Source organism: Patella vulgata, chromosome 6 (assembly GCF_932274485.2).
Source record: "Patella vulgata chromosome 6, xgPatVulg1.2, whole genome shotgun sequence".
In the NCBI taxonomy this organism is placed as follows: domain Eukaryota; kingdom Metazoa; phylum Mollusca; class Gastropoda; family Patellidae; genus Patella; species Patella vulgata.
In genome coordinates this window covers 23,951,998-24,096,176 of record NC_065884.2, presented here as the reverse complement: position 1 = coordinate 24,096,176, position 144,179 = coordinate 23,951,998, and the positions used below count along the sequence as shown (strand labels likewise).

At 35.6% G+C, this 144,179-nt stretch overlaps 8 protein-coding genes across 13 annotated transcripts; 2 read left to right on the top strand and 6 right to left on the bottom strand.

The window, feature by feature from the left end:
- Positions 1-11,567: 11,567 nt before the first annotated feature.
- LOC126823895 (uncharacterized) lies at positions 11,568-20,237 on the bottom strand. The gene is made up of 3 exons (XM_050552960.2): positions 20,092-20,237; positions 16,981-17,151; positions 11,568-13,910 (listed from the first exon to the last, which is right to left on the bottom strand). The coding sequence occupies exon 3, from the start codon at positions 12,930-12,932 to the stop codon at positions 11,568-11,570; it is 1,365 nt and encodes a 454-aa protein (XP_050408917.1). The 5' UTR covers positions 12,933-13,910; positions 16,981-17,151; positions 20,092-20,237.
- Positions 20,238-28,079: 7,842 nt separating this feature from the next.
- LOC126823890 (SANT and BTB domain regulator of class switch recombination) lies at positions 28,080-47,518 on the bottom strand. 4 transcript variants are annotated; one of them, XM_050552947.2, is made up of 21 exons: positions 47,465-47,518; positions 46,215-46,420; positions 44,642-44,807; positions 43,808-43,865; positions 41,832-41,872; positions 40,544-40,744; positions 40,151-40,209; positions 39,521-39,615; positions 38,465-38,530; positions 37,724-37,804; positions 37,133-37,198; positions 34,505-34,820; positions 33,920-34,077; positions 33,466-33,568; positions 32,649-32,775; positions 32,000-32,081; positions 31,171-31,241; positions 30,759-30,844; positions 30,345-30,430; positions 29,361-29,416; positions 28,080-28,349 (listed from the first exon to the last, which is right to left on the bottom strand). In XM_050552947.2, the coding sequence occupies exons 2-21, from the start codon at positions 46,338-46,340 to the stop codon at positions 28,339-28,341; spliced, it is 2,055 nt and encodes a 684-aa protein (XP_050408904.2). In that variant the 5' UTR covers positions 46,341-46,420; positions 47,465-47,518; the 3' UTR covers positions 28,080-28,338. The 4 variants fall into 4 exon arrangements, with proteins under 4 accessions (XP_050408904.2, XP_055957975.1, XP_055957976.1 ...); XM_056102000.1 differs by having other exon boundaries at positions 47,371-47,512; XM_056102001.1 differs by having other exon boundaries at positions 46,215-46,415; positions 47,371-47,494.
- Positions 47,519-47,742: 224 nt separating this feature from the next.
- On the top strand, positions 47,743-52,162 carry LOC126823904 (CD2 antigen cytoplasmic tail-binding protein 2). Its single transcript, XM_056101723.1, has 3 exons — positions 47,743-47,997; positions 49,925-50,043; positions 51,602-52,162. Exons 1-3 carry the CDS (start codon positions 47,871-47,873, stop codon positions 52,160-52,162), a joined length of 807 nt encoding a protein of 268 aa, XP_055957698.1. The 5' UTR covers positions 47,743-47,870.
- A 5,545-nt stretch (positions 52,163-57,707) lies between these two features.
- Positions 57,708-78,545, bottom strand: LOC126823892 (prolyl 4-hydroxylase subunit alpha-1). The gene is made up of 15 exons (XM_050552951.2): positions 78,499-78,545; positions 71,694-71,858; positions 71,245-71,304; positions 70,989-71,128; positions 69,896-70,212; positions 69,610-69,661; positions 68,746-68,894; positions 67,939-68,106; positions 67,502-67,554; positions 67,013-67,133; positions 65,608-65,658; positions 64,641-64,712; positions 59,198-59,266; positions 58,493-58,592; positions 57,708-58,341 (listed from the first exon to the last, which is right to left on the bottom strand). The coding sequence occupies exons 1-15, from the start codon at positions 78,510-78,512 to the stop codon at positions 58,133-58,135; spliced, it is 1,740 nt and encodes a 579-aa protein (XP_050408908.1). The 5' UTR covers positions 78,513-78,545; the 3' UTR covers positions 57,708-58,132.
- On the bottom strand, positions 60,744-61,732 carry LOC126823906 (leucine-rich repeat-containing protein 72). The gene has a single exon (XM_050552981.2). It carries the CDS (start codon positions 61,712-61,714, stop codon positions 60,899-60,901), a length of 816 nt encoding a protein of 271 aa, XP_050408938.1. The 5' UTR covers positions 61,715-61,732; the 3' UTR covers positions 60,744-60,898.
- Positions 78,546-82,620: 4,075 nt separating the features above from the next.
- On the bottom strand, positions 82,621-87,247 carry LOC126823911 (acidic phospholipase A2 PA4). The gene is made up of 5 exons (XM_050552985.2): positions 87,129-87,247; positions 86,597-86,763; positions 85,196-85,355; positions 84,437-84,586; positions 82,621-83,131 (listed from the first exon to the last, which is right to left on the bottom strand). The coding sequence occupies exons 1-5, from the start codon at positions 87,230-87,232 to the stop codon at positions 83,056-83,058; spliced, it is 657 nt and encodes a 218-aa protein (XP_050408942.1). The 5' UTR covers positions 87,233-87,247; the 3' UTR covers positions 82,621-83,055.
- Positions 87,248-90,376: 3,129 nt separating this feature from the next.
- Positions 90,377-95,797, bottom strand: LOC126823908 (39S ribosomal protein L18, mitochondrial). Its single transcript, XM_050552983.2, has 6 exons — positions 95,645-95,797; positions 94,119-94,203; positions 92,005-92,082; positions 91,771-91,884; positions 91,296-91,413; positions 90,377-90,548 (listed from the first exon to the last, which is right to left on the bottom strand). The coding sequence occupies exons 1-6, from the start codon at positions 95,742-95,744 to the stop codon at positions 90,396-90,398; spliced, it is 648 nt and encodes a 215-aa protein (XP_050408940.2). The 5' UTR covers positions 95,745-95,797; the 3' UTR covers positions 90,377-90,395.
- Positions 95,798-95,887: 90 nt separating this feature from the next.
- Positions 95,888-134,867, top strand: LOC126823894 (putative transporter SVOPL). Of its 3 annotated transcripts, none has more exons than XM_050552957.2 (15): positions 95,888-96,256; positions 106,492-106,614; positions 120,546-120,745; positions 122,237-122,335; positions 122,998-123,069; positions 123,552-123,676; positions 124,928-124,991; positions 125,594-125,719; positions 125,884-126,012; positions 126,900-127,044; positions 127,779-127,859; positions 128,481-128,674; positions 129,449-129,538; positions 129,745-129,858; positions 130,262-134,867. In XM_050552957.2, exons 2-15 carry the CDS (start codon positions 106,521-106,523, stop codon positions 130,337-130,339), a joined length of 1,611 nt encoding a protein of 536 aa, XP_050408914.1. In that variant the 5' UTR covers positions 95,888-96,256; positions 106,492-106,520; the 3' UTR covers positions 130,340-134,867. The 3 variants fall into 3 exon arrangements, with proteins under 3 accessions (XP_050408914.1, XP_050408915.1, XP_050408916.1); XM_050552958.2 differs by lacking the exon at positions 95,888-96,256 and adding an exon at positions 104,716-104,791; XM_050552959.2 differs by lacking the exons at positions 95,888-96,256; positions 106,492-106,614 and adding an exon at positions 110,970-111,033.
- Positions 134,868-144,179: the final 9,312 nt, after the last annotated feature.

The following is a 144,179-nucleotide window of genomic DNA, read 5'->3' as shown; positions in this document are numbered from 1 at the left end:
ATCTTTATTCTGGTCAACAAATTGCACTATTTTACAATACTCCAATTAATTGATGATACAAATTTCATCTTAACACACCTAATTTAAAAAATTGGAAAAATTCAACTAAATGATTTGAAAAGCCTGACGTAAAGCTTTCCAAATGTGACTTGGATTTAAAAATATTTTTGAACCCTCTGGACAAGTAAAATAGGATTTAATGGATAATTTACACAACAGGTAGGACATCTAGTACTTAGAATAAGGCTATTTTTTATTTTTTGGAGCTGTCAAGCCAGCAAGAGTGGTATTGTCCCTTTAAACAGATTTCCACACTAGCATTGCCCAGGTGTTGCAAAATGGACGCAGAATTAACCAATAAATCCAGCAATATCAGTTTCATTTGTTTTGAAGGCTAAACATGTTAAATTGAAAATGTTAAATTGGTTTGATCTAGTCATAATTGGAATTAGACATCAAATGGTGAAAACAAAAATGAAAATCCATTAATAATTAACTCTTTTACAGGCAAAATAATGTGGAAAGTGACTTGTGCAAATTTTTTCACCTTTAAATCAAAGAGTGGCAAATACAAAACCGATATTAAAAAAAAAACAAAAACAAAAACTGAGCAAGACATGTACTCTTCAAAAAAGTATGGGATATTGAAATGCAAATACCTATGCAGGTTATATGATAAATAGTCATGGACACTTGACATGCTTTGAGTGTATGTTCACAGATGAAGAACTTATCGCCCCAACAGAACCACTGAGCTGCACATGCGACACGCAATAGCGCCATATACGTGGGAAGGGTTCATTGTCAAATTTGACACTTCAAGGAAGGGTTGATGAAAACTGCCGCGTACTGGTTTATCTATCCATATCTGCTTTACTATCGGTTCTTGCATAAGATTTACTGTTTAGTGTATCTTTGCTTTAGTGTGTTACGTTTAATTTGATCGGGAGACGTGTTTGTCGACGTCAACGTCAACCAACAACACTGCAAGAATTGGCCATGGCACTGCAAGAGGAGTGGGTCAGATTGCTCCAAATCGTGATTGGACGGTTGATTAGGAGCATGCCACGACGAATTGCTGAATGTCTGAGGATTGGTGGAGCAATTACTCATTATTAAGACAAAAATCAAAAACGCCCAATTTCACTTTTGACGGTGTATCTCTTTGCGAGTGAAATGGGACCGTCAGATAAGTCGCCCATATGAACTGTTTATGTTCATGTGTAGGCAATTGGCCTGTTACTATCATACACTGGTTACCTCTAATAAGAACAGCAGTGCATTTCCGCAGTTTTGTATTGTTTCTGAATATCCCCTACTTTTTTTGAAGAGTATATTTTGCGCCGAAAGTAGGAGCATTCATCTTGATTTATTAGATTGTAAAAATTAATATTTGCTTCTGAAAAGTTCTTCCAACACATCAAAATTGTAGTTTGAGTAAAATTACGTCACTTTCGGTGCCGACAGAAAACTTTATTGATAATAACTGTGACCCCTAGAGGGACCACGAGCTAAACACGCGATTTTTCGTACAATCAGGGGCCATAATTCAGAAGGTTACGATCTGATATGCGCAAATATCAAAATCAGATAAAAATTGTGACCTCTATAGGGTCCACAAGCTAAAAACGTGATTTTTCGTACAATCAGGGGCTATAATCCATGAAATTTTGATCCGATACATGCCAATATCGAAAAGAACCGAGATCGTTTGGAGATAAACCTATATTTCAAGTTTCGTCAAAATTGGATAAGAATTGTGACCTGTAGAGTGTCCACAAACAAATTGTGGACGGACAGACGAACGGACGTCTGGACATACGGACGGACATGGGCGACGACACTTTGTGGGCGTATAAAAATAATAAGAATAATCCGAACAAAAACCATAGTGTTTCACACAAGCTACGCAGTGTGGAACCCTAATAATAAAAGTCACTGTTATTGCATGTCTCACCATGGTAACACGTCTACTGATAAATGTGATATCAATACACAGAACATTAGTATTATTGTCAATTATTTATTAATGGTGCTGAAATCCACTCTGTGCATTTAGATTACTTATCTAATTGGAGTATTATAATAATAATAATAATAATAATAATAATCTATTTATAAAGCGCTGAATATTCAACAAACTGGTTGCTCGAGACATATTATATTGATGTCTGTCCAATCCGAAATGTTTGCAGAAAATATGCGACGACTGTCAATCCACAGAAAAAACAGAATGCCAAACATTAAACATCAAACTGATGAAGTCCAACACAATACTGTCTTCAATTAATTTGCAAACGTCAAGGAAATTTTTTGTTGGTGGCCGCCATAGCGTGGGTGTGTGTACATGTACTTGTGTTACAAGATGCATACATGTATGTTGCCAAGCACATTTGTCAAATACATACTTAACACGGATGTACGTACGAGGGCTGGCTGAAAATTTCTAAGCCTATCCGTGAAAGACCTGTACAAAGTCGACGGTTTCCATTTATTTTCTACATGGCCCCCTTCGAAGTGTACACACTGTTGTCAATGATGTTGCAAGGCCTGGACGCCGACCAGGAAATAATTTTCTTCAGCCGCCCTAATAAAAAGTTCACAGCTGACTTGACGTCATCATTACTAGGAAAATCTGAACGGACTAGCTCCTTTTTCATTTTTGGAAACGGGTCTCATCCATGGCATGCCGAAATCTGACCAAAAATTTATCAGGACCTGCTTCAAAATGGCGCAGATTGCCACCGGATGTCGGAAATAAATAATCTGACACGTTTCTGATCCGCAGTCAAAAGCTTTGGCACCCATCTTGCAGAAACTTTGTCATTCCTAAGTCGCTGGCGATAATGTGCACAACCCTCTCATGGGAGATGCCCACAACACTAGCAATAAGTCGAGTTGTCAATCGTCGGTTGCCCATCACTATGTCATGCACCTGGGTGATGTTTTCCTGAATGGTTGCTGTTGATTGTCTTCCAGAACGCGGGTCATCGTTAAGTCTCCCTCTGCCACTCTTAAATTCCACAGCCGACTTCTGTATCTGTGTTGACGTCAGTCCTTTCAGTTGGAGGTACTGGAGGACTGCCCTATAGTCAGTTTTGTCCATTTCTGGTGATTTCAATGGGTAGATTTACCAGTCGGTCTGGTACGTAGACAATAATAACACTACAGTTGCAGTTCTTATGTCTACGATTCCTTCAATGACTGTAATTGTTGGCGGCAAAAGTTTGTTTCAACCCATTTGATCTATTCATTTCTGGCTTAGAACTTTTCAGCCAACCCTCGTAGATTTTCCAAAACTTGGGAATGAAGATGGGTTTCGATTTATTCACGGAAAACTACGAACATACATGAATATGTTGTTCGGTTACCAAAAAGATGAACATTATATCGAATTCCAACTGCCAAGGGATCTTTTATGTATACACTGGACCTCGTTTTTTGTTCCATCCGAATGACTAGACAGCTGTCCTTGTCAGGCCCTCCTTCCTGCACCCCTGACATTGGAAAACCACGCCGGAAAATCTCGATGTACTTGTAAAAATAAATACATAACTTCAGAATCTATAATTAAATATGAAAATCTCTATAAAGTTGTAGAAGTATAAGGTAAGGAGTAAAAATAAAACTATAAATTAAAAGCTTGTCTAAATATAAAAAATAAATTCTTTTGTGATTTAAAAGACGATAAGGAGGTAGAAAGTCTGAGGGCAAATGGCATCATATTCCATAATTTTAGGGCCTGTACTGCAAACGATCGTACACCGTAAGTTTTCAACCTGCAGACAGGTGAGCGGTGATCAATCGATAACCACAATGTCCGAGTAGGGGTATTGATATCTAAAAGTGATAATAAATATAACGGAATCCTATAATTTATACATTTAAAAGTTAAAAGAATGATTTTATATTGAATTCTTAAAGCAATGGGTAACCAGTGAATAAGCAGCTACTGGATCTTGACCGATCTGGAGAATATTTGTCAGTGTTTATACCTACAATTCTAATCCTAACCCTTCAGAATAGTTTTAGCCACAATCCACCGTTGTTACAGCTTCAATTTGTACGTTTGACATGTAATTTATAAACCTAACCCGAACCCTAACCCTAACCCTGGAGAAAGATATTTTCCAGATGACACAAAGATCTAGTATTATTCAGTGAATAAGGTGTGATATGATCATGATATTTACTTCCGGTAACTCATTAATATATCCGAAAAATAAAGCGTAACGCAACCAAAATGTAGTAACAACTACGTAAAAATAGTTCAGAAATAATGACGGATGGAGTGTTTCAATCGTTATCGCCGGACGATTTTCTTTTTGGAGTTGTCATTTTTTTTTTTTTTTTTTTGGTTTTTGAGGCTTGGGCTATTTGCTACATTTGGTCAGTCTACAAACTTATACCGTACTTATATGATAACAGTACGATATCAAATTTCGGTCACTTCCGGCTTGCGTATTCGGATACCGTAATTTCATTGCAGTCGGTTAATAAGTACGGTCTGTAGCCATTTCATTTCATTAACTTTGTGGTTACCTGATTTCTCTAAAAACACAAACCGGAGGTGGTGCAATCGTTTGATAATTACGGTAGTGGCCGTTATGCCTGCTCTGAGATATTTAAACAAATATACCATGTTTAACTTTCGTTCTGGCATGTCGGGACTTTAATGAAAATGCAACCATTCTAATTCTATTCAATTTTAAGTTCTATCATTTGATCTCTAAGTCACGATTTTATTATTACTTCATAATGTTTGAGATAAATACGATATCTTGTCACGTGTGATATTAAATCCGTCTATATTTACATCAGGTCACGATAGTATACAATTGCTAGTGTTTAATAAAGGGGCGTTATGTAAGATTTAGATAATGATTTGGCTGTTCTCGCTATAATATTTCAAAAATAGATAATGCAAAATGAATATTTTGAAAGTTTCATTCAAATTACTTTATTTTGAGCGAAGTTATCAATAGTTGTAGTTTTGTGTGCATTGATCGTAACCACCGTACTGGTCATTCGAGATTAGCCTCGCTTCTCTATTTTAAAATTAAATCATTAAATGGCCGAACCGTTCTAGTCTACTTAAAATCGGAGCCATACGGTGGCTTCAATAGTTGATTATGGTCTTGTCTAATTAATAATTTAAGGCCGAAATAAAGACCTGAAGTTTAGCTCTTACATAATGCCTGTTTAAGGAAGGACTAAAACATAGGATAAGTATTCTTGATACACGAGATGGAGACAAAATGTGTGTTCAGTCAGGGACGAGGTGGAGCTAAAAACAGATGCGAGGCCAACCAAAAAAAAAAAAAAAAAGACGCCAATCTTGGCAAACCACGAAAACCGGCACTGATCTTGGCGAACCACCAAAACTGGCATCGATCTTGGCGAACCTCCAAAACCGGTGCCAATCGAGCGAGCCAACAAAACCGGTGCCCAGTCTTATACGATTAATGATTACGAACGCGGCGATAGAACTCCGTTGACAAACAAAGAAGGCGACATATATTCCATTGACTTTATCTCATTCGCACCAGTCAGCACGTTTGATTTTTCACTACGTGGACAAATGTCAGTATATGATTGAAAAAGAAAATCCGGATCGGCCGCTCCATACGAGGCCTCGTATTCGTACCGGGCCACATCGTCCGTGGTTTAAATTCAAAACAATGTATACCGGATCTGTTTACATGCAACCATTTCATTAGTTTCTATTGATTTTACGTCACCATTCTGTTATCGTATTTGATTTATATATTGATTAATTACATAACAACAGCAGTCTTCGTATTAAAATAATATCGGGTACATATTGTTGACGTTTTAGAAATGAACGATCTAGCTTGTTGTGACATTAATCTTATAAATTCATATCATTTTTCTTGTTGAAAATTTCTACCGATTGGTAGGCTAACCTTTGTAATCACCCGGTCCACTGTACGTGTAAAACTTTCGTGTTGTCTGATTGAAATCGATACAGAAAGACAAATCTCAAGTATATGTCTTCTTGTCATTAAAATAATTAGTAAGCCGAAAAACAATTAGTAAAGTTCAAAGCGTTTTTGTCGATGAATGTGCTATTTGTCACAGCCATAGATACTAGCTTATCCGAATGGAATATTTGCATGTTGATCAGATTTGATAAGGATTCTTCATGCCTTCCATTTTTTAGTGTTCACAAGTTTTTCCGGACACATATTATCTCTGTTAAACCTGTAGTCTCTATCGCTGAATATCGACAGGATCCCCCCACCATCCCTTTAAGGCCCGTAGCTAGCCGGAGGGGGTGGGGCAAAGGTTAGGTAACTCCGGAACCGAACATCACGGAGCGTTGATTGTCGACAGGATGCTTTATGAGGCGCCTCACCATTTTGGGGTGGGGGGAATCAGCGCCCATTATGGGCGCCCCATAAAGCTGAGTGACATCGTTTGGGTGGCCACGACGAGATTGGCGGGGCGCCCAACCAATGTCATTTGGTTTTATGGGCGCCTCGCCAATCATGTCGTTTATAAACTGCCCCCCCATCCCCCGCAAATGGTGAGGTGCCTCATAATGAATTACACGATTATGACCACAACTTGATTGATGGAGCGCCCAAAACGGCGTGATCTGTGGGGTGCCCCCATTGGGCGCCCCATAAAGCCGAGTGACATCGTTTGGGTGGCCACGACGTGATTAGCGGGGCGCCCAGCCAATGTCACTTGGTTTTATGGGCGCCTCGCCAATCATGTCGTTATATATAGCCCCCCCCCCCCCCGCAAATGGCGAGGCGCCTCATAATGAATCACACGATTAAGACCACAACTTGATTAAAGGAGCGCCCAAAACGGCGTGATCTGTGGGGTGCCTTATCCCGGAGGAGCGCTTATAATGACATGATTGGTGGGGGCGCCTTACATGACAATATATACTAAACAGCAAAAGAAACGTCAGGTTGGTATGTTACTCTCGATAGACGCATGGCATAAAACTTGCCAAATGTTTTTATTGTATATTTGTGACCTCATCTCAAACTTTACCTGAGCAATAAGGCTCCTTCCCAAACATAGAATTGAACCCAAGAAATGTTCTCAAAAACGCAACTGACTTCGGAGATGGTAATGTGTTCTCCATGATTTTCATGTAACTCATGCTGCTCGTGCTGTTCACCGGGACCAGCCCTATAAAATGCACCCCCATACCTGGTTGAATCATTCACACTACAACGCTTTCGGGCCACCAACACCAAGTATGATCGTCCCCGAACTGGCAGATCAAGGGTTACCACAAGGCGACAAGACCGTCATGTTGTGCTACAGCACGTGCAGAGTCGCTCCACATTGGCATCCGAGACAGCACGTCAGACAGTGGAAACACACGGAAGACCCATCAGTACCGATACAGTGCACCGATGTCTCACGTGAACGTCTACAGTTTGCCCAACAACGCCAGAACTGGCGAAACAGGCAATGGAGAACTGTTCTGTTCACCGATGAGAGTCGGTATTGCGTATCAACTGCTGGTGGCAGAACCAGAATATGCAGTCGACGTGGCCAGCGTTATTTTGACCAATGTGTCATGGAACGAGACTCATGGGGTCCAAGCATAATGGTTTGGGGTGGAATCGGCCGGAACCAGAGAGTGGGTCCTGTGGTGTTCCAAAATCTTTGTCCAGAGAGAGGGGGCGGCATCACAGCAGTGCGCTACATCGATCAAGCTCTCAGACCCCACGTCATACCACATTTCCCTCGTCATCCAAACAACGTTTTCCAGCACGACAACGCCCGTGCCCACACCGCCAGAGTTACTCGGGACTTTCTACAGCAGAGCGGTGTCAACGTTATGCACTGGCCAGCCCTTAGTCCGGACTTAAACCCGATTAAACATCTTTGGGATGAAATTCAGAGGAGACTTAATAACGTCGTACCGAGACCAAACATAGCCGATGGATTGCGCCAGACTTTTCTGAGAGTTCCAGGTGCCAATGACGTTCATCAATCGTCTGGTCCACTCCATGTACAGACGCTGCGCTGCTGTTATTGACACTCGCGGTGGACACACCAGATACTGATGTATAGACTGTGTACAGAATCTAAACCTTCTCGTAATGTCTTGGAATTGTGATGAATTAATCACTAATGTGTCAACATACGGTTTACAAAAAATTGCTTTGATGCATTTAGTAGGTCATTTTCAAAAATGATTTGATTAAAGTGCCTCTCTGATTTTGAAATCGTACTGACGTTTTATTTTTTTTTTTTTTACTGTTTAGTATATGATTGTCTGGTCGCACATAATGCATACTGTCTAGTGTGGTCTCCTCAACTGATTAATGGTGGGTGATTATTACCCGCTTGCTGTATGACTCTAACCGAACAACTTCCAATGTGTTTCAACAGGATGGGGCTACAAGCAGACTAGCTTAGAAATAATTATGAAATAATTACTTGTAAATGGCTCTGAACTTACACTCTTATGCTTTAAACGTACTATCTAACTTTATGGTAAGACCGACTTTGACGGGTGTAGTGATATGGATGGCAGGGATTTGTACTAAAGAACACATATGTAGAATAATATTATGGTCTTGATTAATTATTCTCCATTGCCAAAATATCAGCTATGGTATAAGTTTATTCTGAAACGAAAATTAAATTGTTTATGAAATATTGTGACAATGACAGATCATGGGGTCTAAAGACAAAGGTGGAGAAATAGTGTTATCTTTCATATTATTGATTCTAAGTTCATAACCAAAAATATAGAAAGTATATGCTGGTTATTTTGATACGTTAAACATGCATTATGCAAGAGCAAAATCTGCTTATTACAAGTCTTTCTTTAGGCCTGAAATGTTATCTAAATTATCAATTAGACATTAATTAACTTATTCAGACCATAATAAACTCTCGATGTCAAGGCTAGCCTTCGATGTTGGCTGAATTAGATTCCTATATGCCGCTAACGGCCGTTGATAATTAAATCAGAAAAAGTGGATAATCGAGACGATGCTGTTTATATTAATGATTTTAGTAATGATGACCGAGACTATGCAAAAATTTCACCCGCTTCTTTCTCGTCTCATAGTGGATCAATTTGACTGAAATTTTTAGCAAATTACCTTTACACTATCTAATTTTTAACTATTATAGCGAGAACTGCCATCTCTTTATCTTATCTCCCATAATGTATCTTTAACTGAGCTATAGATTAATGAACATGTTGGTCATTTACATGTTTCTTTGTTATAAAAATATCATATTTGTTTACCAAATTAGGTAACAATCCCTGTCGATATCCAGGTTGGGGTGCATGTCCATTCCATATTTGGAATTTAACTGTTAACAGTCTTAACATTACTGACAAAAGAATAGGCACCTATAAATTAGAGGGCGTGGGGGCTAGAATAGTCAGACGCGCATTGGATTCTTTACAGATCAGACATGTATTGGGTTCTTTAGACGACCATTTCACGATGTAGGGTTTCCTGGGTTAATTTTAAATATTGTAATGTAAACTATTGTGTAACTGTTGTGAAATAAAGACGTATAGAAAAAAAAACTATTGTTGTTCCTGTTACATATTTGAGTCGGTATCGTAAGAAAACACAATGGTGAAGTCATACAAGAAGAAAGATAAAACAGTAGCCAGTCCAGAGCCAACCAACCCCTAGAAGATCAAGGGCTGTTCCAAAATATGTAGTAAGAAACGATGCATGGGTTATACGCCGGATGTGGCGACCGGTTTAACGTCACCCGCTCTCCACGTCTGACCGACGACCCATGGTGCTACACGGACTGAGACACGACGTTTTGACCAAGGCCCGCGAATCAAGGACGGTCGGGAGTCTCACGGCGCGAAGGCCCGGGCAGGTGCCTTATAGTTTTTAATACACCAATTTTTTCCATAAAATGTGGACTGACAGAATCCGATTCTAGTCCTACCCACCATACCCAAATCATGTAACCGTGTATTTGTTTAGTAATTTATACTAACTTTTTTTTAAAAAAAAACAAAAAAAAAAAAACAGCAACAATACTCTGCATACCTCCGGGCCCATCTAGAATCTGGACCCCTGGACAAGTGTCCCATCTGCCCCCCCCCCCCCCAACCTCTCACGGACCCTGGCTTTGAATTATGACTGGGAGTCCATTATTGTTGATTCCATGGAGTTTTCCTTTACTGCTTTCAAACTGACACAAATAAAGAAACATATTCCAAATAAAGAAGAAAAGATTAGACCACGTGATAAATTCTGGATTAATAATAGTATAAGAAAACAATTCTGACCAAGATTGGTAAAACTTCAGACTAATTAGAAACGTATATATTGACTTAATTAGGAAATTTAAGAAAGAATGTTTTCAAAAATTGGACGATAAATTATAAATGTTAGCAGTAAAGATTGGTGACATCTTTTGTCAATTCATATGCAATACGTAAACAGTCCACAAACATGGATTTACGCCCAATTGTCAACAATGAAGCGTCGGCTTTTTCTGACCTTGGAAAGGCAAACACACCCAACGTATTCTTTATCAATCACAACTCAGCACAACCAACGGACATCTTTCAATCTTAAAGGAGCTAAATCGCTATTCTTTGGCACCTAGAAATGGACACAAATGGGTCGTAATTCATATAATAATGTAATATGAATGTATATAAACTGATTTACATTCAATCGTTTCTATTTTTACTGCAATTTCTAATCTGTTATGTTCGGCGAAATCTGCGAAGAGTCCGAATTGAATGGCTGTCTTTGGCGTCTGGTTATTGCAGTCTACACCGGTAGTATTCTCCTACATGGGATAGTGGGTCACGGTGGCTAAGTGGGTAAGACGCTGGCTCGTTAGCCTGGAGGTCGGGTGTTCGATCCCTGCATTGGCCGAGAAAGTTCGTCCTGATTTTCCGGCGTGGTCCCCCTTGTCAGTGATGCAGGACCGAGGGCCTGACAAGGACAGCTGCCTAGTTGTTCGGATGGGACGAAAAACCGAGGTTCCGTGTACACATTGGCGTGCACGTAAAAAAAATCCCTTGACAGTTGGAATTCGATATATGAGTAGGCCCTAGTGCCGCTGTCCTGGCAAAATTCCCCTCATAGCACACTGTATGGCGTATGCCCGTCTTCATTAGCCCATTTCGGAGCAGAACAGTAGGACGTTAAACCCCATTTCATTTCATTTTAAGAAGTTAAATGCATCCAACTAAGCACAGTAGCGTACTAATTGCCGGGTTTTAAGAGGTATCACTATGTCGTAAAAAAAATAAAGAAAGAAATGGGGTTTAACGTCCACTCGGCACAGACTAGGTCATTTCGGGACTAACATATGGTTTAATTTTATTTCAATAATTCGCTTGCGCGTAGGGGGCTTTAGCAGTGGGAGGAAACCGGAGGACCCGGAGAAAACCCACGAGGTTGGACAGGCAACCCAACTATGTCGTAAATTCCACCTATAGTATAATATGCCAGTTAACATGAACGCCAGGATTGTATCCGATGACCTAGTCTATGCAATACAAATTACCAAAACAACAACAAAAAGCCTAAAAACACAAAATAAATACATTTTAATCATCTTCTCATATTTAAACGAATTAATAGACTTTCACAAAGTCTGTTTAAACAGGTTCTTATTCGCTTGCTAAATAACAAATACCAAAGGGGGTATATAGGAGCATTAATACAAAATATAAGCCTACAAAATAGTAATGTTATAATTCTATGTTTAGATTGAAGTAGATTCAAGGCACCTGGGATTGTACATATAATAAGTGGCATGGAACAAACAATATAGGCGGATAACATAACAAGGCTGTTTTTGGTAGCACTGCTCAAACTCACACGATCTCTTTTCAAACTTTGGTTTCTTAAAATAGAATTGTTCTTTAACATCTGATAACGTTCTAATCCAGCGCCAGTAGTAATATCAGAGAAATCTAGACATTTCGATCTTGTGGAAGCCGTACTTCCGGTACTTAAAGTTGGCTTAAGAGCACGTTTTTGATAGTAATGTTGTCGGATCCGGACAGCGAGAATTGGATTCTCTAAAGCTATTATGTCCTCAAAGGCTAAAGAATGGTCACATTTCTGATAATGGACGATAAAGTTATCTCCTTTAATATTGGCTGATATTGAGTAAGCACCAGCGTTATTACAATCTGGTTTGTACGGCTGTCTAGCTTGAATTGGTAAGTCGGTAGCGTCAGACGGAATACTTGGCGAGCGTTGCCAAGGAATGATACGATTTTTTGCAAATCTTCCAGTAATATTCAACATTTTACAAATACTGTAATAAGACGAAATTATGACTACAAGACCAACGATAAAAACCGTTAAAAACACGAAAATAATAATCAGTTGTTCTGGAGGGGTGTCTTGACGTCTGCCCAAATAGTATTCTTTTCTGAATGGGTCGATGGAATCTCTCAAATAAGGCGAACTTTCAGTAAAAGATAAACTGCACGTCGTACTTAGTAACAATGAAACGATCCAGTTTCCAGTAATGCATCTCGACACAACATGGCGCCTTCGTCCCAAAGATAGAGTTGGGCGTTTGATAGTTTTATGTCTGTAATAACCAATGGCGGCAAACGTGCCCCAATATTGCAACATACTATTGAAAACCAAAAATAATTGTACACCACTTAATGCTTTGGATTTTGCCGTTTCAACTTGGAGAGTATTGAAATTGATACACAGTAAAGAGAACAACATCCCAGTGCACATCAGTATGTTGTTAGCACATATATTCATTAGATGGGTGTTGGGTGGTGTTCGCAGACTCGGGGAATAATTCATTATAACAATGAGAAGCGTGTTAATAAATAAACTGATAACTATATTGAGAGCTAAATAAACAATCGTGAAGATTATACACCCGAAAGGCATTTCCCAATGTTGATTGGACGAATTTGATAAAGCTGAGTTATTCTCCATGGTTTAAGGCAAGAATTTGACGGTAAATATGATAGTAATATATCAACGAACATCTATAATAAGAATTTTGATGAATTTTTTGTGTTGATCTAAGCAGAATCGATGTCCAAATTATTAAGTAGAAACATTAGTCTTAATGCTCAAACAAGATTTCATTGATCCACCCTTGACATCGATATAAAAGAAATAACTCTGTTAATCATTTTTGAATGACGGTTGTGGCCATTTTGTTAATTCTCTTTCTCGGTAAATGACGGACGTGGTGATTTATTAGCACAAATTCAACCGCCATATTAATATGACAATTCCCGTTATTTTTTTTATACGTTAGCCTGTTTTGTTTTAGGCAGCACCGAATCCATCATTTCAGATCCCCACTGATCGACAACGATAATCACAAATAACTACACTTTCCAATATAAAATGCTGCTAACCGCATAATATTTTGCCATTCTGAACAATTGAATGTTTTGATGCCCAATAATTTGTATTTGTACAAATTATGCTGAGATGTTATCCATCCATACTAGTTTACAAATGGTTCCCCGCGTTTATTTGTCTAACTATAAAACTATAGACGTTTAATTGTCTAACCATAAAACTTTGAACGCTTAATTGTATATCAATAACACGGGATCCCCAACAACTTCGGTTAAAGGACCGATTAAGAAAGGAGTTTGCAAACAAGGCTACCTGCTGTTACACAGATAGCTGTAAACAGTTACAACAGGCTTAGCTTCTTCCAGTAGACGAAATAGTTTGGTCTTTTCAAATCGTTACTTGAATATATCTTACCATATAACCCGTTTTGAGGTCTTGGAAACGTTATCAGACGTTATATGAAAACCCGTATCTTATGAAGACGACACGAGAAGTTTGAAGTGCTGGCGACGGCAAGCTGTGAGATCTTTATTACACAATTCTAATGTATCTTCATCGATTTTTGTAATGGCAAGACTGTGACATCAACGTTTAATTCTGTAACGATGAAAATATTGAACATAGACTGTAAGATATGGAAAGTTACAGGTTAATAAAACAATATTAATGATGCACTATGTAAGAGCTAAATCTAACAATATTGGATGTCTTTTTGTGGCTTCAGAAATGTTATATAAATTATTATATAAACATTTATTATCATGCCAAGCCCATAATCAACTTTCTGGGCCATCGGATGATTCTTGATTTAAATCACACTAATGTGATTCATATTCAATTTTTAAAAAGTTTATCGTAATTTCTCTATTCAATTATGTTCGGTGAAATACGTGAAAAATCCAATTTTGACGTTTGTGAATCAGTCACTACTAAGAACTTCCGCATTGTCTTGTGGGATATGTTTATCTTTGTTCATCACAAAATGGCGGTCGAAACCATCGAGTACACGACTCGTGTGATGATTTTAAAATGTCCATTGTGTCTTAAATATTGGATATTAGGATCCCACAAATATTACAACTAGATATCAACATCATTATTGATTGAAATGGGCCAATATTGAATTCTAATTCTTGTTTTTAATTTAGAATATACCAGTACCGCAGTTACGATAATACACAATCATTGCACGTTTTCCTTTATCTATCTTTGAAATATTATATCAAGAACGATCAGTCCTGTATCTAAATCCTACATAATGTATCTTAAGTAGATTAGAACCCTTTCTTTCATGGCCATTTACGAGTTTAACAATAAAATAGATAACCGAGACTTAGTCTCGATTGCCAAGTATCGTTGCTACGATAATAAACAATCTACGCTACATTTTGTCAAAACTTCAAACATTCGTCGCTTAGCACAGAATAAGGTAATTTCACTGAAATTTTCAATATATCCATTTTACATTATCTATTTTTGAAATGTACTCTTCAACAAAAGTAGGGGGTATTCAGAAACAATACAAAACTGCGGAAATGCACTGCTGTTTTTATTAGAGGTAACCAGTGTATGTCAATAACAGGCCAATTGCCTACACATGAACATAAACAGTTTATATGGGCGTCTTATCTGATGACCCTATTTCACTTGCAAAGAGAGAGAGAGAGAGAGAGAGAAGAGAGAAATGGGGTTTAACGTCCACTCGACACAAACTAGGTCATTTCGGGACTAACATACGGTATATTTTTTTTATTTCAATAATTCGCTTGCGCGTAGGGGTGTTTAGCAGTGGGAGGAAACCGGAGGACCCGGAGAAAACACACGAGATTGGAAGGCGACCCTACTCCTTGTCACGTACAACCGGGGATTCGCAACCACGCCAGTTGACTCAATGACAGGCTTTATGATACAGCACGCACGTGCTAACCATTCGGCCATCCAACCCCCCTTCGCAAAGAGATACACAGTCAAAAGTGAAAATGGACGTTTTTGATTTTTGTCTTAATAATGAGTAATTGCTCCACCAATCCTCAGCAATTCGTTGTGGCATGCTCCTAATGAACCGTCCAATCACGATTTGGGGCAATCTGACCCACTCCTCTTGCAGTGCCACGCTCTACAGGGGAAAGGTCAGGACTTATGGCTGGCCAAGGCCTATGTACAATATGGTGACGCTGGAGGTAGTCATTCACGACACGAGCGGGGTGGGGACGGGCATTATCATCTTGAAAGAAGAAACGTCGACCTGCACGTTGAGCAAAGGGCAGAACTATCGGTGCCAGGATGTGGTCACGGTAGTACACACCAGTGACCCTTTCTTGAACAATAAGCAAGACCGTTCTGCCAGTAATGGTGAATCCTCCCCACAGCATAACAGACCCACGCCCGAATCTGTCATGCTGACTGACGTTAACGTTAGCATGACGCTCATTTACACGTCTCCAAACGCAAGCACGCCTATCGGTGAAATCCAGAGTAAATCTGGACTCATCTGAGAACATTACATGCGCCCATCGACGATTACCCAAATTTCTACGCTGCCTACACCATTGACGCCTGTTTACCATGTGCTGGCGAGTAAATGGAGGCACAACACGCGTATCTGTAACTGTAACTCGAATTCCTGTAACTTGGTACAAGTTTACAGAAAGCTGATTGTCCGTTTGTGCTCGATTTCGCAGGACCTGTGTACGGATGTATCGATCCTGGGCTTGTGTAGTGGCTCTAGGACGACCTGAACGAGGTCTATCATCAACATTGTGTGTTTGCTGATACCGGTTCCACAGTCTGCTGATCACTGACTGTGACACATTAAGCATGTTGGCTACTGCTCGCTGTGTAGAACCCATTTGAAGCATGCCAATAGCACGTAGACGTGACACACTAAAGCAAAGATAAGCTAAACTGTAAATCTTATGCAAGACCCGATAGGAAAGGAAACATGGATAGGATAAACCAGCACGCGGCAGTTTTCATCAACTTTTCTTTGAAGTGTCAAATTTGACAATGAACCCCTCCCATGTGTATGGCGCTATTGCGTATCGCACGGGCAGCTCAGTGGTTCTGTTGGGGCGATAAGTTCTATGAACATACTCTCAAAGCATATCAAGTGTCCATGACTATTTATCATATCACAACCTGCATAGGTATTTGCATTTCAATATCCCCTACTTTTTTTTTTGAAGAGTATATAATAGAAAGAACGACCAGTTTTTATCTAAATCTTACATAATGTACCTTTAAGTGATAATACATCACAAGATGTTTTCTAATTCTATTTTTACCTTAAAAGATCATATATTTCTTTTTAAAAAAAAAAAAAAATATCACCAACACTTACGTGTGTTAGGAATTAAAACGAGTTATTTTTAGATATTTCATAGACATAATAAAATTTTATTATCTACTTCAATTATATATAGATATAAGTTTACTACTACATATTATAAAAGTGTTATACTTAGGCGCGTGTCCAAAGGGTAGGGTCGAAGCATCGCTCAGGGTGTGTATTTGCCCCTATATTCATCGAAAGAACGTTGAACATACAAAGTATTGCCGCCGTTTTGGCCCCACTCCACGCTAATCCTGTACATATGCACTTAATGAGCAGAAATATTGTCTCACGAGGTTCCGAGTTGATAAAATTCACAGGTAATCCACTACTCACGTGAAAGTTGACGTTGTCTCCACCCTGCTAAAATGCCTGGATACGCCCCTGTTATCTACACCTACACCCATTAGAATTAGGGATATTCATTAATCCATCCTTTGTCTCTCAAGTACCCGTGTCTCCGCCATGGCCCGAGCGACTCGGTGAGGGAGCGGTGTGTTATCCGGGCTAGAAAATATTTGAAAGATATATGGTCAAAAGTTATCTGGGTTGAATGGAGCTAACTTTTTTAAAACATAGAAACTGAGATAGGCAACAATTTCGCTTTATTTTAGCCTACCTATAGCGATCGATGACCGCGTGCATGACCACTGGTGGGGGAGCACGACAACGGCACACTCCCCATCATTGTAGCGTTCTACGGGTACGGACTGGGCACCGATTACCTGCTGGGGTCCGTTTACCCTCAAGGTGACGAGAAAAAAAGTGGAGTGACGGAATCAGATTATAATCCTACACTGTAACAAAAATTTCCGTGAAAAAACGTAAAAAATTCCGGAAACAAAAATTACCAGGAAAATTTTATCCGTATTTGTTTTTCCTGTAATTTACAGAAATTCCTTCAATTAACATAAATTCCATTTTCAAATACAGAAAAAAAAATCCTGGTAAATTTTGTTACCTGACCATGAAGGTGATAAAAATTTCATTGAATTAACCATTGACTTTATACGCGTGCGTGAAATAGCTTTATTTAACGTCCGCTTCCACCGAAGTGATATCGCAAATAATTTTTAAACGTAACCTCTTTTCGCTATTATAAGAATCGAGAGCAAGGTATCACAAACCGCTACTCGTCAGTGGTTGGAGGCTTTCAGATGTGAGTTTGCGGTATTATCAATTCGCAGGTATGCTGACTCTGCCATAGAGACAAACCGACTTACACTGGCCAACCGGTTGTACTATCCGGACTTTAGCGCGCTTGATTACCAGATATTACAACCTTAACACCCGCAGCGTTAAAACATACTTTTACATATTTATGAAAATACTTACAATCTGATTACCGTATGATGAATAACAATACACTTTATAGATCTTATAAATAATGGAAATTAGATATACATGTCAATTAATATACCAAACGTTACAAAATATGATTCTTCATATTATGGTTAATAAATTGAAATGAATACTATAACATGATGATTATTAGGAATGATTATATATGTATACGATTACTTATCGTTGCACCGTTTATCCCGTAAAACAACAGAATTAAGTCCATTACAGAACGGAATAAAACATTTTATCCCTAAATTTCACGGAACTTCCTTGTCATTCCACCGTTTATTCCGTAAAATAACAGAATTAAGTCCGTTATAGAAGGGAATAAAACATTTTATCCCTAAATTTCACGGAAATTTCCTGTTTAATACTGAATATTCCACAGAAATACATAAAACACGTAATTTGAAGAAATAATTCAGACAATTAACACAATTTCTCCAGAAAATCCATCGATTAACAGAAAAAAGGTGTTAAATTACGGAATTCGGCCACATAAAAAATGGATATTTTTTACAGTGTACCAACGCCACTAGGTACCCACATTCAGAAAAGTCACCGGTTTTCCTCTACTTTACGATCAAGTAACAGTGCATTTCTTTATTAATTTATTCCCAAATTGTTTTTAAAACATTACTTGGCATACCTCTGGGCCCCTCTCCGCTCTGAGACCCTGGAGAAATGTCCCAGTTCTCTTACGGGCCCTGGTCTCCGCACAACAGCTGTGTGACTGTAAAATATCATTGGTAAAATGTTTATTTTGTCTTAAATATTGAATATCAGAAGCCCATCTTTTCCGGGTAAGATCACAACATCGGCGTTGATTTAAATTGACAAAAAATTTGTGTTTTCAATGTCATAGACTGTGGATGATATTGAGTTAGAGACTTAGCTACTTTAAATGCCATTCAAGGATTGTGCTGGTATATATTAGCTGCATTTGCACGGCAGCTAACGTTTTACGAAATTTCGCGCAAGTGCTTGTTTGTGTCTTAAAATCACGTTCTGCTAATACCTATGCTTAATATAAGCCAGGGTCCCGTTTCACAAAATTTTAACTAAAGATAAAATCCAAATTTTAGTAGATACTTCAATTTTGATTGGCTAAGCACTACAATCCATCTATTATTATCCATTCAAATTACTAAAATTTGGATTTTATCTTAGTTAAAATTTCGTGAAACATGACCCTAGTCTGTATGACATTTCACGGTTTTGACACCATGTCAAATTATATTAATTATACATCCTGGAACCTCAGAATGGCACTGTAATAGTTGTGTGGAAGTAGCAATTATAATTAATTAAACGTGACAGAATGGCTAATTAAATGTACCACACCTTGCCATTTCACCTGCAAAAAAGGCGTGGCGGTTAAACCCAAAGGAAAACGGCCAGACTGCTGTCATCGTATGATTATTGTGACAGTTAGACTCTTTAACATTTATTACAAAAACAAAAATTGTATGTTAACCTGGATTTATTTGCATGTTGGGTGTTTCTATGGAAATGTTAAGGCCGCCAATGTAAATTGATAACTTGCATAAGAGTAACACGTAATGCAATTATTAAGCGCTATAACTACTTCCACTGTCAATTTCTTGAATGTAAATGCAAATGTTTATTTTATTTATCCTTTTAATTGAGATATTCAACTCAAATAAGTCTAATAATTTCCAACAAATTCATCCCTCCATCAGTTCTATCCCCAAACAACAATGACAGACACGGATGTTTATCAATACAATTACCACAAGGTTGTTTTTATCAGACAGATACATAGCTAAAAGCTAAATACATTAAGTCAATGATACAAACATTATCAAGAAAATGTAAACTGAACATCAACAGATCGTATAAAATCAAGTAAACCAACTTTAATTCATCTAATTTGTATTGCTTTTCTCGAAAATAAATATCTAATCTGTCAAGTAACTCCTAATCGGTGATATCTGCTCTACTAACTAGACCGTTTAATACATCTGGGTGTATCATATGCTGACTGTAATGTATAATTTACATGCTGCCCGAAAAGGGTGTTTTATGTAATAAAATCTATCTATCTATCTATCTATATGATAATAAACCCGATTGACTTACCTAGTGAAATTAATGAACCAAACGATTGTTACTTGATCGAATAGTTGATTATTATATAAAAACAGACACACCATGTGGATGATATAGTTCACAACGTCGAGAACGGTTGATTTTCCTAGAGTGGTCTTCACCAGCTAGTATGTCATGTCTTGTTTATCTTGTCAAACAGTCATAAATTAACCCAACTTTAATTTCCATAAAAACCCTGCAGATTTTTGCACGCGGCAGTGTCTCGATCGGACCACGTGATACAGTGTGGTTCCTTGTCGTCTGCTTGTAAATCGTGTATCGATCTAAAGTAATTAAGTGTAATAATATCGAGGGCGAGATTTGTGCTACATGTATGAATACTTATATAATCCTATAGTTGACGTTGGTATGGTCGTTGGTAAAAGGTTTCAAGGGATCTTTTACCTAATATTGGGCAAAAAATCGTAAGAAAGGTGTCACAATCATATTTTTACATCTGAATTTCATAATTAAATTATGTTCACAATTTTATGTGTCTCATTTGGATCCCCCAAACTCATTTTTAATTGTCTCATTTGGATCCCCTAAACTCATCAGTTTTATTGTCTCCGTTGTATTATATCCCCCAAATTCACCTGAATTGTCAACTGCAATTAAAGGCATGCAGCTTGTGCACAATATAGGTATACTAGCAGGATACCCGGCTTCGCTCGGGGGTCATAACTCCGAAACCGGAAGTGGTAGACTAACGCCACCTGGCCTATGTTACTCCCCGGTCCGAGCTACACCTATACCCCAAATTTCAGACTCGGGGCAGACCTAGTGTAGCCGCCAACCCAGAACAGACCGGCTTCGCTCGGGGGTCATAACTCCAAAACTGGAAGTTGTAGACTAACGCCACCTGGCCTATGTTACTCCCCGGTCCGAGCTACCCCTATACCCCAAATTTCAGACTCGGGGCAGACCTAGTGTAGCCGCCAACCCCGAACAGACAAACTTCGCTCGGGGGTCATAACTCCGAAACCGGAAGTGGTAGACTAACGCCACCTGGCCTATGTTACTCCCCGGTCCGAGCTACCCCATTACCCCAAATTTCAGACTCGGGGCAGACCTAGTGTAACCGCCAACCCCGAACAGACCGGCTTCGCTCGGGGGTCATAACTCCTAAACCGGAAGTGGTAGACTAACGCCACCTGGCCTATGTTACTCCCCGGTCCGGGCTACCTCTAAACCCCAAATTTCAGACTCGGGGCAGATGTAGCCGCCAACCCCGAACAGACTCAATCTGTTTCACAGAGAATTACGAGTCTCGTATAATATCTCTGTCATAGATGACTGCCTTAACACGTGCTGTCACAGCACGCGGTGTGAATCATTGGCTGAATGGCGGAGAGAATGCTGCATTTTAGTCATTTTAATACCCATTTACACTAAATCGGAAATAATTTTTAACTACAAATACGTCAAACGCCTTTATTTATTTTTCCAATATATACAAAAAATGTTTTAGAATTTAATTTGTCGCAGGAAAAAAGTTAATATTTCTAGCTCATTAAGCCGCATCAATGTCATCCTTATCAGTGATTGTCGCGGCCAAGCAAATATTCACTGCGGATCAGTGTGGAACAGACTTCGCTCGGGGGTCATAACTCCGAAACCGGAAGTGGTAGACTAACGCCACCTAGCCTATGTTACTCCCCGGTCCGAGCTACCCCTATACCCCAAATTTCAGACCGGCTTCGCTCGGGGGTCATAACTCCGAAACCGGAAATGGTAGACTAACGCCACCTGGCTTATGTTACTCCCCGGTCCAAACTACCCCTAGACCCCAAATTTCAAACTCGGGGCAGACCTAGCGTAGCCGCCAACCCCGAACAGACAGACAGACAGACAAACGACAGTCACAAATATATATATATAGATAGATAGATAGATAGATAAGCAGGGGTGGATAGTACAACATTGTTAGTCTTTATAGTATTGTTCATTCAGGTTCAATCGGGTTGATCAGGGGGATAATTTTAACAGACTTTAGGTAAGATTATGTTGATTTTGTGTTTTATTAATGCACCGGCCAATTCGGCGTCGAATCTTGACGTCAAAATAGCCAGCTAAATGTGAAAGAGTTGTGAATCTTTGGTGAGAAAAAAATTTGCCAAAGGTGAATCTTGAACAAAATAAAATATTGCTGAACACAAATAGACGTCGAATCTTCAACCAACACATTTTTCAGTAAATATTGTATTTTTAAAAATGTGTTGTTTTTTTCTGAAAACGGACGAACCTCCGTCTGTTATCGTTGGCTGTCATGCAGGAAATTCCACCTGTATAATTGTAGACGCGATTGTCTTTATGATGTTTTCGTGGTAATCTGGATAATCGTAACTATAACGTCAAGTTTGTTACTGTTTTTAGAATATTTAGGTAAAATGAACTGACGCCAACGGAACTATGAGTAATTTGCCCGACCCCCAGTAGGCTCAGTTTTATATTCTTGACTAGTATTTTTTTGCGAACGCTTGAGGGAGGGGGGTAGTTCAAGATTCCTATTGACCGGTGCATAAAAGTTAATGGTTTAAATGTACACTGTACATTATATTGAATAATGTATATTAAGCTACAATATAAGAAATTATTGTTTGTTGGTTTTTCTTACTCATTTGCAGTAAAGTTATCGGGCCATGTTCAGTTGAGCCATAATATAGATTATGTGTATGGTTGATTGGTAGGACCACTTTTTATATGGAACCACGTTGGGACCAACTATACCATTAGTGTCGTGACAGTATATTTAGGAAACGGAATACTCAGAGTCAGTTCCAGATTAGGATGTACAGGCCTAAATCTCTCAAGTTAGCTGTTCAAACATGTCTGCGGGTGTTGCAGTGCAGAACTATGTTTACTAGTGTGTATTTGTGTGCGAATAACGCGTTTTCAGGGAATCCCAATGGTCACGGAATGACCCATCGATATATTGAACTCTGACATTATTTATTGATTTTGTATATATTGAAATAAAATTATACTATTAATGCCATTTGGTTTATTTATGCTTTTTGAAGACGCAACTGGGGATTGTTTGCACGAGTGGCAATATTCAGGTGTCAAATCCTGACAAAAGGGAAATGAAATGAAATGGGGTTTAACGTCCTACTGTTCTATTCCTATGCTGGGCTAATGAAGACGGGAAATTTTGCCCGGGCAGCGGCACTATCGCCTACTCTTATATCGAATTCCAACTGCCAAGGGATCTTTTACGTGCATTCCAATGTATACACGGGACCTTGGTTTTTCGTCTTCATACGAAGGACTAGACAGCTGTCCTTGTCAGGCCCTCCGTCCTGCATCACTGACAAGGGGGAACCACGCCGGAAAATCTGGATGAACTTTCTCGGCCAATGCAGGAATCGAACACCCGACCTCCAGGCTAGCGAGCCAGCGTCTTACCTACTTAGCCACGTGATCCCCCCGACAAAAGGGAGGAATGTAGAATGTACTATTGTAGAATTTGTGCCTTCATATATAGACAAGGTATTCATATCGCACGCACTCAAATTGAATGTGTGATAGGTTATAAAAAAGCTGTAATTGATAAACATAACCGATTCTGGGTGAAACCAGAATATCATGTTTATCACTAATAATAGGAAAGTTACCATTCCATATTCAGCATTAGTGACCAATCACATGATTAATTATATCATAATTAGCCAATAGAATAATTGGTGGCTGTGAATCTGAGCGTATATAACAAGTAGAATGTGTGCTCTTGGACACCATGTCGATTCTTAGAGCATGTTGAGGCTCAAAGAGATACCATCTGGATTGAGTAGACCCCATTGATTTGTAGAAGAGCCATATGATGTAGCCGTCAGTAAACTCATCTGCGAGTGTAGGGGAGAAAGACATGTTAATTTTACGTATGGTTATGTAACCTATGCTCGTAGCCTATGTATCCAGGCTTGATATAAAATGTAGAAACTAACTGTAGCATTGTTGTGTCTGGTAGACAAACGTCTTAGCGGCGGAGATTAAGAAGAAAATACACAATGTGAAAAGGAATCCTAAGAAGAGAATTACAAATATACTGTTCAAAATAAAGTAGGGGATATTGAAATGCAAATACCTATGCAGGTTGCGATATGGTAAATAGTCATGGACATTTGACATGCTTTGAGAGTATGTTCACAGATGAAGAACTTATCTCCCCAACAGAATCACTGAGCTGCATATGTGACACGCAATAGCACCATACACGTGTGAGGGGTCCATTGTCAAATTTGACACTTTCAAGAAAGAGTTGATAAAAACTGCCGCGTGCTGGTTTATCTATCCATGTTTGCTTTCCTATTGGTTCTTGCATAAGATTTACTGTTTAGTGTATCTTTGCTTTACTGTGTTACGTTTAATTTGATTGGGAGACGTGTTCGTCGACGTCATCCAACAACACTGCAAGAATTGGCCGCGGCACTGCAATAGGAGTGGGTCAGATTGCCCAAAATCGTGATTGAACGGTTGATCAGGAGCATGACAAAAATCAACGTCCATTTTCACTTTTGACGGTGTATCTCTTTGCGAGTGAAATGTGGCCGTCAGATAAGTCGCCCATATGAACTGTTCATGTGTAGGCAAATGGCCTGTTAAGTAACATACACTGGTTACCTCTAATAAAAACAGCAGTGCATTTCCGCAGTTTTGTATTGTTTCTGAATATCCCCTACTTTTTTTTGAAGAGTATATAACCAGAGACAATACTAGACGATCACAAGGCTGTTAAAATATGTAGCAGAAGAGAGTATGCGGCACGCATCCGCTGTGCGGAGTTTTCCCCTGCACTTTCCACACGGTAAAGTCTCCTATATCGATCATAAAATGATATAGTAGATGCGACTATTAGTTACTTAAAACAACACAATTACTAATGAGTGTCCATAAAATCTGGTTACAAAATGATATTAATAACAAACTTGCTTTCCTCAATTATACAACAAGACACCAAACATTGTTCGAAGGCAACAATCCATGACGTCATTTTCAGAGTTGATTAAAATGTTGTAATATATTCATTCCAGTAGTGCACGCCGCGATACTTCAGTAAGAGAAGTAACAGTGGTTGATCTAGGAGATGGGTATGGAGTATCTTCATTACCGTCTCCTAGCTATACCAAAGCTCGATGTCCTAATACTTTCTTCCTAAAACCATGCACTCAATCCATTGACATATCAACCATACACAAATATAAAATTCTTCTTAAAGTTATAAAACGTTTATTAAAACCATATAAAATAAGGGGTTGGTCCAGTCCTTTTATTTTTTATTTTTGTATAAAAATGTTTGAGAGGGCTAATAATTCTTACAAATTAATACAAACGTAGAATACCATAGTTTTGTGTATTACAGTTATAGATGTTGAAAACGCTAAATAATTGAATAGAAATTGTAAAGAGAAACCAGAAAAGGGTTTATTCACTTACCATGAATTCATAATTGTAGCAAAGATGTAAAAAAATCTTTGAATAACAATTTTATCACAGAAATAGCGAAAAGGTGTCCTGCTAATTCTAAAACTTGTAAAAATGTGCTAGAACAATAGACATAACGTCATCAGTTTCATTATCCCGTTGTTTTAATTGTGACGTCATAATGGATAAACTTTGAACCCTGTAACACTTTGGTCCTTATTAAGACAATTTTGGTTCTTTGAAAAATTGTTGCTTCACACTGCCTATAGAGTCAAATCACACGGACTTAATGAACGTGAATATATAGTTATACGTAAAAAAAAACCCAGTGATATTTTGGTAAAATCATAACCATTGTCAAGATATCCATCAAATTCTGTCTGTTAATTGACCTATGGTTGGTAGACCAAATAAGGTAATGTCTCCTCCTTTGGTCGTGTGAAATAAAGAGGTTTATTCCATATTTGGGATGGAAACTAACGTCAAGGCTATCTAATTAAGACGTGCAGAAATTAGGGGGTATAAATTAGGGTGTAGAGCGAGATGGGTCAGAGCTCATTCCGATATTCCTAGCAGCTATTATTATTGAGAACGATCGAGGAACCTTCAAAGGCATTACAGCTTAGCAATAAAGTTCTAAAACCAAAAATGCTGTAGTGTTATTACGATCACGAAGAAACAAAAACAACAAGAAAAGAAGTCCGATAGTACTACAACCCTTATGCTCATTATTTTCGCATACCCGTGTCTTGTACAGTACCAACTTTGATCAGTTCATTTACATTTTATTGGAAGATGAGGTGGCTCAGCGAATAAGGCACTGACTCGCTGACCAGGAGGTTCCCAGCTTTATCCCGGTATTGGTCGAGAAAGTTCTCCGTGCACATAAAAGAATTCTTGACAGTTTGGAAATTGAAATAATACTAATAGTAAATCATAGCCAGGCAAATTTACAGTCACCGTGAGTATGCCCATCTTCATTAGGCCAGTTGGTGATGAAACGTAGGATGTGTGTGTTGAAACGTAGGATGTACGTGTGTGTGAAATAGCTTTATTTTACGTCCGCTTCCACCAAAGTGATATCGCAGACAATCATCGTAGGACGTCAAACCCTCATTTATATTCGCCACGGCGAAAAATATGGGGGACATTGATTGTAGCATACATAAAGCATAATGATATGACATATATCCGCCGTGGCAAAGGTGTAAACAGAAGTGAAATTTCACATGATAATAAATATATGGGAAGCTTATTGAAACCACAGAGTTTCTTTGGCAAGGTTTTACATAACTCACCACGATTACCGAGCAATAGACATTTTTTGGCCCAAAAAGAGTATTTTCAATATAGATATTGGACAGTGTTTCTGCATGTCAACCTACCACTCCCTGGAAACAAAGTTAACAAAAGAAAATGGCATTCGCCAGCAGGAGGGCTACCATTAAGTGAATTAAAGTAGTTTTTTGGAGAGGCCCTTTTATTGGAGTCAATGGGGTCTTTTTCTCCGATTTGGGGGGGGGGGGCTCATCCACAGGACTCAGAGGCCCTGTCTTGGGGGTCTTTTACAAGTTTTCTCCCCCGATTTGGTGCTTTCTTTAGCTTTATTTTTAGAGACCTTCAAACAAAATTTGGGTCGGAGATTGCTGCCTGCGCTATAATCTGCTTCTGTCTGCATTGACTTTTCAGATATTTGTGGCAAACTCCTAAAGTTACTTTAGTAAAGGTGTCTGATAGAGGGTCTTGAGAGTTATGCCCCCTTAGCCAATAAGTTTGTGAATGCGAAAGAGGCTATAGTTTTTAACGGAATTATTTCAAATATGGTGGGAAGTAGTGGGGGTCATGACACGATGAACACTACCGATATTCAGTGTTCAGTTCATGACATTCCGTTCCTGAGTTACCTGCCAGTGAACATGATAGAGACTACAGTTTTTTTAATTGATTATTTTCAAGTCCGATGTGAAGCATTGGGACAATGAGAGAATGATCATCAGTTTTCCCTGTTCTTTGTCCATCTGTTGCAAAATGTGGCAACCGTTTGTGTTTTGTTTTCTTCATTAAAATTCGGAGTAATCAACTTGAGTACATATTAGCGTGGATCAAGCTGTAAAAAATGAGATATAGTCCAAAAAATGCAAAGACCCAATATTCCATAAAAAACAACAGACCATTCTTAATAGAAATCAGTTTTACCATTATGCATATTGGTCCAAATTGACATAAAAATAAAACAATTCTAATGTAAGTTATGTCCAATAATATAATTTCTATTGATTTCACTTCTGCAATCGTGAATGTCAAACTGCTAACTCAAAACTATTCCAAAACATATAGCCGAAGTTGCTGTTTAACCTACGTTTACTGTTTGAATTTTAATAAACACTTTATGGTGCTATGGCTCTTATTTTTGTTAAATAATAGAGAAAATGTTTATTGGCCATCAGACACATCTTTGATTAAGGATTGGATGTAACTGAAAGCAAACTGTTCACACAAGAAGATACAACATTAGAAATATATATTAAGAAATTATAACACTCTTTAATGCAATATTAATTTCAATGTGCCATTTATTATCTTTTCACTTCAGGTACACACCAAAAATCATATTGATACCATGGATAAATATCATATACATGTAAGGTATCATATATGAATCTACATAAATTGTCCTCTCAGATAATCCACTGTTATCTGTTCTTCTTTCAGGTTTGTTTATGATTATAATCCTGGATAACCTTGATGAAGATGCTATCTTGGTCATAAAACTCAAGTATAATCAAAATATGCCTGCTCTCAAGCTATTTAATCTCATCTTTGGTCTAAAATAAATAGAAAAATAAAATTAATAGAACACACATTTAGGCTATATAAGAATCCATTAATATGAGGTTTGGGTCTTCCCCATCTAGGTTTTCTAAGTATTTATTAGTACAGTAATACTTTGATTTATTAACTAAAAATAAAAACTACCACAAAAAATGGGAAAATCTTAAACTTTCTACAAAAATCTAGTAAGAAAAAACATTTTAAAAACTAGTATAGGAGATATCTTGAAATAAAGAATTATATATGTAATAAATATAAGCTTCTATACTGGAAAAACAAAGAGTGGCAGAGAATACATATGAACATATGAAATATTTAATTAAATAATGTGCATAAATAATTTCTAACTAAAAAGAGTGTGCAAGGTTAACTGAATATTAGAATTGGTATTGGAGATTTCCCCCATGGTGACACCAATTTTTACATAGTAGAGACATTGACATAAGTTAACATATGGCATAGTTATCTTAAATAACAAGCAGGTTATATAGTGACAATGTTTTTGAAAAGATATATTCAATATATCAAAATATTCATATGAATTAATATGACTTAAATATTCTTTTATTTAACCCATAAATAATGAAAATTTGTATTTAAACTTGAATATTCTTTTAACCCATAAATAATGAAGATTTGTATTTGAACTTGAATATTCATTTAACCAATTAAATGATGAAGATTCATATTTTTTAAAACTTGAATATTCCTTGAACAAATAAATAATGAAAATTCATGTTTAAACTTGAAATTGAATATTCTTTTAACCAATAAATAATGAAGATTCATATTTTAACTTGAATATTCTTTTAGTCCATAAATTCATATGTAGTTAATTGGTATCAACAAATTCATTATCAAAATTTAGTATTTTAAAGAAAGAGAAGAAATAAACTCTTAATTTAAAACTGATTGAGATTAATTGAAGATGTCAGTCAGTAGTATTACTGTGCTTTTGTAACATGATGAAAGAGTAGTAGTATAGACATATAAAACTATTTTACATGTTGAATTTATAGATCTATCTCTTTTATAAAACAAACTGTTTCCTGTTCTTGGCCTGTTATTAAATCAATAATTAATATAAATGTAAAGTATCTATTAATCTGGATTATAAAAAAAAACATTCTGTTGAATACAACAATAATATAACTGTAAAAGGCTTAGCTCATTCCAGGCACTTGGGCATATTTTGGGAGATACAGGGATACAGGTGCGGATCCAGGGGGGTGCCCAGGGGGCCGTGGCCACTCCCTCAGCCCCAATGAGACTGGTCATCACTGTTTAGACCAGCACCTGCAGCCAGCAATGGGATTCCCAGATTTTAGTTTCTGTTTAATGAGGCCGCTACAAAGACTCTGGGGACTACACAAAACCACAAATGCATGCGGCACTCTGATGATTACCCGTTGCTCCGATGTATGGACCCCCCCCCCCCCTCGACAAAATCCTGGATCCGGGCCTGGGGATAGACAATCTCTATTTTATAAGTAATCTACAAGCAAACACTGGTAGTGTACAGTTGTCATATGTACAGGTATAGCAAATAATATCAAGCATCCCAATTATGCTACCTGGTTACAGTGGCCATACAAACTACCACCACAAGAAGGATGAAGTGATATGTTATATGCCCAGTTCTCACAGTATGAATTAAAACAAAATTTCATAAAGTTTCATAAGAAATCTTGAATGGCTATATATATGCATACCAAAAACTAAGTCAATTTGTTTTTTGTGGAAACACAAAAATTATTCCACTGATAAATGTCTAATTAGAAAAAAGCACAACTACCATAATATGGTTGATGTATGTACAAAATTTCATAAAGCTATCTTAAATGGTTAATCAGATATGCTTGGGACGACAAAATCAGAACAGAAAAAAGGACAAAGCCCATTTCGATATCCCTCCCTAATTTTCTTCAATGTAGGATAATAAAAACCATTAATATTAATTAATGGTTGTACTATATAGAATAATGTACCTTTGTTGATTCTGATTTTGTTTATGTTGTGACAAATTAGCAGCTTTCCATTGAGCTTCTATTTTACTAAAAAGACCACCAGCATACTGCAATACACAATAATATAACCCAGAGAATTAAATACATATGATCAAAAACACAGACTGCTAGACTAAATCATTAGGGACTGCTAGACTAAATCATTATAGGGAACAGACTGCTAGACTAAATCATTATAGGGAACAGACTGCTAGACTAAATCATTATACGGATCAAGATATAATAGTATCTGTCTAATTGGCTCTTTTATTAACCTGTACTAAATTTTTGTTTTTCTAATTATGGATGACTGTTACCAAGGTTACTGGCCTAAACATATTTATTGATCTGATTAACTACAATATATAGATTGTCTGGAAACAGCCAATTAATTACCTCTTTCTTACTATGTTTTTCTGTTTTCTCCTGGTTCAGTCGAAGTTTGGTTAAAAATGTACATATTTCATTCATTCTTCTTTGATCTGAATAAAGAATTAAACTTTTGTATGTCTACAAAAATAATTATAGATATCTTAGCTACGTGAAGAACTTAAATCAAATATATTATTTACAATTTCCATTTTCAAAAAGGTATATTGTATTCTGGAAAGTGTAAGCATATCCATTCTGGTGTGTAACTTGTAAGATTTTAAAAATACCTGAGAATTGGTATTTAGGAATCTAAGTAACTGGTAAACATAAATCCAGAAAATCAAATTATATTGTTTTAATAATATATAAAATCTTAGTTTAAAAAATATCTCTACAAACTCCTTGAATATGAATATTTTTTTTTAAAATTTAGTACCTTCTTGTCTCTGTGCATCTTGATTAAACCTGGTTGACCTCTGTGAATCCCAGGTAGATTTCTTTGTTTGCCTGGAATAAAAAAACTGTCTTGTAATGTACAACTATAATAGTTGTTAATAAAACAAAATCAATATAAACGACATAGACATAAAACATAAAAATCTGTACTTTGGAAAAAGTCATTAAAGAAAGTCTCTGATCATTATTTGAAGGATTTTGAATTCCCTGTAAACACAGAGAGAAATAGGGTTTAACATCCACTCGACATAAACTAGGTCATTTTGGGACTAACATTGTGCAATTCTATTTCAATAATTTGCTTGCGCGTAGGGGGTTTAGCAGTGGGAGAAAACCTGAGGACCTGGAGAAAACCCACGAGGTTGGACAGGTGACCCTACTCCTTGTCACGCACAAGCTTGGAATCGAAGTCCTTGCCACTTGACTCAATGACAGACCTTATGATACAACCATTCGTCCACCCAACCCCCTCCTCTGTTAACAACAATATTGTTAAAGTTGAATATCTTAAAAGGAATATGAGTCGAAAATGGTTCAATTCTGTTCGGATTTACAAAGATATGATGATATAAACATTTCACAACATTTGTGTTGAATCTAACCAGGGAGATTATCTACCATTGATACATATGTATTTTTTCTTGGTTAAATGTTAAATACTCAATTTAAATCCATCTTAGCAGGGATTAGGTAATAACTAATTCAATATTGTCCAAAAAAAGCAAATGATGATCACTGGCATTAATAATAAATAAATAAACAAATAACTCCTGTATTATTACAAAGCTAGTCTTTTTGATCTTACTTACTGAAATTCCGGAGCACCAACTAAAATAGCCTGTGGTTCAATTGTTACCCTTGATTTTTTTTTTGCTTTCACTTTTTTAACTACTGAAAGTATATATATATCATGCATATATATTTTACTGAACTATAAAACACAGTTTTATCTTATTAAATTTGAAGATATTTATCTTTGACATTCATGTTCCTAAATACATAATAAACTAGAAACACATATCCAGACATATCGACAGTTTGAAACACAAAATTGTTACCATTAACCTTATATCTTTGGAGATATTTCAAATGAAGCTCTTTTGACAATCTACAAATATTAATATAGTCGCCATTATATGTAGTTGTAACTTGTAAGCCAATGAAAAGACAAGTGCTGCCATTATCAAACAACCGTTGAGTAATACAAGCACTAAGAATCAGTGGTTCAAGTTCTGTAATAATTTACTAGATAAAACTAAGTTAAGAGGTTTGAACAGGTAAACTAATTATGCTCCAGGGAACATATGTTTAAATATTATTGTTTATGTATAAACTGGATCTTTCAGGATTATCATCTCTTTGCAAGAAAAAATGGCTGATATATGTAGTTGTGTTTTGTATATATAAACTAATTGCCATAGAAATAACAATTCTGCAGTAGTGTTAAATAAATTTTACCTGTGCCTTTTAATGATTCTTCATCACCAATTTCATCATCACTTTCACCCATGCCATAATCATCATAATCAAATGAGATATCTTTCTCTACTGTTAAAGCTTGTAACCTAGGCTGTGGTTTACTCAGCTGTGGTAACATAATTTAAAACATAAAATGATAGATAAACGCACAGGTACTAGATACCTTACAAATCATTATCATAGTACAAAGTGGGAAAGTCAGTCCGTACCGATTCAGGAGTATACTAGTTTACACATCCCAAAAACAAAATAATTTCCCTCAAAATCTGTTCTTATGTGGCCATGAATTTATTGTTCTGTTTTTCCCAACCGTTGATTGGTGAAAAAATTATCATGATATCTTCAATTGGTGATTCTATTTTAACTACACTGCATTTCATATTTGCGATCAGCTCACATGCTGATCGGTCAAATGAACTTGGGCTAGCAAATATATTTCTGCTGGAAATTGTCCTTGAACATTTAGTGGGATAAAAGATGATAATTTTTCTGATCGCAATAGCATTTTTTCTCCTGTATCTGACTTTTTGTTTTGTTTTCCCGTTAAAACAAATTTATTTAAAATGATATAATTGAAAAAAAAAAAAAAAGTTAAAAAAAAAGAAAATTAAAATCAAAGAAAAAAAATCAACATAATAATCATCAAAGAGTTAATAAATTTTTGTTAAAAATCAAATTTCCTTTATTTTTTATAAACCTTGGCTGTAAAATAAAAACACTATTGCAATCATGGGCCAAGAACCAATTTACTGCTGTTGTAACTAAGTAATTTTATAATTATTGTAAATGAACTTACATCAGTTTTGCTGTCCTCCCCTACAAATGTTGGTATTGTTATTCCATGGTGATGACCTTGTACAGCAAATATTTCATTATCAAATATGTTTAATTCTTGATCACTAGTAAAAATACAAACACATATATAATCTACACAACCAGAAATTCTTTCTTAAAAACGCATGGCTTAACGTTAGCTCATAAGGTCTGTCATTGAGTCAAATGGCTTGATTTTTTATTCCCTGTTAGTATGTGGACAAGGGGTAGGGTCGCCCGTCCAACCTTGTTGGTATTCTCTTGAGTTCTTCGGTTTCCTCCCAAAGCTAAAGACCATTATGTGCAAGCGAATTATGGAAATAAAAGTGAACCATATGTTAGTCAAGAAATGACCTAGTTTGTTTCGTGTGGACGTTAACCCCATTTCTATCTCTCTTTCATCATTACTATCAAAATGATTGAGAAAAATAATTTACCTATTATCTGACATACGTTGGTATGGTATACATATTATGTCTCTATGTGCTAGTAAATCATCAGATAATTTTTGTAGTTGTGTTTTATTTGTTTCTTCTCCATTTTCAAATCCAGTGATCTCTGATACATATACAATATGATCCTTGACACGACATCCCTAAATAAAATACAATCTGTGTAAAATATAACGATAAATTCTGAATAACAGATGCCCCTTTGTACTAAAATGATCATACGAGACACAATATGATTAGGAAGGCAGTAAAAGATTTGCTTGAACTGACTGATGAAAGTGAATTTTGCTTGAAAAATCTTTTTTTACTGCCCAAATGGTAATGCCTATATTTTGCCAGACTCCCCATTGACCCTCCACCAGTTGCAAATACCCTCAGGTTTTTGTCTGGCCTTTAATTTAATAAAAGCAAAGGCACCAAATTCAACCAACTTTCCTTTATGCACACACTGACAACAGCCAATCTCTAATTGGTTATGGTTGGGATGGTAATTTGTATAGAAAGTTATAACAATATGATTATTTTTGATGTAGATAATGTATCTAAAAATATATGCATTTTGATTCTTACTCTGCTTTGTTGTGTAGGATCAAATCGTAATGTATTCTGATGACAACATGGATAAACACCAACGCAAGAACCGATGCCAGACTCATTGTCATAACGAGGAGCTTCGGGATGATATTTACAATGACCAAATTCAATCAATGGGAAGACTTCTGAACATCGACTGCAAGGCAGACAGTTTATTGTCCCCCAAACTCTCCAATAAACTTCTTGCCATCTTTTTAATTGTAATTTTAGATCTATCAAGTATTCATTTACATCAAAAGTTGTATCTTGTAGATGACAGTAAGTAAGTTGACCATGTCTGTCTATTGTCATTCTAAAAGGAAAAATGATATAATAAAACTAAAACAATAAGATATTCTAAAACTAAAACAATATGATATTATAAAACTAAAACAATAGGGCATTCTAAAACTAAATCAATATTATTAAAATAATACATTATAAAACTAAAACAATATGATATTATAAAACACAATAGGATATTATATAATAAAAACATTTTCGAGAGATGGATAGAGAACAAGCAAAAAAGAAAGTGATTTTTCGTACAATCAGGGGCCATAATTCAGGAAGTTACGGTCCGATATGCGCGAATATCGAAAGGAACCGAGATCTTTGGGTTATAAACTTACATATCAAGTTTCAACAAAATCGGATAAAAAATTGTGATCTCTTTAGGGTCCACAACCTTGAAATACCATATTTTTACGCTATTTGAGAACGAAGGGCGGCCATTTTGTCTGTCAGTTTGGGGCCGATTTTCACGAAATTCGAACTCAGTCGTCCATAGGGTGTAACGGTGATATAATAATACAGTTTTTTAAATCGGATAAAAATTATGACCTCTATAGGGTCCACAAGCTAAAAACGCGATTTTTCGTACAATCAGGGGCCATAATTCAGGAAGTTACGGCCCGATATGCGCGAATATCGAAAGGAACCACGATCTTTGGGTTATAAACTTACATTACAAGTTTCAACAAAATCGGATAAAAATTGTGACCTCTATAGGGTCCACAACCTTGATATACCATATTTTTACGCTATTTGAGAATGAGGGGCGGCCGATTTGTTTGCCAGTTTTGGGTCGATTTTCACGAAATTCGAACTCAGCCATCCTTAGGGTGTAACAGTGATATAATAATACGTTTTTTTAAATCAGATAAAAATTATGACCTCTATAGGGTCCACAAGCTAAAAACGCAATTTTTTGTACAATCAGGGGCCATAATTCAGGAAGTTACGGTCCGATATGCACGAATATCGAAAGGAACCAAGATCTTTGGGTTATAAACTTACATTTCAATAATTGTGACCTCTATAGGGTCCACAACCTTGACATACCATATTTTTACGCTATTTGATAACGAAGGGCGGCCATTTTGTCTGTCAGTTTGGGGCCGATTTTCACGAAATTCGAACTCAGTCGTCCTTAGGGTGTAACGGTGATATAATAATACAGTTTTTTAAATCGGATAAAAATTATGACCTCTATAGTGTCCACAAGCTAAAAACGCGATTTTTCGTACAATCAGGGGCCATAATTCAGGAAGTTACGGCCCGATATGCGCGAATATCGAAAGGAACCACGATCTTTGGGTTATAAACTTACATTACAAGTTTCAACAAAATCGGATAAAAATTGTGACCTCTATAGGGTCCACAACCTTGATATACCATATTTTTACGCTATTTGAGAATGAGGGGCGGCCGATTTGTTTGCCAGTTTTGGGCCGATTTTCACGAAATTTGAACTCAGCCATCCTTAGGGTGTAACAGTGATATAATAATACGTTTTTTTAAATCAGATAAAAATTATGACCTCTATAGGGTCCACAAGCTAAAAACGCAATTTTTGTACAATCAGGGGCCATAATTCAGGAAGTTACGGTCCGATATGCACGAATATCGAAAGGAACCAAGATCTTTGGGTTATAAACTTACATTTCAATAATTGTGACCTCTATAGGGTCCACAACCTTGACATACCATATTTTTACGCTATTTGAGAATGAAGAGTGGTCATTTTGTCTGTCAGTTATAATCATCCATTTCAAGTTTAAACATAATTGGATAAAAATTGTGACCTCTACAGTGTTCACAAGCTAAAAACGTGATTTTTCGTACAATCAGAGGCCATAATCCATAAAGTTACAGTCCGATACATGCCAATATCGAAAGGAACCGAGATCTTAGGGTGATAAACCTATATTTCAAGTTTCATTGAAATCGGATAAAAATTGTGACCTGTAGACTGTTCACAAACAATTGTGGACGGACGGACAGGGGCGACGACAATATACGTCCACATGAAAATGTGGAAGTATAAAAATCTCAATCTGGAGAAATTCTAATTTATTAACTAATCATAAATAACAAACTCTACCAATACTATTTCGGATCCACGGTCATTTGTGTTCAAACGGAGTATAATAATTCCCTGTTTCCAATCGAAAACAGGTCATATTTCATTTATTTGCTGAAATTATATAAAGTACGCGTCTGAGAAGGAGTAGCAGTATTTTCAATTTTTAGTCCAGCATAATACAATTTCTTTTTTATGCTCTATACTGTTGTTTTAAATTAAAATCCTGAATTTAATTAAAAAACAAAGCTTTTACTAACCTGCTTGGCAAACATTTAACTCTCTTTTTCATTGATTGATTGAGTATTCTTTTACATACAGAACATCTATTAAAAAATATATTACACATAACGCTTACATACAAAACATCTATTACAAATTTTATAATACTTGGTGAAATTTATTTGCCTGAAAAACTGGGCATAGTCTTATGGAGATAGTTTCAGTGCAAATTTAGGTCATATTATAAAAAAGATACTGGTATTCTGATTTCATTGCGGATACCACTGTGTCACTAAAAAAAAACCCCAAACATTCTTATGTACTTTTATTATTTCCACTTGATAAAGGGAGGCAACTCTAAATAAAATGTATCGGTTGAATTCAGAAGCGTACAGTGTAATTAACATCCAGAAATAAATTTTAACATATTCCGCAAGTGAATTCCTGTACACATGAATAAACGAATGATGAAATAAATGTAGAACCTTGAAATAAGATGTATGTTAAACGGTCATTTAGCTACATGATCATTTGATAATATTAAAACCAAAAAATAAATGAAAGGATGGTCGAACAATCAGATTATTTTTGTTCGATTGGCCTCATGTTGTGTTCATTATTTTACTAACCTAAACAAAGAAGACGCTGAACCAGGTGAATCGGCAGAATTTCCTTCAAATAATTTCTCTAATTTTTTAGCAAATAATTTACTGAAATATACAAAACAGATACTTTATGTATATCAATCATCCCTAAATATCATCTGAATTATCAAAATTTTCTATCAAGATAAAATTTCTTGAAAAGTGTGCAACAGGCATGAGGCTAAACTATCTACTTACATGCCAATCGCAATGAACAGTAATGATATTTGTATATTACACAAAACAATATACGTTTCATTTCATTATGACAGCAATAATGAAATATCATGTCACGATCTAACCCAAAAAATATTGATTAGGGTCCAACAAAGTTTAGCACTGAAGAAAATGAAATGAGGTTTAACATCAAACTTTTCTGTACTAACAGGGAAATTAAGCCTGGATGGCAGTATTACAGCCTTTTCTTATTTCAATTTCCAAGTGTCAGGAGCATTACCAGTCAATAAAGATAAACCAAAATTAGAAAATCTAAGGAACTTTGTTGACCCTCACCGAATCTGAACCTGCCAGGTTAGTGAGCCGGTGGTATAATTAATATAGCGCCTAACTCTGAAAGAGTACAGAACACATCAGTGTACGGTAATATGACGCAAAGGAAACAAAACTGGTTTGTGTGATTTTCAATGATGTTATTTAAAAGATTTGTTAAATAGAGATTAGCAGATCAATGACATTGCTGTACATAAAACTGTTGTCAATGCTTACTTTTTGAATTTGTCTTTTTTATCTTTGATTTCATCAGCTTCTGTATGCGTAAAAAGGTCTGCAATTCTGACAAAAAAAAAATAAGTTTCAGATTAGAATACTGACATTTTAAATCAAACATGTGCTCTCTTTAAAAATATTTGATATCCAACCAGGGGCTGCCAGGCAGGATACGCCCACATTTTGCAAGAGATGGATAGAGAATAAGCTAAACAAAAAGTGATTTCTCGTAAAATCAAGGGCCATATATTCAGGAAGTTACGATCCGATATGCACGAATACCGACAGGAACCAAGATCTTTGGGTTATAAAGATACATTTCAAGTTTCATCAAAATTAGATCAACATTGTGACTTCTAAAAGGTCCACAACCTTGATATATCATTGCGTACGAGGGGCTTCCATTTTGCCCGGCAGTTTTGGTCCGATTTTGATAAAATTCTAACTCAGCCGTCATTAGGGGGTAACAGTGAAATATTCAGATGTTTTTTTCAATCAGATAAAAATTGTGACCTCTAGAGGGACCACAAACAAAAACCATACAGTGGAAAATCATGACTGTATAAGCATCTTGATTATGGAGAGGTACAATTAAGGGATTGTTTGTCAAGAAGGCCCCATAAAACTCCAGAGAGGAAGTTTATTGGCCAATACTGACAAAGTGCAGTAGGAGGTATTCTGACCTTTAGAGAGTCCACAAACAAATTGTGGACAGACGGATGGGGACAATGTCCACATGAAAATGTGGGCATGGCATATAAAAACATAAGAGTGAGAGAGATAGAGAGAGATCAATTTGGGACTAACATATGATTAATTTTATTTCAATAATTAAGTGAGGAAACCGCAGGACAGGGGATCCTACTAATTGTCACATTCAAGCGAAGAATCAAAACCATGCCACTTGACTCAATGACAGACCTAATGTGCAGGTTTTAAACCATTTGGCCCCCCCCCCCCCCCCTTTGACAAGAGATTTTTTAATGCTCAAAAACGTGTCAAATTCGAGTATGGGTCAAATCAAGAAGTATCTAAGCTGTTTAAAGTTTAATTTACCTTGATACTAAGTTATCATTAATACAGTTCATATTACAGTTTGTTCCAACTATTGCTGATATCTGTTTATGACAAAATTCTATACATTCTTGAACCTAGTAAATAAAACATATTTATACATGTTAATATTGCTATGAATTAGTATTTATATGCTTACAAAGAAACCTATATTGTGAGAGTACTCTTCAAAATGTTGTCCAAACAAATTAGTAATTGTTCTTCCATAAGTTTGTGTTACAGTGTATTAGTCTATCTGGTTATTAAAAGAAAAGAAATGAAATGAAATGGGGTTAAACGTCCTACTGTTCTGCTCCTATGCTGGGCTAATGAAGACGGGCATAGGCCATACAGTGTGCTATGAGGGAAATTTTGTTCGGGCAGCGGCACTATTGCCTACTCTTATATTGTATTCCAACTGCCAAGGGATCTTTTTTAGCATTCCAATGTATACACGGGACCTCGGTTTTTCGTCTCATCCGAGGGACTAGACAGCTGTTCTTGTCAGGCCCTCTGACAGATCTTAAATAAACCTAGATAAAGATATTTGTACAAATCCTGGTGGTGGTGGTGGTAGTTGAGGAATAATGTCCGCTGCCCCCGTGGGGGATATCACAGACAAATCCTACTTACCAGACTGTCCATCTTTAAGAAATCTGATGATATCAAGATGGATACAACATTATTTGCTTCTGTAAATAAAACAACAAAATATTTGGCAAATATTTTACACAGTGTTACACAGACACGTCAATTCAATATTATTGTATAACAATTTACTTATAAGTACAGCATGGTTTAGAAACAATATTATCTATAGGCAATCATAAGATTTCAAGTCTCTCTTTCTTATAGTCTTCTACTATTTCATTAGTTCCATCTTCATTAGTCCAGTAGGTTCATTTCATTAGCAGAAGTATTAAATGTAGATACATGACAGGTAAGTACAAAACTACATACGTTATTAAATTCTGTACCAATTCTGTCACTATTTTTATTAGATTCAAAATAAGAAGGGATATTTACCTAACTTTGGTCTTTCCTGTACACCTTCGGGTTGATTTAAATATCGTTTTGCGTATTTCATCAGCCAATCAAAAATCTGTACATCACAATGAACTGAAATGTCCACCTCCTCCCAACGTTGAGCATCCATAGAGAGATATTCAGCAAAATATTTCATTTCTTTAACTAATAAATCTCTAGGACAGAAAAAGTCTTTCTTTACTGAAATAGAATTATGTACAGTGACAGCTTATACTTAACTAATATTTACTGTATCAAGTACACGAAAGTTAACAAGGGATAATACCAATGAAATATTCTAAATTTCAAAAGGATTCTTTTTTACAAGCACAGAAACAATACCAACAAGTTTAAAAAAAAAAAATTAAACATACATTATGCAAGAGCTAAATCTGTCTAATGCATGTCTTTCTTTCCTGAAATGTTATCTAAATTATTAATTAGACATTAATTAACCTATCCAGACCATAATCAACCCTAGATGGCATCACTAGCCTGCGATCTTTAGTGGATTATGGGCCGATTTACTGCATAACTTTCCTTCACGATTTAACGATTAAATGGATAATCAAGCCTATGCTGTTTATCGTACTGACTTTGGTAATGATGATCGAGGCTAGGCGGAAATTTCAATCGCTTTGTTCTCGGTTCAGGGTGGATCAATTTGACTGAAATTTTCATCAAATTCCCTTTACATTATCTAGTTTTTAACTATTATAGTGAGAACTGCCAACTCGTTATCGAATCTCCTATAATGTATCTTTAAATGCATTTTCTGCACCCTGAACAGGATGACAACTCTGAAAAACTCATCTGAAATGTATGGTCCAAACGTTTTATATAAATTTCGAATCAATTATGTTTTTTAATTTTGAATATTATGGATAATGTTGAGTTACAGGTTTAGCTCAGTAGGCTTTAATAGACAACCAAGTTTTAACAATAATTCTGTCCTGTATCGCGTTCACAAGAAAATGGAGCCATTTTGTTTCTAATTTGTTCAGACTACTAAACCCACTGGACATGACTATAATGAAGATGTATTTTGTAATATCTACAAAACAAATGAGTCTACCCTTATTTTCATAATAACACCAACAATAACTGAATATGTATTCTTTACAAGCAAAGAGGAAAATAACTGATCCATATACAGTTGTCTGTCTTCCTGTCCAGAACCTCAAAGCTCAAACAATTCCTATTCATGACATAAAATATAGGTCTATCTAAATAGTGATATATTTAAAGTAGAGCTTCCTATACTGGGTCTAATGAATAATGAACTTACAGTTTTTAGCCTCATCACATACATGTATAACCATCACAGGCCTGAAGCAAAAAATATGTTTTAATCATAAATACAAATTGCTTAAATGAAGTTACTGACTTATCATTTCGAAATCTATGCTTTATTTATGAGCATTTAGCCTTATGGTTCCAATTTGATAATAACAAGCCAAGAGTGAGGCTGATATCCCCGGCCGAAATCCTGAAATAAATACATGACACATATTAATTAATTGCACGTTTATCTTTTTAAAAAGTATCGAGCAATCAAACTGATTATCAACTATACACTTTCATCACTCTCTATCAAAGAAATTGCTTAGCTCTGCTTAGCTTTAGCAGGAAATGTTAATCATTGAACTCAGTGAAAACATTCACCTAATGAACATCAACATCAAGTTTAAACATTCTACCTCAATTAAAAGCAGAGTTGTTATGTTCCAAAGTCTTGACCAATCAAATTGCTTATCGATCCTTAGCCTAAGCAGAAAATTCTCATTGAACTTAGTCAAGGTAATGATATAATGAATCTATTCCCGGAGTTTCATAGATCTCACTTAATTATAACCAAAGTTATCGTGCCCAAAAGCATCAACCAATCAAATTGCTTATCTCTGCTTACCCTAAGCAGAAAATGGATTGAATTGCTTATCTCTGCTTACCCTAAGCAGAAAATGCTCATCTTCGAACTCCATCTAGGCATCAACCTAATAAACACCTACGACCTACACCAAGTTTGAACATTCTAGCTCAATTAGAAGGGGAGTTATTGTGTCCCAAAAAGTGTGACGGACGGACAGACAGACAGATGAACCCATTTAACTATTATAGCGAGAACTGTCAGCTCATTACCTATATCTTACATAATGCATACTTAACAAACAATTCAAATAAATAGAAATCAATAAAAACCATAAATTTAAACATAAAATTAATAAAAATTTTGCTTCCCATTTTTCTGGGAAAAAAATGATTTAAAAAGCCAGTGGTGAGGCTATCACCTCCCCGAATCACAAAATAAATAGAAGATACTCATTAGTTACTTGCACATTTAACTATTTACAGAGCATCCAGCCATCAAATTGCTTATCAGTCTGCTTAACGTGATCATTTAATGTTTATTATTGAACGAAGTCAAAAAATTGATGCAATGAAACTACACACCAAGTTCCATGACTCAATACCATAAAAGTTATCTTGTTCCAAAGCACCGACAAATCAAATTTCTTATCTCTTCTTGATCCAAACCAAAAATGCTCATCATCGAACGCAGTCATGATATTCGGCTAATGGACACCTATGCCAAGTTTAAACATTCTACCTCAATTATAAAAAGTGTGACAGACAGATGGATGAACAAATTTTAATAGACTCAGCTTTCTGCGTAAAATATGTAGGACTTAAAATATCTATTTTTCTATCAAGACACTAAAAACAACAAATTAATTGGGGGGGGGGGGGGGAGATAAACAACAAACAAATTTATACAATTTTGACGAGACTCATTTTCTAGTATGAACAAGTGTTTTCTTTGACTAATAAATGAAAACCAATTTCATTAGGTACATGTATAAACAGGTTCATCAACCATTCTCTACAGTCTCAAGCCCAACAGATGATACAAATTTTATAATTTTATTGTCAAATAACCTATAAATATTCATTGAATGACATTTACATGTACAGGTATTATAACATTATAAAACAACTTCATGAATTTACTACTTTTAGCTTATTTTATGCAATGTTTCAATACTCATAAAGTAAAAAGCAGTAAATTCATAAAGTTGCATTTTTTTTATAAAGTCAAGAGATAACCTATTCATCTGCTTTACATGAAAATCCTTCATGATGGCTACATTATTACATATAGGACAATGGTTTAATGTTCAGATTTCATAAATTAATTTATATATTCCATGCTCTCAATGCATTCAATAAATATTGATTTATTTCTGTGTGATTTGCTTAACATACCCAAGTTCAGCTGTTGGTTTTTCTTCATTTGGTTCCTTCTTTTTGTCTTCTTTCTGAACTGCAAATCAATATTTTTACAAGCCATATGGTTATTACAGTCTTTTTTAAATTTCAAAAATCCAGAAAATATTTAATTTCTATAGATATTTGTATGGCAATTTAAATTACATCTTGCTACATATTTAATCAAGTATTTGCATATGGCATATAGGGGGGTTGGATGGCTGAATGGTTAGCGTGTGCTCGCTGTATCATAAAGTCTGTCATTGAGTCAACTGGCGTGGTTTCGATTCCCCGGTTGTACGTGACAAGGAGCAGGGTCGCCGGTCCAACCTCGTGGGTTTTCTCCGGGTCCTCCGGTTTCCTTCCACTGCTAAAGATCCCTACGCGCAAGCGAATTATTGAAATCAAATTAAAACAAATGTTAGTTCCGAAATGACCTAGTTTGTGTCGAGTGGACGTTAAACCCAATTTCTCTCTCTCGCATATGGCATATAGTATTCTTGACAGAAGGTAATTAATATATTATAGTTAGTTAGCATGGTTAAAATTTCAATCAGAACTGTCTTCACTTGTCTCATGTGGGGCTTGCCAGTCTGACACGGACACGGAAAGGGTGTCTGGTTGTTCAGATTGTCTTACAGTCAACGAAACATTGTGTTGATGAGACAATAAACACCCATTTCAACTCGATTCAACCAGTTTGTAAGACTTAAGTCATGTTTTAATTAAAGCCAAATGCTTTGTCAGGGAACATGACAACTGCTATATATATATATATATAAGACATGAAAACCATATCATCAACAGCTGAGGTAAACAAAAGTTACTTACTTCTAGATCTAGATGCAGAAGGTGGTCTACTATTATTACTAGATTTGCTACTGGCATCAGAGTCTTGTAAACCTGGAGTTATCAAACTAGGACCGGTTAATTTAGTAAGTTTGCTGATCTTTAATGCTGTACTAGAGGCAACTAATTCATCAAAACGCTTAGCACACTAGAAAAATATAAAATTATTTCATGAATACACTTCAAGGAGCTAAATCGCTAATATTTGGGGCCTAGACATTGACACAAATGGGTCGCAACGCATATAATAAAGTAATATGAATGTATATAAACTGATTTACATTCAATCGTTTCTTTTTTTACTCTAATTTCTAATCAGTTATGTTCGGCGAAATACGCGAGAAGTCTCAATCGAATGGCAATCTCTAGCGTCTGGTTAATCCAGTTTACACCAATAGCATTTATTGTGCATGCTCTCCAGATACGAATATGCCGTCACCGTTTGACATGACTTGTGGAATATGTCTAGCCTTGTTCTTCGAGTCCCTTGTTACAAATGGCGTTCAAATGCATTATGGTACATGATTCGTGTACTAATGGTAAAATGTTTATTTTGTCTTAAATATTGGATATCAGAAGCCCATCTTTTCCCGGTAAGATCACGACATCAATGTTGATTTAAATTGACAAATAATTCGGGTTTTCAATTTCAAAGACTTTGGATGATACTGAGTTAGAGACTTAGCTACTTTAAACATACATTGTGCAAGAGCTAAATATGCCAATTGCAGGTCTTTATTTAGGCCTGAAATGTTATCTAAATTATTGATTAAACATTAATTAACTTATCCAGACCATAATCAAAGCTCGATGTCATCGCTAGCCTGCGATATTTACTGGATTAGAATCCGAACTGCTGCTCAATGCTCATTGATAATCAAATAAAAAAATGAATAATTGAGACTATGTTTTTTATTGTACCGACTTTAGTAATGATGATCGAGTCTAGGCTCAAAATTCAATTGCTAAATTCCCTTTACATTATCTAGTTTTTTAACTATTCATGTATTATAGTGAGAACTGCCAGCTTTTTATCTAATCTCCCATAATGTATCTTTAAACATATGGAGCATAATCAGGTGCTTTTTTCAACCTACATGTACACGCGTATTTTTATTTGAAATTAAGATAATTCTAATGACGAAAACCAAAGACTATATCTGCATAAAAGCACATTACAAATAAAGGAATATATATATTACAAAACATCAACTAGTGTTTTGGCATGTGTATATCAATGAGTGATGTTGTCCCCTGTTGCTAGCAAGCTCTTCCAAAGAAAACAAAGACACTAAAAAATATGAATAAAATGGCAACTATCCTTAAAAGCTTGATTAAGATGGATTATTGGAATACTGAGTAAGAAAATGCTTGCCAAACATTTAATAATAAATTTCCAAACTAGATGCAATTATTGGCTGGGACATTATAATTAAGATTTTAATGGTAAATTTATGAGCCCCTCTAAGCTTACACCACTAATGCCTGCTGGCATTGCACAAACTGGTTATAATTTAAATCCATCTGTTCTACATGTATGTTACAAGATACAAACCTGGCTGGCTGTAGTGCCTGGTATCAGTTTTGAAATGGCATTCCAATTTTTCTTCTCTAGATTAATAAATTCAGTAGCAATCAAACTCTTCAATATCAGGTCTAGACTTGCTAAACGAGATCCCATTATTAATTTTATAGCTAGAAGTTGGTTTCTGTCATTGAACTTTATGGTATTGTTAAACTTATAATCATATGTCAACTAATCTGAAAAATATGCAAAATAAAAATATCTGCCTGCAACCGCTGTCCACTTTGATATTAGATCCTTTCAACCTGTATCACATAGAATTATTATAATTTATTGTAGATCATGTGCTGAATAAATGACAATATTTAATTGTTGTTTGCAAAAAAAAAAAAACAGTTAGTGTTTGGCTTTGCTCAGAAAATGCCAATATGAATCACATAATGATTCACAATATCCATTGCAAGAGGGTTTTTTCGACAGAAGAGGTATCTGTAATAATAATAAGATTTCACATGTATTCCATGGAATACATGTAAAAATGTTAATAGTATTAATAACTAGCAGGATATCTGGCTTTGCCCTGGGCCCAAAATCGCCCGGGGCCCTATTTGCCTAGGGCTCAAATTCGATGATCTAAAACATTCACGGGGTCGTACTGGATAATTTGACACCACATGTGGAGATGGAGTGCGGTGACAAGGCATTATTTACCCGGGGCCCAGGCCCAATTCGATGGCCTAAAACATTCCACATGTGGCCAGTTGATTGTGGTGACGAAGCATGATGGGCGAACAGAGACATCTTTGATTTGATTTATATAGATTTACAAAATCTACATGTAACCAACCAAATAACTTTTTTTTATAATTATAAATACCAGTAATAAAAAATATCCTATAACTATAAGTAACAATTTTAGCCAACCATTTCTGACTTTTTTCAATTGAGGGGAAATATCCGGCGCTATATGCAGTTTAATTTTGTACACTATAGAATTCTGTAGAGAACTACACTAGTAGTCTGTAGGACGTTTGGCTAAGGGATGACCGGCGTGAGGTGAGGGAAAGGTTTATGTATAATTTCCGGTTTTTTGGTTAAATTGATGGATCTAGAGATAAGGACATGGAGCTATTCAATCGAGCAAACAAAAAAAAAATATGCCGAATTTTTGATTAAAGATGCATACAAATTAAGTGAAGGTAGTAGTAGTTCTTGGTGTTTAACGTCTGCTTCCACATAAGTGATATCGCAGACAACTTAAGTGAAGGTTGGATACAAACCAATATAACCAATGACGTATATTAATATAACCATGGCATGATAAACAATAAAACGCGCCGTCTGGAAAGGGATAACTCTAACGTGATATATATTATTATTGTAAACTGACGTGGATCTAACTTCAAATTTCTTGGTTTATAATGGATCTTTGATTCACAATGTTTAAGGATTTGCTCTATTATTCGGAAGAACAAGTTCAGATAAATATAATAGCCATAAACAATACATAATTTTACAATAACTGAACAAATGAACTACTTTTCTGTTGAACTGGTTATCTGAGTCCAAAATATAGATAATTTTAATGGCGCGGTGTGGAAATTAAAATCGTTTATATTACGGTAAAATTGAATAAAAGCTTAGTCTATCTAATTATTAAAGTTTATTTAACTCCAACTCAGCAAAATGTTTCAAGATGACGTTGTTGCAGAAGACCAATCGAAAAGATTTAAAGGAAAACATTCTTTAGACAGTGACGAGGAAGATGATGAAGTTGATAAATATGACGTTCTCAAAGAAGACGATATTGAAGGTTTGTTCAAGAAGACTCTTATAATAAGAGCCATAATATTAATGAGTGCCAGTTAAGTCGTCCACATGCACTGGTTACGTCGTCCACAGGTGATGAACTCCACAACTATTGGTGATGTCGTCCACAGCTATTATTAGTCAGCTAATACTTGGCTCATACACAACTATTGAACTAATGGTTAAGTCATCCACAACTAATACTTGACTCGTAGTCGTACACACTTTAATTGTATGGAAGAGGTAGCTTGTACTCGTTGACTTTTTTGTTGTTTGATTTTAGCAATCTGTTTCACAGAGATTTTCTAATATCTCTGTAACAGATGACTGTTTCGACACATGACGTCACATCACGCTCAATCATTGGCTCAATAGCGCGTGCATTGTTTACATTTATTAAGACGTTACTGATTCAGGCTAAATGGTGAATTTTACTTATCTTAATACCCAATTACACTAAATAGGAAATGATTTTTACCTACAAATAATTCAAACGTCTTTATTTATTTTCTAATAAATGAAAAAAAATGTTTAATTTGACGGAAGAAAAAAGTTAATATTTGGGACTCATTAAGTCGCATCGATGTCATCCTTATCAGTGATTGTAGCGGCCTAGTGAAAATTCACTGCTGATCAGTGTTGTGATTTTAGATCGAATCAACAATGTTTTTGTAATAAAGTATATTCGTATTGTATGGAAGAAATAGCTTGTAGGCCTACTTGTTGACTGTTTTTTTGTTTGATTTTAGATTGAATCACCAATGTTTTTGTAACAAAGTATATTAGTATTGTTGGTTAATTGTATGGAAGAAATAACTTTTATTTGTTAATTGTTTTGACAATGGATCAGTTCATCGATGTTTTGTTTGTTAATTGGTATTATGATTGGTATTTTCTGATTGTTTGATTAGTTCACCAATGTTTTTGTAATGAAGTATAATTGTATTGTGTGTTAATTGGCGTTATGATTTTAGAATTTGGTTTTTATTGGATTTTTTTATTTGTATTACTAGGGTTGTCAGAATTAATCGATTTAGTCGTAGTCGATTCGGTTGGCATTTTTGTACCATACTGTGCGACTGCTCTTGTTTTTCGTCAATATGATTCCCGATAGCTGTGTTAAAATATTATGTACTGATGTACGGGAATTGTGAATTGTAATCTATTGCCAGTATCAGATTTTTAATTAGCAGTTAAAGCAGTAGGAGTAAGGCAGAATGCAGGAATGTCTTACACAGCTCAACCACATAACTAAATAACAAAGTAAAGTAAATCATACTCATATCAAATACTATGAAAACCAGGTGGAAATGATGATAAAGCACCACTCAGCACTAAAAATTATACTAATTAAGAATACTTTCTATACTTTGTGCCGAAAGTAAACTATGTTGTGTGGACGGTGTAACAAACATATTTCTACATCCCGAAAGTAAACTTAAGTCGCGTGTACGAGTCAACCAATGATTGTGGACAACTTAACCAGTTTTTTCGTGTGGACATAGGTAACAGAAAAAATGAAATGGTCCGACTTTTGATTACTAAGATGTAGATAGTTTTTTGATCTCAATTTCACACAGTGTAATTACTACCGGACATTGACATAATAATAGTCAAAGAAAAATACAGCCGAAAGTTAAATTTTAACACTTTTCGTAAGGGCAACAGTATTTTTCCAGTTGAAAATATTGTCTTATCAAGTTTCTGGTCATATTTTGCATGAGAAGAGTAGGTCAGTTTTTGCAATGATATGAATTAAGTCTGGATGGTTCAAACATATATTATCTTTACACTTCAGAATAATACATTTGTAAGTTGAAATACAACCACATTCTTACATGTAAAACAAGCCATCAACCAAAACACAAACTTTGTTGTCTTTATTCCATGTTAAGAGTTTAAAGTTTTCATTCTTTAGCCTTGTTTTTCAGGACAGGAAGAGGCAACCATAGACTTTGATGAAGGGGTCCAGATAACCCCATTTAATATGAGAGAAGAAATGGAAGAAGGGCATTTTGATAAAAATGGAACATATATTTTTGATAAAAAGGTATAAATTAATTCTTTATGTGACATCTGATGTGTTCTATATCTTACTTTTTTTTGTTGTGAATGTATCAATCAAATCTATTGATAAAAGATTAAAAGATGGTCATTTTCATGGGAATTATCAGTGTAGTAGCTATAGATTGAACATAAGTACATGTATAAGGTGCAATGCCGACGAAACCTATATTTTCTGCCAACCTTTCTACTGCTTTAAACTAAGCCATTACTACTGGAAAGCATAATGTTAATGTTTAAAATGATAATAAACTATTATTAATAACTAGCTTTATAGCTGGCTTTGCCCAAATTTGCCCAGGGCCCAAATTCGATGGTCTAAAACATTCACAGGGTCATACTGGTTACTTTTATACCACATATGTAGGGGTGGAGTATGGCGACAAAGCGTTATTCGATGGCCTAAAATATTCACACGGTCATGCTGGTTAATTTGATACCACATATGTGGGGGTGGAGCGCAGTGATGAAGCATGATGGGCGAACATACACACCCATATTAGGTTTTATTTATATACATTATAAATTCATGTATAAACTTTTTTATTGCTTTGTGCCTCATAAAAGGAGCTAAATCGCTAACATTTGGGACCTAGAAATTGACAAAAGTGGGTCACAACGCATATAATACTGTAATATGAATGTATATAAACTGTTTACATTCAATGGTTTCCATTTTTAATCCAATTTCAAATCAGTTATGTTCGGCGAAATAAGCCAGCAGTCTCAATCGAGTGCAAATTTCTAGTGTCTGGTTATTCCAGTCTACATACGCCGTTTGATTTGGTGCAATGTGTCTAGCCTCGTCCCTCGAGTCTCTTTTTACAACTGGGACTGAAGCGCATTATGGTACACGATTCATGTACCAATGGTAAAATGTTTATTTTGTCTTAAATATTGGATATCAAAAGCCAACCTTTTTCTGGTAAGATCACAACATCAATGTTGATTTAATTTGACAAATAAATCGTGTTTTCAATGTTGAAGATTTTGGATGATATTAAGTTAGAGACTTAGCTACTGTAATGTTCATCAAAATTTAAAAAATAAAAATATTAGCAATTTAGTCTGGTATGTAAAACCCAGTGTTTGCAAGTTTTTTTACTGTACAATAATGGTTATTTATTCCACATGTATTTATTAATCCTGTTGGTGGCAGGTGTTGATATTGGTTTTGACATTAGTTTTTATCCATATACAGCCTATTCCCCCAACCATCATCCAATTATGAAGTGATCAAACTTGCTTTTTGCTTTTCAAGAAATCATCTGGATCTTCGGCTAAAGTTTTAATTAATGCTTTGATGTCAAAATGGCACAGTACAAAGAATACAGATAAAAATGTCAACATGTAAAATAAAAAAAGAAAGATTGATCCAAATTTAGACAAATACTAATACAGTTTAAAAGCTAAAATTAAAAATGTTCAATTTGAGCATAACAAACATTTTTATAATATAAACCTCAAAGCTGACAAGTTAGTCCCAATTCCTGAATGTTGTCAAACAGACTAGGATTTCGATTACTAAATATTTATATTTACAGGATCAAATACAAGACAGCTGGATGGATAATATTGATTGGGTCAGAGTCAAAGAACGCGAAAAAAACTCAAAAAGAAAGATGGATGAGGATAGTGATGAAGACGATGCACCTCTGGACAAAAAACACATCTATACAGAGATGTTAAAAATTCTTGAACCAGGTGAAATGGTCACTAAAGCTTTAAGAAGATTGGGTGGTAATAAAGGCAAGTTTCAAACAGCAAGTCAAAGATGGAAGGCAAAAAAACTAAAGGGAAATAAATCTGCGACTAACGAATCTGAAGCTGACGCTGGTAATAAAGAAAAGTTATTAGAATTAACCAGTTTAGCTGATAGACTGATCTCTGATGGTGATATGGAAGCTTATGAATTAACTTTTGAAAAAATTAATTATTTATTGAAACATAAAAATCCTAAAGAGAAAGTGAAGTTTGAAATTCCCCAAGATGCTGATTCTGATGATGCTTTAGATATGTTTGCTGACAATTTTGATGAAACTGAGAAAAGGGATAAAGCTGAACCTGAGAGTAAAAGTGCCTCTAATGGTATTTATATAATTTAATATATTGTTGTATGAACAAGGGATATCCAATTGATCATATAATCAATACAGGGAGAGGGGTTACACATAGACAGATATTTACTGAATAAAAATAGTTTATAAAAAAAAAATACTGTAAAAATCTAATGCCTGCCATCCAAGTTGATTCAGACAAAAAACTGAATGCAGAATACTAGAATGTATAGTTTAATCTGAACAAAAATGTAAACTTGCTACTCATCTTGTTGTTCTTGGGGAGGTGGGGATGCTCATGAAAAACAAAAGTCTAAGGCACTTAATTCTAAGATGCTTGGTTCCTGGTCCATAGTAAGCTCGTACTTTTTAGTGGTAAGCTAATTATATGATATTCTTTTTACAATCCAGGTAAAAAAACAGAAGAAGACGAAAAAGAAGTAAGTGAGCCTGTTGAGGAAGATGATGATACTGTTAAGTGGGAATATAAATGGGAAAATAATGAAACCGCGACTATTCATGGACCTTTTACAAGTTTACAAATGTTAACATGGACTGAAGAAAACTTTTTCCCTGATGGAGTTTTTGTGAGGAAAGTTAATGGGGGTGGGGAATTCTACACTTCAAAAAGAATAGATTTTGATTTATACACTTAAAAACTGAAAAAACACCCCCTTTTTTTTAATGAATTGAAAAAATTGTTGATTTTCTTAATAAATGTGATGTAAGTAGCATAAGGTAATAATGATTACTTGCATTTTATTTGTGGTGAATTTGCGGACTTTTCCATATTGCGTTAATTTCATGTCATAATTTGTTTCACTATGACATTTAAAACGATAACCTACAGTGTACAGTCTGTTTGGATTTTCATTAAAGGAACTGTCTAAGATATATTTAAGTGAATAAAATTGGTTAATACTTTGTGAAATGCTCCAAAGAAAACTATGCTAAATTTTTGATTATCTGCTTGTACATGACGAGGAGTGGGTACATGTATGCCCGTCCAACCTACTCTGGGTTTTCTCTTGGTCCTTCAGTTTCCTCCCACTTCGAAAGCCCCGACCCCCAACCACTACCACCACACACACACACACTCAGCGAATTACTGAAATAAAATTTAACAATATTTTAGTCCCAAAATGACCTAGTTTGTGCCAAGTGGACTTTAAACCCCATTTCTCTCTCCAAGATCCAAACAGCATTGGAAACTCTGTGATATTTTTTTTAAAGAAATACAACAAATGATTAGTTCAAATCTTTTGTTGTTTACCTGCATAAAAGGTCAGTTATTATATACTCTTCAAAAAAAGTAGGGGATATTGAAATGCAGGTTGTGATATGATAAATGGACACTTGTCGACATGCTTTGAGAGTATGTTCACAGATGAAGAACTTATCGCCCCAACAGAACCACTGAGCTGCATGTGCGACACCCGTAGCGTCATAAACATGGGAGGGGTTCATTGTCAAATTTGACACTTCAAGGAAGGGTTGATGAAAACTGCCGCGTGCTAGTTTATCTATCCATGTTAGCATTCCTATCGGTTCTTGCATAAGATTTTCTGGTTAGCGTATCTTTGCTTAAGTGTGTTACGTTTAATTTGATCGGGAGACGTGTTAGTCGATGTCAACGTCAACTGACAACACTGCAAGAATTGGCTGTGGCACTGCAAGAGGAGTGGGTCAGATTGCCCCAAATCGTGATTGCTGAATGTCTCAGGATTAGTCATTATTAAGACAACAATCAAAAATGTCCATTTTCACTTTTGACGGTGTATCTCTTTGCACGTGAAATGGGGCCATCAGATAAGCCACCCATATGAACTGTTTATGTTCAGGTGTAGGCAATTGGCCTGTTATAAACATACACTGGTTACCTCTAATAAAAACAGCAGTGCATTTCCTCAGTTTTGTATTGTTTCTGAATATCCCCTACTTTTTTTGAAGAGTATATATGTCCTGTTGGTTACCTATACAAAAAATCATTTTTATGTCCTGTTGGTTACCTATATAAATGGTCAGTTATTATGTCCTGTTGGTTACCATTATACAAGGTTATTATATGTCCTGTCAGTTACCTGTATGAAAGGTCAGTTATTATGTCTTGTTGGTTACCTATATAAATGGGTAGTTATTATGTCCTGTTGGTTACCTATATACAAGGTTAGTTGTTATATCTTGTTGTTTACCTACATAAAAAAAAAAAGTGTAAAAGGTCAGTTATTATATATGTCCTGTTGGTTACCTAAAAGGTCAGTTATTATGTCCTGTTGGTTACCTATATAAATAGTCAGTTATTATGTCCTGTTGGTTACCTATGTACAAGGTTGTTATATCTTGTTGGTTATGTATATAAAAGGTTAGTTATTGTGTCTTGTTGTTTACCTATAAGGTCAGCTTATATAACATTGTCTTTTTGGTTACCTATATAAAAGGTCAGTTATTATGTCTTGTTTCTATAAACATATTTTTTGCTCGATAAAACAGGTCTTAAAGTTAAAGCCATGAATGGGTAGTGGGTACAGTTAATTACTTTCTATCTTTTTGGATCCCTCCATATACCGAAGCTTTTAAATGGCAAGGGACAATACAACTGGTTTCGTGTGTGCACATAAAAGAACCCTTGACAGTTGGAATTCGAAATAAGAGTAAGCTATAGTGCCGATGTCTGGGCAAAATTTCCCTCGGAACACTGCATGGTGTATGCTCGTCTTCATTTTTACTTCCAGTCAAATCAGTGGTTACTATGGAACTAGGAGAAATATTTCTAAGAGTCTTTCACACAGATTTAGCCTGTTTTTGTTCACTTACATATATCTAGGAAGGTTCCAGAAATCATTATTTATTTATATTTTGATGTCCACATATACCATACTTTACCTTGTCCATGTAGGACGGTTTTCTTGCTACATTTTCTTGTCCATTTACTAGTATTATAATTTTATGCCACAGGTGATCTTGCAACTCAGTCTATTGTATAAACAACGCTGGGTCGATTTTGACTTATTTGTTAGTCTATACTGTGCGAAATAAACTGCAGGTGTGGAGGAACATGGTGGTTTTTGCATTAAAACATTTATTCACTGCATTTTTATGCAGTAAAGGGTACATTTAGTGGTGGTGTGGCTTGATGGATTTCAACCTAATTGTATTGTGCTTTTTCTGATTTGTTCAGATTAAATTGCTGGGCGCCATATTAGCAGTGAAGGGTCTCCTATAATTACAGTTTGGAAAGCATGTAAGTGTATGGTGCTTATTCAGATGAAATTGGTACAAACGTGTGTAACAGAATATATATGTGTTTGTAAATAAGTTATGTGAACTGAAACTGGTTAATATGCTGTAGACCATTTCAAATTTCAACAATACTGTGTCCAGATCATTATATGTCTTTTTGAAGTGTTTTGGAAAATGATTGGGTGACCTCTTATTATCATACTATATCCACACTGTAGAGTAAGGATAACTGTGTCATTTTAGCAGAATAGAAATCCCTTGCAAACTACAATATTGTAAAAGATGATCTCTAATAGTAATAGTAATAATACCAGGTCAATTCCGTTCAGTACATGTATTTACAAAGTTACGTTGAATTGAAATTTCATCGATCTATGCAGCTTGCTATGTTATAAGCCAGCTGCCATTTTGTTTTTCGCAAACATATTTGATGGGCCTGTTTTAAAATCCAATTGAATCTCCGGGAGATTATCTAGAGCCGGTATTTTTGCATACAGAAGGTTTTCGGCAAGGAGAGCATCTCTGGACCAGAAGCCTGCAGAACGGTGAATATCAATAGGGTTCGTCCTTTCATGAACCCAATACTTCACGTCAAATTTGCAAAAGATCTGTCAAAACTGTGGCCTCTTACATTCACAAAGTTTAACAGGACACCATTAATTCCTATGCTGGTTACCCATGAATCTAGTGCAAAAGCTATTAATAGTCTTTCTCTGACTGTGGTCTGTTGTCCATCGTCCACAATTTTTTTGTGAACGCTCTAACGCCAAAAGTTATCATCCAGTTGTTTTAAAATTGATATATGTTGTTCGCATTAGTGAGATAAAGATGCTATTTAATTTCAATAATTTATGGCCCTATGAACGCTCTAATGCAAAAAGTTAACATCCGATCTTTGTGAAATTTATATGCAATATTTAAATTAGGGAAACAAAGAATCCTATTGAATTTCAGCAATTTTCGTTTATTACGTCTAGAGTTATGGCCCTTGTTTCACTTTGTTGAACCTTGTGAATGCTCTAACGCCAAAAGTTATCATCCTATCTTTCTGAAATTTATATGCATTATTTAAATAAGTGAAACGAAGAAGCCTATTGAATTTCAGCAATTTCCGTTTATTACGTCTAGAGTTATGGCCCTTGTTTTACTTTATTGAATCTTGTGAAACGAAGAAGCCTACCGTATTTAATTTCAATAATTTCTGTTCATTATGTCTAGAGTTATGGCCCTTGTTTCACTTTATTGAACCTTGTGAACGCTCTAACATCAAAAGTTGCCGATCTGTATTAAATTTACATACGTCATTTAAATTAGTAAAGAGAAGAATCCTATTGAATTTCAGCAATTTCCATTAATACTTCTAGAGTTATGGCCCTTGTTTCACTTTGTTAATGCTCAATTGATGAAAGTTATCATCCGATATGTATAACATTTATATGCATCATTTAAATTTGTGAAACAGAGGTTTATTGAATTTCAGCAATTTCCGTCAATACTTTCTAGAGTTGTGAACGTTTGAATGACAAAAGTGATCATCTGATCTGTATGAAATTTATATGCATTATTTAAATTAGTAAAACGAAAAAGCCTGTCAAATTTCAACAATTTCTGTAGATTACTTTCAGTTTGTAGAACCTTGTGAACCCTCAAACGGCAAAAATTATAATCTGATCTGTATGGAACTGTCTTGTTAAGGCCCCGAATTACCTACAAAGGAATAAATATGCGACAACCCTTGTAGGCCGCTTGGACGATTTACCTGCTGTGGGCGTATGTTTTGTTGCCTGGCAACCTATCTTTCCCTGTTTTGTACGGTGAATTTTGTTGACTTTTTGGTGTTGAAATTTAGGGCAGACAGTTGCATGTTTACTAGTATGCAACTTCTAGTTTGCCTATCTCGAGATTTCCATAGTGAACCTCATACATGCTTTTGAGCAAGAGGTTGCCGCATGTTGCTCCATCTGTGGCAGAAAGCGTTCAACCCCCAAAAAATTTGGGGAAAAGTTAGAGCTGGTCAGACCAGAATTAACATTAAAGTCAATGGGGAAATTAATGGTGTTCTGTGTCCACATATATTTAAGTTTCATCTGAATCTAACAAAACTTAAGAGGGTCAACGAGCTATGTGCAATGTGAGCTATTTTCTTATAAACGGGTAATAATCCAGGAATATACAGTCTGATACATGCCAAAATCCAACTCATCCGAGATTTTTGGGATATAAACATATAATTTGAGTTGCATCAAAATCAGATAAAAATTGTGACCTCTAGACTGAGGGTCCACAAACAAATATGACATTTGAGTGGACATTTGGACATGCTACACATTAAATTAATCTGAACAATGTACAGTATATTTGGAAACTTTTATTATAAATAAAGGGTCATGTTTTCAGCTACAATTATGTTCATACAGTATTGGATAGCAAAGTTGGGTTTTTCATAAATATTTGATCGTTTACAAGGAGTTAGTTATTAGAGGACAAACTTTCTGGGGGTTTTTGTGCAGAAAAAAGAATCTTTTTTGTTTAATATCTGCATGATTTTTAAGATACATTTTGACCTGAAGGTTGTTAAACTCCAAGAATTCAAGATTTGGGAACAACCTTTGCGATAGTAAGAAACCAGGTATCAATTTAGACCTAAAATAAAGGAGTCGACATTATGAATTTTGAAACTATTTGTAAAATATTGGAATGTAGGTTTTAGAATTGAAGTCAAAGTTGTCATTACAGGACGACAAAAATTATATTTCCTATATTAATGACAGCATTCATTCAAAACGGTAAATTATCAGTAACATTATGTTGTCCATTGGTAATCACTTTTGACATTATGTCAATATATTCGCTTTCTAACTTTGTACAATTTTCTCTGAATGGTGAGTTACCATGTTCACATTCTAAACGTAATTGAGTATAATCAGGAGTTAATCCACACGGCCGAGTAAAACTATTGCCATAAGCCCATATCCATTTGTTAGACACTGCAAAATATAAAAAAAATATGAATATTTATGACATATATTTAATGGCAATGCTAAGAGAAAAGGTATGTCATTTACTATCGACAGATTACTTTTGGTTAGAAAGAACATATTAATCAGCCACAATGAATAACAGTCTTCAAGAACTTACCCCATTTTTCACCTAATACAACAGGACATCCAGCATGTACTGACAATTCTAATATTTCATTATCATTGGGAGGGTAGCTGTACCAAAAGATGGCCGATTTCTATGTAAAATAATAACAGAAATGATTGCAGTGTACCTTAAAATAGCTTTATGGGAAGTTTTAAACTTGAACACAAAATCAAAATCCATTTTCCCCATTTATTTCTAAACTATTTTTAATGTTTTAAAAACAATTTTGAAAGCTTTTGATTCATGGGTAATATTTTTTAAAATAGAAATAAATTGTCAATCAAGTAAGTCATGTTATTCATGACATGTAAAGTACAGTTTATCTCCACTTCAGTGAGCAGAATGAAAATCAGCGATATCGATATCGTGTTGGTTATATGAATTATCAAATATTGTCTGCAAAAATGTGTAATATTATTTATGTAATATTTAAATAATTTGTTTTGTGCATTATACCATAATTTCTTTATAAATATCCAGTAGCAACAGTAGAACTGGAAGGCAGAATCATTGGGGGAACCGAAAATTACGAGGTCTAGTTAATATCCAGTTACATTGATCAACGTAATCACCAGGGGTGTTTTTTACAGACTAGATAACTAAAATCTATTTTGCTGAAGTGGGATTCAAGATGTAAAAGACAAACGGTGATAAGTTACATTAATCATTTCCACTAGATAATTCAACTAAATTTACCTTTTCTGGTGTCATTTTAATTCGAAGATGTGGAAAAACTGTTGCACCTCCATATTCTACATCTGATAACTAAAAAATAATTACAGTTTTTTTAAGATGCAATTGTTATTGGTAGATCCTTTCTTGCCCCACACTGGTATCAACTATCAACACCCAAAGAAATTTATACATCTCCTTATGGCAAATAACAACGGCACAAAAAGGGAAAAAAATTAGGTTTAACATCCACTCAAAACAAACTAGGTCATTTCAAGATTAACATATGGTATCAATTACATTTTAATAATTCGTTTGTACTGTTGGGTCTTTAGCAGTGGGAGGACACAAAGAAAACCTACAAGGTTGGACAGGCAAACCCGGCCTTGTCACATACAAGCAGGGAATCGAAACCACAGACCTTGTGATCTAATGCGCACTCGTTTAACTATTTGGAGACCAAACCCCCCACTGCACAAAAACATTATTGTCAGATTATGTGGATTGTTTTTATCCAGTCAAGGCCTTGATTTTAGAATCTATCCACAAGATATCTGTTAGGTAACTTATAGCTTTTAGTAAATATTAGTGGTCAGATTCTAAGTACAGTTGGCTAAAACTGTGCAGTCTGTGATTTTATTATGAACACCACTATACACAGGGGTATCAACCATTCCTATAGATAAACGTGACTGGAAGTGGAATAGGGAAAGACAATATTCAAATATATATCCATGGTGCTTGAAGCAAACAGACTGGCAAGTTGTTGTAAACTCCTCAAATTACAATCTCTGTCGTTTCTGGTATAAATGGAGCTAATGAGTAGCATTCTAATATGTAATAATATTCTAAATGTATCTTGTTCAGGCTTGGGCATTAATGTCTCATTTCATTATTTTAGCGCTATAAAAATCCCTTGCAAACTACAGTATTGTGAAAGATGGATCTCTAATAGTAATATTGGTCAAAAAATGGTATTTACAAATTTACATTTATCTATGCGCCTTGCTATGTAATTCATAGAATAGGCCTGTTATAAATCATTGTGAATCCAAGCTGCCATGTTATCTAGCATTGGTATTTAGATTTTGCTTTCTTGATTAAATGTTAAATAATCAAATTTAATATTGGCATTAATTAAGCCATAATAAATTTGATATTTTAGCGAAACATGCAAATGACTCATCGATACTTTAACATATGCGCCTTGCTATGTAATTCATAGAATAGGCCTGTTATAAATCATTGTGAATCCAAGCTGCCATGTTATCTAGCATTGGTATTTAGATTTTGCTTTCTTGATTAAATGTTAAATAATCAAATTTAATATTGGCATTAATTAAGCCATAATAAATTTGATATTTTAGCGAAACATGCAAATGACTCATCGATACTTTAACAGAGGAAGGAAAGGCACAAGAGAGAAATGAAAACAAGTTATTTGTTTTCAGGGAATTTGACAGCACTACAGTGCCACCATTCAATACCAAATCAGTAAAAAGATGCTTTCTCAGCTTTAGTCATTAGTGCATTATTTCAATGCCTGTTCCTTTTCAAACTACTAAATCTATTTAATTTTCTATAAAAATACAATTTATTCCATCAAACATTTACAGATATTCTGGTTATTATAATTTATTACACAAACAATGAATTGATATCTATTATGATAAAATGCTGCGTCCAAATATTAAAATAAATGGTTTTGTTAAAAAAATCCATGATCTATCTGTACACATGAGTAACGATTTCAGGTGAATCAAATGGGTGCTCAGATGTTCTTCTTTCTTCAATTCTCGGAACTTTCGACCAATCCAAACAAGTATAAAGCATAATTGATTTCTTGGATCTTCTATCGTTACAGGCATCTTCATGTGTTTCATAAGGAACCTGATCTCGTAGAAAACTATTTCCAATGTCTCGATTATCAAATTTAGTTGCTTCACACTTTAAACTATTAAACCGATGATATAAACCTGGTGAGCCCTGTGATCTCCTTCCAAAAGCAACGCTTTCACTGACATGATTATGTTCTTGTTGGTAAACCTTACGCGCCATATTTCTCTCCATGTTACTAACTTCTTGACGATCTAACAAAAAAACTGACTTCAGTGCATTTATAACATGTATTCTGTAGTCGGGTTCTTGTGCTATTGGGTTGTCGAATAAACTTAGTGTCTGCAAGCAGTTCATTTTCTTCAGTTCTGCCAAGACAGAATCTAGTCTTGTAAGTTGATTATTGTTTAGGAACAATAGTTTTAGACATGTTAGATGATGTAAGGTCCCAGTTATCCCCACAATTTGATTATTGTGCAGGTATAATTCCACTAGACGACAATTTCCATTTAAACAATTTATTCTTCTTAGTTTGTTTCCATTAAGCCACAAATGTTTTAAAAACTTAAATTGTCGTAGACTACAAACTTCTGTAAGACCCTGTCTTGCAAGATACAGTTCTTCAACATCTTTATCTTTCTTAATATTTTGATTTTCGAGGTAATTTGTTATTATTTTTTCACTCAAGTTAGAAAGAGCAGCCATATTGTTGTATCGTAACCATAGCAGATGAACTAGAGGGCGGTGCAGTTTGGTCCACTTGTTCTCAATGGCCAACCTTCCTACCATGAAACAAACACGACACATACAATCGCCATATCGTAAGCTATATTATATTATAATGTGCGTTGTGAATAATTTGAGATTTGTTATGTGCGTTGCTTTGGCCTAAACGAAAACATTATATATAATTATTTTTCTATTTATTCTCAAGCATTTATATTCTAATATTTTCGAGTAGGCTGGGCTACCGCCACTACCGGTATTCATAATTATTATATCATGCATACATTACCAGTACTTAAAACATAGTTCCTTTATAACTTTTATAGACGTAGCCCACGTGCACAGAAACACTTGTAAAGTAAAAACTTACTGAAATTGAAAACCAGAAAATGGATAGGCCTGCTATATATACAGTAAATTTAAATTTAAAGAGTTTCAATTATTTAAGGTGAAATACTCGAACAGTCCAATTTGAACGACAGTCGTTTGCGCTTGCTTAGTCCATTCTCAACACGTCCCCCCCCCCCCCATTTTTATTTTGTCGATTGTGAATCAAGACATATTTAATTACTTCCGCATGGTTTTATGGAATGTTTTTCTTTGTTCATTATCAAAGGCGCTCGAAACCATTATGGCCATAGAGTGTGTAGCCTACTGTATTTAAAATGTTCATTTTGTCTTAAATATTGGATATTAGGATCCTATATTTTTACGTTAAGATATTAACAACATCAATATTGATTAACATGAAACCAATATTGAATTAAAATTCGTGTTTTTACTTTCAAACATTATGGGTAATATTGAGTTGGAGGTTAAGCTCCTTTAAATGTTTAAATGCCATATTTATTTTTAGTGAACTTTCAGAATCGTATTCATCCAGTAGAAGTTTCAGATAATCTTCTGGGCACCTTTTATTAAAACAATGTAATGTAAAACCTGTATCATAATATAATAAAGCAAACTGTCCGTTAGTGCACGCGCGCCAAAACTGAACTAGCAACCCTTTTATTAGCTAAGAGAACGTAACTAAAAACGCTGAGATATATACTGATGTGCTTGTTTTTAGCTACGATTGGGTGCCTTTAGTTCCAAGTGGCAGATTCAATTTCTTTATTAATGTATGTACCATCTTAAAAATAAGTTAATTTTATACTATTAGTACTTATTACACATACGCAGTCTAATGTACTGAAACAACATTCATTTATCAGTAAATATTGACAATAAAGTAAATCAAGCGTTGTTTTTATCAAAATTGATTCGGACGTTCATAATTACGGCGTATTACTACTGCGCAACTCTGATCAGATTAGTACTTTGATTGGCTATTGCACACGAGGCCCCGCCTTTATGTGTTACAGACGTAAATTTAAAATGTCGGAAAAAGCAATCTACCGTCGCTTTGATTTAAAAAGAGGGGATTTGTACCCGTTTCAGGTAGGATTATATGCTTAATTGTAGTTGGGTGTGGCAGAAATATTATAAATAACAATAATCAATCGTTGTTTTGATTAAAAATATTGTCAATTTTGTTTACAAATGCCGGGTGCGAACCGTTCCCGCGTGTGCTACGTTGAACGTAATAGCATCATCTCTTATCTCGAAACACGGAGGGTTGACAGATAAGGTTTGTTATCTACCCTTTTAATTATTACGCCATAGCCAACCTATAGCTATTTGTCTTTTTTTTTTTAAAAAAAAATAAAATAATTGAAAACTCATTTAATTATACAGACATACATTTGATATCCATTTACTTCTTACTATAAATATACTATGTCGTATTTTATGTGTTTTATGTTACTTTCAATATTCTAAAACTGTGGCTCGCTTAGTTGGAGGTCGGGTGTTTGATCCCTGCATTTTTCGGCGTGGTCCCTCCTGTCAGTGGTAGAGAACAGAGGGAATGAAATGGGGTTTAACGTCCTACTGTTCTGCTCCTATACTGGGCTAATGAAGACGGGCATACGCCATACAGTGTGCTATGAGGGAAATTTTGCCCGGGCAGCGGCACTATCGCCTACTCTTATATCGAATTCCAACTGCCAAGGGATCTTTTACGTGCATTCCAATGTTTACACGGGTCCTCGGTTTTTCGTCTCATCCAAAGGACTAGACAGCTGTCCTTGTCAGGCCCTCCGTCCTGCATCACTGACAAGGGGAAACCACGTCGGAAAATCGGGATGAACTTTCTCGGCCAATGCAGGGATCGAACACCCGACCTCCAGGCTAGCGAGCCAGCGCCTTACCCACTAGCCACCGTGGCTCCCTGGTAGAGAACAGAGGGCCTGAAGGGACAAGATATAGTGGTTCGAATGGGTCGAAAAACCGAGGTCCCGTGTACACCTCACAACATAATAAATGATTTCAGTGTATTCCTTGGCCCCAGAAACATGCGGTTAGACACCAAAATTATCATCCTAGAATAAATACTATGGGAGCTATAGGGGATTATTTGATGTGGCGACCGTCTTGGACGCCATCTTGAATATTTCAAAACGCTCAAGGGTGACCGAGGTTCACCCGGCAGATTCTGAAAGAGGACACCCTAGGCTACTAAAATCAATCATAAAAAGGAGTAGGGTTGTCTGTCCAACCTCGTGGGTTTTCTCCGGGTCCTCCGGTTCCCCCCCCCCCCTGCTAAAGACCCCTACGGGCAAGCGAATTATGGAAATATGTTAGTCCCGAAATGACATAGTTTGTGTCGAGTGGACGTTAAACTCTCTCTCTCTCTCTCTCTCTCTCTCTCTCTCTTCGATCCGCAATTCGAAGAGTCAGAGTAAAAGCAGACATATACGGAATAACAGTCTTGGTATATTGCGTATTGGTATTTTTTTCTCGGTATGTGTGCAATGAACCCATAACAGGGTGTAAGTGAGACTTGACAGGCTTGTATACTTACATATATAAGAAATGTAGCAATTCTATCACCAGCATTTGTTAGATCATCCACAGCAAAAGTAGAAAGCGACGGCTAAATGTATAAATTAAATAGCAATTGAATTATGATAGTGATTTATTTAAACATGCATTATGCAAGAGCTAAATCTGATTATTGCAAGTCTTAATTTAGGCTTCAGATGTTATAGAAATTATAAATTAGATCTTTATTTAAACAACAAGCCCAAAATCAACTCTGTAGACCCACGGGTGGCTCGGCTACAGCTCGGATTTAAAAGGATTTCAATTATCAATTAATTCAAATATGGCGCATCCTGATGAGAATACGTCAGTTAGATCGAGGCTAAATGATAGAGTGTACTTAGCGAGGCCGCTGTAAAGCGTTTCGGTATGCCATTGAAAACTTTACTTGATAATCGAGATATGTAGGTGGAGTTAACGCCTGTCAATCAAACGATCAGCGAAGGTGAAGACACAATTCGCTACCATTTCTAGGCAAATATTACAACGATGATAACTATGTTCAGAATAAAGTAATTTGACTGAATTTTTCAATATATTCTTCTTTCATCATCTACTTTTGAACTGTTATAGCAAGAATGGCCAACTCTCTATAAAAATCCCCCATAATGTATCTTTAATATTAAACATAAAGTTCTGATAAACGTGTAGGGTGGATGGCCTACGAATTGGTACGAAAACCTAAGGTCCCATAATCCAAGTTGCGGTGCAATGAAAAGAACTCTTGGTGGTGGAAATAACGTTTTTAATTCCAGGATCACGCTTAATTCTCTCTGGGTAATTCCCATAATAATATCATCGTTTGAGGGGGGGGGGGGGTCAAAGTGTGACTAGGGTCTTTTTAAAAAAAAAAAAAAAAAAAAATCCGAATTTTGCAAATTTGACGATAAAGCCTTTTCACATTAAATAAAAATATTTTTCATATAAGAAGAATCCTTTATACTTACATCTGAATCTACATGTGATTTATATTCACCCCCTATTCCATAGTTTACCACCTGTCCAATATAGATATTAAATGTACATGGCATGACATGACATGAACTGGGGTTTAACGTCCTACTGTTCTGCCCCGACTGGGCTAATGAAGACGGGCCTACGCCATACAGTGTGCTATGGGTGAAATTTTGCCCGGATAGCGGCGCTACGCCCTACTCTTATATCGAATTCCATCTGCCAAGGGATATTTTTCGTGCACGCCAATGTGTACACGGGACCTCGGTTTTCTGTCCCACCCGAACGACCTAGACAACTAGGCCCTCCGTCCTGCACCACTGGCATGGGGAAACCACGCCGGAAAATCCCGATGAACTTTCTCGGCCAACATCGGGATCGAACCCGCGACCTCCAAACTAGCAAGCCAGTGTCTTACTCACTTAGCCACCGTGGTTCCCTAATTATTTTTTTTAATTAATATACACATATTCGACACGGTACTAAAATTATAATATAGACAATATATAAACACGGTACTGTACACAATTATAATATAGAAAGTATATGTTATACACATATTATATACGGTAATAAAATAAATTATAATATAGATCGTATATAAACACGGTACTGCAATATGTGTACACATATTATACACGGTAATAAAATTATAATATAGATAGAAACACGGTACTATATACAATTGTACACATATTATATACGGTAATAAAATAAATTATAATATAGATCGTATATAAACACGGTACTCCAATATGTGTACACATATTATACACGGTAATAAAATTATAATATAGATAGAATATAAACACGGTACTATATACAATTGTATACATATTATATACGGTAATAAAATTATAATATTATAGATAGTATATGACGTGTGCACGTTCTATACGCGGTAATAAAATTATAATATAAACACGACACTACAATAATAATATAGGCCTATATAATATATAATCACGATACTACAATTATAAGATAGATACTATATGTGTTTTGATCAATTTATATTTACATTTTAATTATCCGTGCACTTTATTCAATGAACCACGCCCCATGCCCCCCCCCCCCCCGGACACAAACACACATACACACACCCATAGTGGCGAAACCGACTGATAAAATTGGACGTCGCTACAGTGGTTTTGAAATGTTTAAAACTACTGGGGCGAACGGTGGCAAAAACCATGAGCAATCCGTAGGACGTCATTGACACTACCGTGAATACCGTAGTGTCACCTGGGAAGGCCGTGGCGCTACAGTCCATGGCGGACCGGGATAAACCGGGGCAAATCGTAAACAAACCGTGGTGATACCGTAGTAGTACCGGGGATAATATCCGTGGCTTACCATGGCAATAACCGTAGTATAGTACCGAGATCTAGGATTTACCTGGAATGGTTCAGCTGATGACGTTGCTTCTAGATTTTGTTGTGTATTCAGACCAGTCAGCGCACCGATTCTTTTGGACACCCTTTCAAGATATGGGTGCAAATCGTCGGATAAAAATGTACTGAAAAATAAAGTAGAAATATTGACTACCCTAGAATATTGATAATCTCGTCAACAATAATAATGTAGTCAGTGGAGAGAGAGAGAGATAGAGAGAGAGAGCGAGAGAGAGAGAGTTTTATTTTAGAAATTCGCATGCGAGTATATGGGTCTTTAGCAGTGGAGGCAAACCGGAGAAAACCCACTAGGTTTGGCAGACGACCCAAGACCTTGTAACCTACAAGCTTGGAATATAAACCATATCACTTGACTCCGTAACAGGTCGTCGTGTCTAAAGTGCAGACATTGGACCACTCGACCACCCATGGCACACTGGGGCTTTAAAGTACCAATACATATCGGTCTTGTAAAGATAGCATTTTGACTTACTTTGCGCTTGTCCTATCTAGGGTTTCGCCACCCAATGTTCTACTCTGCCATAACTGAAACAGGAGTAGATTTAAAACTTAAACGAATATCTCCATTATTCATAGCTCGATATCAAAGAACAGGCAATTCTTTGTGTCATATTTTCATTTTAAGTTAGAAGTATAGTGAATATGGCCTTAATGGTCATGTCATCTTATACCGTAGAAGGCGTTCACGTTACCGCAGTGAAACAGTTTGCTATATTAATATATTGCCAAAATTTTAAACATTCATAACTTCGCTCAGAATAAAGATTTGATTTTAAACTATTTTTAAACTATTATAGCAAGAACAACAAACTATTTATCTAAATTTTACATAATACATTTTTACCAATACATTATACGTAAAATTAATGATATTTATTAGAAAATTGTTATAGAAAAAAAATTGCTCACCACTGGATTTGCTTCAGCTTTCATCAATTCAGCTTCCTCGTCAGATAAAACGTCATAGAAGATTGAAACATACGGGCTCCAATGAAGGATCTCCTCTTTATACAAAATATATGGAAGGAATCCCGCTTTATATCTACATACGTTATATCTGCTTACGTGGTCAATCAACTAAAAGATAAAGGTCACAATATCAAAATGAAACGTTGAATAATATTCCGACATGCAAAACTTACCAGCAATCAACACAATACAATAATATAACTTAAACGGGAGCCACGGTGGGTAGGTGGTTAAGACGCTGGCTCGCTAGCCTGGAGGTCGGGTGTTTGATCTCTGCATTAGCCGAGAAAGTTCATCTGGATTTCCCGAGGGCCCGACAAGGACAGCTGTCTAGTCCTTCGGATGAGACGAAAAACCGAGGTCCCGTGTATACATTGGAATGTACGTCTAGATCTCTTGGCAGTTGGAATTCGATATAAGAGTAGGCGATAGTGCCGCTGCCCGGGCAAAATTTCCCTCATAGCACACTGTATGGCGTATGCCCATCTTCATTAGCCCAGTATAGGAGCAGAACAGTAGGACGTTAAACCCCATTTCATTTCATTTCATTTAATATTTAAACGACGCTGGTGACTGCTGGTGGCCTTGATTCTGAGATGTGTAGCGCGGGTTGTCGTTTAGGATATGCTACTCATTCTAGAAACAGAACACCCGATTCCACTTATCATTTAATGAATACACGTATCTATACAAAACAAAACAAACAAAAGACAAACACCTCAATAACACTACCGAAATGTAACTTACTAGTGTAGAATCTTGTTTACACGTTTCTTTATATTTCTGAAACGTGGGATCTTCAGCACCATTCAAGGCATGATCATAAAATGTGTAAAGATCATTAGCATCCGTGATTCTTATCTTCATAATTTTTAATACATTAATATTTCGAGGATCTGTAAAAGGAAAATTAATAATATAAGAGGAGGTCCACACTTTTAGTTGATATATTCTCAGTCTTTTTATCAAGTTAAATATCTAAGGCTAATTGTATTCAAATTTTGATTTAAAGAAAGATTAAGATGTTTGTAGAAATAGGAACAGTTACATTGGTCGCATTCGTAATTTGCATAAACATTGTAAGAAAAACACAAAATCCACAATAGACGATACAATTTGAATTAGTTATTTAGTACCACTAATGTTTTTGATGTTCATCTGGATTTTCCGACGTGGTATCCCCTTGTCAGTGGTGCAGAACGGAGGGCCTGACAAGGACAGCTGTCTAGTCCTTCGGATGAGACGAAAAACCGAGGTCCCGTGTATACATTGAATGCACGTAAAAGATCCCTTGGCAGTTGGAATTCGATATAAGAGTAGGCGATAGTGCCGCTGCCCGGGCAAAATTTCCCTCATAGCACACTGTATGGCTTATGCCTGTCTTCATTAGCCCGGGTTAGGAGCAGAGCAGTAGGACGTTAAACCCCATTTCATTTCATTTCGTTTTTGATGTTGATGGTGGTTGTCATAAGAATACGCCTCTTATCGTTTGCACTAAAAGGTACCTGGTCATTATTATATAGGCCAGCTTTAATTATACAGTACACTACTATTCGTTATTGTAATACACTTAATATTTGAAATCGCAGCATTAATTTGATATCTACCAACCTAGACTTGCAGCCTTTTCCAAATATACCAATGCTTTAGTAGTGTATCCACCCTATTATATAAAAAAAGATAAAGACATGAAAATTAGCTGACATGTTTATGTATCTAAATGTTATTTGCATATTATTTTTATTATCAATGACCAATGCTTCGAAATAATATTTGTATGTAAGTCTGTTTATTTGTGTGTAAAATGAATTCAACCAGTAAGTTGTGTCAATGAATATATGTAAAATAAATTGACAACAACTTATATCTTTTTATACTTTAGGAATACAGTACTTACCATGTAGAATGCCTGTGACAGTAAAGCAAATATATCAACATCTAAATATGTATCATTTGATCTCTTATCAATAAAAGCCGTCTGTAACCATTCTACAGCTTCATGGAAAAGTCCATATTCTACACAGAGGCGACCTAATGTGAAGGCTTCGGGTGGACCAAGTGGTCTCCCTTGGTGACCAGATATATTACCAGTATAAATGTCAATTGTGGGTATATCATATGTTGTTTGTAACCGAATTAACGAAATATACGCTTTCTTTATGTCTTCCACGGTAGGCACCTGTACTTGAATTCTCTTTGTGAGATTGGCGAAATCTGTAAAAATTGTAGAAGGAACATTGAGTTTTCTGATGCATATTTATTTCACATACGTTCTAGTAGATGGCCTATTGTGTTTCTTTAATTTCACTTTCTATTTTTCATATTCTAATTCTAATCGTTTAGGCTTATGCTTCAAAGTTACACATAGTATTAGTAATTATCATTCCATATGGCGTCAGTCGTGTGTGCCAAACTCGGCATTGTATTTATCATGTCTTAATTAAGTACACAGCTATCCGTAGAGATGAAGGGGTCAGTGTCTTGTATAATCTTTAGTCTTAAATAACACGTCCTTGTTTATTATTTACCAAATCACACATGAAATAATATTAACTGTGATGCTATATCTCTAAAGCATTGCGGTGTTTGGGTGAAATTAGAGATAGTATTTCAAAATTATATTTGTATAAGGGGGAGGGGGTTTCTCAGGGGAGAAATTCCGAACTTTGAAAGAATACTCTTTGGCTTTCCTAATAACACATTTAGGCGTTAAATAAGGATTTCATATTCATTTGATTGCAATTATAAAGCAAACAATTTTCATACTGTAAAAGTGCACTGACAAAAAATAACATTGCTAGATGACAACGTGCGAGGAATTGAGGAAACCTGAGATTGCAAGTAGGGGGGTGGGGGGACCTGAATCTCTGAGAACCACTGCTTCCTTACCAATTACTACTAATTTAATATATCACTACACACAAAATTTGTTCAGTTTATATAGTAACAGTATTACCTTCTATATTCGAGTTATATATTGTTAACATTACCCTTTAAATTAAGTATTTTCTTTAATTCTTTAATACCAGCCGCAAATGATGTCACGACACCTACTGCCCCTGTGGGATGTAAAATACTCGCCAACGTTTCTTCTTTATGTTGCGACGTTTCTGTTTTCTTTCTTTGGATCCTGTTTGGAGTAATAAATTAATAATCCACATCTATTAAAAATTTCAAGTGTGTCGGTTGGTGTTCTGTGCATTTAGACCAATATTACTAGAAAAATTGATGCAAATTTGTACTTACTCAAATATCCAGTCTTTCTTGCCCTCCAGAAATCTTTTTTCATACTGAGCATCTTCTGTTCTTTAAACACAAAAATGTATACTTTCTTGTACAAAAATATACACAAATCTAGTGATCATATTTAAACAAAATAGATAAATGAAATTGATAAGACACAGTTTCATTAAAGCCACTATTGACAGAATATAGCCTGAATACAGATTTTAAGACAATACAACAAAACACTTTTAATTTTATTTTAAAAAAAAAAAACAGTTTCTTCTAAGTCAACTTATTCTAATTTATAGGCACCCAAAGTTTACATTTGTTTTTATTGATTTCATTCTGCATCTTTAAGTGTGTAAAATATAAATACATAATTTAACGATTAATTTGAATGCATCGTGTCACAGTAATATATACAAAGTGACGTATATTAATTTGGATTATTATACTGTCTTGATACCTACTTTGGTAATTTGTCTATGATTTTCTGTAAAGAGTCGCAGTATTCTTTCAAAAACTCTATGACATCGTCTTCTGCTTCTACTAAATCTCTAATAAAAGCGAGAGATGAGAACCCATTGACCAGATTAAGTTGGGATATAATCAGTAAGCAATATACTGATATCCATCTGTAATATAATACAAAATATTAACATTTAGATTTTCAGCCAGTGGCCCCATGCATCACCAGTGAAAAGGCTCATATTCTAGTCATTGTATAGCACAAACATAATAAATAAATTCATAAATTATTTTTTAGAACTAATTTTGGGACCCAAAGCTGCAGCCTGACCAGACTCCGCCCACCCTGCCATCCTTACATCCGGGCCTGCAGTAAAGGCATTACTAACAATTGTAGCACCATGGGTCTTCTGTCAGACGTGGAGAGCGGGTGACCCTAACCGGTCGCCACATCCTACGTACGACCCATGCATCTTTTCTTACTACATATCTTAGTAGCCTTGTGATCGTCTAGAATTTGTCTCTAGCTGTCTTTGCTTCTGCTTCACGTTGTGTATTTACTTCTTACTGTTTTCTTAAGACGTTTGTCTTACCAGGAATAACAATGCAACAGTTCGTTTTTACATTTTATATATCATATAGCTGCTTACATATGTTACAATGCATAATAGAATAAAGTCATTCTCATACACTAGCCAGACACACTGGTCGAGTCTGCTGATAAAAACGGCTACATCTTTTCCCTTCCAGAATCTATCTCTTGTCTGACAAACGCCCCCCCCCCCCAATATGATAGTTTTGTATCTTTGGGCTTTGGACGTTCAATTATCTAATTTGTCAAATATGATGTAAATATCAAACTAAACCAAATGACGCAATAGGTAAATTTCCAGTCACATATTTTTTGACACAATCTATCCTTGAACTTAGACCCTTTTTCCGGTTATTCTCACACTATTCATAAACAATTAATTTGCGTTTTAGATAAACTCATACCATAGCTAATATACTGACAATAGATAATAATTTGTTAAGATAAAAATATTGTTTAAACCATCTTATATCTCTATTCCTTGTCTATGAATTTAAAAACAATGTCGCAACGACGATATTACTACACAATACGTCACTATATAACTGCCAACACCAGGAGCTTTGTTCCTGGATTTGTGATGCCAATGAATCAGACAGATTAGTCAGTTATTACTTCTCCTTCTCTTTTCTTATGACTGTTCTAAAGCTGTCACTTTAGTTTTAGTAAAACACCCAAAAGCCATGTTTACCGGCAAAATTTGACAATCTTTGGCCACTTGTATCGGCTGAAGTATGACATCCCCACAAGATACCCGGCACATCGTCAATCATGAGTAATTCACGATGCGAGCATTAGTTTGAACAGATTCCATCTTTCATATCAGTATATTACGTTTGGTTTAACTAAATTAGCGTTAGCTGTACATGGTTAATCGGAATTTGAAATCAGGCAACTTCACCACACTTTTTAGCTTAAATGGCCGCGAATGATGATCAATTCGTTATTCCGAACTTGCGTCAGATCACCAGATGAAAGATGACCAAACTAGGATGAGCAGTTTGATTGTTTGAGACTTTAGAACAAGATAACTTTGATTCTGATTGGATGGGAAATGAAATGAAATGAAACGGGGTTTAACGTCCTCCAACTCTTATATCAAATTCAAACTGCCAGGGGATCTTTTACGTGCACGCCAATGTGTATATGGGACTGCAGTATATCGTCCCAACAACGACTAGACAGTTGTCCTTGTCAGGTCCACCATCCTGCAGCACTGATAAGAGTAAACCACGCCGGAAAATCTCGATGAACTTTCTCAGCCAACACCGAGAGCGAACCCACAACGTATACAGGCTACCGAGCCAGCGTCTTAACCACTTAGCCATGACTGGGCTAGAGTGGCGAAACTCGATAATAGTTTCATGGCACCCAATAACGTGACTGATAAGACTTTGGGGAACGATAACTTTGATTCTAATTGAGTGAGAGTATTGTTTTACTACGAGGTCTGGCTGAAAAGTTCTTGGCATATCTGCTTAAGACCTGTACAAAGACGATGGTTTCCAATTATTTTTCTACATAGTCCACTTCAAGGTGTACACACTCTCGCGAGGTTTGGGTGCCGGTCAGGAAGAAATTTTCTTCATCCACTGTAAAAAAAAAAGTCGTTCACAGCTAACATGACGTCATCATTGGTAGGAAAATTTAATGACGACCGGCTAGTTCCTGTTTCAATGTTGGAAACGGGTCTCATCTGACTAAAAAAATTATTGGGATCTGTTTCAAAACGGCGCAGATTGTCCTGGGATGCCAGGAATCTGACATGTTTCTGTTCTGCAGTCAAGAGCTTTGGTACTCATCTTGCAGAGTCTTTTGTCATTCCTAACTTGTTAGGGATAATTTGCTCAATCCTCACATGAGAGATACCCACAACACTGCAGCAATATGTCGGGTGGTCAACCGTCGATCAGGCATCACCATGCCATTTACACGGGTAATGTTTTCCTAAATTGTTGCTATTGATTACCACGCCCAAGTTATGCAGTCCACTTCTTGTCTGTGGAAAAGGAACGGGAATCATTCCCTAAAGTGGGGACCATGTTGGCATGTATTTGTGTTGAGGTTAATCCTTTAAATTGCGGGTACTTGATGACTGCACTGTGGCCAGTTATTCAATTTCTGGTGATTTTAACCCAGTTGATCTATCCTGTCCAGGCTTAGAACTTTCCAACCAGCCCTCGTACATTAACAATAAGTTTAATCATGAGCATTTTCTGCTCAGGCTAAATTTGAATGAGCGATACAGAAAGTGTGTAATTAATTAATAATATGTCATCTATTTATTTTGGGATCGACACTCGCCTTGATGTTGGCTTGTTAAATTAAAAATAACCCCTTTCAAATTTCCATCAATGTCCTCATGTATATGCATTTAATGAAACACTTTCAACTCTTATTTTTCAAATTTTAAATATGTACGCACACTGCGATTTTCAGGGGTAGCTTAAATCAGGCATTTTATGAAATTTTTAAACAGTCTGATATCGAAAATGAAGGAAATAGTCCCCTTAAAAAGTCATGGCTAGGAAATTGTCTATGGAAATATGAAAGTTTTTAGAATAATGTTTCTTCGTTTAGAAATCTTTAATATGCATATTCATTTAGAAACTAGCTGCGGTATTTGCAATATTCCAGAATAAACCCTGTTGTTTTCTTGCTATTACGTCACTTTTGTAAACAGCCATTATTACTGGTAGCCAACCAATTTAAGAATTAGAATTGTATTTATTGATAAATGTGAGGTAGGATTCAACTGGGCGGGGTTGGTTTCTATATAAATTAAAAACAATATTGCTACTGGCACTTTACGCTTTTGTTTCGGCAATGTTTTTACATTCACGTTTGTAACCATCCAACAGATAAGGCACTGGACAGTGGCGATTGGTACTTGACGGTCGCTAATACCTTGTTTATGGGTACCATGGTGTGTCGCAAGGGTCGGTATACTTCCCCCAGTATTCCAATCAGATTAAAAACAGTGGCGCCTGAACGAGTGTTAACGTAGTGGGGACTAGTGAGGGTGTTCTCCCCAGAGAAAATATATTTTTTAAATTCTGGTGCAGATATCATGAAATGTGGCGTCGTTTGGCCCGGTTAACATTTGAACCTCATCAGACCAGACTCAGAACACTAGAAAAAAGAGACGGTTTGGTGCACTTTGGCTATATACCGAACACAAATCTGGGCTCCAGGTTCCATCTAAAAGAGTGACCCGTTCGAACTACTGTTCGGATATTCGAACAAGAATACTATTCGAAAATTCGACGGGTCTTGAAATTTGTATTCGAATAGTATTCGAATACTATTCGAAGATTTTCAATTCTTAATATAAATATATTTAAAGTGGTTTATATTCCATTTATTATAATTTCTAATTAATTATGAAATACGTGAAATTTCTGGTGACATGTGAACAATGCACAAGATTATATTATTTTAGCAATTGTCAGTATATCTTTTACGTAAACTGCCAATCTGTACACAAGACCTCGGTCGTCCATGGCATCGCAACAAATAGACGCGGACCTCAACCACACTCCAGTTTGGTTTGGTTTGGTGCACTTTGGCTATATACCGAACACAAATCTGGGCTCCAGGTTCCATCTAAAAGATGGTGCACTTTGGCTATATACCGAACACAAATCTGGGCTCCAGGTTCCATCTAAAAGAGTGACCCGTTCGAACTACTGTTCGGATATTCGAACAAGAATACTATTCGAATATTCGACGGGTCTTGAAATTTGTATTCGAATAGTATTCGAATACTATTCGAAGATTTTCAATTCTTAATATAAATATATTTAAAGTGGTTTATATTCCATTTATTATAATTTCTAATTAATTATGAAATACGTGAAATTTCTGGTGACATGTGAACAATGCACAAGATTATATTATTTTAGCAATTGTCAGTATATCTTTTACGTAAACTGCCAATCTGTACACAAGACCTCGGTCGTCCATGGCATCGCAACAAATAGACGCGGACCTCAACCACACTCCAGTCATCTGCCATCTCCGTCAGTTGCTCTTTTAGTTTATCCGAAGTATGTCAACCTGGACATGATTACATTTTCAGAGTCTTAGCCACCATCTCCCAATCTGGTGATAAAACATGAGCGGTTAAATTAATGCAAGACTCATTTTGTTCATCTAATGTCCATACATCTGTGGTCACAGGGCTAACTTCTGACTTGGGTCATTCCTGATTTGACGTTCGTCGGAACGAACGGCATCATAGATTCTCTTCCATTCTTCCATTCTTTTACTTGACGGCAAATTGTGGGATGGATTGAGGGCTTCTACCATTTCCCGAAAATGGTCATTGTCAATAAGAGAGAGAGAGGGGCTGATAATGCTTGGTTACAAACTTGATCAGTTTCTCAGTGATGTTTTTTGCTGCGCTGAATTTTACTTGCAGTTGCCTAAAGAACTTTGTGTAGAACTTTTTAATTGGCTGAATCTTGCCTGATCCCACGTCCCGTGCAGAGGAGAAGTATCTGGAGCTACGTAGCCATGTTTCAACTTCATGTGGTTCCAAAAAATAGCCTTGATGTGATATTAGTCAAGACCATGGAGGTGTATATATTGTCAATATATACACCTATATGGTCAAGACAACTAACTCCATCGCGGAACTAACTGGCTAACCAAAGTAGGTAACATGCTACTTACAGAATAACTGTCTCTGAAGACGGTAGATCTATGTAGGGATAGCACCCTTACAAGCTGCGGTTAGGTAAGCTAAGTAAGCTTTGAATGTAAATGTGGCAAGGGAATTGGCCTTTATTAATAATATTTGAGAGCAAATAGAATAAATAATAGATATTCGAAAATATTCGAATATGGTAATTGCTATTCGAATATTCGAATATTATATTCGACGAGCGAATATTCGAATATTCGTGCCGAACACTAGTTCGAACCATACTGCTGAAAATACATTTCAAAGAACAGCCGGCAAAACAGTAAGGGCATTGATTCAACGTTGATTCAACTTCAACAAGATGACTAGTCATCACCATCCCGCGCCCTTGAACTTGTTTGGAAGGCATAAGGAAAAACAACTTCTTGGAATATCAATGCCTACCTCCATCAGCTGCTGTATGTTAAACATTAAGCTTATACATCAGAAAATAAAATACTTTAATAGTTTGATGTTTGTATAAAGTTTTAAAAAGATTTCTCTGAACAGATAATGAATTATGCTCTACGAATGAAATCGGGACAGAAGGAAGATCATCAAAAAATAAAATAATAGGTTGATGAATGTAAAAGTGTTATAATGGTATCTTGAACAGTTTCTTGGATATGCTCTAGAATAATATATATACCAAAAAATAATTCAAATGTGTAGAAAAAATCATTCAACAGATATTTTTTTTCCATGGCAACGCAAAAATTATTAAATCCGACAAATTTCTAATTAGCAAAAGGCACAACTACTGTAATAGGATGATGTGTGTTCAAAGTTTCAACTAGTAAGAATATATATATTCTGAGCACAGTAGTTCAGCATGGCGGGGTTGCACCATCAGTTGCGCCCAGCGTCTAAATCTTTAGACAAACCTCATATTCCGACACATGGAATATCAATTCACAGAATTTCATACTCTGGTCACAGTAGCTCGGCAAGGCAGGGTCGCTACTCCCTGTAAGGTTTGCACAACAACCTTTGCCTACCTCAATCAGCTGCTGTATGTTAAACAATAAACTTATACATCAGAAAGTAAAATACTATAATAGGTTAATATTTTTGTCCAGAAACAAAATCAGTACGGAAACACATAAAATTATCAAATCTGAGAAATTCAAAATAAGTGCCAAGAAGATATTTTGAACGGTTTATGAGATATGCTCCGGAAACAAAATTGTACACCAAAAACTAAGTCAAATTTGTTTCCATGGAAACACAAAAAATATAAATCCCAGAAATTCCTAAATAGCAAAAGGCACAACTACTGTAATAGGTTGATATGTGTGCAAAGTTTCAGAAAGATATCTTGAACAGTTTATGAGATATGCTCCGGAAACGAAATCGGACGGACGGACGGACGGACCCCGTTTCAATATCCCTCCCTAACTTCGTTCGGCGCGGGATAATAAATATTTTGTATGTTTCATGTAAAAGTATTCTCTAATTTTATTTAATTTATTATATGCCGTGATTAAGAAATACAAATGATATCCTTAAATGATAACAGAAGTCTTACCTGGAGGTTTTCATGATCGCTATGCTATTTAAAATATGTTTGATATTGTTCCAATTAAATGGTTGAAGTAAAATAAACATAATAGTCCGGCATGCAACACAACGCAGTGACATTTAATTAAATAAGGTGAGAAATAAAAGGGGATTTATAAATAGGCCTAGTACTAAAGTTAATGACATTATTTATAGCAAGTGTTAGGTTGCTCCGGCTGTTACCGTGCGAAAATAAATTTCGAAACATTCAATGGAAAGCTGGTGGTCCATTTAGTTTAAAACCTCGGTGCATCAGCCCAAGTCCAATAGTCATTTCAGTATTTAAATTGAAGAAAAATAATAAAATTTGAAAAGTGTTCTACCGGTATTAAATTTAAATTAAATTGTTTCAGTTATTCTCCACAATATTGACAACCAGCTGTTGACCTTGTAGACGCCGCATGTATAGCCTACAGTGTTAACAACTTTCATTTCATTTACCTCCGGTATTACAAATAATAGAATATCACACCTTGCCTTCAATGTATTTCAAATTAATGCTACTGAAAAGAGTGCACATGGTGGAAATACCAGATATTTTATAACATTAGTTACCGTACTCCTAGAACATATAGCCCACAGCCCTTACCCGGATTATATAAATATTTCGTTTTGTTTTATTTTCGTTCATCGTTATATTCGTGAGTGCAAATGTGCAAGGGAAATCGGGAAACAAGACAATTATATGCAAATAATTTTGATTCAGGTGTAAATTAATAGTATTCGGCAATGCTTACAGATTCTAAATCAATCTCGTAATTCGGAAGGGACAAAAAACCGGGATCCAGTACACATTTGCGTAAAAGAACTCTTGGCAGTTGCTGCCCGGGAGCAATTTCCCTCAAAGTATAGCACACTGTAGGGCTCATGTCCGTCTTCACTTACCCGGTTGGTGCAGAAAAGTAGATGGATTAAACCCATTTCATCCATTCAGTATAATATATACTATTCAAAAAAAGTAGGGGATATTTGATTTTTAAGTGTTATTAAAGTCGCCTAATGAAACTGACGAAGAAACAAATGACAAAATGAAATGAAGTTCACATTCATCGATTTATTCCAAATGATCGTTAGACTAAGTAAGGCACAGACTGACCATTATAAGGGTAAAATGATACCCGGGGTCAAACAGCAAAGTTACCACAGCATCACAGTCAGTAACGGGTAAATCCTCCTCTGTTTGCCAAACAAGCATTGATCCGACGTGGCATACTCCTAATGAGACGTCTACGGCCATTTTGGTCCAGATTGTCCCATTCCTGTTGCAACGCAGCAGCAAGTTCTTGGACATTGGCAGGACGTTGTTGACGTTGACGTAACCTCTGTCCAAGCATGTCCCAGACATGCTCGATGGGGGAGAGGTCGGGACTCAGTGCTGGCCAAGGTAATGTGGTGATGTTCTGTTGTTGGAGGTAACCTGTAACGATCCTGGCCCTGTGACATCTTGCGTTGTCATCCTGGAAGATGAAACGGCGGCCATGACGTCGTGCGAACGGCACAACATGGACTGCCAAGATGTTGTCCCGGTAGTACTGGCCTGTAACACGCCCTGCAACAACATGTAAAGCCGTTCTTCCAGCAACAGTGATGCCTCCCCACACCATAACAGAACCACCCCCAAATCGATCATGTCTGATGACGTTAACGTCTTGGAAGCGCTAGTTTCGACGACGCCACACCCTCCTACGTCTGTCCAAAAAATCAACAGTGAACCTTGACTCATCTGAAAACATCACATTGCTCCAGCGTCGATTATCCCAGTGTTGACGATCCCTACACCAACGACGTCTTGCCTGAATGTGATGATCTCTCAAACAAGGGATCACGCGAGGACGTCGGGCGCGTAGGTGACCCCTATGCAGTCGATTCCGAATCGTCTGGCCACTCACTCTCACACCAGTGTCTGTTTGAAGACGAGCGCTGATCTGATTTGCTGTGATGACACGATTTCTCAAGGCCAAGGTACGGATAAATCGATCCTGGGCTTGAGTTGTCGCCCTTGGTCGACCTGAGCGTGGTCTGTCCTGTACAGATTGTGTATCACGGTATCTGGACCATAGCCTGCTTATGACAGACTGAGAAACATTCATCGTCCGCGCCACAACCGCCTGTGTTGTGCCGATCTGTAGCATGCCAAGGGCACGTAACCTTTCATTTTGGGTAAGCCGACGCATATCAAAATTTGTTTTCTGGTCACTAAAACAATTAAACTGATGTTTCCACCCTGGAATTCAATGCCACAATGACTGTAACATTCAAAGTCAGAGTCGTGCAAATCTTGGGTTGGACCCCCATGATGATCCCAAGCATCACCTGCATTCCATGCGGTAGCTATTGGTGCGTTTGGGCGTCACATGTAACTGGAAATGTTTCTTCTGTTAGGTTCTATAGTGACTTTTTTCGTAGTCATTTGCATATTTTAGTATTATGCCCCCAAAATCAAATATCCCCTACTTTTTTTGAATAGTATATTACATGTAATGTTCTCCTTTATTGTAATATTCTTCTTGTATTGTTATATAGGATTTTAGTTCTTGATCTTATTTAATGTCGAACAAACAGACGTACGGAGAATTGCCGCCGTTTTGACCTCAGTACACCCTAATCCTATACTATGCACCTAAATGAATATAAATATTGTATCAGAGCTTCTGATTTTAAAAAATAATCTTGGGTAGCCCCCAAGACCTCGCGTCAATTTTGACATTGTCTCCCCCCACCCCATTCAAATTCCTGAACACGCCTCTGACTTTATTTCAATAATGTATGTAACACTGTAACGTACCGCATAAAGGTGAAACGGGGCACGCACTATACATTGTTTAATAGTTGTTTAACAGTTTCGGCTCCAATTTTAATCAGTACTCCAGTGAACATGGAAAAATACCCCACCACCTACTCACGCACCGAAATAAGGAAGAAACGCGAATCCAAGTACCACCCTTTAAGAGCAAAAAGCGAATGTTAGTGCAATTAAGTATAAAACAGCAACAACAACTCTATTTATTATGTATGTAAATAACGCGTCGCGGTGATTCAGTGAGTAAGAGGTTTGTTTTTCCGGCGTGGTTTCCCCTTGTCAGTGGTGCAGGACGGAGGGCAGTGTCCAGTCGTTCGGGTGGGACGAAAACCAGTGGCCACTAGAAGTAACTGTCAGAATGTATTGCAATTGTTATTGATCGCAATAATTGAAACAAGAACATCAACTCAGATGATAACGTTAGTTGTTAAATCATTTACAAGGACCACATCTATTAGATGCAGTTAACAAAAATATGATAATCTAAACAATCCATATAAATTTCAAGCCGATTGGATGATAAATTGGGCAAGCGCTATAACGAAAATTGGTGACATTGGAGGCTTCTGCGTCCCAAAAATATGAATAATGTTTTTAAATTGCAGATACGGTGATAACTGTCGTGCCCCAATAGGATTCTTCCTGTCACTTTCTTTAACACTGGAGATTATTATCAGAAATCAATGAAATTCAATATGATTCTACATCTCACTAATGAAAACACTGAACACAAATCATGCAATATATGCTCAATAAATGTTTCGATATGGTCATTATTATTTCGTTTCTGAATTCGTAAAATGCCGGCTTGAAAATAGCCGTAACAGAGAAAAAAACTGTATAGCGCCAAACGTACCAAAATGAAACGTTAGCTGATGAACAAACAGGCCAACATGACAATATTATTCGTTAACAAGGGAATAAATACAGCTCTGTTTGATTGATTGGGGAAATAATAAAGCAGCTTTTTAAGGCGAGCGATCGCTCTCGAGCGCCTGTCGCTCACCTGAATGTCAACCAAGGGGATTTTTCTCCATCCCCTTAAAAATCATGGAAGGTTTATTACGATTTATGAAACCAGGAATGATCCTGTAACATGCAGTTATTGATATTCAGAACCATTTCCCACGCACACAACTAATCACTCTCCTTAATATCAGTCCACTCTCCTTAATTTCTAAATCACTTTTCTTATCTAAACTGGGAGAGCTTTTTTAGGGGAGCGATTTTTTCCATTTGTTGATTAAGGGGAGTTTTTCGGCTCTCCTGTATAAAACACAAACAACGACGACCAGAAAATGGCATTTATTGGATAAATGAAATTGTAACGAACATTACCAAATTGCATGATATGCCATAATTATGGCAAATTAACCAACTTTTTAAAGATGGGGTGGTGAAATCCGCCACAAATTGAGTTAGCATGAGACCTACAGCCTGAACATTTGGAATTCCCCACACCCGGCAGTCTGGGCCATTGACGTAGTTAACTGTAAACTCTACAACAGGTTTGTAGACAATGAACAGGCCTTATGTACATGGATAAAGAATAATAAGTCTAATATTAATATAATTGGTCAACGAATCATTCATTAAAAACATTTTAAACATTATATTATTATCTCAATGTAATAAATTTACATAAGTACATGTATTATAAAAAATTATGGCTGTTCCATGTGTATATTATATGATTATATGGTATTCTCGCTTTGCTGTGTGATTTTAAAACTCTGTAGGATCCCTCCATCTCATTTGAACCACAGTTTCATACTTGTCACATTTGCGCCACCACCACCCTCTGCAGAAAACGAAAGTACAAAATTCAGATGATCGTAGGCGATATGATATAGTCATTTTAATAATTTTGGCAAGATCACCAATTTGCCAGTGCTAACGATATTGCCCTATCAGTGTTTAAAACACGGATGTCACGTCAACCGTTGACGTTGGCGTACCATTATTTCCAATAATGTACGGGAAACTTGCCATCGTACATTATTTATACTAGATGAAATATTGGTCCCACGTGGTATTTCATTGAAAAGCACATGCAGGATAGTGCCTGTGTGGTCTCGAGCTTAAGATATTGCATAATATTTTGATGCAAAGGGGGGTTTGATGGCCGAATGGTTACCACGTGCGTGCTGTATCATAAGGCCTGTCATTGAGTCAAGTGGCGTGGTTTCGAATCCCCGGTTGTACGTGACAAGGAGTAGGGTCGCCTGTCCAACCTCGTGGTTTTTCTCCGGGTCCTCCGGTTTCCTCCCACTGCTAAAGACCTATACGCGCAAGCGAATTATTTAAATAAAATTAAACCATATGTTAGTCCCGAAATGACCTAGTTTGTGTCGAGTGGACGTTAAACCCCATTTCTCTCTCTCTCTCCCTCTCTCTCTCTCTCTCGTGTAGTATCAATATATTACTTAAGGTCTCGCTCTCGAGCATTAAGCCACACATAATGACCAAACTTAAATCGCAATACCTCTTCGATCAAGGTCAAACGTAAAATTAGATTTTATGCTAGGTTCCCACGATTAGCCATCGTGGAATTGTTTTTACGTTTGGATACGAGGTGATGCGAGTCGATACTTTTTGGTACGATTTGGTACGCTTGGATGCGATATGGTCACGACTGGTCAATTTCAGATGACACGATCTGTCGCGATCTGTTCTTCCGTTCAGATTTACGTCAATAGTTTATCCAATTACATGAGATTAAAATTAGTAATTGAAATGTAATCCTTTGTCTCATAATAAATAGATATACTACATGTACATTAGTTCAACCAAATTAAATACTTTATTTCGGTCGAAGTTTTGAAGTTTATATCATTGACCGTTTCAAAGACGGAGTTTTAGCTACATATATACAATGCAGGAATATACATGTAACTTAAAACAGGTGGGGTATACTTTAATTTACTACCAACTCACGTAGTTTTTCCTGATATTACCGCTCAAAATCGCAAGACCCGCCTCATTTAATTTCAAGGACCGTTTCATCGCCAGAAGATCGTCTTATTGATAGTTTCGGATATGCGTGTTGACATTCATTTATTTGCTAATAGTAAATTAAACTCAGTGTATGATTGTGTATAGTTACCCTTGGACACATTTCTGGAAGGTTTCACCAGTTTCTTCAATACAATCAATTCCCAGTACATTAAAATACATTTTCCCCACACTGGCTGCCGATTCCTCGTTTGCATTTTTTAAACAATCGTACATCGTATCATCGCAAGAACAATGATTCCTAAAATCAAAGGAAGTCGAATATTAGATAACAAGGACAATATATTTTCAGTATTATTGGGTATTAAATGATATGAGTTATAATTTCATAGTTTTATGTTATATTTTTAATATGTATTAAAATAAAGCCTTAAAATAGATGGTATCTATAAACAGTCATACCTTGTTACAGAATAATCCTATAATTCACTATTGCCAGTTGAGAAATTCGCAAAAATATCATTTTCAACTTCAAATTCAAACGTTTGAAGATAGCTATTCCATGGTGGGGAATAGGAAAACAAGGGAGGTAATTGTCTTATTATTTCCGGTGTGGAGATTTTTAAGTGTGAGAAAGATAACTTATGATCGTATAATAGTGAGTTGACAACCTATTGAGCAAAAGACATAGAAATAATTATGTTTTGACTTTTTTAGAAAATAAGAAATTGTAACTTTAAGTTATGAGTAGACACATTGTTGGAATTCCAGACCTACATGTAAATAATAAGACGAATATTATCATGATTATGGTTAGTATTTTGATCTTTATGCCAACCTTTAACAGAAATTGCATATTAAGATTGTAAAAAAAATACCCTGCATGTTATGCACAGGTTATTCTACATACGAGTACCAAAATGCAGTGTTATATAAGCCATATTTCCTCGTCAATGGAGGGATGGAGATCTGACAATGGTCGTGTTCTCTGCAGCATTTATCAGTCTCCACATGTTCACCAAGGTCATCATAATTAGTAGCAGTCGAACCAGCACCACACCATTTAGTTCCTGCAATGCAAAGAGAAATAAATGCTATTGTTCATAAAGACATTAATATTAACATAATATATGAAATGAAATGAAATGGGTTTAACGTCCCACTGTTCTAATGAAGACGGGCATACAGTGTGCTATGATGAAAATTTTGCACGGACAGCGGCACTATGGCCTACTCTTATTTCAAATTCAAACTTCAGAATCCTTTACGTGCACTCCAATGTTTACACGGGACCTCTGTTTTTCGTTCCACCCGAACGACTATACGTTGCCCCTTGCTAAGCCTTCCGTCCGGCATCACTGACAAAGGGGAACCACGTCAGAAAATCCCGATGAACTTTCACGGCCAATGCAGGGATCAAGCCCATGATATCCTGGTTAGATGGCCAACCTCCTACTCACTGGGCCACCGTAGCTCCCGTTAACAGAAGCTATCGATATGTTAACAATGGCGTGGAGACAATATCAAATAGATGCTGACTACCTCAATGGCGGGGTGTTGGGAATGGGGGTGGAATCGTCCATGCCAGCATCGCCTGACAATCTATTATTGTACGTTTAAAGCTAAAAACAATAAAATTATTTTTTTATTGAAAATCTCTAGAACGCAAAAACTGTCAAACTGCAGAGTCTCGTTTAATTTACTTTCAATCAAAACTTGAAAGTATTTTGCAATCACATGCCAATGTTGCTCAAATTAGGTCTAGTTTTTGATGGGTTGAAGACTGTGATAAAGCTTTAATTTGCTCCCATGACAAGAATGTTTCTACTGATAGCTAGGGATAGAACTGTTACTGCAAAACTAGTTCAAAATCGCTTAAACGTTTCCCAGAAACCAACTGGTTTACCTAATTTATTATATAATTTTTAACCATACTATGCTATATACCTATTGATTCATGTTTACCTCATTTAAATGTGACAATCCTAATAGTTTTATATTTTGAAGAAGCATAAAAATGTGGGCGAAAACCTAATTCCCAGTAATGACCCAGACGTTACCACTCGTTTCATTTCTTTATTACCGGTGAACAAATCATGCAAATTTGAAAAGAACTCTGACCTGTGGGGCGTTCAAAAGACCGGGCAAAATATTCCCCATGGCAACCTGCATGTCGTATGCCCATCTTCATCAAACGGGTTCGTGCAGAAAAGAAGGGCGTTGAGCCCCATTCGATTTATAAACCAGTAAACAGTTTAAAAGAAATGTTTAATAAAAATGTTATGTAAAACTTTTAACTGAATTTTCTTACCTGGAAAAGTAAAGGCTCTTTTCTTTCTAATAACGGCCTGTGCATGACTTTCAGCAGATGTGTTCATATTTTGCAAATGACAAGCGTGTAGGATTGATTCCATTTCACCGCTACCTATTATCTTAACATCAATGTCTTTATTCAGAAATATTTCCAAAAGATACGACCTAAAAGTAAAGCGTGATAAAACAAATTCACGTATCCAATATATTACTATTAAAGAACGAATTTCAGACTTTATTTTTGTTAAAATGATTAATAATGAAAATTAGTATATATTATATAGGCTTCTGGCGATGTAAATTGTTTTATCAATAATATGTGTACATGTACTTGAATAAAAAAAGGAAAGAAAAGTTAACGTTCCAAGTAGAAGTTTATATATATATGTACATGTATACTGCTTTCACTTAACAAAATATACATTGAACAATGTGATTAAAAGCTTAGACATGTGTTATCAACACCATGAGAAACAAACTTCTCATCTACATAGCATAATCATAGAAAGGTTATGGCGTATATACTATACCTGTCACCATGTATATAACACGATTCTTCACCATTATAAAAGTCTTTTTCTACTGCCCTTTTAGTGTCGGAATAAAATTCAACTCGACCAAAAACAACCTTCATAAAAAGCCATATAACCAACACTTGAAGCAGACCCATTACTAATTTTGAATGCTTACTACAATTCTTCCTTGTCAGATTTGAAATTTCTGCGGTGGTCGCTGTTTTTAAAGGTCGATTGCATGCCTTCGGGGTAAAAAGTAAGATAAAATAAACCCGGTGAAATCAACAAAAAAGAAACCCCCCATAAAATTATTGAATCGGAGTAATGGTCAATAATTATATTCCCCCCGGTCAACAAAATATTAAATTAAATCTTTGATTGTGTGTAAATCAAGTTAGATACAAGTAATTGATAGTGTTGAAACTATGACCCAAGGTCATGAAAGTCTGTACCAAATGTCTTGTTTACTCTGAAAAAGTAAAAATGTTAAAAGTAAAATAAACAAGACGACCCGGTCACGGTCATCAAACGCCTTTGTACTTTGAAATGTTTGGGAAGATGCAGGGATTGACAATCTCTAGGTTAATCACCAATCAAAACAATCAAACACTAGATTTGGTCAAATGTAGTAGTGTAGCAAATTGTATCAGACAGGCCTTGTTAATTTGATATTATTTGAGCCCAATTACAATTACACTATCAAAAGACTGAAAAGTTATATGCTTATAGTTCTATATATAAATGATGCAAGGCTGAAAACAGAATAATTATCAACCTATCAAAAGACTGAAAAGTTATATGCTCAGTTCTAGAGATGTGAATGATGCCAGGTTTAAAACCGAATTTCAAAAGAGTTCTTGGAAAGATTTTTATTTAGATATGCTCCAGAATAAAAGGTATATCAAAAACTAAGTCACATTTTCAATGAAAATTCATATTCATTCTGTAAATAAATTTGTAATTAGCTAAAGGCACAGCTATAGTGTTATAGGTAGATGTTCGAGGGCTGGCTGAAAAATTCTATGAATAAAAAGGATAGATCAGTTATGAAACAAACTTTTGTCACCAACATGCCGACATGGTCCCCACTTTAGGGAATGACGCCCATTCCTTTTCCACAGTAAAGAAGTGGGCTGCGGAATTTAAGTGTGGTAGAGAGAGCCATCAACAGCAACTATCCATAAAACATTACCCGGGTGCATGACATGTGGGCATTTCTCATTGGAAGGTTGAGCATATTATTGCCAAGGAATTAGAAATGACAAAAGTTTTTGCAAGATGGGTGCCAAGGCTCTAGACTGCGGATCAGAAACGTGTCAGAATCCTGACGTTCCGTGACAATCTGCGCCAGATTGTAACAATGGATGAGGCCTGTTTCCAAAAAAGAACTAGGCGGTCGTCATTTTCCTAGTATGGATGATGTCATGTCAGCTGTGAATGACATTTTTTTTTTACAGTGGCCGAAGAAAATGTCTTTCGGACCGGCATACTGGCCTTACAACATCGTTGGCAAAAGCGTGTACCATCGACTTTGTACCAGTCTTTAACAGATAGGCTTAGAACTTTTCAGCCAGACCTCTATGTACAAAGTTTCATAAAGATATCTCGATTCGTTTATGGAATATGCGGAAAAATAGTTGTATACAAAAAGACATCTTAAAGAATTTATGAGGCATGCCCAGGAATCAAAACCGGGAGTAATTTTAATATGCCGGCCATAACGCATCTTGTGTGTGGGGGAGGGGCCTACAATTCTTGGGGGGGGGGGGGCACTCAACCTGCTAACTGTTAGTAAATCATACTGGTGTGCACTGAAATACCCATACTGATAGAAGTCATTTTTCAAATATTCAGAATCTCAGAATGAATTCTCCAAAATGAAAAAAAACAAAACATATAGGAGTAATAGATGTGCATGCAATGTATATTTCCAACAGTTTAAACAAATGCATAATATGTGTTGAAGCAGCACCAGAACAATTCGTACAAGTTTTTTGATAATTTCCGGATTTGTAATTTGTTAAAAGGTAAAATTATATTCAACAGAGAAAAATCACCTTTCTCTGCTTATCATCCTATGTGTAAGCATACTTTTAACCAGTGATTCTCAATCAGTGTGCCGAGAAATTTTGAAAGGTACACTAACAAAACGTAAAAGATCACGTGATCCCAATTGAGTATTCACTGGTGTCTAATGATAAGTTCATGGCTGTGTCTATGACTAGTCTGTCTACGGGTGTATTCCGTCTGACTTATCATGTTTTATTTTGCAAAATTCAAATAGTTTTCATATATTATATTTAGCCAGGTGTGCTGTTATTGTTTCATGTGTTCCAAGGTGTGCCGTTGGCAAAACAAGGTTGAGAACCACTGCTTTAAACCCCACTGAATCAATAAGTCTGACCTGCTACTGATGACATATATTTTCCCATACTATGTAGGCCTATATATATCAAATGAAATAAAAATTAACAATTATTTTCCAGTGAACAATTTATTAAGTTAAATGCTTTCTACAAAACTAAATGTCTATACAATCTTTATGAGTTTTAATATGAAATGAAATGTATTCTTTACTCCTGCAACTTAATAATATTCTATATTTGATAAACTATCTAATCTTGAAGGCCACATAGTCTTCATAGAGACAGGTATATTTGTGGGCTTAATAAATAATTGCATTAAGGAGTGATTTAATGAATTTAGAATACTTATTTATCAAAACAGACATCTTATAAAACAGTGTGGGTTTCTGTATTTTGGTTAGGGGAGCCACCGCGGCTAGGTGGTTAAGACGCTGGCTCGCTAGTCTGGAGGTTGGGTGTTCGATCCCTGCATTGGCCCAGAAAGTTCATCAGGATTTTCCGACGTGGTTTCCCCTTGTCAGTGGTGCAGAACGGAGGGCCTGACAAGGACAGCTGTCTAGTCCTTCGGATGAAACAAAAAAAACAAGGTCCCGTGTATACATTGGAATGCACGTAAAAGATCCCTTGGCAGTTAGAATTCGATATAAGAGTAGGCAATAGTGCCGATGCCCGGGCAAAAATTTCCCTCATAGCACACTGTATGGGGTATGCCCGTCTTTATTAGCCCAGTTTGGAGCAGAACAGTAGGACGTTAAACCCCATTTCATTTCATTTGTATTTTGGTTAAGGTTTTATTTTTCTTTATATTTTTCATAAGATCAACAACTCGTCAACTAGTCAGTAAATATATAATTTGTTTTGCTAAATTACAAATGAAAAAAAAAAAAATTTCACACATTAAATAATCACATATATTTTATTCTATTTGATAATCATCCTGCCATTTTTTCTTCTCGCCAACACGATTAGGCTTTCTATAATCTATTCCTGGCTTGAATGCTGGAGCTACATAGTCTAGTTCTTCCAGTACTAACTGTCCATCTCGTAAAGCCTTTAGAAATACTTGCATCTGTAAAACAACCAATTGGAATTAACTTTTCTCAGAATTGAAAGTGAGAACAAGTTTGTAGACTGGTTTAGAAATAGGTAGTTACTAGGGTAACTGGTATATTCAGTAGTTACTAGGGTTACTGGTATAATCAGTAGATAAACAAACACCTACAAGACATGTTAGTTTAGTATAGACAACTACCCTTTTAACTACCCTTTTTCATTATCACACACAGGTGTGTCTATAATATATAATTTAGGGGTAATATATCATAAACATCATATCACTTGCTGATATTAAACAACTGATTCAAATTCCTTAAAAAATTGGATAATAATTGAACCCACTAGAGTGAGAGGCTAACAAGAGTTTGTAACAAAGGGGAATAACTATAGGGATTATTATAGATAATTAATAGGGTTCTACCTTTCAAAGGTAGAGAGTATAGACCACCAATATAAATTTTTAGTAAGATCGAATTATAATTCTAGACTCTATGGGTGCTAATTAGGGGTATGACTCCAGAAGTTATCGAAAATCATTGAATGATGAATGTGATAGACAACCTATCGTAATTTCAATAGATTATAGATAGTGAACAAGAAATGTGAACAAAAGGCAGATGGAGTGATGATAATATATGACCGCATTATAGTGTGTGGTATAAAATAAAAAAAAAAACAAAAACAAAAAAAAATCCCAGACAAATAGTGATATCAAATGGCTATTTCAAATGTTATCTAGTTGAACATCTCTGACCCCTACCTTCTCTGAATTTATATCTTCAGACTTTTCATCATAAAAAACTCGAGTAATACCCGCCTGAAGACATCTATCAGCCAATATTCGACCAATATTCTTTGCTGCTGATATATCTAATGTGCTGTAATAAAAAATGAAAAAAAAAATAGTTTTCCAGGCAAGGTACATGTACATGGTAGCATTACTAGTATTATTAGAACCTTGACACAGGAAGGGGGGGGGGGGGTGGATGGCCGAATGGTTAGCGTGTGCACACTGTATCATAAAGTCTGTCATTGAGTCAACTGACATGGTTTCGATTCCCCGGTTATACGTGACAAGGAGTAGGGTCATCTGTTCAACTTTTCTCTCTCTCTCTTTTTCACACAGGAAGATAGTTAATAACAAAAAAAATGATAATATCACTTAAACAGTTACAAACTACTTGCTGAATTTATCAATAAATATTGCTTAAAATCATTATTTCACAATATTTCACCTGTAAAGGCCTTGTTTAATTGCCCATTCTTTGGTAGATGCTGATACTACTACTACTTCTGTATTATGTTCTACTTCAGCTGTAGTATGCCTGTGGGTTACCTCAAATTTTAATCTGAAATACAAATATACATCATATATATCATACTGGTAAAATCAATTATTGGAATAATCACCAATTCATGCTTTCCTTGTTTCTAATATTTTATTGTAAAAAAAACAGACAATAACTTACTTATAATAATAGTTTTTAGTCGGGTATTGTAAAGTCCAACCCTGTCTTTTGGGAGCTATTGCTGTCTGTTCTAAACACCTAGAAATAATCAAATAATAAATAATTATATCATACCTTTACATTTAATAAACCAGGTAATATAAAGCATTTCACCAATTCTTCATGTAATGTATCATTAGATAAACAGTTCAAGAACAGTAAAGATAGGGGAGGGGATCTGGATTAGGCAGGATTATCAGATGACTTTGTGATAATTGGAGTTTATAATATCAGGATTAAAAATGTATGAATAACTAATTTAAGACCTAGTTTATTGTTACTGGAAGTACGTTATATGTGTACTTAAACTATAAATAAAGAGTACTAAAGAGTGTGTTGGGTTTAGTGCTGGTTATTGCCACTGCAGACACGTTACAATACATATTGCGATTCAAGTTCTACGATACAATTCGTATCACGATTTAGAACCAGGTCAATATACATGTATACCAAGAAAACAACAGGATAAAAGATAGGAGTGCCCTCTCAACCTGGTGGGTTTACTCCGGGTACTCCGGTTTCCTCCCACAGGAAAGACCCCTGCATGTGCGCTAAGCATAATAAACCAGCGGCTGCCAGGCAGGATACCGCCACATTTTCGAGAGATGGATAGAGAACAAGCTAACAAGAAAGTGATTTTTCCTACTATCAAGACCCATAATTCAGGAAATTACAATTCGATATGCGCATATATCGAAAGGAACTGAACGAACGGCAGCCATTTTGTCTGTCAATTTTGGGCCGATTTTCACGAAATTCGAACTCAATCGTCCTCAGGGTGTAACGGTGATATAATAATACGTTTTTTTAAATCGGATAAAAATTATGACCTTTATAGGATCCACAAGCTAAAAACGCAATTTTTCGTACAATCAGGGGCCATAATTCAGGAAGTTACGGTCCGATATGTGCGAATATCGAAAGGAACCAAGATCTTTGGGTTATAAACTTATATTTCAAGTTTCAACAAAATCGGATAAAAATTGTGACCTCTATAGGGTCCACAACCTTGATATACCATTTTCTTACGCTATTTGAGAACGAACGACGGCCATTTTGTCTGTCAATTCTGGGCCGATTTTCACAAAATTCGAATTCAGTCGTCCCTAGGATGTAACGGTGATATAATAATACGTTTTTTTAAATCGGGTAAAAATTATGACTTCTATAGGGTCCACAAGCTAAAAACGTGATTTTTTGTACAATCAGGGGTCATAATTCAGGAAGTTACGGTCCGATATGCACGAATATCGAAAGGAACCAAGATCTTTGGGTTATAAACTTACATTTCAAGTTTCAACAAAATCAGATAAAAATTGTGACCCCTAAAGGGTCCACAACCTTGATATACCATATTCTTACGCTATTTGGGAACGAATGGCGGCCATTTTGTCTGTCAATTTTGGGCCGATTTTCACGAAATTCGAACTCAATCATCCTTAGGGTGTAACGGTGATATAATAGAATGGTTTTTTAAATCGGATAAAAATTATGACTTCTATAGGGTCCACAAGCTAAAAACATGATTTTTCGTACAATCAGGGGCCATAATTCAGGAAGTTACTGTCCGATATGCGCAAATATCGAAAGGAACTGAGATCTTTGGGTTATAAACTTACATTTCAAGTTTCAACAAAATCGGATAAAAATTGTGACCTCTATAGGGTCCACAAGCTAAAAACGTGATTTTTCGTACAAACAGGGGCCATAATCCATGAAGTTTCGATCCGATACATGCCAATATCGAAAGCAGCCGAGATCTTTTGGGGATAAACCTATATTTCAAGTTTCGTCGAAATCGGATAAGAATTGTGACCTGTAGAGAGTCCACAAACAATTGTGGACGGACGGACGGACGTCCGGACGGACTGGGGCGACTGCATAATACGTCCACATGAAAATGTGGGTGTATAAAAAATACAACTTGTCTGTGATATCACCATCGTTGGAAGTGGACATTAAATACTAAAAGTTATGATGAATCTACAAAGAGTTTACAACAATTATGTAAGATGTATTAATGTCCTTCACAATAAAATTGGGCAAATAAAAATACAGTTTATATATATAATTACCTTGGGTTTCTATTGATAAATACTGGGTTTGGTTTAAAATCTTTATTATCATTTGATAATACACTAGCTGATGTTGACAAATATCCTGAAAGTAAGATTCGGTCCTCAAGTTACGTTTCTGGGAAATTTAAGACTATAAAATATATCAGTGACGATTCAGATAGAAAAGAAGCATGCAAACAGAATTTACACAACACACTCGGCGGTATATAAAGGCTATCAAATTTGTATTCTTTAGTAGGTAAATAAGGGTCATAACTCAGTAGGTACTTATTAGAAATTGTTGAACTTTGATAGGTATTTTTGTCTTGCTAATCTATAAACAATACAGATAATTTCAGACCAATATTCCCCAAATCATGTAAGTTCAATTGTATTCTTCAATTCATTTAACATGTCTAAACAATGCATACATAAGTAGATCAAACGAGAACTTTTGCCGATAATTACGAGATTATACAAAGTTATGCTACATGCAGGAGTGATGAGTTTTGTTTCAGAAAAGTGTAAATTCAATTTCAGACATGACCAAGACAAACTCAAAGTTTATTATACCCACCACCAATATGAATAGATTGCATCCAATCCATTGGTTATTTTAGCCCACTATTCAAATATTGTAAGTCATACTGTACCTCGAATGCTATTCCAAAATTCGATACCATTCAAATCAATATATTTTTAGACACAGGAGTGCCCGCCCCGCCCCCCCCCCCCCCAACACACACACACACCACTCTCTTATATATTTTCATCAGCAGGGAAGTAGTCTGTCTTAAATACTTGTCAACAATTCCCAAAGAGCAACTATCGAAAAATCTAGCGAATTGGATCACCTTGAGAATGAGAGCCAAATGAAACTGATCAGATTTACTTCATAATGAGATGCAAGACCAGCAGGTAAAGTATAATCAAAACAGTACTGTTTTCGATCATATATATAAGGTTTGTCATCGACTCAAGTGACATGGTTACCAGTCCACACTTGTAATATTTGTATGTAAGTTGTAACTAAGTAAGGGCTTAATTTTCATGCAAGCAAATTATTGATTGAAAAAAAACAATTGTACATGTACACCATGTATTTGTACCAAAATTAACTGGTTTGTGTTGGAGTGGACATTTAACCCCATTTCTCTCCCCTGGTCCTAAATGATTTAAATCTGTATTATCTACAGGGAATGAATGAATGAAATGGCCAATGGGGTTTAAGTAGACGGTAGTGTCAGAAATGTTTGACGCCAACCGGGCTAATGAACACAATATCTAGAAACTGCAATAAATGTGAGAACCATTGGGCAGTGAGAAATCGAAATTTAATTGGAGTAAGTAAAAGCTCAGATAGTCATAATATTGTCTCGATCAATTCATATACTTAGTTAAATGTCTAAAATCTCAGTTTATTATAGTCTTATTTTAGTTACAAATGTACGTGGTCCCATTTCAGCGTGGTCAAATTCACAGTCTTTGACATTGGCCTGTGATTCCTTTGAGGTATTGAGATAGCAGTTCTGAATTTGTCTTACCAAGATGATTAGGAAGTATTTGTTGTCGAGTAAGGCACGAAAAAACACCAAAATCACAAACAGCTGGATTAAAATATCTAGATAATCTTAAAGGAACCATTTCATCGCCGTGCTTTTTACAATTACCGGAAGAGAAGTCTACTTTTACTTTTAAAATAATTTTGGAGTTATCTCCCCCACTACTTTTACTTTGGATCTTTTGGAGTGTTCTCCCTTTGAATGGTAATGGAATAATTCCCTCAATATGTTTCCATTTCAAAGTTGTTCTATTGTAATTAAGTTTATAATAAAGTTACAACATTTTGTCGAAAACAGAAAAATGCACCATGTTGTTCAGAAATGAAGAATTTATGAAACATATTCACTCGATCCTGACCTGTTTTTTTGTTGTTTCCTCCAGGTTTCAGAAAACGGCCTGACGGATGGAGATCGAATATATAGGCCTAATGATATGAATGAATGGAATGATAGTTGATACAATCGTCAGTCGGATTGAAATAATAATAAAGGCGTTAATGTATGACGAACCAGTCATGTAAATTAAACAGCTGTGCAGTTCATGTTATAATCAGAAATTACTAGTTTCATCGATTTCCACATATCAGTAAATTTGTAAGTACTTAGTAATAGTAGACACTTTTATTGAAGTTTTAATAATCATGGTTCTTATTCTTACTAGTTAGTTCTAAATCTAACTATAATCTAAACTTTTTTGAATGGGATTGGCAACATCCACTGCTGCTGAGGTCTGAACTTTTGATTCAACATTTGAAAATAGCTCCATTTGAAAATAGCTCCATTATATAGCAGGCTTTATAGTTCAACTCTGAACGTGACGGGGTTGGGTGGCCGAATGGTTCAATGCTTGCTTGTTTGATCATAAGGTCTGTCAAGTGGCGTGGTTTGGAATTCCCGCTTGTATGTGACAAGGAGTAGGGTCGCCTGTCCAACCTTTTGGGTTTTCTCTGGGTCCTCTAGTTTCCTCCAACTGCTAAAGACCCCTGTGCGCATGCAAATTATTGAAATAAAAATGACCCAGTTTGTGCCGAGTGGATGCAATTAAACCCCATTTCTGACAAACGTGCCCCATCTGCTCTTTGTCGAAAGTTTTAAACTTACCTGCAAATTGTATAGTGGGGAGGTTTTTTTTACAACTGAATGCTAGTCGCGTGTCAGTCACTGTAAACACCTGTACAATATAAAGGAATGCAAGTTAACTCGTCCACTAATGAATTAATGGCAGTTGGGTAGCCTACCTGTCAAATTTTGAATTGTGCATTGATTATACGGTATTGGTTCAGTTACAGAAACCATGTACATATGTTCAAAAGTTAGAATTTTTCAGTTGGGTTTTTTTCAAACATTAAATTTATTGCTTCTAATAAAACATTTTTTTTTTATTTGGACCAAAAAAACCAAAGATTTTTCATAAATCTTTTTTTTTTTTTTCGTGAATTTTCAGATATTATTATAAAATGGCATTTTTAGGTGTATCTTCCATTAGTTTATTCAAATCATACCATTTTATTTCAAAAAACCTTATTATGTAGTAGCAAAGGTGAAAAATTACATTGGGAATATTGTAATTAATTTTGAAAAATATCAACCTTAGATTCATCTACTTATTAAAATTCAAGAAGTAGGCCTAATAGTAATACAAAAGAAACAATTGACAACTGGTAAATTAATGAGTAAAGTGAACGTCCATGTGTCATGGCTGGATTGAACCGATTTATCTTAGATTTTGCTTGCAGTTTATTTTTAACGTCCTTTATAGAACTATAGTCAAATCAAGAATTATTTATTTCCAAATGTCGAAAGTCTCCAATGCACTAATGTCCATTTTAAGAATGGGTATTAAGTTTGACAACAGTACTTCTGGACCTTTGAATATGGGTAATATCAGGTGAAATCTCAGTTGACTTCCTGTTGATTAACTTAATACTGTGGATGTCCTTCTACATTTAAACTTATAGGTCTGCAGATAAAGCCAGATAGCTAAATCTACAAAAATAAAATTTAATCTTGTAGAGATTGTCACCTCAGCACTATGGAAATAACACATTGCAGATAACCCACATTCAACACTATGTTTTGATCTGAATTGTAGGCTATATGCCAGGAGGCTAATAGACATTTTCCTTATTTAAATTTAAGTAAATTAAGTCCTAATCTTTAGAAGGTAATAGATGATTAAATATAAACAAACAAGATCAGGTGCCATCTTGAAATGAGTTATAGTCCAAGGTTGTGGACCCTCTTGAGGTCACAATTTTTATCCGATTTTGATGAAACTTAAAGTATATGTTTATATCCCAAAAATCTCGGTTAATTTCGACATCCTCGCATATCAGTCTGTAAATTCCTGGATTATATCCCCTGATTGTACTAAAAATTGCGTTTTTAGCTTGTTGACCCTCTAGAGGTCACAATTTTTATCCGATTTTAAAAAAAAGTTCATATATATCACTGTTACACCCTAGAAAAAATTGGACCATAACTGCCCGATAAAATATGTGTTTAAGTATGTAATACCAAAGTTGTGGACACTTTAGAGGTAACAATTTTTATCCGATTTTGATGAAACTTAAGATATATGTTTATGTCCCTAAGATCTTGGTTCCTTTTGATATTCACGCAAACCGGACCGTAACTTCATGGATTATGTCACCTGATTGTACAAAAAATTGCATTTCTAGCTTATGGAACCTCTAGAAGTCACAATTTTTATCCAATTTTTATGAAACTTAATATGTATGTTTATATCTCAAAGATCTTGGGTTCTTTTGATATTGTCGCATGTTGTTATCATTTTTTAGCTTGTTATATGTTCATCTCTTACAAAATGTGGGCGTACTAATGATCAGTGTTAGAGCAATGAAATACTTTACAAACCGTTATTCGTTATTAAACTGAATTCCTGCCAAATGCAAAGCAGTATTTAGCTGCATCACTGAAAGTTTTTAAATTTCTAAATATACTTTTTATTCAATAATATAGCTACTGTTGTAGGTATTCATGTAATTATTAATATTGTTGCTACAGGTGCCAATCGATAATGATAAATTCATTACAATTAAAGGGACATTAGGTAAGATTAGATAAAGAGCTGACAGTTCTCGCAATATTAGTTAAAAAATAGATGATGAAAAGAGAATCTGAAAATTTCATTCAAATTGCTTCACTCTGAAACTAGATATTATTAGCAATTCATTACTAACGTTGTTATGATAATAAACAAAGTCTCAATTATCCATTTTTACGGTAATTTCATCTATCACAAAATGTATTCAAATCCACTAAACATCGCAGGCATCCGATGACATCGAGAGTTGATTATGGTCTTGGTAAGTTAATTAATGTCTAATTAAGAATTTATGTAACATTTAAGGCCTAAAGAAAGACCAGCAATAGGCAGATTTAGCTCTTGCATAATGCATGTTTAAAGGAGCTAAATCGCTAATATTGACACAAATGGGTCACAACGCATAATAATAATGTAATATGAATTTAAATATACTGATTTACATTCAATTGTTTCCGATTTTATTCTTAATTTAAATCAGTTATGTTCGGCGAAATACGCCAGAATGGCTGGCAATCTCTAGCATCTGGTTATTCCAGTCTACATAGTATTTATTGCACATGCTCTCCAGATAAGACTATGACGTCACCATTTGACATGACTTGTGGAATATGTCTAGCCTCGTTCCTACAGTCCCTTGTTACAAATGGGACTGAAACGCATTATGGTACACGATTCATTTTCCAATGGTTAAATGTTTATTTTGTCTTAAATATTGGATATCAGAAGCCCATCTTTTCCCCGTAAGATTACAACATTAGTGTTGATTTAAATTGACAAATAATTTGTGTTTTAAATGTCGAAGATTTATCTTTATTTCAGTTTTAAAAATTGATCGTTGAACCACAAACATGATGTTGATATAAATTATTGAAAATATCATTAAACTGCCATACTATATTGAAATAAAAGATAACAGCATGTATACATGCTTTAAATATGTATCTATATATTTTTTGTTTTAGTAAATTGGTAATATTAATAGCTCTTTGAATAATGTTCAATCTTGATATGCATATTTTAGTACCATCTGGTTTTATTCATCCAGTAGTATCTGAAATAGCAGTCAGCAAAAAAATAACAAAATTGAGCATCCCATTGTTCATGCAGACAATAAAATTTGTACGAATAATTGTAAATATTATAACAGTACTGGTAAATTATTCAGTTCTAGCTGATCAAAGATATTGAGGTATCTATCATTTTGAACAATCTATTAAATTTATTCTAGTACCGGTATCAGTGTTACATTAATTAACTACCGGTATTGTATCATATTATTATTTTCACACATGACTATCTGTAAGATTTTGTAATATTAGTGAAATTAAGAGATACAAGTTGAAAAGTAATTCAAAACTATTTTATACAATGTGTAAACAAGGCTAATGCTACAGTTGGCATTTGCCAAAAATAAAATGAAAGTGGCGATTAGAATTTGGTGATGATTTTATTGATACTTTTTTGAGGTACTGCCGATTCTCTTTGATAAGCAGTGGGGAAAAATCTTCAAATTCTAATCATATCTTATCCTACAACATTACAACAAAAGCATAAAATGTGACAACTTGTATGGACTGCTCAGATGACTTAACTGCTGTGAGCGTATGTTTTTTGGCCTGGCAACCTATCTTTACGAATATATGTTAAATACTTAAATGTTAGCATGGCTGTTTCAATAATTGGATCTTTTGGACCATGTGAAAATGTTCATGCGCATTAGAATTTTATATTCTGCTTGACAATGTGAGAAATAAAGTCATTTACCGTAAAGTTTGTATTGTACAGTCTAGATAGACGTTTAGATGGTCTGAACTGATAGCTTGTGAAATGTGAAGTCAGGATCTCCATTCATTGATATATCTTTGTATATTTGTTTTTAGAGCAAATTTATTAACTATGGGAATGTCAGAATTGTTAAGCAATTGAGAATTTGGGAACATTTCCTTGGAAATTTGTCGACTAATACACTCCATTTAATTTACAATAGTAGAAAAGCTTTGACATTAGATTTACTTTACATACAGAATAATATGTAAGCTATATTGGAAAATTTAGGTACTTTGCTCCTCAATCCAAAATCCTACCTACATGTACACTACTGATTATGCCATACTATGTTATGAATTTATATCCCATGTAGTGTAATACTAAATATGTCATTAATATATGTACCATATGTCTCACAGTTAATGATTTTTTGATAGAGTTGGACAAGATTATAATGAACTCAACATGTCAAGTGCTAGTCATGTTATTTATTGAGGCTTGTTTGTACAAATTACTACATGTTTTTTCATTCAATGATCATGTTAGCCAGTAGTATAGTGTGGTCAACATTTTAAAGTTTACCAATCAAGTTTTCCATTCAAGTTTTGCATATGTTGTAGACAGACAGTTAAACTAAGGCTTTCACTCCTAAGTTTACTAATCACGTTTTGCATATTTTGTAGACAGACAGTTGAGCTAAGGCTCTCACTCCAAAGTTTGCCAGTCAAGTTTTGCATATTTTTGTAAACCCAGGTTTTACCAGAAACTATACTGAGCGCCATGGAAAACGCATCACTTTTTATCCCAAATATTTTATTACTAGGTGGTTTTGTATGTATAATTTTATGCAATACTTTGAACTATTGTTTCACACAATGCTTCCAAACGCAAAAAATATCGGCCCGTGTGCACAAATTTTTTTTCACGAGATGCACATGAAAAACCCAATTTTCACGTGCAGCATTGTATGTGAGCCCTTTAAAAGCATGTTTTCAACTTAATGTGCAGTACATGAACTGTGAATCGTCAATCTGTCGTAATTTGTTGTTGGACATGTGAAGGAATCGAGCTAGAGATGCCGATACTTACTGAAAATCAACGGAATGAAGCCAAGGGAATGTCCAGGGCTGGCATATCTACATGTGCTATTGCCAGACACTTCAATTGTCATCAGTCCACTATTGTAAGGTTGGTGGAACTTGTTCGAGTTACTGGATCAACACGTGACCGTCAACGTCCTGGTCCACAATGCATTACAACCCAGGCTCAAGACCGCTACATTCGGGTCACTCATCTGCGTGACAGATTCCGCCCAGCGACTCGAACAGGTGCAGCAGTCGTCGGAAGACAAGGACCAGTAAGTGCCAACACCGTAAGACGTCGTCTAAGAGAAGTAGGACTCCGTGCACGACGACCTTATGTTGGAGCTATCCTCAGGGATCATTACAGTCAGCGGCGTTTGATATGGGCTCAAGGACACCAGACATGGAGAAGAGTAGACTGGCAAAGTGTGCTCTTGAGTGATGAGAGTCGCTTTCATCTTTATCACGCTGATGGCCGTCTACGTGTGTGGAGACGTCTTGGGGAACGTTTTGCAGACTGCTGCGTCTTCGAAACGAATCGATGGGGTGGGGGAAGTGTAATGGTGTGGGGAGGCTTCACATTTCATCACCGGACCGCCCTACACATTTGCAGGGGTCGCGTTAATGCTGTAGCCTACCGTGATGATGTCTTGCAACCATTTGTTGTTCCGATGTTTCGAGCGCACCCACAACTTCAGCACTTCCAACAGGATAATGCACGTCCGCATACCGCCCGTTTTAGTATGGACTACCTGGCTGCTAACAACATCAATGTCTTGGACTGGCCAGCCATGTTTCCGGACATGGCACTGATAGAACATGTCTGGGATGAGATTGGATGCCGTCTGTATCGGAGACTACAGATGCACACCATTGCTGCTTTAGAAGCTGCTCTTGTCCAAGAATGGAACAATTTGCCCCAGGCCTTCTTTCAAACATTGGTAAATTCCATGCAACGTCGCTGCACAGCATGCGTAAGAGCCCGTGGAGGACACACGCACTATTGGCATCTGTGTCGTACTTTTGGTGTTGACCCCTCTGACTTTGTACCGTTGATTACAGATTAAACATCCATAAGTGTACAAAGGTGTTGTTATTGATGTGTTCTCATTTGAATATTGTTCACAATAAGAAGCAAAATAAATAAGATATGTTTACAGGGTCATTTTGTTATACGAAAAACTAAGTGATGCGTTTTCCATGGCGCTCAGTATATTTCAGAAAATACACATAGGTATATTTTATACACCAATATTTCAGTGTAAGTGTGGTCATATATTGTCGTTACCCCGTCCATCTATCTGTCCGTCATCAATGGTTACTTTTGCACGTTCTACCGACTAAGCTTAAAGATGGGTTCCCAGAATAGTATTTATCGGGTGGTTATTTCCAATAAAAGTTTAGCAATTTTGGTATATATGGAAAGTAGAGATATCCAATCTTACTAGAAAAATACTGGATTCCCCGAAAAACACTCATGGGGCGTATACAGGACAAAAATGTAAGGGTTCCCCTAATCGACAGCCTGATGATTAGGAATTTCTGCATGCATGATGTCAAGGGTCACATGCAAACATTGAGCGCTTGATGTACAAGTTGATAAACCTTATGAAGAGTTAGACGTACAACACTTTCTGAGATAAAAATGACGGAAAAAGATGCGGGTAGTGGACTTTGCGAGAGAGGTAAGTCATGTGACATAAACATGACCTGGTTTGATTGAATTTTTATAGCAGGGCATTCCTTGGCAATTACAATGTTTGAGAAGGATTTGAAGCAAAATTATGACAAATTAATTAGTTTGAAAATGTTTTTAGTCCTTATATACCATTAAATCACCCAATTTGTACGCGGGAATGTATCTTTAATTTCCAATTGACTTATTACACATGAGAAAAGAAGGCTATAAATTTTCAACAATTTCCGATAATTACTGCTTGAAGTATTGCCCTTGATCACTTTGAAAAGAGACCATAGTTATCATCCAATTGACTCACACTATTTAAGATTATGAAATAAAGAAACCTTTTGAGTATGGCCAAAGTTGTGGCCCTTGATCACTTTGAAAAATCTAGTGAGCACTCTAGATGCAAAATTTATCATCTGATTGTATTTAATTTTAAATAAATGTTTATATTCATGAAACAAAAAAGCGTTTTGATATTTCAACAGTTGAACAGTTAAATTCATCACCAAGTTTTGTATAACAGATTAGCATTGGAGAAGCCAGACAAATTATAATGATTTCTGAAAATTACTTAATGGGTTGTTACTCTTCAGCAGTTTTTAGTGTTTTGTAAATCCTTTCATTACCGACCAAGTGAACGTGACAAATACATATACTGGTAACAGGTTTTACAATTATTGTTTAAATTGCATACCAATATCTAGGTCATATGTTATTTTATTATTTTTTAATTCTGTTAATTTCAAATCTGTATTTTAATGTTCATTAATGCTTGGTTAGTCATTAGAGGCAGGCATGAATTAATCTGTCAGTCAACTGAAACCATGTCAGGCTGGCAAGTAAAGTGGTTGATCTGTTTCTTTAACTATTGTTTTATATGCCTTAAGACTTAATCCTTCAATAATTATATGTTTATGTCAACACTTTCATAGTAACTTAATATATGACTTAATCCTTCAATAATTTTATGTTTATGTCAACACTTTCGTAGTAACTAATTTATATAAAAAGACAAATGTATGTAAGATGAATCGGTGGAAGCGGACGTTTAGTAAAGTTATTTCACACACACAAGATGAATCAATAGTTGGAGAGACCAGAGGAACCTATAGACTGGTTGGGGGTTCGATATATAGGAAATAATAAGTTGTTAAACTGTTGATCCTGAAATAAAGTGTTACAATGGTCAATTTAAAGTTGTTCTATCAATGTTTATTATGATATATTTAAGATATTAGTATTATTTTGATAAAAAAAAACAATTTTATACATATCCTATTTTAATTAAACATATGACATGTATTAATTTAAATCCACAGATTTATAATTGTTTATAAAAATAACAGATTATCATTTCTCTGTCCTGGTAAGAGGATTAAATAATGACTTCCTTCTGTATAACATATAAAGTATACAACCAGCAAAACAACAGACATAAAGTTGTTCATTTCAATTTAAGCAGGTTGTATTAAACTTCTATGAATTGTAAACCTGTTTGCGATAAACCTGATGGACAAAGACATGTAATTATTTCCTCCAATTTTATGATTATTGAATGTAGTTATATTTAGCAAATCTTTCTTTCTTCCTCCGCAGCCATCTCTATCGCTTTTCCTTGGCAATTTTTGTTGACTTTAAAATTTTCAGCTTAAAATTGATGAAGATTGTTTGATTTATTAAATTATATTTTCAGCAATCTTTGGTAATGATTCATAATTTTTAGGCGGATGAATCAAGAGGTAAACTGAAAATTCGAAAATAACCAAGATGGTCAACCTTCCTTACATATTTTTATCAGATGATTTTGACATGCTGGGCACTTTGTGGCTGTAAAGATTATGTGTGCATGCCAAATCTATGACACAAATTTTCTAACATGCCAACCTAAATATCTGGACAATATATTATACTATTTGGTGTCTTTAAAGTATTGGAAGCACCTTTTCAATTATCAAAAATCACACTTCTTCCTAGCCCCCCTTATTAATTTAGTTATTTTTCTTAATGTGAAACTGATGTTTTGTGTGCTGTAAGGACCTACCGGTAATTAAGTGTGCCACATTTTGGGGTTGCCCAGACCTTAGCATAAAGTAATACCTAGTATAGATGTTTGTTTGTAATTGGACTAGTAAACATTTGAATCCAGTAGCTGGGCATCATATGTAGTTTACAGTTTGATCTTGTTCTGATGACTTGGTGTCAAATAGATACTTGTGAATGTAGAATTTCCCAAAGGCTGTGGGAGTAGCAATGTTTAACCCATTTTCATGATAATGGGATTTGAGATATTAATAGCCCACTACCTGTAACTGGTCTGTCTGCCACAGTGCTTATATAAAGTACAGAAATAAAACAACATTCACCAAATTGTATTTACCAAGTAGAACTCTCAGATAATCTTTTGACCATCATAAGAAATGTTTTCAACCCATTAATTTTTTACAGCTTTTAGTAGGGGTTAAAGTTATCATCCAATTTGTTGACAGTGTTAATGTTCATGCGACGAAAAAATCCTATTGATTTTCAATGATTCCCGATAATTACTGTCAAGAGTTATTGCCCATCATCAATTTGAAAAGTCTTGTGGACTAAAGGCTAAAGTTATCATCCAATTGACTTGAAATTTATACACATTGTTAATGTTCATGAGATGGAGAAACTGATATTAATTAAATTTCAGAGTTATTGCTTTTGATCACTTTTTAAAATCTAGTGGACCCTGTAGTGACTAAAGATATTATCCGATTGGTTTGAAATTCGTCCACGGTCTTTCTGTTCATGAGATGCCTATTTATTTTCAGCGGTTTTATAACTTGAACAATTTATCTGATTACCATTGCTTGTTTTCTTTAATAAATATTAGCACTCTAAAGAACTTAAAGCCAATCAAATTTAAATTATTTCAGATAGTTAATGTGGTGTTAACATTGACCAGTTTCAGTGAGTTTTTTTTATATGCCCCATCACCTACAAAAGACTGCTGTGAGCACATTTCTTTGCCTAGCAGCCTATCTTTCTAATCATGAAAACTATTCATGTTTTTGCCTTTGACAGCCATTTTAAGTCCATTGATGTATAATAGTATACAATGCCTCAAGTCTGGTGTTAATTAATATTTCTATTTATCAATCTACTTTTGACTCAACTGCAAAGAGTTGATTAAGAAGTCTTTACCACACAGTCATTGATCATATAAACTAGATTTCTATTCTTGATTTTTCAGATTAAAAAAAGTTTGGTAACTAATTGAAGATGAGTCATAAGATAGCCAGCACTCTATTTGAAAGAAACAACTTTGCTTACACACAAATACCATTGAGAAATGGTACCACAGCTGATCAAAATGGTAAGTATCCTTGTGGCAACCCCTTAGAACAGCTTGGGCGTATGTTTCAAGGCAGGGCATATTATCTTTTATTCCCTTTTTCTAATGATTTTGTTATCAAAATGTCAGTGATGTATCCCACGCCGAAATAAGTTGTCGGGAGTGGGATATTGAAATGGACACGGCCCATCCAGAAGGACGACCCGTTTTGTTTCTTCTGGTGTCTATCTAGAAATCTCTCTGATTTAATCTTTTTTGTGTTTCCATGAAAACAATTAATATCAACATTTCATTTTAATAATCTCAAAACAACAGGTGCATAATTTTAATTTGTGATTAAGGGTTTGACTGAAAGGTGTAACCAATATCGGTACCTCAAAACACACACATGTCAATTGAAATAAAATCCCTATCAAATAAAGCTCAAACTATAACCTAAAACATCTGAAATTAAATGGGGTTTAGCATCCTACTTTTCAGCACTGACTGTACAAATGAAGACGGACTATAAAATGTAACTTGGAACAAAACCATATTACAGGCAATAATATGTAAATGTGTAACCCAGTTATGGCACACTATGTAAGCAGTTTATTGTTGTTTTAACATTTATTTTATTGTTACTTTAGTTTTAAGTAAATTTTATTGATATTTTTTAATGCTCTTTTATAATTCATTTTTTGATGACAATTTGTATTCCCTTATGTTAGGTCAAATTCATTAAGACTCAAATAAACAAATCTGTGTTATCCACTCTGATATGAATTAATTTTATTCAGTCAATCTGAATTTCTAGATTAATAGGAAGTCAATAACAAGTAGGATGTATTTGATACATAGAATAACCGAGACTTCCAGTTGAACCAATATATTTTACATTGATATAATTTTTATCTGTTAATTTTGTTCAAAATACACAATTCTATCTTTTTTTGAAAGTGTTATTTAAGGAGCGTTATGGAAAATAAGATAAAGAGTTGACAGTTCTCGCTATAATATTTAAAAAATACATAACGTAAAGAGAATATGCTGAAAATTTCAATCAAATTGCTTTACTCTGAACTGAGATATTAGCGATTGAATTTTAGGCCTAGACTCAATCAGCATTACTAAAGTCTCGATTATCCATTTTGACCTTAAATCATCCATCACAAAATGTATTCAAATCCAACCAATAAATATCGCAGGCTAGCGATGCCATCTATAATTGAATATGGTCTGGATAAGTTAATGAATGTCTAATTAACTATTTAGATAACATTTCATGCCTAAAGAAAGACCTGTAATAGGCAGATTTAGCTCTTGCATAAGGTATGTTTAAAATAATGCTGGTAATAGGGGTTTTCCTGGCAATTTTTATACTGGATTATGTATTACTTGCATTGGTATTTTGGGTTATAGATTTTAGCGTCTCCAGTAGTGCATGGAAAACATAATGAACAGGGGAACATACAGAATTTCGGAAATTCATTTATGGTGAAAGGAGTTCTATTCCTGTATGGAAAATATCAATAATTATTGATAACAGTATTTTGTTTAAAGAATTTTTTCGATAAACTGAATAGGATTTAACTACAGACAAGGGCCTATATAAGTTCAACCTATTTTTCAGATAGGATTTGAGACTAAAGTTCTAACAAATATTTAACCTGAAACATAGCATCTACAGATATTTAGTTTTCTTACTAAAATAGATATGGCAAAAACTAAATAATACTGTAATGGTAGTGACAATATTGTAATAAAGAGAAAAAAAATCAAATGGAGTTTAATGTCTTATGAAGATGAGCATACGTCATACATTATAGTTGTGGGGGGAGGGGGGCATTGTACGTATACAGCTACTATGCAAGTGTCATCATCAGTGTGCAAGGGAGCCGCGGTGACTCAGTAAAGGGCTGGCTCACTTACCGCGCAGCCCAGGGTTTGATCCTAGTCCTGCGTGGTTTCCACTTGTCCAAGGCTCACTAATCAGGAGGTCCAGGGTTTGATCCTCGTATTGACCTAGACAGTTCCCCAAACTTTCCAGCATTGTTTCCCCTTGTCAAAGGTGCAGGAAGTGGGGAAGGGGAACTGGGCTGTGATGGGCAGCGTCTAGTTATTCAGATGGAATATGAAACTGAGTTCATGTAAAAGAACTTTAAATTCAAAATAAAGAGTAGACCGTAACGTTGCTTTTTGGACCAAATTCCCCCTATAGCATAATGTATGGCGGGTGTATGTACGTATCTTCATTATCCCGGTTGATACTGAACAGTTAGGCATTTGATTTATTTTTCTCTAAATACAATTACCACTCCCTTACAGTATAGGGATGCTTTGTTTCAATGTACATTCATTACAAACTGGTGTGTTGACAAACGTTAGTTTTTGTCGTTAATATTGAATTTAATCCCGTTACGGTCCCTTACCATCGATAAGGTCACGTGGAACCGAGTTTTTACTAGCGACGCTTGGTTGGAATTCCTTCAGCGAGGACGCCCAATCAAATATTTGTTAGGAATTTAGCCCCAAATCTAATCTGAACTAAAAGTTTACAGACATATTAGTAGAACGTTTATGCCCCCCCCCCTCCTCCCAGATTCGTTGAACTGTACTATTTTTCGGGCAATGTATATCAGTTTTTCGGGCACAACAAGCATCAGAGAATGAAGAATGCGACCATATCTCATGGAAATATAATTGTGTAATTAATTAAAAATAAACCACCATCACAACTTTGTGGAAAATTCATTTTAGTTAACGATTGATTCGTTCAGAAAATTTGGTTGACAAAGATATTTTTCGGGCAAATAGGCTCAGACCCCCCACCCCCACCCACTCCCAACTGATATCAGCCCCCTACACACATGTAGCCCCTTACCTGTTGTTCAATCAGATTTAGCTTATTGAATCAAATAATGAATAAACTATTGTTTTCCGAACGACTGGGCATTGTTTCGCCAGCCCACTCCCATCCTGTACCACTGACAGGAGTTGTCTTGTACATGTACATATCTAATCTGTGTAAGTGTAGTAAATGTGAAAATTAAACAAAAAGACTGTTAAAGAAACCGAATTTGATGTTTATACATGTAGTGACAGTGATGAAGATAACGACTAACTTTTTGATGACATTTAAAGTGAAGAGTAACTGCATAATTTTGATTTTCAATAATTGTTTTACTTTAATAAATAATTAGTTTTTGTCTTGTATCTATATTTGTTAGCAATTTACACAATTATACATAGATACATTTTTAGTTTAAATGTTTGTTATTCGGCCTTAATATCTGAACTAGAGGTTTACAGCTACCTGTAGTAAAAATAATGTAGGGTCTAATTGAAAGGGTGTAGGTTTATGTTTTAGTGGAAAAAATCATGTGGTTTCAATGCGATTTACAAAACTACAGACAGAGTCTGGTCTCCATTACTTCATAGACATATTGCTCAACCTATGTCAAAAATATCTCCTTGCTCATCAGACTAGGCGCTCCACCCATAATTTCTGGGTAAACGCCCGCTCACCAACCCTTGCAGTCCCCTGGGACCCCATTAACGATATAAATATTGGGCTTGTGTGCTAAAACATGGTCTTGTGCGTCATACTGCATCAGTAGTCAACACTCACCTGGAATACTGTTATCAATTGCAGACATTTGACAGGAAGGGAGATAACTCTTTATTACCGTTATTGGATTTCCAGAATTCTGTATGTTCCCTTGTTTAGTATGTTTTCTGCATTTTGGTTTAAATCAAAATTTAACCAATAGCATATTCTTTGCCACGGATGAAGGCATTGGGTGTTTTCGCCAATATTTAATTTTATGTCAACTTCACAATTGTTAGTATAATATAGCATTTACTTGAAAATTATCGCAATTTTCATCTGGCCCTAAATCGAGTTAGTGCAAACATTTTGCTTGGAACTCTCTGGATTTGTGTTCCTGGTGTTATAAGCTTTCCAAAAATATATAGTTTGTTTATTATTGCGGAAATAATTGAAAACCAGTGTAAACCTTCTGTAATACTCACAGTATCGAAACACATAGTTAAACACTGGCCACTCGATAGTAAACATCCTCCTTTAACAACAGAGTCAGTTTTCCAAACATCCTCGATCATAAAGACAAGAGTTGTCAACAATTCAAGAGGAAGGATTTGGTCCCATGCCTAGTGTATGTTATATATGCTAAAGACTGAAATAAGGATATGTCACATACCCTCCCATCTCTCTCTGTCTCCCTGTCTCTGTATATTCTATATATACCGCCCATATTAGATGTATGTATTTGAATTGAAGTAAAATATTGATCATTCAAGCTGACAGTTTGAGATATATTGACTTTATTAAAAACACCAGGTGTTTCAGTATTCAAATTTTCTTTGTGGCCATTTATTAGGCCACTTATAGAAAGTAGCTTGTAATTGAACGGGTTTTAATTTGGATTGCTCTCACAGGTAAATTATACTGCTTTTCAATAGTTCATTCACCTATCATCAGATCATTGGATGGGTAACATTCTATTCTTCTTCTGGACAATCTCAGGATAGGTTTAATGTTGATGAAACTCTTCAGGTTTGTAAATACAAGGTATTTATTGTCACAGATTTCTGTTTGGTCACAATATTTTACAGTTATTTTTCTTATTACATAAGTTAAAAGTGTTTTTTTTTATGAAGGTTTTTTCTTTAGTGACTTGATTATCAATAGAAATGTTCAGATTGTATTAAAAGGGTTGAATGTTGATGTATGCATGTTCATTAAGTAAAAGGCTGTTGCCCTGGAGTAAACTATTTTATATATTCAACACAGACTTGTCAAGTTCATTACTTGGGGATTCATTTTATCAACACATTACTTCAAGTTATATTTCCTTTGTTACCACCCAACTTCATCACTGAGATCCTGGCCTGTATTCACTGTTCTTCGCTCTAACTGCTGTACTTTCAGGAAGACAGAGTTTGTTTGGTCGTAGTCTTGGGCTTTAAAATACAGTTAATGATGATTTTTAACAAGCTGGTCCATCAGTTTATATTCGAAAAAAGTGATACAACTTTTGATAACAGCTACTTGGATCAAATTTTAGAAAAATTTTATGTACCACTGTTCAAGCATTACCAGAATGTGTTAGTGACATCATCAGTAATACCAGGTTTTTCAGTTTGGCATCCCTGAGATAAAAAATGTTTATGATTTGAGTAAGTCGATCAGATTTGTTTATTTTGTGTGTTAAAGTTATTCTGTTAGTCATGTTTCAGACCTTTCCAATATGTTTAGATAGGATAGCAATAGGTTTAGTTAGATAAAATAGGTTTAGTTACGATATAGAAATAGCTTTAGTTACGATAAAAAATACTCTAGTTTTAGTTAGAATATAGAAATTGGTGCACAATATCCTTAAGTGATAATACTAGGAGTGAAAACATGGAGTCGATGTCTGTCATATAATTAGTTGATCAATAAAAACTGGAATTATTAAACTTCCTTCATCCTAATTTTCTGAAGATGTCCAGAAAGAGGGTGGGGGGGGGTAAAGTGGATATTTTTTATATAAAAGTGATAAAATAAATATTATTAAAAGATGTTATCAGAATTGAAACTGCTTTCTAATTAGTGTGACACAGACCATGATGGTCATTGAGATGAAGTGCAAAGACGTCTAATCTAATCTAGTGTCCCAATTTCTTACCACTATCAATGATAAGGAAGGAAATACGTATTTAACTAAAAGTGAAAATATATTGACTCGTGGACCAAAAAATATCAATAAAAATACTAAAATACTGTCAAGGAAATAAGCATGTGTGAGCTTATCATTTTTATATACCAGATTACATCTGTATTGAGTCACAGCTGTTCAGAAAAGAAAAGTTAAAGTTATTTTGCAGTTTACATAGACAGGTAGGATGATTGTTTGAAACCAGACTTAATTTACATAAAAACAAATACATGGACAAGACATCATACTCAGAAACCACAAATAAACAAACAATTCAAAAAAAAAAGTGAATGGATCCGGGCCTAGCCGTAAGCGTCCACTGCACTGTACAGTCCCGGGCCTGTAGTGAATCAAATTTGAAAACAATCAGGAATACAACCCAAAGAAATCATTGTGTAATGTCAGAGTCATCAACTGCTATATGCTACAAGAAATACGAATGTAAGCATACTGTAGTAAAATGAAATTGCATTTGTATATTCATCTTAGATAACCTACGATTCTGGTTTCAATCATATCTACCAGTATCTGCAGATCGTGAAATTGTCCAGCTGGAGAAGTTACATGTTGGTTATTTACAAGCTATAAGATTAAAATTTCAAATAGATTAAACTTAGAAGACAATAAATACAGTAAATAAATTTAAAATATAAAAAAAAATGGGTTAATGCTAACAATTATCCCATTCTGTGAAAAAAATACTATAACTCGGAAACCGGATGTAGTTTTGCAACACCACCAGGTCTATGTCATTCCCTGGGTCTAGCTGCCCTTATTTATATCCTTTCAATATTGGCTCATATCAAACTGTAGCTTCATGGATTATGGCCCCTGATGGTACAAAATATGGCACTTGTTTCACTTTATAGAACCTTGTGAATGCTCAAACGATAAAAGTTATCATCTCATCTGTATTAAATTGATATGGGTGTCTTGTAAATGCTCCCATTACCTACAAAAGAACAAATATGTGACAACCTTTGTCGACTGCTTGGACTATTTAGCTGAGTGTGGGCGTATGATTTATTGCCTGGCAAGTGACAATTTATTTTTATACGCCCACATGGAAGTGTGGTTGTATATTGCCGTCGCCCCAGTCCGTCGGTCCGTCCGTCCATCGTCCACAATTTCTTGTGAACACTCTACAAACTACATTTATCATCTGATTGTTTTGAAATTGATATATACTATTCAAAAAAAGTAGGGGATATTTGATTTTGGGGGCATAATACTAAAATATGCAAATGAATACGAAAAAAATCACTATGGAACCTAACAGAAGAAACATTTCCAGTTACATGTGACGCCCAAACGCACCAATAGCTACCGCATGGAATGCAGGTGATGCTTGGGATCATCATGGGGGTCCAACCCAAGATTTGCACGACTCTGACTTTGAATGTTACAGTCATTGTGGCATTGAATTCCAGGGTGGAAACATCAGTTTAATTGTTTTAGTGACCAGAAAACAAATTTTGATATGCGTCGGCTTACCCAAAATGAAAGGTTACGTGCCCTTGGCATGCTACAGATCGGCACAACACAGGCGGTTGTGGCGCGGACGATGAATGTTTCTCAGTCTGTCATAAGCAGGCTATGGTCCAGATACCGTGATACACAATCTGTACAGGACAGACCACGCTCAGGTCGACCAAGGGCGACAACTCAAGCCCAGGATCGATTTATCCGTACCTTGGCCTTGAGAAATCGTGTCATCACAGCAAATCAGATCAGCGCTCGTCTTCAAACAGACACTGGTGTGAGAGTGAGTGGCCAGACGATTCGGAATCGACTGCATAGGGGTCACCTTCGCGCCTGACGTCCTCGCGTGATCCCTTGTTGGAGAGATCATCACATTCAGGCAAGACGTCGTTGGTGTAGGGATCGTCAACACTGGGATAATCGACGCTGGAGCAATGTGATGTTTTCAGATGAGTCAAGGTTCACTGTTGATTTTTTGGACAGACGTCGAAACGAGCGCTTCCAAGACGTTAATGTCATCAGACATGATCGATTTGGGGGTGGTTCTGTTATGGTGTGGGGAGGCATCACTGTTGCTGGAAGAACGGCTTTACATGTTGTTGCAGGGCGTGTTACAGGCCAGTACTACCGGGACAACATCTTGGCAGTCCATATTGTGCCGTTCGCACGACGTCATGGCAGCCGTTTCATCTTCCAGGATGACAACGCAAGATGTCACAGGGCCAGGATCGTTACAGGTTACCTCCAACAACAGAACATCACCACATTACCTTGGCCAGCACTGAGTCCCGACCTCTCCCCCATCGAGCATGTCTGGGACATGCTTGGACAGAGGTTACGTCAACGTCAACAACGTCCTGCCAATGTCCAAGAACTTGCTGCTGCGTTGCAACAGGAATGGGACAATCTGGACCAAAATGACCTTAGACGTCTCATTAGGAGTATGCCACGTCGGATCAATGCTTGTTTGGCAAACAGAGGAGGATTTACCCGTTACTGACTTGGTTGTGATGCTGTGGTAACTTTGCTGTTTGACCCCGGGTATCATTTTACCCTTATAATGGTCAGTCTGTGTCTTACTTAGTCTAACGATCATTTGAAATAAATCGATGAATGTGAACTTCATTTCATTTTGTCATTTGTTTCTTCGTCAGTTTCATTAGGTGACTTTAATAACACTTAAAAATCAAATATCCCCTACTTTTTTTGAATAGTATATGTTGTTTGCATCAGTGACATGAAGAAACCTATTTAATTTCAATAACTTTCGTTAATTTCTTTTGGAGTTATGGCCCTTGTTTCACTTTGTTGCACCTTGTGAACGCTCACAAAAGTTATCAACCGATCTGTATGAAATTCATATGCATCATTAAAGATTAGTAAAACAAAGAAGCCTATTGAATTTCAGCAATTTCCATTAATTACATCTAGAGTTATGGCCCTTGTTTCACTTTGTTGAATCTTGTGAATGCTCTAATGACAACAGTTATCTTCCGATCTGTTTGAAATTTATATGCATGATTTAAATTAGTGAAATGAAGAAGCCTATTGAATTTCAGCAATTTCCGTTACTTACGACCTTTTAAATGCTCTAACGACAAAAGTTATTATCCGATCTGTATGAAATTTATATGTATCATTTAAATTAGTAAAACGAACAAGCCTATGTATCAGTTATCACCTAAATTAGTGAAATGAAGAAGAACAAGCCTATTGAATGTCAGCAATTTCCGTCAATTACATCTAGAGTTATGGCCCTTGATTTACTTTGTTGAACTTTGTGAACTTTCGAACGACAAAAGTTATCATCCGATCTGTATGAAATTTATATGCATTATTTGAATTAGTTAAACAAAAAAGCCTGTCGAATTTGAACAATTTCTGTAGATTGCTTACAGAGTTACGGCCCTTGTTTTAGTTTTTAGAACCTTGTGAACCTTCAAACGACGAAAATTATAATGTCATCTGTATGAAATTGTCTATTAAATTCCCCTAATTACCTACAAAAGAATAAATATGTGACAACCCTTGTCGACTGCTCGGACGATTTAGCTGCTGTGGGCGTATGTTTTGTTGCCTGGCAGCCTATCTTTAATTATTGAACTTTAAATATTGTACTTGTTTTCTTTTTTCTGGGCCACTCGATATATAAATATTTGGGAGTTTGTTTTGTATCTACAGATGTAACTTTCTGTTATTGATAGTGCGGGGTTGGATGGCTGAATGGTTAGCAAGTGCGTGCTGTATCATAATACCTGTCATTGAGCCAACTGGTGTGGTTTCAAGTCCCTGGTTGTATGTGACCAGGAGTAGGGTTGCCTGTCCGGCCTCGTGGGTTTTCTCCAGGTCCTCCGGTTTCCTCCCACTGCTAAAGACCCCTACGCGCAAGCGAATTATTGAAATAAAATTAAACCATATGTTAGTCCCGAAATGACCTAGATTGTGTCGAGTGGACATTAAACCCCATTTCTCTCTCTTTCTGTTATTAATATTTTCCTTTTCATTTCTCACCAACTCATCTGGTTATTGACATAATCAGTTTGCTCTGTTTAAAACCCAGATTTAACAATGCATTATACTAATTCATAGCTGCCAGCTGTTATATCCTAATTTGTTTTGTTGTTATTTTATAGTTGAAAATTTCAATTTAATTGTCTTTACTACACTAGGATCTGGAAGAGTTGTTATATTACCTGTGTTCTGGTTGAAGTAAGGGATTAGCCACTGAAACATGGCGAGTTCTTGGCATGCGCCATTTCATGCACGGAACTGTGGGTAAACCACTAAAAACGTCAGCGCTGATTGATTAATCAATGTCTGGTGCCATAGGGTCAAAAGCCACTCATATGACCCCTGACGCAACCTTCCAGTACAACCGGTCAGATCTTCATGTAGATAGGCCATCGAAAGTATCAGTATCTGGTGTGTCCAACGCGAGTGTCAGTAACAGCAGAGCAGCCTCTGTACATGGAATGGAACAGACGATTAATGAACGCCATTGGCACCTGGAACCATACTCTCAGAAAAGCCTGGCGCAAACCAGCGGCTGTGTTTGGTCTTGGTACGACGTTATTAAATCTCCTCTGAATTTTTTCCCAAAGATGTTCAATCGGGTTTAAGTCCGGATTAAGGGCTGGACATTGTTCTGCTGTAGAAATTCCTGAGTATCTGGCAGTGTGGGCATGGGCGTTGTCATGCTGGAAAACCTTGTTTCGATGACGTGCGAAATATATTATGACCTGGGGTCTGAGAGCGTGATCGATGTAGCACACTGCTGTGATGCCTCCTCCTCTCCCTGGACCAAGATTTTGGAACACCACAGGACCCACTCTCTGGTTCAAGTCTATTCCACCCCAAACCATTATATGCTTGGACCTCCCCATGAGTCTCGTTCCATGACACATTGATAAGAATAACGCTGGCCACATTCATTGCCATATTCTGGTTCTGCCATCTGCAGTTGATACGCAATACCGACTCTCATCTGTGAACAGGACAGTTCTCCATTGCGTGTGTCGCCAGTTCTGGTGTTGTTGGGCAAACTGTAGACGTTCACGTCGATGGCGATTTGTGAGGATCGGTCCACGGTAAGGTCTATGGCAATGGATGTTCTCTCTGGTGAGATGTTGGCACACTGTATCGGTACTGATGGGTCTTCTGTGTGTTCGCACTGTCTGATGTGCTGTCTCAGATGCCTGTGTGAAGGGATTCTGCACATGCTGTTGCACAACATGGCGGTCTTGTCGCCTTGTGGTAACCTTTGGTCTACCAGTTAGGGGGCGATCATCCGTGGTGTTGGTGGCCTGAAAGTGTTGCTGAAGCCTGTAGATGGTCCGAACATTTACCTGGAAGTGATTGGCAATGCCTTGGGCAGTGTGGCCAGCGTCGAGTCTTCCATGCACCTGGTTCCTCTGAGCTGTCGTGAGTCGTGGCATGCTGCTGCCGTTGTAGTGTGCATGATTCAACCTGGTATAGGGGTGCATTTTATAGGACTGGTCCCGGTGAACAGCACGTGCAGAATGAGTTACATGAAAATCATGGAGAACACATTACCATCTCAGAAGTCAGGTTGTGTTTTTGGGAACATTTCCTGAGTTTAATTCTGTGTTTGGGAAGGAGCCTTATTGCTCAGGTAAAGTTGGAGATGTGGTCACAAATATACAATAAAAACATTTGGCAAGTTCAATGCAATGCGTCTATTCAGAGTAACATACCAACCTGACATTTCTTTTGCTGCTTAGTATATAAAACATAAATCATTAATAACAATACAAACTATAATAATTTCAGTATAATTTAAAACAATAACATGAATAACAATAAAAAATAAAGTAGATTCAATAAAATATAAAACAATAACTTTAATAACAATACAAACATAGTCACGGTGAATTGATGACTTGATGAACTGTCAATTTGGACAGGATTTAGGCTTTGACTCGGTATTAAAGTCAGCAATTTGGGACTCGACTCGGACTCAATGTCCCGCAATTTGTTCCCACCCCTGGATGAAGTAAAAAAATCCCCAGATGATTATTTCTTCCCCAACAAGACCATCCATATTACAAAATCCAAGTTTGTTCATGCTTATAAAATAAAACTATAAGTAAAGTTACCAACTACTAATATTATTAATCACTAAGATTGCCATGTAATATTGTACATGAGAGTTATTTGTTCTACTACAGTTTTATTAGTATTACTAACATTAAGTATTGTTTAATGGTCGAGAGCGAGACATTAAGTAATATATTGTAACAACAAGAGGACCGTCAGGTCCGAGTGTTTTTACAATATATTACGCAATGTCTCAGCTCGAGACCATTAAACATCTTAAAATACAGACACTCCTTACGTGCGTTTACAGTGAAATACGTCACTCGAGTCTAATATTTGACAAGGTACGATTGGCAAGTTGCCCGTACGATTATTTGAAATAATGGTACGCCAACATCAAAGGGTGACGTCACATCTGTATTTTAATTGTCATTATTACAGGCTTCTGTAGTGTAGAACTGTCACATAAATGTTAACATATGGTAGTGATAGGGTGACCCACCATAAATAAATATCTCCATATATCTCGACAATTACGCCACAATATTTATATATATGCCAAGCCTCAAATCAGTTTCACACAATTATAGTCACTAAATAAACGATCATGTTGTACTTAATAAGCTATGACCATTAATCATGTATAAATAATAGACTGAAAACTGGTTCCAAGAGTCGTCCATAACATCCAGACACTTTTGAGTAAAAGATAGGTTACGTGCCCTTGTTTTGAAATTAGTCTCGCTAAACCAGTCTATCGACCATTCTACGTCTGATTGACAGGTCGGGATAATCAAGACTACTTTTTTACGAAACTTAACAGAAAACTAGTAGTGAGCTTCATTTAGCCATTATAAAACCAGACAATATTTATTACGTTTACATAATAAAACAACAAAGACTATATTGGATAAAAAAAAATACCTCATTAAAATGAACAGAATGTTAAAATTGTTATTTAAATAAAATGTAATTAGAATTGAATTCCAGAAAAAATCTATCTATTGAAATGTAAAATATTGTAAAATGCTTTTTATACGCCCGCATGGAAATGTGGTCGTATATTGCCGTCGCCCCCGTCCGTCCGTCTGTCCATCCGTCCGTCGTCCACAATTTCTTAATTTCTCAGTCTTTTTTCCCTCAGAAAAATTTGGGCAAATTTTTACCACTCTATGTCTGGAAGACTTTGGTTTCTTAGCTTTCCTCCCCCAACCTTTTTCCAAAATTATATTTTCATCCCTACATATTAATCTGTTCAAAATCCTATTGATGTAGTACCTATTAAATTTTTAATAGAAGGATGTATTAAAGTTAATAGAGCAGTGATATTGAACTGCAAAATATGAAAAAATAATGATTTATGTGTAAATAATAACTCTTTGTCATTGGGTGATATTTGGTCATTCATTTTAGTAGATGTTTTAATGTATTATTAAGTAATCATAGCTATCTGATTTCTTGTTTAAATGTTACAAATGATACATCACAATATAGCTAATTTCATGCTTGATATACACATAGACTTCCAAAAGATTTTCAGCATGGGTAAATTTTGACCTTTGAATGAGATAGAAAGTATGAACATATGTCACACAGGATTTAGTGATGCATCAATATTGATGTGTGATAATGACAGTTTCAACATTGTACCGTGAGATTAACTGAATGTTTTCAAGTGATTAAAAGAATACATGGTTTATAACTTTAGAGAAGGAGATAAAAAAGTTAAATGTGGATGTGAAAAAGTTTGATTAGTCTATTGTGTCATTTAGTAAACCTATTTATCTGTGGTAACAATTTCCATCCATTGATCTTTAGAAGTTATACTCACAGTATTATAACCCCATATGGTGTGCAGGGTTTTTATTCTACATACTAAGTTAGTAACCTGGTACAGGCTTATTATTTTACATGATAACCTAGTACGATAACTCCGGTCAATTTATTTATAACTTTTAAGTAATTTACAGTCAAAAAACATGGCCTTTTTTATGGGGGGGGGGGGGGGAATTGTTTATTATGTATTAAGTATAACACTCTTCCCAGTTTACATTAAATTAGCTTTTACTTCGAATTTCTTCTCTCAGATTTTACCAAATGTTAAATATCATTATTTCATTTTAGACAACTTTTGAACTTTAAGGAAAGATTGTTTTGATGAACAAGAACATGTCGACTATGGTAGTTATAAATTATAATTTATTTATATAGGGATATCGGATCGTGTTGTATATCATCCAGCCGTACACAGCGATTCCAACTCAGAAGAGGAAATTCTGTTTGATATGCAATATACAGATGAAGTAGACAAGAAAGAAGATGGAAAAACATACACTGTTGAGGAAGCTGTTGAAGCCATTGGATTTGGACGCTTTCAATTACGGCTTTATATTGTTTGTGGCATAGTTACAGTAAGTTTTATGTTCCCTCTGTATGGGTATTCATTCATCGCAATTTTTGACATATATATATATAATTGTCAGACGGTCATCAATTGACCTCTGACATGAACGTGAAAGAGGTTACAGTTTTTGACAGATCCTTTTCAAATCTGGTGTGGATTATTGGGGTCATGAGAGGACGAACCCTATCCATATTTAACATTCTATAACTTTTTGTTCATGAGTTTGCCAAAAACATTCTGAACGCAGTAAAGGCAACCTTTTTATACGCTCACATTTTCATGTGGATGTATATTGTCGTCGCCCCTGTCTGTCTGAAACTTGAAATATAGGTCTATCTCCCAAAGATCTTGATTCCTTACGAAATTGGCATGTAACGGACCATAACTTCATGTTTAGGGCTCCTGATTGTACGAAAAATCATGTTTTTAGCTTGTGAACACTCTAGAGGTCACAATTGTCATCCGATTTTGATGAAACTTAAAAATGTAGGTTTATAACCCAACCATCTTAGTTCCTTTTGACGTTTGCACATATTGGATCGTAACTTCCTGAATTATGGCCCTTGATTGTTTGAAAAATCATGTTTTTAGCTTGTGGTCCGATTTTAAAACCGTTTAAATATATTACCGTTGAATTCAAATTTCCTAAAAATCGGACCAAAATATCGGGACAAAATGGACGCCCCTCATACACAAAGTACTGTTAAAATATTGTCACAATTTTTATCCGATTTTGATGAAACTTGAAATGTATATTTATAACCCAAAGAAAGATCTTGGTTCCATTCATAACCCAAGAAACTTGGTTCCATTCGATATTCTCACCTGGATTATGGCCCCTGTCTGATCGAACGAAAAATCATGTTTTTTAGCTTGTAAATTCTCTAGAGGTCACAACTTTTATCTAATTTTAAAAACCGTTTAAATATATCACCATTCCACCATAATGAAGGTTGAATTCTAATTTCGGGAAAATTGAAACGGAACTGCACGACAAAATGGCCACTCTTTGTATGAAAATTGTGTAAAAGTCACAATTTTTATCCGATTTTGATGAAACTTAAAAATATATCTTTATATCCCAAAGATCTCAGTCCCATTCGATATTTGCATATGTCAGACCATAACTTTCTGGATTATGGCCCCCGATTGTACGAAAAATAGCTTTTGTTTTTAGCTTGTTCTCTATCCATCTCTCGCAAAATATGGGCGTATCCTGCCTGGCAACCGCTGGTTTAACATATATTGTCAAGCTGGTAAACATGACAGATAAGATTTTTTGAAGGCATCTGTTTGGTCAACATCCAAGTTTTCCTTTTGAATAAGCTGCTGTCGATACATAGCTGTTATGTGTGACTAAAACTGACCATCTTTTACTTTTATAATAATCTATAATCTATTTCCATTGCTACTGTCTCACAGATTTGAAGAGTTTGTCATACCTTTTTATTTTTGTGGGACCTATTTTACGTTTATGATTGCTATTACATTTTTACAGGCTGCTGATGCTCTTGAGATGTTACTACTAGCAGTTCTCTCCCCTATTGTGCGTTGTGAATGGGCTTTAGCAGATTACCAAGTTGCTTTGATAACCACGGTAAATTTTTAAGTAACTTTTATATGTTCACACTTGTTATGGATTTTATTGTCACCTGATCGAGTTCACCCGTTTTCGCTTACAAATTTAATTGTTTTCTGCACATTTAGAACTTTGTAAGATTGTTCATTAGGGTATAAGGATGAACCCATCTAATTTCTGAATTTTAGGAAATTAAATATTTCAAATGTATTTTGCTGACCATTGAAATTTCCTGTAAAAATGAACACAGCTCCTGGGGGAGCCACGATGGCTCAGTGAGTAAGACACTGGCTTGCTAGTCTGGAGGTCGCGGATTCGCTCCCAGTTTTCCCTGAAAAAGTTTAACATGATTTTCAGGTGTGGTATCCCCTTGTCAGTGATGCAGGACAAAGGGTCTGACAAGAACATCTGTTCATTCGGATGGGATGAAAAACCAAGGTCCTGTGTACATATTGGCGTGCACGTAAATGATTCCTTGGCAGTTGGAATTCGATATACGAGTAGACTGTAGAGCCGCAGTCCGGGCAAAATTACTCTCATAGCACACCGTATGGCATGTGCCTGTTTCATTAGCCGTGTCGGAGCAGAACAGAAGGATGTTAAACCCCATTTCATTTCATAACTCCTGGTGGATATTTATTTGCTTTCCTGGCATCATATTTTTTGGGGTTTTTTTTCAGGTTGTGTTTACAGGTATGGGATTAATGGCACCATTTTGGGGATTTTTAGGAGATCGCTATGGAAGAAAAACGGTAGGAGTATTATTACTATATTTCCAAAGTATGAGTTTGCTTAGGCCAAACCAATATAATTTTTAGTTCTTCGGAGTCTTGATCAGTAAATAACCCACCCAATTCCAGACTCGGTATCCCCAGGGCCCAGTGCAGTGGAACGAAACAATACCACTAGGGATACCAAATTCTTGCATGCTGTGTTTTGTTAAAATTTCCAAACTTAAATATTTGTTTTGAAAAGCTTTTGAGAAGAGGTGGGAGGGGGGTGGCCAAATGGTTAGCATGTGCGTGCTGTATCATAAGGTCTGTCATTGAGTCAACTGGCGGGGTTTTGATTCCCCAGCTGTACGGAAATGACCTAGTTTGTGTCGAGTGGACGTTATACCCCATCTCTCTCTCTCTGGGTCTGATTTTTGATTAGACATGGACGACTAGGCTGTTGGTTGGTATATATAGAGCCCCCAACTGTATTTGTAAAGATATGTTTATCTGTTTTGTAGACTATGAGGATGTTTGTAGCGTGGGTTGGATATTTTGGTTTATTGACCTCTGTAACCCCTAATTATACATGGATTTTAATATTAAGGGGTTTAGTGGGCGGTGGCATGGCTGGATCTCCACAAGGGTAGGTTTGCTCTGTTTAGTATTAATTTGTTGATATCTTTGAAAATGAAGAAATGCAAACATTGTTGAGTTCTTTTGAGGGTACCTGCTTACCAATTCATAGTACCGGTATATGTAAAAATCCACTGGCATTTGAAACTTATAAAGAACAGTGGGAAACATTCACATCCATATAGCATTGAAGATGTTACTGTCTATAAAGCAGTTTTTATACGCCCACATTTTCATGTGGACGTATATTGTCGTCGCCCCTGTCCGTCCGTACGTCTGTTTGTGAACAGTCTACAGGTCACAATTTTTATCCGATTTGAATGAAACTTGAAATATAGGTTTATCACCCTAAGATCTCGGTTCCTTTCGATATTGGCCCCTGATTGTGCAAAAAAATCACGTTTTTGGCTTGTGAACACTGTAGAGGTCACAATTTTTATCTGATTTTGTTGAAACTTGAAATGTAAGTTTATAACCCAAAGATCTCGGTTCCTTTTGATATTCCCGCATATCGGACCGTAACTTCCTGAATTATGGCCCCTGATTGTACGTAAAAACGCGTTTTTTGGCTTATGGACCCTATAGAGGTCATAATTTTTATCCGATTTAAAAAAACGTATTATTATATCCCCGTTAAACCCTAAGGACGACTGAGTTCGGATTTCGTGAAAATCGGCCCAAAACTAACCGACAAAATGACCGCCGTTCGTTCTCAAATAGCGTAAAAATATGGTATATCAAGGTTGTGGACCCTATAGAGGTCACAATTTTTATCCGATTTTGTTGAAACTTGAAATGTAAGTTTATAACTCAAAGATCTTGGTTCCTTTCGATATTTGCGCATATGGAATTGTAATTTCCTGAATTATGGCCCTTGATTGTAGGAAAAATCACTTTCGTTTAGCTTGTTTTCTATCCATCTCTCGAAAATGTGGGCGTATACTACCTGGCAGGCGCTGGTTACATTTGAAATCCTATTCTAGTCAATCATTCTATTTTCTAGACAATCTGATTCTATTCAGAAATATTCCTAAATATATATTTTTATAACTGGTGGTCATTTCCCCTAGAAGCTACCTTTCATCAAGTACCAACTGCTTCTTTAGTCTATCTGTTGATTTATTAACTGAATTGACAAAAAATTACAGATGTATGCTCAAGACAGGGTATGCTGATATTCCTAAAAAAAACATCTCTTATTTTAAGAGGTAAATAGTTGAAATTTTGTATTGTGTGCTAATTTAAACTTTCTTTTTTTAAGCTTTGCATTACTAGCTGAATTTTTACCATCGAATCATAGAGCAAAAGTATTAATTACCGGTTCAGTAAGTAATCCATTCATATTTCAGACTTCTGAAAACATATACCTAAGGACTCAGCCTTACCCAATATAAAATTACAGGTTAAATGTAATAAAAAAAAGTCTTGAATTTACTATTCATCAATGTTAAATATTTTCATTTTATATTTAGCAACCTTTTATTTATGATGTTGATTTGTGAAATCCTCACTTTACCAGTAATTGATGTATTGGCAATCAGTCTGTTTACAGTGCTAAATTTCAATGTTTAGTTCAGATTTAACAATTTACTGACATTAGAGGCTTTCTATTTCATCTTATATAAGTTTGCCCAATTTGTCTTTAAGCACACACATTGAAATGTGGTCACATACTGTTGTCAACCCTGTCCATCAGCATATAGTTATTGTCCTTGATAATCTTGTCGACACTATAAAGGCTTACAGATATAATCCTTGAATGTCATTTATCGATTGAACACAGTAAACACACAACAACCATCTATATATTAAACAATTACTGGTACAACATATCAACAAGCGTTCTCTTACCATTTTCAAGCACATTTTTTCTGTCATAGCCTGCGCAATGAAGGCGGAACCCTTACATTGAATTTTTGTATTTCAGATATTTTGGGCTGGTGGATGTATCTTCGAAATTTTTTTAGCTTCTCTTATTATACCAACTATAGGATGGAGATGGTTATTGGTTTTTTCAGCCGTTCCTATTTTAACAGCAGGTTTATTATTACTAGTAAGAAATCTTTCTCACTTAACAAATGTCTGCAGCTACTATCATCATTGAAGTGATGTTGTTGGAACCCATGCTGGGACCCTCCTCATAACTTCCTTATTTATTCTCTCAAAATGTATTGTAATTTATTTGAATGTAAATATGGATGCTTGATTTTTTTGTAGTGTATACCAGAATCAGCTCGATATTTAATGGCTGCTGGAAGAGTTGAAGAAGCAACAGTTGTTTTACAAAAAATTGCCAAAGAAAACAATAGTAGCTTACCAGAAGGAAAATTAGTTAAATCAAAAGAGGTAATTACATGTTAATGTTCAATAAGGCATGGAACATTAAAATAGATCTTTCATCTGTCCGTCTGTCTGTCCATTCATCTAACTATGAAACATTAACTCTGCTTCAGAATTTTCAAACTTGTGTAGATGTTTATTAGTCAAATGTCTTGACTGAGTTCGATGATAAGTATTTCCCGCTCAGGCAAGCACAGATGAGCAATTTGATTTGTCAAGACTTTGAATATGTTAACTCTGATTCTAATTAAGTGAGAGTTATGAAACTTGATGAATTGTTTCATTACATGAGTCCATAATTATTGTAATCTCACTGTTTATGTTTTTGAAATTCAAAGCTTTATGGACACAACACAGCTTGAGGACAGAGTTTAGAAATATTGTTTACTCATGCATTCATCATGACAGTATTTAATCTTAAGAGTTGGCAGTATTGTTCAATAAATCATAATGAAGGCCGAAATATTTCTACATAATATAGTGCCTTAACATATAGGAACTGTGCTAAATACATGTTTTGCCCAGCATGGTATGCATTATACACCCTATTAGAATACTACAATATTCTGTATATGTTGGCAGATATCACAATCTGTGTGATGTTAAACCTAATTTCATTTCGTTTAACTATCTCAATCTCTATAACAGGCTATCTACATGTATATGTTTCTCAGGGATTGGACAGTTACATACTTGTTGAAGAAAGTCAAACTTAATCAGGGATTTTGATTACTTTTGAATAGAAAAGGGTCTTGGTTATTAAGTAGATACTTAATTTATTGTGTTTAAGTTAAACAAATTAAGATATTTTAAGTGATGTTTATTAGAATTCTAAACTTATCAATGTGTCTATAATATGAAAGGTATGTAATGTTCTTGAATATTTGATGCAGATACAATTGGGCCGATTTAAGGATTTATTCTCTTCACATTACCTGAGAACAACGCTTCAGCTGTGGTTATTATGGTTTTGTGCAGCTTTTACTTATTATGGAATGATCTTGGCAAGTGCTGAATTACTTAGAAATGAAACAAAAGGTAAATTGAATTATGCTAACTTCTTACACACAGTTATTTTGATTTGAAATGGATCACATTGAAACATGTGTATATTTAAAACTTAATAGGGAGAGAGAGAGAAATGGGGTTTAACGTCCAGCCGACATAAACTAGGTCATTTCGGGACTAACACATGGTTCAATTTTATTTCAATAATTCGCTTGCACGTAGGGGTCTTTAGCAGTGGGAGGAACCCGGAGAAAACCCACGAGGTTGGACAGGCGACCCTACTCCTTGTCGCGTACAACCGGGGAATCGAAACCCCCCCAGCTGACTCAATGACAGACCGTACACGCGCACGTGCTAACCATTTGGCCATCCAACCCCCCCCCCCCCCCAAACTTAATAGGGTAGTTGACATGGAAATCATATGCTGGAACATGTGTTAAAATGATACATGTTCCTTTCTTCAAGTTATATGTACATACAATTAAATGTTGGTGTCTATGTCTCAAATGATACAAGAATGACTGCACATTTACTTTCAGTGCAAATGAACTCATTTGACCTTTGACCCCTTGAAAACGCCCCAACGGCAGACTGATTGGCAGACTGATTACCACTCGGCATCGTATTCTACGCAAAATTTTACTCTAGAAAAGTTGGGTCTGGTTTTGTGCCTATTTGATGGACACCCCCTCCTCCGCGCTGAGCCTCCGGTCTATTACTTGAAGGTATGAGTAGATATTATATATAGAATGTTTTGTTTTCAGGTTCATCTAAATGTAAATGTGCTTATTTAAACCACGATGATTATATGACAATGATTATTTCAACAGTGGGAGAATTTTTATGTGAGTATTATATAGTCTATATAAAAAGTTTAAACCAAATATTGTATACATGTCATACCCAATAGTAACATCATAATGTATTAAACCTATTAAAAATTGATGCATCTCCATACAGAATTAGAGCCTCTGATCTTTATTTGAGGTACTTTCAATCCATTATAAACTACAATTATGTGACAGTTGGATGAATGTATCTTTAAAAAATATCAGTCTATAAATAGTTCAGTTATGTTCAGTACTTACACAGATATAATAAATTAAACAGTTTGTCAACATTCAGCATTCTCTACAGAATATTGTCAAACAACTCAGCACTTCCTATAAACTTCCTTTAATCAGTATTGAATTCCCATGCCGGAAATTTTGTCTTTGTTGAAATGTTAAATTGGCATCTGTTATGCATGTAAGAACAACTTATATTTATATCATCCGGATGAAGATTACATTAATGCTATGTTGTTGTTTTTTTCTTTCTGTCTTGAAAAATTTTGTATAGAAAATAAAGGAACCTTGTAAACAGTTAAAGCAGATTATTAAGAACAGTTATTGTTGAATTGTGGGTTGTGGTTATTGCATATATTCTGCATACCCCGGTATATTGGATTGTTTCCCCTTTTTCAGGTTTACCTATCAATATGCTGCTGATTGATCGAGTTGGTAGAAAAATTACTGGTGCAGTTAATCTCATTTCCACTGGAGTATTTTTTGCTTTGTTACAAATTCATACCAAAAGATGGATGTTGACAGCAATCCTGTTTGGTGTTCGTGGTTTTGCAGCCGCTACATTTAGTTGGACATATATATATACTTCAGAGGTTGGTGATGAGCTATAGATCTCTTATGCTACAACTGGTTTCACATGAATACACAATTGTTTCATTAAATACACAAGCATTTCATAATACACAACTGACTTCATCACAATAAACAATCGCTTTATCACTATACACAGCTGACTTCACCACAATACACATAACACAATGATTTCATCATCACAATACACATTGATTTCATCACAATACACAATCAGTTCATCACAATATATAACTGGCTAAACCACAACACACAATTACTTTGTAATTAATAAACAATCACTTCACCACAATGCACAATGACTTCATCACAATGCACAATCACTTCATTACAATACTTCATAACAGTGCACAACAACCAATTGTACAAGGTGCAAAAACCTCATAACAATACCCATCTGCTTCACCACAAGATACAGCAGCTTCACCACAAAATACAAGAGCTTCACCACAAGATACAGTAGATTCACCACAAAATATAACAGATTCACCTCCGTGCACAAATAAAATGTTGACAGTGTTTTTGTTATTTTTCACCCCTTATGGGGTATCTAATTTGTATGTGATAATACAAGCCCGCACTACAGCATTGTTGGTTTAATGTGGTTTTCAGTAGTGTACAGTAGATTTCAACATGATTATAGTAAAGCCAAAGTGTCCTATTGTGGTCCAACACCGGTTCATAACACCATAGGTATATAGAAGTCTTATGAATAGTTATTTGAAAGGTTTATAGAATGTGTTTTATTTAAATGAATGTTGTTTTCATAATTGTAGGTTTATCCAACATCGATAAGAACTCTGGGCATTGGCACTGCCTCAGCCTGGGCACGTATAGGAGCCATGATAACACCCTTTGTTGCACAGGTAAGTCTGTTATTACAAAACACTTCTAAACTCTTATCTGTCATTCTAGGAATGCATTTCTAACCACCACAATTATCAGTTCCATTGGTGCAGAAATGTCAAACATTAAATCATATTTATTTTCATTTTTATCTACAATAACTTTTGAAGAAGCATTTTCTGCACCATCATAACACATAGATTTTGTTATTGTCACTGTTCTTCAGGTATTATTAGATTATTCCGTAGCAGATGCTACCTGGTTATATGGTTGTATTTGTGTTATATGTGGTGTGTCAGCCATGTTGTTGCCAATAGAAACCAGAGGAAGAGCTTTACCTGTAAGTTACAATTTTAGTTTAATTAAACATCAGCTTGATTTGTTTACAATTAATTTCAGGCTCTATAGTACAATAGAAATTATAATAGTGATATGTATATCTGTAAAACGCCATCAGCAGTTTAATAAATATATCATGATTAATCAAGATGATATTTACAAGAATCAAGCTGTTACTACTTACTTCCATTAACCAGATACTGGGTCTGCAGAACATCAACAAATCACTGTTTGTGAATTGGCTTTGATCAGAAAAGGATGAATAATCTATAAATTATGAAAACTCTTGACTTCTTAGACATGTTGGTCTGAGTTTCCATCTTTCCATAGGACCAGAGACGAAAACCCATGATTTGAATAGATCGCCCTTGTTTGATTATTAACATTACATGTATATTTTTCAGCAATCTGTTTCAACCTCATCATTTGAAGCAAGTGATCATGACAAGGAGTCAGAAGAAGAAGAAAATAAAGAAAAGTGAAGTTTGATTTTTCTCCAAAAAATATCATGCATTAATAAATTATTGGTAAAACCTATATTTTTTTAGAATATAACTACAGCAATTGTGTTTGCTTGTGATTGCTATGACAATGGGAACCATTTTGTAAACCTAAAACATGCTCAAATTGAATTGAAATTTTTGTCATTCTTAATTGGTTTTAGGTGTCAATTTTGTTATGTATATATATTTCTTTCATTTTATCTGTGATGAAGTGCAATGTAATTTTGTTTATAACTGGTAAATGCCATCATACATCTACTCAGTATGCATACAGCATTTTCGCTCATATTGATATTATTATATAACTGAGCCCTGCATAATCTAAGATATATAACTGGTTTTATATATCAGGGTAAACGTGTTTAGATTATATTGATATTAAATTGTCTTATTAACTATTTTAGACAATTACATTTTAGTAAGAAATAAAGAGTCTATACAGTAATTGGAAAGTCTACTTTTTTAGGTACATTTTTTAAAGCGAGAATTTCATATTTTGTAAGAAAGTCAAAACATAATTATTTCTATGTCTTTTGCTCAATAGGTTGTTAACTCACTATTATATGATCATAGGTATCATTCTCACACCTAAAAATCATTCACCCTGGAAATTATAACACAAGTACCTCCCTTGTTATTCTATTCCCCCCATGGAATAGCTATCTTCAAACCTTTGAATTTGAAGTTGAAAATGATATTTTTGCCAATTTCTAAACTGGCAATAGTGAATTATAGGATTAATAGGATTATTCTTTAACAAGGTAGGACTGTTTATAGATACGATCTATTTTAAGGCTTTTTTTAAAATACATTTTAAAAATATAACTTAAAAATATGAAATTATCGCTTTAAAATATAAAAAATGTATTAAAATTGTGATATCCACAAATTCATATTGTTTTGATGAAGTGGGGCCAATTTGAAACTTGATTTAACTTTAAATATAATTAGAATCTATGGCTAAATTTTAGGGAGAAAAGTTTTTATTTCATAGAGTTTGTTTGTGGATATATTTTAAAATCACTAGACCTCCTTGACTTTGGGTTCAAAATAGAAATTGTTGCTTTCAGTTGATTTTAGATATTGATTTGTTTTGTGGGATGGCAATCATCATTGAAAATTTCAGGACTACAGAAAATTCCTGCATTGATATATAATTGTTAGTATAGTAAACAAAACATGAAACTAAAATTAGTAAGCAAGCTAACTTCTGCTTAAGTTTTTGAAACAAATTAATTTTATCTTGTCTCATCACTAATCGAAATCAGATCAACCCAATTCCATACTTTATTATGGCATAAATCATAGAGGTTTAGATACTTTAATTCCTAGATCTGGTTGTTTTTTTTTGTTGAAATAACTATATATTTTTTTTAGTCGTTATGGTCAATGATGAATCAGACCTAAATATTGATATTTCTTCTTATTGTTAATGATAAGGTCACATCATAATTACTGTACATGGATCATACTTATCTTTGAATCAAGTATCTGTGATTTTATATAATATGTAAAATGCTTGTTACTATAAATAATTATTTTTATATTGTTTAATTCTATTTTATTGGGCACAGAATAGGGCTGTGAATTCAAACCACTATACTTTCTGCTTATTATAATCAGTCCTGCTAAGACAGAGATACTTACTGATTTGAAAGTCATTGATCAAATACAAGGTCATCAACTTATTTGAAAAATGGCTGTCAAATGAATGCAATATATTTATAGATATTTAAAAATAATTTGATAATGGGTGTTTTAAGCCGAAACATTATGAAGATTAATAAACAGCGATTTTTAAAAAATTTATTACTCTCTGCTCTCTCCCCCGGATGCATCATCGTTTGATCCAGCCACTGTTACTCTTTTAAGGGAGTGTTGCTGCCCCCCCCCCTTTCCTATATCATATTTGTGAAAGCCATTAAGAGACACCTATAAATTGTAAGTTCATTATATCTTATCACCCAATAGTGTATTGTACAGAATATATCTCCTGTTTTTTATTTAGCAGTAGTTATTATGATATATCCTAGTAGATCATGTTTCAGCCTGAAATTGGGACATTATGTTGTTTTGTCACACTTGTCTGTCCATCCATTTGCCAACCACATTTGCTTGTTGACGCCCTACAGGCTGAAGTTATCATTATACACAGTGTTTGTGCTAGAATGCTTTTGATTTTTACAACTGAAATTATGTTTGATTACCTGCAGAGAATAAAAAAGTGGAAATCTTTATGGAATGCTTGGACACTTAGCTGCTTTGTGTATGTTTTGTGGCCTGTTGATCAATATTTTTGAGAAAACACATTCATTCTCAAAGAATAATGAATTTGCTAATTGTTATATACACAATAATGTGATGAACAATAATTTTTATATGTTGTCTTTCTTTTTATAAAAATATAATAATAAAACTAAAATTGATAATTAGTTATTATTATCTGCTTACATGTGCCTTCCATTTGCGATAACCACCAATTTAACAAAAATGCTGACAAAGGCTAGCTAGTTCATGTAAGTGCCCTTTTAGTAAATCATAAGTGACAGTTACCTTACATAATTTTATGACAAGATATTGTGTACATAAATAAATATAACTGGATAAATCATACAAATAAGTAGTTCTCCATCCAGCCTGTTAATTTTTGGTGAATTTGTAAAAGGTGACAGGTATTTGTGCAACCTGGATCGAATTTGTCAGAGGCAGGCTTGAACCATTTTTTTAGTGTTTTATTACTAAAAAGTACAGCACTGATGCAGTCATGGGTAGTTTAGTCCTAATTCATGAATAGGCCTACTTAAATCTAAGTTGTTTAAGAATTAATTATGAAATTATATTCATATTTTTAAAACATGTATAATATTTTATAAATTTTAACTATATATGTATTTAAAATCTGTATCTAAATAGAGAAAATTTGTAATACAGAATCTTTATATTTATAGATTTTATCTTGAAAAATTATATTTATAAATTTTGTTGTGAAAATGTATATTTATCAATTTTGTCTTGAAGATTATATTTATCAATTTTGTCTTGAAAAATTATATTGAAAATTATATTTATCGTCTTGAAATTTACACATTTTGAATGATTGGGTCAGTAACTTATATTAGAAAGCCAATACAGACCCAGTAATATTTACATTTGGGGTTGACTTATAAATCTCAAAAACAAATGTCCTGCTTGTTTTATTGGACTTTTGTAGAAACCTAACCTAATACAACATACCAAGAAAAATAAAGGTGCTAACATTTTACATGCCTTGCCAATAAAATATTATAGTTATTTTATATATCATAAGGTCTGTCATTGAGTCAACTGGCATGGTTTCGATTTCCAGGTTGTACATGACAAGGAGTAGGGTCGTCTATCCAACCATGTGGGTGTTCTCCGGTTTCCTCCCACTGCTAAAGACCCCTACGCGAAAATGAATTGTTAAAATAAAATTGAACCATATGTTAGTCCAGAAATGACCTAGTTTGTGTCAAGTGGACATTAAACCCCATCTCTCTGATGTGACGAGTGATAACGGACATACGGGCGAATTTCTGCTAACTAATAATTCCCTGAAGACCAAAAGTTGTTGTGTGAGACTGTGAGAGGATATCTGACAATTCTTAAAAAGAATTGACTGCCACTAGATAAATGAACACCAAAGAAAAACATAAAAAGTCTGTGCATTAGAAATTAGCCCGTATATCCGTTATCACTCGTCACATTAGTCAGTTATATAGAGAGATGACTCGTGTTTTCCTTTGGCGTTGGTCACTTCCGATTCGGGAAACCTGTATTACTCAGCTATCGTAGCAATGATCTCTGAGTTAAAACTATATTTGGAATGTGTTTAACCAGCTCTATAACATATGTGATAATGACTGGCACCAATATTGTCCTTTAAGTAATATGTTTATAGGTATGATCTTATAATAAATGATTATGATTTGGATTCCAAGGAATGGATTTGCCAAATATATGTCTAGTAAAATAACATTAGTTTTATAGATTGTTTACTAATATACTTTTATTATTATTATTATTATTATTATTCTAGAAGCCTTTCTCTAACCACACCAGGACCGTCTTAATACATGGGCCCCATGCTAATCTACATGTATGTATGTTGTAACAGCATACAATACAGTATGTTTTCGATGTTTAAACACTCATTTTGTTGCAAGTACCAATACAATAAATATACGATTCATTTAATCAAACATTAACATTTTATTCCCGCGAGTGGGTTGTTTAGGTAGGGGCCCATATAATGCTGTTTAGACGGCCCTCATGCACACACTACTATTTATTCGAGATAGAATCTCTCATGGTCTGGGAATATTGAATACTCTTTGTTATCTTTTGTTTATTTATGAAAGCATGTATAATATTTCTTGAAGATTTTAAACGCTCAGTAAGCCTTTATCATAACTGGGAGTATAACATTCCAGAAATAAAACATTATTTTATTGTTTATAATGACTTATAATAAAGCCCAAAAAATCTACATTGTTTTGATTTTCTCTGTGGAAGTACATGTATATGATCACGTGTCAAAATGAGATTTACGGAACATACTCTTTTCTGTCTTTTGTCCATTACCTTTCAGAGAACGCCGGGAACTGTTGAAATGGGCTCACTGTTGCTATTACTTTTAGGGGTTTGTTTGGGAAAATAATTGCAAAGCCTATTACAACCTAGTCTGTGTCTTTTAGCCCATTGGGTTTTATTTTGTAGAGAAGTCATATCTCGCGCACTTAAATTGAATGAGTGATGGGGTGACACATAAAAAAGATTTATAAAACGAAAACATAGCTTGTTCTGTGTGAAAATTATGATAGGAAAATTACTATTGCATCATTTGGCTTAGTAACCAGTCATTATAATTTATTATGCCATATTTGACCAATTAGATAATTGAAAGCCGAAACCCAATGGTAGAAAACCATCGAAGCTCTGGCATCAGGCACTCGCTATATTCTTAGAGAGGATACGTGCATTAAGAGAGATACCGTTGAGGTTCAAGAGATCTGGATTGAGTAGACCCCATTGATTTGTAGGAGAGACATATGATGTTGCGTGTTCCATCAGTAAATTAGATCTGCGAATTAGGGGATGGAGAGGAAGACATGTTAATTTTGAGTATTGTAATGTAATCTAAGCTTGTAACCTATGTATCCAGTGCTCGATATAAAATGTAGAAACGAACTGTTGCAGTGTTATTCCTGGTAGATTAATTACTGGGATAGTAAGAAGAACTTTCACAATGTGAGTCCTAATAAAGTGAATAAGAAACAAATATAACCAGAAACAATACTAATATGTAACACAGGGGTGAGTATGCGTCACACGTTGGATGTGGGGAGTTTTTGGCTTATGAAATGAAATGGGGTTTAACGTCCTACTGTTCTGCTCCTAACCTGGGTTAATGAAGACGGGCATACGCCATACAGTGTGCTATGAGGGGAATTTTGCTCGGGCAGTGGCGCTACGGCCTACTCTTATATCGAATTCCAACTGCCAAGGGATCTTTTACGTGCACGCCAATGTGTACACGGGACCTCGGTTTTCCGTACCATCCGAACGACTAGACAGCTGTCCTTGTCAGGCCCTTTTTGGCTTATGTGCTTTGCACATCTAACCAGCGATGCATACCACTGCATAGAGCTACATAGGTCCACAATTCTTCTTAACGCTCTTCTAGAGTATATGAGATTGTTTCTTTCAAAATTGTTTAAATAAATTGTTTGGCTAGTCATAAGGACTAAACAGCACACAAGAATTGCTACTCGAACATTCAAACCATTTAATTACATAGTTCAGCAGTAGTATAATGTGTAAATTCTGCTTCTAACCTTGGGTTGGACCAGTTAGACTTCTCATCTACAAAATAATATCGTTTATAAGATTTCATATTGGTGCCAGGTTTTGCATGTGAGGCAGAATATATGCGGACTATTTCTATGGTACTTGATAATGGGGTAGGCCTATAGCTTATTTTTATATATTCCTATTTAAAAAAAGTCTATTTACTATAAAATGACTCAATTTAGTCTTCGCGATTTCCCGCAAGGATGTATTTATTGCATACCGTAATCTAAGGTTTACTGGAGTTCACTATGCAGACATTAGATCCAAAAACACGTGAAAATGTTTACATGTATCATGTAAATTTTGTGCTACTAATTTTGTGCTACTCAATTTTAGTAATCTTTTGGTCTTTGTTTTCAGAAAGCGAAGCTGTTTTGTGCACAGCTAATTTGGGAGAATACCCGCACGAAGGGCCACAGCCTTTGTTGTTTACATACAAAATGTTCGCTGCTTTTTTGTTTCTAATTGATGAAACGACTTTTGGTAAATTTTGGGAATATTTGCGATACAAGTACAAAACATTAAACATTGTCCTTACCTCAATAATTTCCAAAATCTCCATTTTGTTATTGTCTAGAAAAACAAAAGAGAACAAGTAATAAAAGGTGGAAAACAAGAAAGAGTCGTAGCTTATATAACAGACAAGACAGATACACACAGGAGATAAGAACTAAAATTACATGGAACAAAAACCGTATAGGTAATGATAGACGTTGGAGGTGATAAGAAAACAAAAATGGAAGATTAAAACAAGTAGGAGATGCTAGAAGACTAGAACAAGTGTGAAATGGTAGAAAGCCAGAACAAGTGGGAGATGGCAGAAGACTAGAACAATTAGGATGTGACAGAAGACTAGAACAAACGGGATATAATAGAATACTAGAACAGACAAGGGGTGCCAGAAGACTAGTTCAAACAGGGGATTGTAGAAGAATAGAACAAGCAGGAGACGATACAAGACTGGAACAAGTAGGAAATGGTAAAAGACTTGAACAAGTAGGAGATGGTAGAAGAATAGAACAAGCAGGAGATTATAAAAGATTAAACATGTAGTAGATGATAGAAAACTAGAACATGTACATGTAGGATATGATAGAAGGTTAGAACAGTAGAGCAAGACGTGGATGAACAAAGATAAGAAAAAGAAAATAGATGACTTAGAAAAGAGCTTGAAGTGATGGTGATAGAACAAGTAGATAGAGGACATTAATAATATAGGTGATAGAAGACAGTGTGGGTGACAAAACCAAATAGGAGATGATAGAATACAAGAACGGATGGCAGTTGATGAGTGACAAGAACAAGTAGTGCTAATGACTGACAAAAACATGTATCATGTGATGGGTGACAAGTATTAAATAATGGGTGACAAGAACAAGCAGTAGAAGACTTACGACTGACGTCATATTGTTTGAATACTTTAGTCATATCATCAGCTGAAATACCCCCGGTACCATCCTTGTTTAAGCCATTAAATAGATAATCAGCTTCTTTGATATGTCCGAACTTCTCTTTAAACCAACCAGTTTCCAATTCTTGCTTTGAAATACTTAAATTATCTAAATATTAGGGAATAAATGATTTATTTATCAATTTATTATCGATTGCGTGTCAATGAAGGTATTCAGCTAAAATAAATATTTATTATCATTCTAGATCTATTTATTACCAAATTATAACATTCAACATGTAGGCGTAATTGTAACCTTTTCCCACGAAACCTTTTTGTTGGAAGAGATCTGTATGTCATACGGAACCCAGACTATGCAAGCAACAAAAAAAAGATTTTACAAAAAAAGCTATTTTTTTTATTATTATGATTTTTTTTAGTAATATCTAATTCTTTAGCACTTTGGTATTTTCGGTTTCAAAAATTATAAAATGTGAGTTATGTCATGAGGCCAAGACCGGGACACAGGTGGGTGGGGTAAAATTGTATGTACTAATTGTATCTATACCTAACATTAAAATCACCAATTATTTTTCGGGATGGGGACTGTAAGAACCCCTCGGGACGGTTTTCCAGTATCCAGGCAATATCCAATTTCGAAACCTGTGCCCAATAAAATCTCCTTTATCTGTAAATTACCATGAATGAGACAAAACAACTCACTGTCAGTGTCGAAGGTATGTAACAAATTGATAAATCCTTTTTGGGTAAGATAACCGTTTTTGTTTACATCAGCTCGCAAAAATAAAACTGTAAACGGCACCTCTTTGTAGATCTGAAATTATATTTTTGAAAAGCGTATGGAAAATATTATAATAAATATATTCGGTTATATGAAACTGTGTTATTATTTTATAATCGGTGAGGAAATGTTAACATAGTTTTCGTTTTGTAAAATAGATTTTTTTCGGCACCTTAAAAATATCCACTGCTTTGCGTTTACTGAAATTCTATGGGCGATGTTACACGCATTACTACAAATTGCGATATACAAATTTTAATATATTACCGACTGCCATTTCAAATTGAATTCCTCGGCCTCTACCATACCATTATCTTAATAAATGGATAAGATAGATAATTCAATTAATTCGTCAATATATAAAACAGCAAATTACTCTTTAAAAAGACTGATGTAGTATTGACCATGTTTGTTGGTTTTAATAAATATATAGTTAATTGTGTTATCTTAACTAATCACATCTTAAGTTTTTATGTCATTAAAATAAAATTACCGGGAACTTACTATTTAAATCAAACCTCAGATATAGTTTATTTATGTCGTTGTTTTCAATCACATTATTTTGATCAAAGTCGACCAAGTGAAAGTAAGCATTGGTAACATCCCTTGTCATCTGGGTGATGGATTGCCAAACGGTGGCAAATTCCTTTTGGGTAATCTTCTGGTCACCTATAATATCAACACTTTCTATAAAAATAATTATGGCAATGCTGTAGTATAATGTAGGCGGGACAATTTACAAATCTGACAAATAAAATATACATATAAAAATGAAACCCAAGCCAAAAGAACAAACAAGCTCCTGTGTACACATTGGCGTGCACATAAAAGAATTCTTCGTTGAAAATTGCCGTCATGGCACTTTGTGTAATGTATGCCTTATATCTTCAATAGCCCTATTACTATTAACGCCGAAAAGTAGGAAAATTGAATGAAATAAAATTGGGTTTAACGTCCTACTATTTTGCTCTGACTGGGCTAATGAAGACGTGTACTTTAAGGGGAACTTTGCCCGGATAGCTGCTCTACGGTCTACTCTTATACTGAATTCCACCTGTCAGGGGGTCTTTTAAGTGCGCTTTAATATGTACACGGAACCTCGATTCGATTTTTCGTCCCATCTAAAAGACTATACGTTATCCTTTGCCAGGCCCTCCGTTTTGTACCATAACCATTGATCACCTGTTGTTTCTTCCAACACTCCTGGTGTATGAATGATACTTACTATTCTGGTCAAAGCCATGATAAATAGTTGTTAATTCCGCTAGTGTTATTTCACCATTTCTGTTCGCATCAGCCTTTAGATAAAGCACGTTGATGAGCCCATACACATCTTGAGTTCTGTACAGATAGTCATAGACACATAATAATATCGGCATTCATACATATATTCCAATAATATCGGGTGGTTTGACCAGCACACGAGTTAACCCAGAAGACAGATGTTATTTCCCTTTAACATTTAGAAATGGATAATGCGGGCAATAAAATCAAATTGAGTTTAACGTCATACCTTTCTACTAATGTCCTACTTATAATAAAGGAAATGAAATGAAATGAAATAGGGTTTAACGTCCTACTGTTCTGCTGCGACTGGGCTAATGAAGACGGGCATTCGCCATAGTGTACTATGAGGGGAAACTATGCCCGGACAGCGGCACTAAGGCCTACTCATACCTAATTCCAACTGCCAAGGGATCTTTTACGTGCACGCCAATGAATACACGGGGCCTCGATTTTTTGTCCCATCCGAACGACTAGACAGTTGTCCTTGTCAGACCCTCCGTCTTGCACCACTGACAAGGTGAAACCACGTCGGAAAATCCCGATAAGTATTAGGTCAGGACTTCCGATACTTTCTCGTATTTTAATAGTCGAATTAATGTATTTTTTCAAACAAAAGGCTTTGCTTGAAATAAAGTATAGTATCACCTATCAAGTATTAAGGCACGCTATTAAATACATGCTAATTTTTTTTACATCCATTACATAGAGAATAAGGAATAAACAGACTCTGTTTTAAGAGACACATAGATATGTACATTCGAATGAATAATTCTATATTAATTTATCTACATAAGGCAGTACAGTATTTGAAAAAAAGAATTTGCGGTGGTTTTTCTGGCCTCCATTTTGAATTTCCGCCATCTTGGATTTTGGAAACTCTATATATTTAGATTAATTTTAAGTTCAGTGACACTGAAAACACTTTAAATTACATATTATAAACCATATCAAAGAGTGAAATGAGCTTGAAAAGTTATTTCCAATATTTATTTATTTTTAAGTTTAAACAAAATATGCTTTTAATTTATTTTGAATGTGCTGTTTGATGTAATTGATTGATGTTTTTGTGTCCGCTGGCTTGGTTGACCTTAGAGCAATACATTTAGACACCTAGATCATGGTTCTACAATGTATACCTCTAATGATATATATGTATTTCAAAAAATTGGCGGCCATTTTGAGAAAAATCGCCGTAACGACCACCAGGGGGGGGGGGGGGGGCTGCTGAGGTGGATCCACATCCCAAAATATTCAGTAGGGTTGATGCCATATGTGTGCCAAGTTTCATGCTTTTAACCCAAAATGCACGATTCTACCAAAAATTCGTCCTTAACCGCCCCACTATAAATACCCAAAACGGATGATTCACATAATGTTTTCTTTGATTCCCATATTAATTAATCGCTTTTTATACTCCAAAAACGTTTGCTGGACGTATATTACGATGTAATATTGAAGATTTATATATACTTACTGTTGCAACGACTGTGTCACCAGTAACAAGACGAATACCAATTCAATACATTTTGACGTCTGAAGAAATATAAATCATGACCAGTGGCGTTAGTGGGGAACCGTTGTGACCCCCCCCCCCCCCGCCACCCCAACCCAACTCTCTTTGTAAATGCACTAATATAGGTTAACTATCAAGTTTTCTCTGTCACAAAGTAATCTCAAGTTTAATCTGATTGCTCAGATTAAAGCGGAAAATATTAAAATTTTCTACACGGTCAAATCTAGCCATTACTGACAAACAGCCCAATTTTATTTGCAACTTTAATTAATTCAAGTTAAATATCGTCACACTGTTGTCATTTGATTTACAAACTTAAACCCACGTGTATTTATGGTGTGTTGTGAAATCTGACATTTTGCCTGTAAACTCCTTGAAATTCACACAATATGTGGGATAACGATGAGAATATCCACGCCTGAGTTCATAATTGTGATATTCATAATATATCCCCAAAAAGTAAATTTAAACATAATTGCAATGAACAAGTATTTATTGAAAATATGACTGAATTGAAGATTAGTTGGTAGTTTCTAGTTGTACCAATAAATTTAATCTTTACCTACCATATTGTTTCTCTATAATAGAACCCCACACAAAGTGAACATACCACGATTCTGTTTATCTATATACTGAGGTCATTATGCTCAAAATTTCACCTACCTAAGATAAGATAGAAACTTGGCAAATATATGCCATCAAATTTTTCTTAAAATGTATTACATAATATGTCGGTTAGACGAACATTTCAAGATAGGGTCATCATAATTAAACAGAACTAAAAACTAAACAGGCCTAGTGCTGTTTTGATAGTACAGTAGATAGTGACAGTAGATAATAGCATAAATCAGGGATGTCAAACTCATTTTAATTCAGGGGTCACATGAACTAAAATTTTACATCAAGTGGGCCGGAGATATACTAAAATATCAAGATAAAGATCATTTTATTGATTTATTTGATTAATATCGTTACATGTTATAATTTTTAGGCTGGTTATCAAATTGCCAAGATATGACATTGAACACAACGTTTTCTTGTATTACATACAACTTAGCTATCTATGACATACAGTATAGAAGTCAGAGTTTTATTAAAACCAGAAAACAATAACAAATGATTTCCAACGTTAGTTTCTAAGAATTATCCACGGGCCACATTTAAACCACTGGCGGACCGAATCTGACCCGTGGGCCGCATGTTTGACACCCCTGGAATAAATTGTAGGTTAGATATGCCTCGGACTCGGATGTTATCGCATACCGATAAGATATAAGTAACATACGGGCATTAGAATTGCTTGACTAAAATCTGTTTGTTCTTTTAGTGCATGGTTTCATAGCGAAGCAAATGTAGCGGCGGATTTGACATCTCTGTAAGACTCTGATATATAATCTGAATGTGTAACGGAGCTGCGATTTGCCGGTAATAACGCCTTAAATAATAATGGTAAATTTGTTATATGCCAAATTCACCCAAGTGCATCATTGCCAGAAAACCTCTCAAGGTATCAATCTGAAGTCACTGATCTATCCAATGTTTGTTGAAAAAAGAGGCAGACATTTTGAAGAATAGTGTCCGAAATCCAAGCACCCGGGTGCTTGATTAATTTAATAAAAAAATTTATTTTAGTCGGTTATTCTGTTAACAACAGTATATTGTAAACATATAAAAATGGTATATGCTTAAAAGACAAAAAGCATATTTCATCTATATAATGTACATCAACAATTACAACAGAACAATTGAGAAGGCTTATTATGCCTAGGTTCCACTGGGAAAAAATCATCGACCAAGCGGACATAAACAAATTTTCTTCCGATGGCTCCCGAAGAGTAGTCCCATGAGACAATGGCACTTATTAGGTATCGGGGATGGTCCGGTGAACGTTCGCTGATGCTTCGGCTATGGTAGCAATGCTTCTCAGAATGACCCCCTAACAACTGCCGTGAAGCATCTGGGGAAGCTCCTGGGTACTTTCGACAATAATCAACATCATCGGGTAAATATACCCGGAGATTGAGGGATGCTTCGGTGAAAGGTTATGGGGTGGGCGACAGCATCATTTTCTCTCTGGCAGTTGAAGGATGCACATCTCTGTGTAAGTTCAAAATGTTAATGGAAGGTTACATCTTATTATGGAAATGGTCGTCGATTCAAAAATATAAAATGTACTTTATGCAAAATCTAGCCAGTCAGCGCCATTGGTAAGGATGCACGTCGGAATTTCGGCGAATTTTCGAGAATGTGTCACCGAATGGTCGCCGAACATTCGCCGAAAATTCAAATACCCCACAGTTTCCCTGCTACTTCGACGAGACATTCCCGAAAAATATCTTACGGGAGCTCCAGGGAAGCATCCCCGTGGATCTGGAAAACTACGGGGATTACCCCCACCCCCCACATTGGAATTTTTTGCAGTTTTCGCTAGGGTCTTTTCGAGGCTCATAAAAATTCCCATCGTTAGTACACCCCCCGAGGCAAAAAATGCTCAGTGTACCTAGGCATCAGGCTTCGGTACAATTTGCTTTCTATGACCTTTACACGACAATTAAACTTGTAATTTACATACATGTATTTTATATGATTAAACTTGGAATACACACACCATTTAGCTAGTTCCTGCTATACCTCTGAACAAAATGCTTAAAAGAAATGGAAATAAGCAATAGTTGTTAAAGCTGCTTATTTCATGTTCGTAAGTAAATGATATCGGGGAAAATTCAGCTTTGTAAATTGTAGTAGTCGTTAATAGAAAAAAATCTTAATAACATGACTTCCTCGTAAACAAAGCTACCGGAAAACAGATTGACAAGGAAATATAACGAACTTATTCACATAATTAATACTTTTAAAGTAAACAGTATGTGGGGAAATGCAAATAAGACACTCATTCATATTTAAAGAATAAAGACGACGTTCGCCAAAAATTAGAACCCCAGTTTGTTTATGTATC

Excerpts from the sequence above, each read along its gene's own strand:
- LOC126823895 (XM_050552960.2), bottom strand. The coding sequence starts at position 12,932 with ATGGAGAATAACTCAGCTTTATCAAATTCGTCCAATCAACATTGGGAA.
- LOC126823890 (XM_050552947.2), bottom strand. The coding sequence starts at position 46,340 with ATGGGATCTCGTTTAGCAAGTCTAGACCTGATATTGAAGAGTTTGATT. Across the intron at positions 44,808-46,214 it reads CAGGCACTACAGCCAGCCAG|TGTGCTAAGCGTTTTGATGA; the intron begins GTTTGTATCTTG and ends ATATTTTTCTAG. Across the intron at positions 37,199-37,723 it reads TCAGCGTCTTCTTTGTTTAG|ATGTTCTGTATGTAAAAGAA; the intron begins GTTAGTAAAATA and ends ATTTTTTAATAG.
- LOC126823904 (XM_056101723.1), top strand. The coding sequence starts at position 47,871 with ATGTTTCAAGATGACGTTGTTGCAGAAGACCAATCGAAAAGATTTAAA. Across the intron at positions 47,998-49,924 it reads CAAAGAAGACGATATTGAAG|GACAGGAAGAGGCAACCATA; the intron begins GTTTGTTCAAGA and ends CTTGTTTTTCAG. Across the intron at positions 50,044-51,601 it reads CATATATTTTTGATAAAAAG|GATCAAATACAAGACAGCTG; the intron begins GTATAAATTAAT and ends TTATATTTACAG.
- LOC126823906 (XM_050552981.2), bottom strand. The coding sequence starts at position 61,714 with ATGGCTGCTCTTTCTAACTTGAGTGAAAAAATAATAACAAATTACCTC.
- LOC126823892 (XM_050552951.2), bottom strand. Across the intron at positions 67,134-67,501 it reads CTAGATAGGACAAGCGCAAA|TACATTTTTATCCGACGATT; the intron begins GTAAGTCAAAAT and ends TTTATTTTTCAG. Across the intron at positions 65,659-67,012 it reads CATCAGCTGAACCATTCCAG|GTGGTAAACTATGGAATAGG; the intron begins GTAAATCCTAGA and ends TATATTGGACAG.
- LOC126823911 (XM_050552985.2), bottom strand. The coding sequence starts at position 87,232 with ATGAAGGTTGTTTTTGGTCGAGTTGAATTTTATTCCGACACTAAAAGG. Across the intron at positions 85,356-86,596 it reads AAGAGCCTTTACTTTTCCAG|GAACTAAATGGTGTGGTGCT; the intron begins GTAAGAAAATTC and ends TTTGCATTGCAG. Across the intron at positions 83,132-84,436 it reads TTCCAGAAATGTGTCCAAGG|AGGGTGGTGGTGGCGCAAAT; the intron begins GTAACTATACAC and ends CGTTTTCTGCAG.
- LOC126823908 (XM_050552983.2), bottom strand. The coding sequence starts at position 95,744 with ATGGTTCCTTTAAGATTATCTAGATATTTTAATCCAGCTGTTTGTGAT. Across the intron at positions 92,083-94,118 it reads TTTATCAATAGAAACCCAAG|GTGTTTAGAACAGACAGCAA; the intron begins GTAATTATATAT and ends GATTATTTCTAG. Across the intron at positions 91,414-91,770 it reads ATTAAACAAGGCCTTTACAG|CACATTAGATATATCAGCAG; the intron begins GTGAAATATTGT and ends TTTTTATTACAG.
- LOC126823894 (XM_050552957.2), top strand. The coding sequence starts at position 106,521 with ATGAGTCATAAGATAGCCAGCACTCTATTTGAAAGAAACAACTTTGCT. Across the intron at positions 127,860-128,480 it reads AACAGTGGGAGAATTTTTAT|GTTTACCTATCAATATGCTG; the intron begins GTGAGTATTATA and ends CCCCTTTTTCAG. Across the intron at positions 129,539-129,744 it reads TAACACCCTTTGTTGCACAG|GTATTATTAGATTATTCCGT; the intron begins GTAAGTCTGTTA and ends ACTGTTCTTCAG.